Raw genomic sequence first — 144,179 nt, 5'->3', positions numbered from 1 at the left:
TTATTTTGCTATGCACAATCCACTCCAGTTCCACCCATTGTGTCCCAAAGGACACAATGTATATCACATAATTTCTTTTTCTTTTTTTCAAAAAAAATTATTTATTTATTAATGAGGACGATAGGAGAAAAGAGAGAAAGAACCAGACATCACTCTGGTACATGTGCTGCCGGGGATTGAACTCAGGACCTCATGCTTGTGAGTCCAGTGCTTAATCCACTGAGCCACCTCCGGGACCACTATATCCTGTAACTTCTTTAGCTAATCATTCACAGCAATTTTCTTCCTCCTCATCAGAATCTATGTGATTAAGCATTACATCTAGTTGCCATTTCTCCTTAATCTGAAAAATCCTTCCACTGTTACTAGTCTTTCAAGGCACCCACATTTTTTAAGAATACAGACCAGCTGGTTTGCAAAATTCTCTCAATTTAGGCTTACCTAATATTTTCTTTTAAAAAATTTTTGTGTTATCTTTGCTCATTTATTGGGTACAGTCAGAAATTGAGAGAGGAGGGGACGATAGAGAAGGAGACAGAGAGACACCTGCAGCACTGCTTTACTACTCGCAAAGCTTTCCCCCTACAGGTGGGGATGGGGGCTCGAACCTGGATCCTTATGCATTATAATATGTGCGCTCAACCAGGTGCACCACTACTCGGCCCATTGCTTAATATTTTCTCATGGTTTGAATCAGGAAAGTTCTGGTAGGGAGATATTGTAAGGGAGGTGTCTTTCTTGGTGCCTCACAAAGGAGACACAATGATGCCGATTTGCCCCATTCACTTGTAATGATTTGATGGCTGGTTGATGTGGTTGTCACCAGGTCTCAGTACTATAAAAGGATCGTTTTCCCTTTTGGAGTGGGAAGATACTCTAAGATGAAAGGTTCCTGTCCCTCATCAAAGTTTCACCAAATGCACTTGGTATTGATGATTCTTGCCTAAATTATTTTCATGATGTCAACAAAAGGGTGATTTCTAACTTTACCATTCCTTATGATCCTTGTGTTTTACCATATATGTACAAACCTATGGATGCAATTTTAACATTTATATATTAAAAATAAAGGTAGTTTTATGTGTATTTGTAGGCCCATGGGCTTCTTCTGCTGGACTAAATTCAGTATTAGAGAGATGCTGAGTTATAAGGAATCTTTTCAAAAGCCCTTTCCAGATATGGCTAATGCTGCCATTTCATCTTTTAAGAGTCAACTTACATCTTCACATATTGTGACTGTAATTTTAAAAATCACAGACGTATATGTGTAAATCATATTCACCTTCTGTCCAAGCTAGATGGTTAATATTAGTGTTGATTAGCCACAAATATCACTTAGTTCTCATGACCTGGCAGGATATTGCTATTAGTTCCGTGAGGCATGAGCTATCAGGGTTGGTGGAGGCTGATCTGTTTCAGACTTTTGCCAAACAAGGGATGTTTACATTATAAAGGAAATGTAAGCGCAGCTAGAGCCATAGGCGAGGCCTCGCGTGCTTCAAAACTGACATGACAGGAAGGAGTTTCTTTTCTTTTCTCTGAGAATCAAGAAGGAATATCGGGATTGGAAATTTGACTTGGGTCCGATGCCCAAGTTTCAGCAAGCTTTAAACAAACATCGCCTGCTCCAGTAGTCAAACATATCTTCCCAACATGAGCGCGAGAAGAATAAAAGAGAACTTCAAGGATGTCTGGCCCTCTTCCATTTGCTACCTGGAAAAAATGTCTTCACCCGAATGCTCTTGCGTTTGCTTGTAACCACGGTGCTCTAGCCCATCTTGAGTTGGAGGCCAGTGCTAAGGCAACTGCATACCTGGGTAATGACTCAGCCCACAGTCCTTTAAAGACTCCTTGGCCTTGAATTTGTTATGGGAACCAAGAAAAAGTCTGACTTTAGAGGGTGCACAGTCTCTAAAGAGTTACAGTCTTCAACATACAATAGTGAATGGCATTTTTTTTCTTTTTCCTAAGTCTATTTTACCCTCTTATCAAAGAAAATAATAATAAAAAAAAAGCTGCTAAGAGCAGTGGAGCTGTTATACGCTGTTAGGCAAGCTCTGAGCCCATGCGATAACCTAATTAGCAAAAATAATAAATCATTCAAGTATTAAAACAATGTGAAAAGTGTAGTTTCACTCAACTGACTTCCCCTTCCTCCCTGTGGGCAATATTTTTTATTGGTGTCTTGTTTAGCCACATATCTATATATATGCAAAAGCTGTATCTCCCATCTCTTTGCACAACTGGAATTTAAGTCATCTTTCTGTCCTAGACTTCTTGACCTTTAAATACTGAAAGAGTAACACATATCTGTTTATTCTAAATGAGCCGAACAGTATAGAATGGACTGGATGAAAAAGGACAAGTTACCCTCACCTCACCTCCAACTCATGTTCCAAAGGTAGCAAGCAACTCTTGACAGTTTTATATGAACCGTCCCAGATGTTTCCTAACAGTAATATTAATGGCAAAATCCCCTTGTTAAATCTTCCAAGACCTTGAGAGCTGGTTGTTAAACAGTCACTATTAAAAATTAAAGATATAAACTTACAATTTAACCAATTATATTAAGATTAAAGGAAATAAATACTCATAGCTCACCAGTACTTATTTTACTATGATCTAGACTTTGGGGTTAATGACATGTATTATATCTGTATGGTAGAAACACTATAAAATAATCGCTACTGAACATCTCTTCCAAATTCCTCTTGAGAACTTTACAACTTTACTGACACAGAATGTAAAAAGTATCAGAATGAACTGAAAATATAACTTGATGGGGTGCAGAGATGTGCCTCAGTAGTAGGGTATGTGCTTTACATGGGTGACGTCCTAGTTGGAGTCCCAGCACACACAAAAAGGATAAATTAAGAACTACAACGGAAAGACCAACACTTTTTAGGGGGTGTGGAACCAGGACCTTGTACACCTGCGATTTTCCTGCCGGGCCACTTCAGATAGAGAGAAACCACAGCACCAGAGCTTTCTTCTTTGCCACAGCAACTCCCACTTGGTGCTGGGCCTCTGTCCTGGGAGTCTAGAACCTGGGTCCTGCCCAGTGAGCTATCTCTCCAACTTCTCAACTGTTTTGTTTGTTTGTTTGTTTTTTCTGATTTAAAGAAAAGCTGCATCACAATAAATGCCATTACTTAATTAGGGGGAATTGGCTGACTGACATGGAAGTGCCCCTTCCCTTTTCTATCCAAATGCCCAAGCAGACAACATCAATCTCCAGCAAATATATACCATGACGCGTTATTAGAAAGGGGACATCCACGCCTGACACTGGACCCATCTCAGCCTGCACACCTTCAAACGGGCCACTTCTTAGGCTTTTTCTTATGCGCCTGGGGTGTATCACTTGTAGAGTTCCCCGCAGTCTGCCTGGACTTTGCCGGTGGTGACTAAATAGCACGGCTACACACGGTCTGCATTGTCCACATTTTGGCAACTAGATCGGGAGCTTATGCTCCTTAATGAAAACCGCGTCTCAATGATCACGGTTGTTACTTGGCGGCTTGTCCTCTACTTGCTCTCTCTACTTCCTCGATTTCTCTCTCTACTTACTTTACCCTGAGAACAAAACATCAGCCTCTTTGCCATTTTCCAGATGTGGGGGATGAAGCTGCTTTCTGATCTAGCCAAATCAGACTACACATATTTATCACTTTGCTGAGCATCGAGGTTAAGTGGAGTGTTCCTTTGAATCTGCTGCTTCAAAGGGAGAAAAAAGCAGGCATCGCCCCAGAGACGGATTCATTTTCTTCTTAGACAGTTGCTCCCCCAGGTGGGAATCAGTCAAGACCCCACTCTTTACCATCTTATCAGATGACAGTGTTTCTCCCAACCAAGGCACCATATTGCTTTAAAAGATAACTCTAGGGAGTTAGGTGGTAGTGCAGCGGGTTAAGCGCACGTGGTGCAAAGCGCAAGGACTGGAGTAAGGATCCGGGTTCGATCCCCCGGTTCCTCACCTGCAGGGGAGTCGCTTCACACGTGGTAAAGCAGGTCTGCAGGTATCTCTCTTTCTCTCCCCCTGTCTTCCCCATCTCTCTCCATTTCTCTCTGTCCTATCTAACAACGATGACACCAATAACAACAACAACAATAATAACTACAACAACAATTAAAAAAAAGGGCAACAAAAGGGAAAAAATATATATATAACTCTAGAACCACTTCCCATACATGGGGAGACTTACTGTAGGTACAAAAACTCAGAAAGGTCTAACATCCAAGGTGGTGGAATGGGGTGGGGAAGGACAGGGACTGGAGGCTGTGTGTGGATGTTTCTAGTGGAATGCATGCAGTCATATACAGGGACCTACAGCTTCTACAGGAGAAAAGAAAACAGGGCTTACAGAGATCCTCAAAATACCCATCAAGAAGTCTGGAAAATCCCCTGAAAGACTATAGAAGAAATAGAGAGGAGAACAACAACAACAAGAAAAGGGGATAGGAACCCTAGATAACAGGACCAAAACACTGACGTAAGCAGCCTAGATAGAAAAGTGTTTTCCTAATCAAGGAAAGGGCCTGGTGTGCAAAGCTGCAATTGGTCATCCACTGGATTAGTATAATTAATTATCATTATTTAAACTACTTAATCCTTTTAGGTAAAAGTTTAACCACAGTGTCAGACTGCAGTCCAACGAAAACCCTTCTTGTTAGAAGTCAAAGACTCAAAGAACTCAAATGCATAAAGCATAGTGTGTGACTACGACCAGTGGACTAACAGCAGGACAAACCTGTTTCTGGGCCAGGTCACCTGGACAGCTCTGCACTCCCGGGAAGTCAGTATCTCAGACAGGAATGGGCTGATTATTTTAGCAAGTAGATATCTCTTTGGGACTGACCCCTTTGTTGTCTCCTTCCCACCTATTTATTTAATCTTGACTTTTAGTATTCATACTATCTCAAAACCACCATTAATCAGTGAAATGCATGATTTTCGCCAAGACGTCTATGATAACATTTTCCTAAAGAGGAGAGCTTCGGCAGGGTTGGGCTAAGGAGGCATACATTGGGACAACTGGAACACATATGCTGGCCTTCAGTGAAGCATATCTGAAACCTATGTAATGTTTTAATACAGTGTTACTTCAGTTAATCAAAGAAAGTGAACCCATATAACTTCAAGGTCGTGAAGCTAGAAAAATAAGTTCAATATTCACAATAAAAATTTTTCTTCTATTGTCTCTTTAAATAAAGAATTTAGAACTGAAATTATAGAAAATCGAGAGAAACTATTTCCAGTAGGGAACAAAAAAAGAGTTCAGGGTTTGGCAATAATTGTCTTTTATTAAATGGCTTGATGGGTTGCTAGATTTCAGGAGTTTTCTGCAAATGAAAATCAGTCTGGTCACCACACTCTGGCCAATAAAAGATAACATCCTCAGAGAGAAAAGACATCTTCTTCAAGATAGCTCACTTGGGAGGGTGCCTGTGGTACTGTGTGCAGGACCTCAGTCTGAGACCCTGGTAAGCCACCAGAGTACTACAGCACTGGGGGAAGCGCAGCATTGTGGTGCCTCCCTCCATCTGAAAAAGTTGCCACAGAGTGGTAAAGTCCTGATGATGACAAGTCATTCCAAGTTCTGTATGTAGATACTTTCCCTTCCAAGGAGGAGGAGGGAGGGAAGAGGAGATGAAACATACCCCCTCCCACCCCCAACAGGGTTGAATTCTGTGACTCACTTCCAAAGAACAGAGTGGAGACAGAGAAGGGCACACAGTAACATGACAGTAGAGAAGGCTGGCGTACAGCGCCTTCTCTGAGTCTCCAGAGATATCCGGCAGACAGCGCAAGTTATCATGAAATGGACACCCCGCCTCTCTCCGCACATGGCCCCATTCTAAGGGGAACACCAGGAAAATCAATATTCTGCGAAATTCCTGATTGGCACCACTGAAAATTGTCATACTCGTGCAAGAATCTGTGTTTTTTTTTTTTTTTTTTTTTTAAATGAGAGACAGAGATACAGAGAGGAAGACCAGGGCACTGTTTAGCTCTGGCTTATGGTGGTGATGGGGATTGAAACTGGGGCCTTTGGTGCCTCAGACATGGAAGTCTTTTTGAAGAACTATTATGCTGTCTCCTCAGCCCCCCATGTAAGAATCTGGAAAGGCAAGGAAATAAGTCGCTGCCCAGAGGAGACTAAGGAAGTGGGACAACTTAATGCAAAGCGAGATCCTGACTTGAATTCCCGAACGGAAAGAGGATATTTAATGAGAGAACTGGTAAAAACTAGAATACACGCTTAAATTTAGTTGACAGTAATGTACCATTTGGCTCCTTAATTGTGACAAATGTTCTGTACTGATGTTATCAATAGGGGAAACTAAGTGAGGGCTATGGGAACTTTGTCCTAGTTTAATAGCTTTTCTGTAGATTATTTTAAATAAATTAACAGAGGCAACACCTTTGCCTTCAAAACACATTTGTGTTAATAACTGTGTACTCCTCGTGTCCTCTTATTGCATAGGCCAACTACTAACATCGTAAAGACTTGTCTTCCATTGATTAGAGTGTATAGCTATTAGTGTACAAACAACTAAAATGAAGAATTTATATGGGCTTATTCATTCTATTTGATTCCACAGCTATAGCTCAGTCCTTGCTTTCTATAGGGAGGTCTTTTGCAAATGCACATTGCTTGAATCAGGGTAGGTAAACACTGTGGTTCCCTCTACTTCCCAGAGGAAAAAAAAAAAAAAGCATGTTCTCTCTAAGGTTTTCCTATGAAGACCTGCTTAAGTATAATTAAGAATTTCATTTGACTATTAAAATTAAAGAACAGCTATCAATTAAGGTAACAATATTAAAACCTCCAGGGTTAAGTCTAAAAATCCTCTGTGATTAGAGAGCTCCAAAACCGAAGGAACACTAATTCTTTTCAGCGCCAAGGTCTCATTTTGTAAGGAAGCTGGTACTTTGTAAATCACAGCTCCTCTAGGCCTAAGGACAAATGCTGGTTCTTGGATGAAATCTTTTGCCCTTTATCAACTAGACTAGCAGTTAGAGGACTCATTTCTTATCCTGATTGGCTATGTGACTATCTGGGTGGTCGTAATCATGTCATGACTTTCTACTGTATATTCCTTTCCATAGCTCTAGTTAGATGTTGGGTTATTAACCTTATTTGACTCTTTTACTTTAAAAAAAGTTGGGGTTTTCATTGTAATAATGAAAATGTACCTCCTAACACAACCAGTCCTTAAAAACAAGGCATCAGTTGTTAGTTCTCTTTGGGTGGTGAGGTAGGTTGTTGTTTATATATTCTCTATATTTTCCATGTGTGTGTATAGTCATGTATCACTTTAGGATAAAAAAAAAATCAAATCAAATCTGTGTCTGAGAACACAATAAGGACATGTAGTAACCAATCTTCATCAAGACTTGAATGGAGGTATTGTGCTTAAGTGGGCCCAAGTCCACCTAGTAAGAGTTCTACCAGGACAGTATGAAAGTTGAACTCAGCCTTCAGTTCATCCCCATAGTTTTCCATTTACCAGTCTTAATACTTGCACTTTCTCTCTATAGATTTTACTTCTTAGTTTTTATCTCTCTCTCTCTTTTTCTACTGGATTAGAACAAACAATGAGCTTTAAAAAGAACATTCCTCGTGGTAGATATCGAGAGAGAGCCTATATTTACTTTAAATTGAATTCTTACCAGACTGCCCAAGAGGATACTCCTAACTTTTCATTGTCCATTAACGCATTCTACTTTGGTAGACGATACAATGTCATAGAAATATAGTCCAGCCAAGCTCTGATAGCCCACAAGGATAACACTGAGTCAGGGGAATGCTTTCTATCTAGTTCTAGAAAGATAATTCATACTTTCCCTCTCTTACCCCCTTTTGCCTTCCCTCCCTTCCTCTTTTCTCTCCCTCTTCCTATCCCCTTCTTTCCTCTTCTGTTTTGAAATTTATAAAAGGCAAAATTATCTGGAGTCGGGTGGTAGTGCAGCGGGTTAAGTGCACATGTCGCAAAGCGCAAGGGTGGGTGTAAGGATCCCAGTTTGAGCCCCCGGCTCCCCACCTGCAGGGGAGTCGCTTTGCAATTGGTGAAGCAGGTCTGCAGGTGTCTATCTTTCTCTCCCCCTCTCTGTCTTCCCCTCCTCTCTCCATTTCTCTCTGTTCTACCCAACAACGACGACATCAATAACAACAACAATCATAACTACAACAATAAAACAACAAGGGCAACAAAATGGGAAAAATAGCCTCCAGGAGCAGTGGATTCATAGTGCAGGCACCGAGCCCCAACAATAACCTCGGAGGCAAAGAGAAAAAAAAAAAGGCAAAATTATCGATGTAGTAGTTTGGTGCTTAAGAATTTGAACTCTGGGCAGAGCCAAGATGGTGGCTTGGAGATAACACCTGGTGTCAGCTCTGCAAGGAAGCTGCTTTCAACCTGGGAATTTCAGCCACCAGGCTCCAGATTATACCATTATGCTAACCTGACTTCCCTGAGCAGACGACCCCACCATGTGTCCTGGAGCCCCACCTCCTCAGATCCCTGCCCCACTAGGGAAAGAGAAAGTCAAGCTGGGACTATGGATCGATCTGCCAAATTTCATGTTCAGTGGAGAAGCAATTACAGAAGCCAGACCTTCCACCTTTAGTACCCCATAATGATCCTGGGTCCATGCTCCCAGAGGGATAAAGAATAGGGAAACTGTCAAGGGAGAGGATGGGATACGGAGTTCTGGGGGTGAGAATTGTGTGGAAATGTACCCCTCTTATCCTATAGTCTTTTCAATATTTCCATTTTATAAATAAAAATTAAAAAAATAATTTGAACTCTGGGGGGCCAGGCGGTGTGGTGCGCACCTGGTTAGCGCACACATCATAGTGCGAAAGACCCAGGTTCAAGCTCTTAGCCCCCCATCTGCAGGGGGAAAGCTTCACAAGTGGTGAAGCAGGGTTGCAGGTGCCTCTCTCCTTCTGTATCTCCCCATCCTCTCTTAAATTCTCTCTGTTTCTAGCCAATAATAAATAAAGAAAGAAAGAAAGAAAGAAAGAATAAAAAAGAATTCGAATTCTGGAAAATAGAATAGCCACTTGCCACATTTTCCTTGGGTTCTAAGTATATGCAAAAAAAAAAAAGTCTTTTTGTGTCTTTTGAAGTTATACTGTTTGTATTATAACATAATGTGAGCATGATGCCAGTCAGCTATGTCTGGGTAAGAGACTGCTTATGTTGTATTCAGAGCAATGAAGGAGGACAAGAAAAATCAGACATTAGCTTTGCCCGGGGTTCTCTTAAGTCGACAGAAATCTGGGTATTGGTGGGTTGTCTATGGTTGGTTATCTTGGTAGATTGCCATCATAGGGTTTTGCCATCACCCACCTTCTTCTTTTTTTTTGCCTCCATGGTTATCGCTGGGGCTTGATGCTGGCACTATGAATCCACTGCTCCTGGCAGCCATTTTTTTTTCTATTTTATTGGATAGGACAGAGAGAAATTGAGGGGGTGGGGAACAGAGAGAGAGAAAGACAGACACCTGCAGACCTGCTTCGCGCTTGTGAAACTTCTCCCCTGCAGGTGGGGAGCCAGGGGCTCGAACTTAGATCCTTGTGCTTAGTACTATGTGTGCCACTGCCACCCTCCTATTTTTCATACATAATGATATGTGTATTCAAACACATTCAAAGGACTCTACGGAGGTTTTAACCTACTGCCTGGGTCTTCAGTTGTAAGAGCCGCCAGGTGGGTGGGGCCGAGTTCTCTGAGTTCATTGTAGAGAATTCCATGTGCATACACTGTCAGCTGCAGTAGAAAAAGTGGAGTCAGTCTCCTCCCTGAAGATCTGGCATGATTTGTGAATCTGATCACTATAGGGATATCTTTGGCTTATTTAATATCTGTCTGCCTACTGCTTTTTCATCTTTAAAAATTTCATTCCAAAAATCTTTATTTTGGGTATCAGGAAATGTACCCAGGGATCTCACACATTAAAAAAAGGAAAAATCTTTTAAAACAGTGAGTTTATTAATGCTAATTATATTTTTCTACACGTTAGGGAACTAAGCAGAGGGGAAATTGAGACTGATTTTCTGTTTTTCTATAGCCCGAGAGCTAAGAATAATACTTAACATTTATAAATGCTTGGAAAAAAATCAAAAGATTACTATTTCTTGGTATCAACAATTTAAATGTTCTAGCACCAATTTCTAAACTGTATATGGAGAGAAAGAGGAGAGAGGTTGAGAGAGAAAGAGAGCCCAAAGCACTGCTCAGCTCTGGCTTATGGTGGTGCTGGGGATTGAACCTGGGACCTCAGAGCCTCAGGCATGAAAGACCGTTCTGCTGTCTCCCCAGCCTCAGACTCTGAGTGTTCTCTCTTTCTCTCTCTCTCTCTTTTTTTGTCTCCAGGATTATTGTTGGGGCCTGGTGTCTACACTACAAATCCACTGCTTCTGGAGGCTATTTTTCCCTTTTGTTGCCCTTGTTGTTTGATCGTTGTCGTTGTTGTTATTGCTGTCATTGTCATCATTGTTGGATAGGACAGAGACAAATGGGGAGAGGAGGGAAAGACAGAGAGGGGGAGAGAAATAGACATCTGCAGACCTGCTTCACCGCCTGTGAAGTGACCCTCCTGCAGGTGGGGAGCCAGGGGCTCGAACCGGGATCCTTGTGCTTTGTGCCATGTGCACTTAACCCACTGTGCTACCGCCTGTCCCCGGACTATTTTTTTCCCCTTCCTTTTAATTTCAGATAAAGACAGAAAAAGAAGAGAGAAGGAAACGCACCACAGTACCAACCTACCTTTCATGGAGCTTCTTCTGGTGCTGGGGTCAAAAGGTCCTCACACAAGGTAGTGTGTGCTCTGCTGGCTGAGCTGTCTCCTGGGCTGCCATCCCATTCATCACCTCAAGTCTTCTCCATTGCAGTAGGGGCTGAACTTGAACCTGGGCTGCGTGAACAGCCAAGCAAGTACACTACCCAAGTGAGCTATGTCACCGGCCCATAAAAATCTCATTTTAACCTTTCCTTCTTGGGCCCCTCAAGTCTATGTATGAGATACAATTTTTCTTTTTCTCCTGTTGATTTGACTGATACTAATTTGATCATTCAACCAACCCAGAAAGATGGGGAAATTCCTTTTCCTTCACACTGGTAGTCGCAAGTAGTAAACAGCTACTAGGGATTTTCATAGGCTACTCATTTTTATGCAGATAATTAACTAATCAATTCATTTATTTACTGCCAGCAGGGTTATTGCTGAGGTTTAGTACCTGCAAGACAATTCCATTGCTGCCGGAAGCCATGTTTTCATTATTATTATTATTATTTTAAACTTTTGGATATAGACAGAAAGAAATTTAGAGGAAAGGGGGAAATAGAGTGGGAGAGAGACCTGTAGCACTCCTCAACTTATGAAACTCCCCCTCTGCAGGTGGGGGCTGGGGGTTTGAACCTGGGCCCTTAAGCATGGTAGCATGTGCACTGCACTGGGTACATCACCACCCAGCCCCTATACAGATATTTTATTTATACAACAGAAAAATAATATTCATATCACCAGAATGTGCATCCCTAGATCTCCAAGAAAGCAAGACCAGAGGAGGGAAATTAGGAACACGAATTAATCCTGGACTTATAGAAGAAAGGGCTTACTCTGGTGGTGACTGAGGACAAGCTCACTCAGTAACTGCTGCTTTACCACAGACTGAGAAGCTGTATGGGAACGTTCCAACACCCAAAACACACACTAACTGAACTTACAGCTGGGCAGAAATACATGCTTACTACTTGTTAGTGGATTAATTGACATAATTATCTTCTTTCAAAAGTCAAATGACTGATTTACCAAAGCTCTTTCCTTTATTGCACCCACAGAACTGCTTTCACATGACAAACATTTACAGTGCCCATGTGGCCCTTCTCTTGTTCCCCAATCAAAGATAAGATCTGTTAATATGAAACCAATAGAGAAAGTCAAAGTGTAAGAACACTTGCCAGAGATCTTGATAAAGTAGTGTGTAGCAAATGGAGAAACAGAAGTAGCAAATCCAGAGCCTGTAGTTTCTGTACCAAAAAATAGCTCTTATCCAATGCCTCGTTTCAAATTAAAAGCCTTAACTCTTCGTCTAAGAAGAGGAGAACAGGGGAAAACAAATAAACAAAAACAAACAACAACAGCTCCTTATCAGAAGAGGTCCCCCCACTTTAAATTTACTTATACCATTGGAAATAAAAAGAGAGTACTTGCCCAGATTACAGACTCCCTCTTATGTGGAGAATGTGCACCCCAAGTCACCTTTGTTCACAACCATGAGCAGACAGAAACACACATAGCGCAGGCCTAGTCTTTGCACTTTATTGTTACCTCAGTCCCCAGGTAACATGTCTGGTACAATGCAACAAGGGTAACTATGTTCTAGCTCCTATAAGTCAGTCGCTCTGAGATTCCTTATGCCAGTCCTTGCGCTTTGTGCCACATGCACTTAAGCCACTGCGCTACCTCCGGACTCCCTGCTCTGAGATTCCTGAGGAGTCTGGTACTTTTAGGCTTCTGGGGTTCCTATCAGAGTGAACCAAAGAGCTTCTTATTCTAGAGGGTTATAGAAAAGAGGGGAGAGAGACAAGGGCATCACACAGCAACATTCTGAGTCTGACTGTTTAGTATTGGCAATCCATGCAAGGTCGTGGATCCAGATCTTACTTCATTTCTCATAAAAGGTGGATTTTACAGAGGACAGTAGGAACAGAAGAACTCTAGGGCTGGTGGATCATTTCTTGACTTACTTAGAAACTCCGTATATAATCTATTTCTAAAGATATTTTATTTAATGAGAGAGTGACAGAGAAAGACACAGAGAGTTAAGTCCAGAGCCCTGCTCAGCTCTGGCTGATTGTAGTGCTGGGGACTGAACCTGGGATCTCCAGAGATTCAGGCATGAAAGTATTTGCAGAACCATTATGCTGTCTCCCCTGCCCTATAATCTATCATTAAACAACTGGAGGAAGATGAGTAAAATAGCTCTCCTGGCAGGGGACCTACTTTTCCATGCATGTGCCAGCTTCCAGCACAGCCCCCATTCACTGGGGGGAAGTTACAGGGCTGTGGTGTAGTTCTCTCTCTCCCTCTGCCTGTCTCTTTTACATTTTTAAAATCATATTTATTTATTTGTTTATTTGGATAGAGCTGGTCAGAAATCAAAAGAGAAGAGGGAGACAGAGGAAGAGAGACACCTGCAGCCCTGCTTCACTACTCGCAAAGCTTTCCCCCTGCAGGTGGGGACCAGGGGTTTGAACTTGGGTCCTTGTGCATCATAACATGTGCGTTCAACCTGGTGCACCACCACCCGGCCCCTGTCTCTCTCTTTCTATTTGAAAAAGTTTGTGCAGACTAGTGAAGCCCTATTGATGACAAAGTAAATAAATAAATAATCAGAGGAAAAATCATAATGGAAGCAATTGTCTAGAAGTTTCCAAACAGCCAGGTGTTTGACACTGCAGAACTATGTATCGACATAAATTGGGCTTCACAGGGACTAATTTTGAAGTACTTGTTTGCTAACTTACATGCCTATATTAAGAGAGGGTGGGTTGGGTGAATCATGGACAGACTTCATTCTACATACACTTACGAAGCGTCCTCTGTGCGCTAGAAGACACTGTAGAAGACGCACAAAGGAAACACAGAGAGACAGGCCATAAAAAACTTGCAGGACTGCCAGGGACCAGACACTTTGGAACAGACATTTTTCAGTGCCATTCTGACATCTGTACACTTCCTGAAGACTCAAGTGAATGATCAAGAACAGTGAGAGTCAGGGTGAGTTGACTGGTAATTCAACAAATGTGTTAACTTGATCCCCAGCTTACTAACAGTCAAACCAAGGCTTGTAAAGGGACTAAATCAGCTCACCGACCCGTGTCTGGAGGAAAAACAAACACAAACAAATGAACAAACACCCGTCAGGGCAACTGTTATCAAGACAGCAGAATTGCAACCAGTCAGAGGCAATTTTCACCTCTGAGCCAAGTTTCCGTTTCACCTCCTACTTTCTTTAGGGTGCTTTGCTTATTCAAAGGTCTGGGCTCTGTTTTCCTCATTCATCTCTCTTCGTAGTCATTAGGAGTAAAACAGGATGAGATAAGCTTTCTAATTATCAGAGGTCCAGTATTACACCTAAGATCTATCTTCTCAAAAATGAGGAAGCTACTGCCTTGCTCAAAATGAGAGAAGCCGTGCGTGGAGTGAGTGAGCAGGGTCCAACTGCCAATGGGTACTGCAAATTATACTAAGAATGTCTAAGAGTAAATGTCTTGTATCAGCTTCTCAAATTCCATTACCATTTATCAGTGCCTTTCCCCCCTTTGAAATGTTCTGACAGTTTCCTGAAAGTACATTTTAACTAAGACTGCACCATTGCTGGTTGTGAGAGTCCCTGAAATGCTTTGGAAAAAACACTAAATCAAAACCCCACATTATTCCACTGTTTGTTTCCATGAGAGGTATAATAAATTGTGCCTCTCTGTGCACCTCTAGCTGAAGAAGTGTCATGTGACAGGGCCTGTCTACAAAAGCTGCCAGGAAGGAACTCTGCTCCCAGCAAGACCATTTTCAAATTGCTCTTTCTGCTCAATAAAGGTTAGCAAGGAAGTGAAACCTTTTGCCTTCTTCACTTTTTCCAGAGGAAGCAGAAGCAAGGTCTACCCATACATTCTTCTAAGTACTTACTAAGAGAGGGTTGAAAATTAGCAGGCAAGAAGCGTGTTTTTCACTGCCTACTCTTTGACTATGAGACAAAAGCAAGCAAACAGAAATGACACTGGATCTGGCATTCTGAAGCTATAGCGGTCCTTGTTGCTGTGATGATGTGCTTTGTGTGCCCACAGTATTCTAGAAGCATAGCCTGTCCCAGGAGCCAACTCAGCCCATTTCTCAAGAATGAAAGGGACAGGAGCCACATAGCAGTTTCCTCGTCTTGGCCTTTACAGCAGCAAGCTCTGCAGAAACGCATGCAAATAAAAATCAAGAACCCCAGAGAGTGAGCAAGGCACTGCCAGGCACACTGATAATGAACTTCAAACCTTCAGCTCCGTATAGCTGGTTTAAATCCAAATGTATGTTAGCTCTGGGATAGATACAAGGTGAAATAGACCCATCTTCATCGAGAATGTTTTCTCTATACTAACACCATCCTATGTGTGTGTGTGTGTGTGTGTTTAAGGCAACATAAAGTAGAATGATTTTTTAAAGATCTAGCATTTGTATTTCATAAAGCTGGAAAGAAAAAAAATCTAACATGGAATTAGAAAACATACAAAGTTTTTGGATTTCCTTTCCCTGATTTTGAAGATGCTGTTTTTCCCCCTTTCCTTTTAGTATGCCAGCTTAAAGATTTTACAGGTTAAGCCGGGTATGTGCTCTGAGGGAGAAGGCTACATTTTTTATTTACCTTTGTGTCTCAGACAACTAGAAATGGTAGTGGTAGTATTAGTTTAATTCAAGAATCATCTGGCCTCGTCTACCTAATCTGTCCTTTTAATGCTTCTATTTAGGAGATCCTGTATCACTGTTATTATTTATATTGCCAGGATTACGTTTGGGAGAAGTTTAGAAGGTCATACATTCTCAAGTCTTTTTCTTTTTCCTTTGGCTCAGAAGATTTATTGAGAAAATCTGCCTTCAGTTACAGGATGGCTTGGCAGCCTCCTTCTCACTAACTTCCTGTTAATCATTTGCATTTCTATGGCCTATTATAGCTAAACATTTCAAAGAACTTCATAAAATGTGAGGATTCATTTAATTAAACTGTATTTCTCTATCTGTGGGGTCAATATGACAATGGTTTGCTCATTTCAGAACTAGAAAATTAAAGTCCCAAATTAAATAGTTATTTCTCTTTCCCAATTCTGCATATACATGAAATCTATGAATAAATCATTCAGTACCGTAGAAGAAAAAAAAAGCAGGTTTTCCTCCTTTTGGATAGGAAACAAAAACCTTTTCAGAGAGTTTGATGATTCGTCCTCTAAACTGCAGCTTACTCCATCCACACATCCTGCTAATTAAACCACCACCATTATGAAACCAACAGAACCATCCACCTTTGTGATCAAGGGAGGCCCTAAAGAAACTAGCTGAAAAATTAAAATCTGCCTTTTCAAAGACTTTCATGATCTTTCTCCTCTGTGAAAATCCCTTGATCTCTACTTGTCTGGATTTTCCTTTTCTTTAAAATTTTTTTTTCATCATCTTAATTTTATTTATTGGATAGAGACAGCCAGAAATCTAGAAGGGAAGGGAGTTAAAGAGAGGGAGAAACAGAGAGACATCTGAAACATTGCTTCACCACTTGCAAAGCTTTCCCCCTGCAGGTGGGGGCTTGAACCCAGGTCCTTGCGCATTGTCACATGTGGGCTCAACCAGGTATGCCATCACCCGGTCCCTAGAATTTCCTTTTCTAATGTTACTTCAGTGGTTAAGAATTTTCTAGGGGTCAGGTGGTGGGGCACCTGGTTAAGTGCTCACATTACAGAGCATAAGGACGCAGGTTCAAGCCCCTGGTCCCCACCTGTAGGGGTGAAGCAGGGCTGCAGGTGTCTCTCTGTCTCTCACCCTCTCTATCTCCCCCCTCTTGGTTTCTCTCTGTCACTATCCAATATAAAAATAAATAAAAAGTTTTAAAATTTTAAAAAAGAATTTTCTAAGACATAGCAAACAAACAAAAGGCAAACAGCCCCTGGCCCTTCCAACTTTATTAATCCTATTTATTGACTGATTGTCCTTGCCTGGACTTTGCTGTTTAAGGCTGATTTTTTTTGTGTGTGTGTGATTGTGGATCTCTCAGTCCCTGATAGAACTGTGAGCCTACAGGAGTCTGAGACCCACAGGTACAGAATCCCTGGCTGCTTTCACTCAGCCATTTGTGCTGTTTTCTAAATGCTTCTCCACTCCCAACTGCAGTGAATGCGAAGCCATCTTTTTCATCTCTCTAGGACTGAGTACTTAGTGCTGCTTGAGAAACTAGTTGTTTAGGTGTTGTCCAGAGACATCGCATGGATTAACTTTTCAAACAAATCTTTTGCTGCAACTCAACTTCTATTTCAGTACAGAGTGAAGGGTCTCTGCCCTCTATCTAGCTAGGATCCAACCAAATATTTGTGGGTTAAGTGTTCCCATCTTTGTCGACTGTCTTTTGAAGCTTCTTTTGCCTTTCTTCTCACTATTATACATTTTTTCCCCATTGTTTCATGGATAGAAATGTTTCAAAGGCTCAGTACCTCCAGAGAAGAATATTAGGACTGATGAATGAAGAGCTGAGACTGGGGCAGGGGAGATAGTATAACGATTATTCAAACGGACTTTCACGCTCTGAGGTCCCAGGTTCAGTTCCCCGTACCATCATAAGCCAGAGCTGAGCAGTGCTCTGATAAAAAGAAAGAAAAAGGAAGAAAGGAAGAAAGGAAGGAAGGAAGGAAGGGAGGGAGGGAGGGAGGAAGGAAGGAAGGAAGAGAGAAAGAAAGAAAGAAAAAAGAAAGAGAGAAAGAAAGAAAGAAAGAAAGAAATTGAGACTGCAGGAATATCCAAGTGAAAAATGATGGCCCTGGGATGAATGAATACCTCATTAGAATCTACGTGGTTTTTAAGGAAGAAGTCAATGGAAAAGGAGATCTGAAACCCTCCTAGTTTAAATTCTGACTTGGTGAAATTTAAATGCTTTTACATAAGAAATAGTGAACTGGCAGAACTCTACTAAAGGAGAGCGCTGAACTGGCATGAGCAGTGCAGTTCCTAGGGCTGAATCCCTTTTGGAACCAATACAGCACGGCTCAAAGTCATAAAAGAAAAAAATCAGCATCAGTGTAAGTATAAGGAGTGAGAAGCACTGCTTAACAAAGGGAAAAAGAAGCCAGCAGCGCCCATAGCCATGGAGACGCCTGGGCCACACATGCACTTCTCAGGACGATTTCCAGGATGGAGGTTTTTACTAAGCCCAGTCTTAAGACATGCAAAAATGATACAAAATAAAATGTAAAGTGCTAAGAAGGCAAACTGTTGGCGTTGATGCTACATGCAACAGTCCCTGCTTTCCATTCTTTCCTCAGCATCAAAGCTTAAAAGGCTCCACACTGTTTGTTATAAACGTTAACTCAATCTCCACGATGGGATTCCTGATGGAGTCATCTGTAACAGTTCTGCTATGGCGCTCAGGCTCCGGGTACCCGAACTTTTTGCAGTTGTGGTGAGTGATGGGGGATCAGCTCCCAGCAGGGTCCACTCACACAGGTCAACAGTGCCTTTGATCTCCTGAAGCCTCACCCACGGGGCTTTGGAGGTGGACTGGTGGATTGAACAGACCCAGACCATGTGACCGCCACTCTTCTCAAGGACATGGATATCCATGCCCGCGAACTGTTCCTTACTCAGAAGCAAAACAGGTTCCAATAGCTTCAACTGCAGCGTGTGTGGTTCCATCCTCTCCAGGGGCCACACATCCACCTTGATGAGACTGGTGCTGGGTTTGCTAGGTTTGCACCAAGGCTATGGCTGTCTCACATCTCAAGACCTGCAGGACCTGGAGCAGGCTCCTGGGAGGTATGACTGTCAGATAAAAGTGCCTCACTACATGGGACTACAACCAGAAAACATGAAAGTATATTTCAAACAGCTCTCTGGAATGAGTACCATTCGCATTGGGGCATGTTGATATGACAATGCTGGTAGCAAGCATGGTGGACAGTGGTGGTCACCACTGCTTCCTACAGTCTCTTGCCAAGGAAGAGATTATAATATAAACCCTTGTTTGTTATTAAGGGGCACTGCCTGCAAATAGTGTTGACAAATTTTGCACTCATTTAAATCCTGACTGACAAATGTGTTCCAGGGAAGGGTTTATCTGCTGAGTTCTTACAGAATTAATACCCGCCCATAAAAAAACTAATTGGGGGAGGGGGAGGGAGATAGCATGATGGTTATGCAAAAGACTTTCATGCCTGAGGCTCCAATAATCCCCAGCACCACCACAATCTAGAGTTGAGCTGTGCTCTAGTAAAAACAACTAGCCAACCAACCAGCCAACCAACCAAACTAACAGGGGCTAAAGGAGACCTGAAATGTTGCTTGAGAGTGGAAAGAGATGGTGGAAAGATTATCAAGGACTTAAATAGAAAACTAATGGGGAAAAGCACATGATATTATTACACTGGGATTTTTCCTCTTTTGGTCATTCCTAAATCCCCATAGTTGTAAGCATTCATGTCAAGCTAGTCCTCTGAATGTTTATGTCTTATAAAATAGAGTCTATAAAGACAGTGTCTTGTAGGTTTGCATCATAAGTGACTTGCTTTTTGAAAAATGTTGTTATTTATCAATTTATCTACCCATGAATCCTTTTGTAAGTATTCCTTTTTTTGTAAGTATTTTGTATGTGTGTGTGTGGGGGGTTAGTTTCCCTGCTGCAATATTGGATCCTCTGGAGAACATGTGTTTCTCAGAGAGTAATAGGGAGAGGGGACAGGATGCAGAGAGCTACTATGGTAAACATTACCCACTGTGGGAAGGAACCTGAGAAAACATGACACGCAGATGCATGGGGAAGGGCCCTAGGGAATTCAGACCTCAGTTTAACTGGAAAGGCGCCTGCTTTGCCCTGGTGCACCACATGGGAGGACCGGGGCACTGAGGACACTTCGGTGACGTGATGTCTCTTCTCTCTCTCTCTCTGAGAAAATCATCCTGGAACATCAAAGCCTCAGCAGGGGAAGGGGCGGGACATGGTGAATAAAGAGATGTAGCTAGAGAATCCAAAAATAAAAAACAATTAGAATTAATGTTGATTTTTTTTCTCTTGGTCTTAGAAAGTTCAGGGAACTATTTTATTAGCACCGTAGTTATCGTTGGGGCTCAGTGCATGTATAATGAATATGTCACTCCTAGAAGACTGTTCATCTCCCCCCTGTTTATCTCCACTTTCTTTTTGGATACAAAACTGAAAAAGAATTGAGAGGGAAAGAGGAAGTTGTGTGTGTGTGTGTATATATATATATATATATATATATATATATATATAGAGAGAGAGAGAGAGAGAGAGAGAGAGAGAGAGAGAGACCACATCATCAAAGTGTCCTCTGTGCCCCGGTCCTCCCATATGGTGCACCAGGGCAAAGCAGGCGCCTTCCCAGTTGAACTGAGGTCCGACTTCCCTAGGGCCCACTGCTTCACTGTTCCAGAAGATTCCCCCATAACCCCTGCAGGTGTGGACTGGGGCGTGAACCCTTGTCCTTGGCCATGATAAAGTCTATGCTGTACTGGGTGTACCACTGCCCAGTCCCCTAGGGATTATCATGTGAGAGCCACTGTATGCCTGGAGCTGTTGCAGGTCTTACAGCTGTGAAGTGACTAAAATACAGAGTTCCTGTGCTCGAGGAGTTTTCATTCAAGTTTGGTGACACTGACCAAAAATATCCTAAAGGAACATACCAGGTATACTGACAAATGCTTTGCAGACAAGTAAAGTAAAGGGGAGGTTGGGGACCCATGCTATTTTAATACAGGACATGACATACAGACCAGAGTCTGCTTCCTCCTCTTCCCCTGCACACCCAGGGAAGCCACCAAGAGACGGCCTGGGCTCCTCAGCTGGTTAGTCCTTCTCTCTGGTGATACAAGCCAGCTCTCGAGATCCAAGGTGTTGGGTAGTTGCCATCTCCCCCTGGCTTCTTCTTATCCATATGCCTATATAGGGATTTACTGATCCAAAGGTTTGGTCTATTTACATAAATCACTTTTACATAAAGCACTCCAGGGCATTGGTGGTTCAGTTATAGGATTCTCGCCTGTTCCGCCCCCTCCTTGTCACACTCTGATTTTCACCAGTCACTTTTCTCTCCACCCTCTCTATATCACATCCTGTTTCCACCCTACTTGGAGAGTATAAAAACAGCTGCTCTTCTGATTAAAGACACTTGGAAATTGCTTTCCGGCTCCGAGAGTTCCAGAGTGTATCTCCTGCGGAAGTTGGTGCAGCACGCGTTCCTGATCCCTCTCCCACACAGCAGCCTAGATCAGCTCCAGTTGAGTTCTCTCCAACCCAGAGAGCACTAGCTCGGGAAGAAGTACCCTCAGGCTATCCCAGCATCTGGTGCCCGGAACAGGGACCCGTAAGCAGCAGATTTACAAGAAGACATCTTAGATAAGTACACACCTTTTGGGTATCTGCAATATTGTGTTAAGGCACTGTGATTTTTTTTCTTTTTTATTGTTTTCCGGAGATCTTTCCACCATGGAAAATCTTTTCCAAATCCTGCATTCTTTTTCCAGTATACAATTTTTATATATCTGGGACATTTTTCTCGGGGCTTCACCTTATATCCTGTTGATCATCATAGCAGCTTTTAAGGGATATATAGGGCAACCTCTCAAAAGGCTTAAGAAACTAGAGGCTGAGGTCCAAGAGATAAAGGAAGTAATCATAGAACTTAACCAGCACCTTAAAAACAAGAAGAAGCAAAGGCCTGTTGTGATCTTGACCCACCCTAATTCCTCTGCATCTTGCCCTGAGGCCCCTATTTTGGCATCTTGCCCTGAGGCCCCTATTTTGGCAGACACGTGTCCGAATTCTCCTTTGGACTCCACAGCCACTTCTTCGGCCACCCCCATTTTGGCAGAAACGTGTCCGGAACCTCCTGCTGCCTCCACGGCTGCTTCTTCACCCCACCCTGTTTTGATAGACACATGTCCGAATTCTCCTGTAGCCTCCAAAACCACTTCTTCGGCCACTTGTCCAGAAGCTTCCACTTCAGTGACTCCTCCTACCACTACACACTTATCAGAGGAAGTCCACACATTTCCGGTCAATGTTGCCCCCAATAGACAAAAACCTCAGGCCTGGTATCCATATTCCGCCACAGACCTGAAGGAACTACGCCAGGCTATCAAAGATGACGGTGTTCATGCCCCATGGACCAGGTCCATTTTACAAGGCCTGCTTCAGAACCTTAATACCCCTCAAGATTGGAGAGATGTGACTCGTGCTACGCTCCCAGGCCCCCTCTTCCTGCAATGGGAGGCATTCTTTCGCGATGAATGTTTACAACAATCGCGGAAAAATATTCAAAATCAGCCAGAGGGTAATTTTGATGCATTGTTTGGAACAGGCCAATTAGAAACAGGGATTCAACAGGCGGAAGCCAAGTTTCCAGCGGGGTATTTTGATCAAGTACGCCTGTGTGCATTAAAAGCATGGGAGCGATTAACACCACCCATGGGAGCAGCCTCAGCCCCCATTCTCTCCCTGCAACAAGAACCTGATGAATCCCTCGCTAAATTCATTGCCAGGGTCCAGTCGAGTTTGGAAAGGAAGATTTATAATCCTGACGCTCGTTTTCTCCTTCTGCGATCCATAGTCTGGGATGGAATGCTTCCGCATTTTCGACAGGCCTGTATCACTCTTAAAAATGAACACCCAGATACTTGGATTCTAGCTACACAGGATCTCAGATCAAGCTCTTTTCAAGGACCTATGTTACAGGCCTATGCAGCTACCTTACATAAGCAAAAAGGAGCTTGCTTTCAGTGCGGTCGCCAAGGGCATTGGCGTAACCAATGTCCAGAAAATAGACCGCGACCCCGCCTCCAGTCAGGGCGACCCCACCTCCAGTCAGGGCAACCCCGCCTCCAATCAGGGCAACCCCGCCTCCAGACAGGGAATCAGAGACCACGAATGCCTTGTCCCAGATGCCAGAAAGGATTTCACTGGAGGAGAGATTGTTGGTCAAGGTTCCATAGGAACGGCATGCCTCTGCCAAATGTAAACAGGGATTTAAACTAGGTATGGGGCTTCCCTTAGCCCCGCCCCCAAGAGGGAAGGAAGCAGGTCGCCCGCTTGGTGCTGTGCCCTTCTTCCACAAACAGAAGCCCAGCTTGGGACCCAATCCGTCGCTATACCCACCACGCCAAGTAACAATAACAGAGGGTGAGCAGAAGGAGGAACCCGTGGTATGTGGGAACTTCCAGCATAGAAATAACCGGCTGGAGCAAGAGAACAGCTCGAATTCAGAGCCTGAGATTTTATGGACCACCCCTGTTTTAGAAAGGGGTCACCCAACTATGACAGTAAAGATTGGTAATATTCCTTTTAAGTGTTTGATTGACACGGGAGCAGATAAGACAATATTAAGACAAGCAGAGGTTCCCCAGAGTTGGGAACTCCTCCCAGGACCACGCTTACATGGTGTTGGAGGATTGACTCAGGCATTCCGCACACGAGATTCCCTTGTGTGGGAAGATCCAGAAGGGACTACCGGACGCTTTCAGCCTTTAATAGCTGATATAAGCACCAATTTATTGGGAAGAGACTTGCTGGAATCTTTAGATGTAGTGATATCCTCAGACACCTCTGCAGGACACCACACTCACTCCTGTGAGACTGCTAGACCCAACCAGCACCCCCAATACTAACTGCCACTGTTCGTAACAGAACTCCCCGCTTAGATTGGCTTTCTAATGAGCCTGTCTGGGTGGAACAGTGGCCTTTGCCTAGGGAGAAGCTAGAAATTTTTAAAAAACTCGTCCAAGAGCAGTTATCTTTGGGACACATTCGTCATTCTCGGAGCCCATGGAATACTCCAGTCTTTGTAATTAAAAAGCGCTCAGGAAAATGGCGCCTCCTCCAAGATCTTCGTGCAGTTAATAAAACCATGCAGGTTTGGGGCTCCCCCCAAAGGGGTTTGCCTCTTGCTTCTGCAATTCCCACAGGAATTCCAATCATAGCTATTGATATACAGGATTGTTTTTTCTCTATTCCCTTACACCCACAAGATTGTAAACGTTTTGCTTTCTCTGTTCCTTCTATTAATAATGCCAGCCCTGCCGATAGATTTGAATGGGTGGTACTGCCCCAGGGCATGGCTAATAGTCCTACTATTTGTCAAGAGGTTGTTAAATCTGCCCTTTTTCCATATATTCATAAGGGCCTTAAGGTTTTTCATTATATGGATGACGTGTTACTATGGGGAGAATTAGATACAGATCTCTCCGCCCTACGTGATTTTCTAATCCCTGCCTTAAAGAGAAGTGGACTTAATGTAGCTCCTGAGAAGATACAGCTAATCCCTCCAATATCTTTCTTAGGCTCAGAGATTTCCCTAACGCAGATTCATCCTTTAAAACCTTGTGTTACTTTTCCTTCTAATCTCACTCTTGCTTCTTTACAAAGTTTTCTTGGAAATTTGAATTGGCTTAGGCAGTATCTTTATCTGCCTACGAGCTGCCTGCAACCACTGTTCGATCTGTTAAAAGGAAACAAACAGCCCTCCTCAAAGCGTATGTTAACCCCCGAAGCATCCTTGGCTCTGGAAAAAGTTAACCAGGCTCTCCAGGACATGCACCTCGTTCGATTCTCCCCCTCCTCTCCAGTAAATCTTCTAATCTTTAACTCCACCCCCACGGTAGTGGGGGCATTGTGGCAGAAACATGGCGTTCTCGAATGGCTTCATACGCCAGTAGGCGGAGCTCCAAGACTCCTTACCGAGATTGATGCCTTAGCATTTATGGTTCGCCAAGGAAGAAACAGATTGGTTCAGGTCTTAGGAAGGGAACCAGATTCAATCATTCTTCCCTTTTCTCTCACTGATACAGAATGGCTCATACGCCACCATTCTCGTTTTGCCATAAGTTTAATGGGTTTTCCAGGACAATTAGATAATCATTTTCCCTCTAATAATTTGATAGCTTCTTTACCTCTGTTGCCTCTACTAGTACCTAAACTTTTCTCTCGAGATCCCATCCCCTCTGCTCCTACAGTGTTCACTGATGGTGGAAAAAAGGGAGCTGCTGCCCTTATATATTATCCAGACCAGCAATACCCCAAACCTCTCTTTACTGAACTTCCTGATAATTCCCCTCAGTACAAAGAACTTTATGCTGTTTTCCTTGCATTAAAAGCTGTACCAGAATCCTTCAACCTTTTTTCTGACAGTGTGTATACTGTTAACTTACTTCCATGGCTTGCTCGATCTTATGTAAGAATTGATGACAACCCACTTTCTCCTCTTTTAATTCAAATTGCCTCTATGCTCTGTTCTCGAACCCATCCACTGTATGTTCAGCACCTACGTTCCCACAGCCCTCTTCCTGGTCCCCTGTCCGAAGGGAATGCTGCAGCTGACCGCCTTGCCTCCACAGGAATTCTCCTAGCCTCTGTCTCTAATCCTGCTGACTTTCATTCCCTAACCCATGTTAATCTTAAAGGTCTTCGAGCTCGATTTCCTGATATTCCTCTGCCACAGTTAAAACGTATTCTTGCTACATGTTCCTCCTGTGCAGGTCTAATCAAAACACCTGCTATTCAGACTCTAGGGGTTAATCCTCGAGGTTTAAAAGCCAACGCTCTTTGGCAAATTGATGTTACCCACATACCTAACTTTGGCAAACAAAAATATGTGTTCGTCTCAATTGATACCTTCTCTAAGTTTATGTGGGCTACAGCTCAAACTGGAGAAAACTCAAAAAAGCTTATAAGCCATATGCTCTCCTGTTTTGCTGTAATGGGCTTACCTCTTCAACTTAAAACGGATAATGGACCTGCTTTTACCAGCAAACAATTTAAAGATTTTTGTTCCCTCTGGAACATTACTCATACTACAGGCATTCCGTATAATCCACAGGGACAAGGCATTGTTGAGAGGGCCCATCAAACTCTTAAGGCTCAATTAAATAAAGAAAAAGGGGAAATGTACCCCCCTAATATCCAGCTGGCAAAAGCCTTAACTACATTAAATCTCTTTAATATTTACAAAAACTCCGACCAACCTCCTATAATTCTTCATTGGCAAACACCACCCACCCTCCCAGCTATTAAAGTCAAATGGAAAGACCCACTTGATAAAATTTGGAAAGGACCTGACCCCCTGTTGACTATGGGGAGGGGTTTCGCATGTATTTTTCCACAAAATTACTCCAAGCCTGTTTGGGTTCCTGCCCGCCATGTCCGGCAATACCCACATGATGGTGCTGATATCCCTGAAGAACAAGAAACACTGCAAGAAGACTGGCTGCAAGAGGACTGGCTACAGGATGCACCCCAGGATCCATAATACAGCATGGCAGAATCAAAAAAAAAAAAAAATCTGATTCACAGAACTTTCCCCCCCCCCCCCGAATGAATGTCTTATGCTATGACTGGCCAGTTGTGTTTTGTGAGTGAGTGAGTGAAAAAAAAAAAAAAATTGAGTGAGTTGAGTGACCAAAATTTTTGTATGACCCATTGTGCTCAGAGTACTCTGAAAGTTAACTGACTTTATATCAAACGGCTGGACGCAGCCATGGTTTCTGGAGACGTCCAGAAACAGTCCAAAAATTGTTCATTCCCCCTTTTGATTTCTTTTTTAAGTCTTGATATCAATATGAAATGTTTAGTCTTAAACTGTGTGAGTAAAGATGGTTCAACTATGACAGTAGTTCTAAATTCACATTTGAAATGATATATCTTATTTACAAGTTTTTCTCCTCCTGTGTGTTATAAACTATATGTTTAATATGCGTGTTTCAAGTTTGGTAAACATTAACTTGACAGTTAAATCGTAACTTCGAAGTTACATTTTTACTAGAAGAGGTAAAATCAATTCATTTAAGTAACTGAGTGTTTAAGGTAAAACTCTAAATATTCAATGTGACAATTCATCATCTCCTAAGTTAAAATACAAATTCTCTATAGAGGACATTTTTGGAGGGCCCCCAAAAATGTCCTGTAAGCTATCTTGTGGAAATTAATCCACAACAAATTTGGCATCAATCTGATATTGTAAATGTACCAAAAAAAAAAATTGTCACTAAAATGTGTTAACTCTAGTAACCTGAGTTTGCTTAAAAACCCAATGTAAAAATAGTTAAGAATCAATATATGTAACTTAAATTCGGTATGAAAACTTTGCTATATAAAGACTGCTACATGAGGTCACGTAAGATGACCTTTACACGAAATTATAAAGATACCTAAACCAGTTATAATCATTGAGTTATCAATTGTAGTAAACTTCTAATTTGTTACAAAGTTTTTTCATAAGTAATTGACTACAGCTATGACAAGCCTTCGCATAAAGAAGCATCTGCTCATATAGAATCCCCAGAAATCCATCTTGGACCCCTGACCTCTGACATCACCCACAATTACAGCCATCCCCAGAAACCCATGATGTGACCTGACACGATCTGGAGAACCTGATTCACAGACTCCGAAGGACAAGACTTTCCTACTGCCTTTCTCTCAACCATCGGTGTCTGCTCTTCCTGCTTCTGTTTCGCCCATCATGTTTTGGCGGTTCCAGGTCACTCTCTACAGAGAAGAAAAGTTCCGGTGGCCGTCCTCCTCCATCAAGATAGACGTGTGGCATTTATTTCCTGGCCGTTGACATTGGACTGATGCTTCTATAGAACTTGCTGGACACTCCTTTTATACTCCTGGACTTCTTGAAGAATGACTGTAGCAGTTCATAGAACTTACCACCCGCTGACTCGGGATTTTGCAATGCCAGATCACCCCTCTAGCCCCTCGGCTTATCAGGCCCCCACTCCTCCACCCATCAGGCTCACTCTGTCTCTTGCTACTCTTACTTATCCCTCCCTGTCTTGTGCTGGTTATTTTTGAAGACACTTACACACTATCATTCTGCTTTCTTCCCAACAGGTTTCCGTTCACCCCTACACTGCTATTCCCCTGACAGAGATGAAGCCTTTTACAGACATTGACCCAGTTATATATGGCCATTAAGTAAGAGGAAGATGTTGGGGAATTGTGAGGATATGGTTGAGCTTGGAAGGGCTTGAGCCTGAGGGGTGTGTCAATCCTGTTAGTCTCTCTCTCCACGGAGAGGTTGAGCAAGGAGGGACAGTAGAACCCCAAAAAAGGTGTGCCTCTTATCAGTCTCCCTGCCTCACAAAGTGCCCCACACTCCTGATACTATGGCAAAAAGTTAAAAAGAAAGGGGGAGATGTTGGGTAGTTGCCATCTCCCCCTGGCTTCTTCTTATCCATATGCCTATATAGGGATTTACTGATCCAAAGGTTTGGTCTATTTACATAAATCACTTTTACATAAAGCACTCCAGGGCATTGGTGGTTCAGTTATAGGATTCTCGCCTGTTCCGCCCCCTCCTTGTCACACTCTGATTTTCACCAGTCACTTTTCTCTCCACCCTCTCTATATCACATCCTGTTTCCACCCTACTTGGAGAGTATAAAAACAGCTGCTCTTCTGATTAAAGACACTTGGAAATTGCTTTCCGGCTCCGAGAGTTCCAGAGTGTATCTCCTGCGGAAGTTGGTGCAGCACGCGTTCCTGATCCCTCTCCCACACAGCAGCCTAGATCAGCTCCAGTTGAGTTCTCTCCAACCCAGAGAGCACTAGCTCGGGAAGAAGTACCCTCAGGCTATCCCGGCACAAGGCCAGTGCTCTCTCCTCTTGCCTGCATGCTAGGCTTTCCCACCGCTGGCTATGAGTAGCCGCCATTGGAGTATTAAGTCTATTACTTCTTCCCTTGATGATCTACTTACACTGATTTTCTTGTTTTTAGTATTTATTTATTTATTCCATTTTGTTGCCCTTGTCTTTTAAATATTTATTTATTTATTTATTCATTCCCTTTTGTTGCCCTTGTTGTTTATTGTTATAGATATTATTAATGTCATTGTTGTTGGATAGGACAGAGAGAAATGGAGAGAGGAGGGGAAGACAGAGAGGGGGAGGGAAAGATAGCTTAACCCGCTCCTGCCCGACTCCCTGCCCTTGTTGTTTTATTGCTGTAGTTATTATTGTTGTTGATGATGATGTTGTCGTTGTTGGATAGGACAGAGAGAAATGGAGAGAGGAGGGGAAGACAGAGCGGGGGAGAGAAAGACAAACATCTGCAGATCTGTTTCACTGCTTGTGAAGGGACTCCCCTGCAGGTGGGGAGCTGGGGGATCGAACTGGGATCCTTACACTGGTCCTTGAGCTTTGTGCCACCTGCACTTAATAAACTGATTTTCTTATGAGCACACAATGAACAGTGTCCAACACTACTGCCATGCCAAGCTCTGCCAGCAGTGACTTTATGAACACTTCAGCTTGGTTAACGGATCCATGAATGACTTAGGAATGGTCTAGAATACACCCAACCAACTGGAATCAACAAGCACCATGCCACCACGTGCCCCTTCCCCCCTAGCCACATGTAGTGACATTCAGGAACACAGCACCACTTCTCTGGACTTGACATGCCCAGGACTCAGGTGGGAATCAGCTGATTCTGACTCAGGATGTCTAGGTGGGGTCCAAGACTCTGTATTGCCCACCATCTTCCAGATGATGGCCATGGTGCAGGCCCGCAGATCACATGCTGAGTGCCAGGGCCTACATCTCTGTCTGCTAAGCACAACTCAGCAAGAAACTCAGAGTTAAAGCCTACAGTCTCCTTTCTTCTTTACCCCACTGTCTTACTCCCCTCTCGGAAGAATTCAGCTTACAAAGAGAAAATGTTACAAACTCCCAGTGCCAAGTCAGAATTACAATCTCAGGCACGTAATTATCTGGTCAAAACCCAGATATTGCAGACGGTGGGTTAGTTCAGCCCCATGTGGCTGGAGGACACATGATAAAATTACTGGCTCAAAGAGACCATCAAGGTCATGGGGGGGTACACGAGAGAAGGGGTACACGTGCCTGGAAGTTGGGGAGGTGAGAAGTGAGCAAGGGTCACAGTCACATAAATCCTGTTGGCAGCCTCTCCTTTCCCATCAGATTGCAAACCGAGACTCCTGCATGCTAATCTTGGCTGTAAGGGTGACTCAGTCTGTGTCTGCAAATGAAAGCTTTCATCCTTGGCTGTGAAATAAAAATAGCAAATAGCAGGCACCATGCAGGGCTCTTCTACTACAAGCCACTGTCTGCTGCTGAGAGCTTTTGCTTGAGCCTTCCTCAAGGAAGAAGTGACCATGGGGCCACTGGGGACACACAGACGGCAGGATCTATTTACAAGCTCCTGCCTTCTTTCTAAAACTCGATTTACTTACTTTTAAATATTTATTTATTTATATACCCTTTTGTTGCCCTTGTTTTATTGTTGTTGTTATTGATATCGTTGTTGTTGGATAGGACAGAGAGAAATGGAGAGAGGAGGGGAAGACAGAGAGGGGGAGAGAAAGACAGACACCTGCAGACCTGCTTCACCGCCTGTGAAGCGACTCCCCAGCAGGTGAGGAGCCAAGGGCTTGAACCGGTTTCTTTACGCCGGTCCTTGCGCTTTGCACCACCTGTGCTTAACCTGCTGCGCTACCGCCCGACTCCTAAGCTCCTGCCTTCTATTCCTTCCATTGGCCTTACACATCCCAGAACTTGGCAGCTAACAACCTTGACTGATACTGAGAATGTGAACACATGACCTGGGACCTGAGACTGCAGTGCAGGAGGGAAACATCAGCTCCATGCCCCACCTCACCCACCCCCAACTGTGCTCTGACCAAGCCTAGGTAGGAGAACTGAGCTCTTGGTCTTTCTGTAAACTCAGCTTCTTCTCAGAGGAAAATGACAATGACGATAAGAAGAAATCAATTGTTCTAAGTGGACAAAACTCCAACAGCTGCATTATTATCGAGCAAACACAGTTCTGGTGTGCAGTAGGGTTTTAGTACTACACAGAGACTCTCCCTCCCCTTTTAAATATAATTTTATTAGCGGGTTAGTGGTTTACAGTATAGTTGTTGGTACATGATTGCAATTTCGCATCTCATCGAGACAGGTGTCAGCAAAACACTCACACCCCAAAATTAGGCCCATCATTGTGTGCCAGGACCTGAAAGGAAACCCCTCTCTCCACCCCTTTCCCTGCCCTCCCACCCGAGTTCTTTGGTGCAGCACACCAAACCAATTTTACATTATGTTTCCCCTTTCTGTCCTTATTTCTTAAGTTCTGCCCATGAGTGAGATCCTCTCATATCCCTCCTTCTCTTTCTGGCTTATCTCACTTCACACGATTCCTTCAACCTCCATCCAACATGAGGTGAAGAAGGTGAATTCACTATTCTTAATAGCTGAATAGTATTCCACTGTGTATACAGACCACAAATTTCTCGGCCACTCACCTGTTGGACACCTAGGTTATTTCCAGGTTTGGGCTATTACAAATTGTGCCGCTATAAACATAGGTAAACACTTTTTTTTTTTTTTTTTTGGATGACTGTGCTTGATTCCTTTAGGATATATCTTCAGAAGAGGAATTGCTGGGTCAAAGGGTAGGTTCATGTCTAGTCTTCTGGGAGTTCTCCAGACTGCTCTCTACTGGGGTTGGACCAATTTACATTTGCAGTGTAAAAGGGTTTCTTTACTCCCATAACCTCTCCAGCATTTGTTGTTACTATCCTTTCTGACGTATGACATTCTCACAGGAGTAAAGTGATACCTCACTGTTGTCTTTATTTGAATTTCTTTGATAATTAGTAACTTTAAGCACTTAATGTGCTTCGTATATGTGTCGGCCTTTTGGATCTCTTCTTTGGTGAATATTCTGTCCATATCCTCTCCCCACTTTTGGATGAGGTATTTTGTATCTTTGTTGCTGAGTTTGGTGAGCTCTTTGTATATTTTGGTTATTAATGTTTTGTCTGATGTATGGCATAAAAAGATCTTCTCCCATTCTGTAAGAAGTCTCTCTATTTGGGTGATGGTTTCTTTTGCTCTGTAGGAGCTTTTTTATTTGATGTAGTCCCATTGGTTTATTTGTTTTCCCTGTGAATGGACTTGAGTCATTGAAGACACCTCTAAAACTTAGATGGAAAAGTGTCCTACCAATATTTTCTTCTAAATATTTGATGGTTTCTGGTTTAACATCTAATCCATTGACCCATCTGGAGTTTACTTTCCAATTTTCCCATGCCATTCATTAAAAAGACTCTTTTCTCCATTTAGTATTTCGGGGCCCCTTGTCAAAAATTGAATGTCCACAGTGTGGTGAGTTATTTCTAGTCTCTCAAAGGGACTCATTTTAACTGGAGACTGTGGACCACTAGGTCTGAGTTCAGAAGGACTCAATGGGGCCATGAGGATGGGGTGGTAGATAGCTGACTTTAGATTTCTAGGCATTTGGCAGACTATTTCAGGTCGCCTTACTCCTTCTAGAGTTACACCTATCAGCAGGAAGGAATGTGGTCCCTCAGCTTAGGACAGTTGGACCTTTCTTAATTCTTCTCAGTAAGGACCTATGAACCTCTGGACCATCAATGGCCCAGGAGGTGGGACTTCACTCTCACAAGTATTGCTGGTGTCTTTCAATACTGAACCAGGGAGATGGAGAGTAGAGGTGGAGTTCTCTCAAGGATAACCAGAATGAGTTTCCATGACCCACATAAGCCATCTAGAGGAAACAAGAGCAAGCTCCCTTGGTCGGTGTCAGCTCCAGCAGCTAAAAGTCTTTCAGCCTTAAAGAAGTGACTAGCAAAGGTGCAAACTCTTGTCTCCAGGATATCTCAGTTTGGCAGACACCACCTGTTTCCAGAGGCAGAGTCTGAGAAAACAAAGAAAAAGACCCTCCTTTGTGCAAAGGGCTCTTCTCTCTGTCGCTCTGAATGAATAAATCATTAGTACCTATAATTGCCCAAGCTTTCAGACAAGGCGTGAGCACATGGGGAACCCCAACACTGCCAAAGGGTTGCTCTATAGATTCACGGAGGGAGCAGCCCCATGGAGGTGGAATAGAGAGGGGCAGAGAAAAGTTTAATACAGTCTTCCTTTTGTACCACTGATCCACTCTTTTTGTTTTTTCTGATTGGGGGACAGGGGGGACTTCACTCCAGGCTGACTTTTTCAGAAAGAGAGACAGGGACAGAGGGAGAGAGGGAAAAACCCCACAGCACTGAACCTTCTCCCAGTGCAGTGTGGGTAGGAACCTGTCCTCAACTTCCAATAACTTTGAATTCAAATGTGTCCTAAGCATTGCCTGCAAACTACTGTTTTGAAAAATGCATTCTGAGAGGCATGAAATATACGCGACAGGTATATTTACTCCCGAGTGTTAAATAAATGCTATACCTGTACAGAAAATGCTAAATATATGAATACAGAGATGCTCTTATTACCCCATGATCATCACTTCTAAGACAGTATGTGCTAGGCCAGCAAAGTAGCTCATCTGGATAGTGCCTGGCTTTGCCATGTGCAGACTCAGCTTCAAGCCCATCCCCACTGCATTAAAGGAAGTTTCAGTGTGTGGTCTCTCTTTCTCTCTGCCTTCCTGGCTGTATCTCAAAAACTATTTACCAGATACAAACAATGTGTGAAAGTCATAGAAGAGGCTATCTGCCGTTGCCCTTATAATATATGGTTACGTGATGTTATAAGTTTACCATATAAAAAACATCTGTGTTATATAAAGTGATTTCTCTATAAGAAAAGGCACCACCATTTCTTTAAAGCCAATCGGCATGCTTGTTCTTGTTTGAGTGAACTTCTTACTGTGGGATGATTCTAAATTTGCTGACAAGCTGCAATGGTAGTATAGACAGCTTCCATCCACCTCTCCAGATTCAAAGGAGGTCTCGAAACTTTATATCAGGCTCAACCTGACGCTGTTGACTGGCTACGAAAGAAGGGCAAATGCTAGAAGAAGAAGAATTCACTCCTTACCCAGCTTCGCCTCATTGTTGGCAGTTTACATTTCCAGGGTTCATTTGCTAAAACTGAGAAACTGATATTGGTGTGGTACCTATAAACTAAACCCCAGACTTTGTTTGGGTCTCCTCTTCCTTTCCATCAATGTGCTTTTTTTTCATCCCAGGAGGTGGTCCAGGGGCCACACTGCATTTAATAGCATGCTTCCTTCTAGCAGACCTCCACTTGAGGTCAGCGAGCTAATCTTCTAGCCAGCCTTAACTGTGCACTTGTTCTGCACCTCTGAAACACAAAGATGAACAAGTCCTGAAGCAGTCCCCCGCCTGGTTTTGGAGAGGCTGGTGCACAAGTAGCAGCACAAAAAAGGATGTGCATGATCAGAGAGGTTTGCAAACAGGACTGCAGAGGCTGAGGAGAGCTGTGCTGGGCAGCCCAGAGGACTGGAGAATCAGAAGAGAAGTCGACCCTACGTAGAGAAGTGGCCTGGCCAGGGAAGTCTGGGAAGGTGATTGACCATTGTACTCCCTAACTTGATTTTAATAGGAAATAGAAAATGCTTCAGGGTAGTGAGCCAATCATTCAATATGTAGACACTTGGGACAGGCATGTGGCTCAGGGGCAGAGCACATGCCTTGCATGTTTGAGGCCCTGGGTTTGACTTCTAGCACCAGAAATAACAAAAACTCTCAAAACAAATGAAAATGCAGGAAATCGGGTGTCTTTCAACTGGGTGAAGCCACAGTATTCAAACAGATGAGTGGCCCTTAATCTCTCATAACCTCAGACTCTTTTCATCTGTAAATGAGAATAACACCATCTCTTTTACAGGGTTCTAGTGAGAATTGGAAAAACAAACAAATGTAACATCTATTGCCTGTTATTATGATGCTCAGTAAAACAGCACTTAAAAAAAAAAAAGCACTTTTCTGCATTTGAATTCCCAATAAATAGCAGAATCTTGTGGCAATAAAAAGAGAACAAACTGTATTGTCCTTGAAAAATTGTAAGCTATGTATTGGATTTGTCAGAAAAGTCATGATGCATTTTTCTTTTTTAATATTACCGTTTTTTTTTAATGAGAGAGATGCAGAAACACACACACACACACACACACACACACACACCAGAGCACTACTCAGCTCTGGCTTATAGTGGTGCTGGGGATTGAACCTGGGTCCTTTCGTACCTCAGACATAGAAGTCTTTTTGCAGAACCATTATGCTGTCTCCCTATCCCTCACGATGTATTTTTCTGTGGAAATCTGTCATAACTTGTCCGACAGCCCAATAGTTATTTGTCTGCTGTGATGGACAAATAAAGGCACTGCAACAGTATCTTTTTCTCAAACCTGGTGCCTGTGAATATGTTATGTTCTGATGAAGGGGAATTTAGGTTGCAGATGGAATAACAGTTGCTAATCTGGTGACCTTTAAATAGGGTGACTATCCTAGAGTATTTGGGTGGTCCCAAAGTAATCATGGTATAATCCTTCAAAGTGAAAAGGGAAGCTGCAACTCTGAGAGACCCAGAGAGATGACAACATGAAAAGGACTTGGCATGGCAATGCCAGCACTGAAAATGGAGGAAGGGACCAAGAGCCAAGGAATGCAGGTGGTCTCCAGAAGCTAGAAGAAGCAAGGAATGGGATTCTCACCACAAGCCTCCAAAAGTCACACAGTCCTGCCCACACTTTGGTCTTAGCTCGGTGAGATCCGTGTCAGATTTCCAATTTACAGAACTGTGAGAAAATGTGTGTCATCTCAGGCACACGTAGTTTATGGTAATTTATTGCAACTGAGGTAAAAATTCTATCGACAGGACTCCTATCAATAGAAATTCTAGAGCAATGGCATATTTTTGACTCAGAATGAAATGTTTATTAGTAGCATGGCTTTTTATTTCTTTTTTAAATTTTGTTTAATATTTATTTATTTATTTTCCCTTTTGTTGCCCTTGTTGTTTTTCATTGTTGTTGTAGTTATTATTGATGTCATCAGTGTTGTATAAGACAGAAAGAAATGTAGAGAGGAGGGGAAGACAGAGAGAGGGAGAGAAAAACACCTGCAGACCTTCTTCACCACCTGTGAAGTGACTCTCCTACAGGTGGGGAGCCAGGGGCTCCAACCGGGATCCTCATGCTGGTCCTTGCACTTTGTGCCATGTGTGCTTAACACACTGCACTGCCGCCTGACTCCCAGCATGGCTTTTTCTTTTTTCTTTTTTTTTTTAATATTTATTTTATTTATTTATTCCCTTTTGTTGCCCTTGTTGTTTTATTGTTGTAGTTATTATTGTTGTTGTTGTTGGATAGGACAGAGAGAAATGGAGAGAGGAGGGGAAGACAGAGAGGAGGAGAGAAAGATAGACACCTGCAGACCTGCTTCACCGCCTGTGAAGGGACTCCCCTGCAGGTGGGGAGCCGGGGTTCGAACCGGGATCCTTATGCCGATCCTTGTGCTTTGCGCCACCTGCGCTTAACCCGCTGCTGCGCTACAGCCCGACTCCCCCAGCATGGCTTTTTCTAAGGAGACTCTTTTATTCTGCTCACAGATGAATTAGTATTCCCTCCACCCCGCCCCATTTACCTGGTATGAATTATAGTTGCTGAGAGAGAACAGCTATTTACAGATTTCTTTTTACACTTTCTATTATGTTTGTTAAGATTAATACACAAAATACCATCGCCTGATTCAGTTTGCCTTGCTTGGTTTTGAACTGGGTGTGTTGGGGGTACATTAAAAGGGAAATTCTCACTCAACAACAAAATAATGTTGATAGATTCTAACTCCAAATATTTACAGAAGAAGGGTATGGTCAAGTAGGCCTTTTCCACTGCGATTTCGAGGTTTCTCTGGGAATTCTGCAGCTCTTATTGCTTTTCCCTTTGTTTACTTTGAACAGAAAATGAGAAGTAAATGACAGAAGGCCGGTTCATACTGTTTGACCCATCAGAGGGGTTCAGAGAGGGAGAGGCAAATCTAAACTCCTAAGTACACATCTAAAAGGATTTGGAACTAAGGATAAGGAAGTTGCGAGGCCTGCTCTATTTACAGGCCAGGGACTGTACTTCCTGTTGTGAAGCTCAGCGCTGTTTCATAATAGCTGGGGGCTGCAGTATCTTGTGCTTTAATGAGGAAGCGGCACTCTTGGTTCCTCCATATTACACAAGTTAATGACCCCCGATGCACAGTGAAAGAGATAGGGCAGCAGAAGGGACCCTCACACTTGCTCATCTATACCACGACTGAATAAGCAGCTGAGAGTTTATTTCCGTGCGTGCTCTTTGCTTGTCTGGAGGTTAGAAGAGCTGAAAGGGATACACACTCACTGGGGTGGCCCTATAGTCTGCTTAGCTGTCAGTGTACAGCCAAGGAGGTGTAAACGCCAGCACAGTCTATGGAGAAGGGAATTGCCTTTATGCCTTACTTAGCATGTAACTGCCACAAAGGCCATAAAACTTTTTTTTTTGGCAGCACATTTGCCTGGAAGGTCAGCCAAGAACTTGGGAAATAGCATGTTAAGTTTGATGAGAGACATAATAACCTGTCTGTGTCCTTTTGAGGATGAGTGTTTCTGGGACTAGGTTTACATATATCTAATACAATGGAAACCTACAGAGACATCTTGAGCTGTTTGAGTGGGTGAACATGCCAAAATCTACATTTTTCAGCAAAAGGATCTTTCAGGCTAGGGGGATGGAGGTTGGGCTCAATCACCACACTAAGAGTTTGAATTCAGGTTGAAACATTTACTCAGTTACTTGACTATGTTAATTCACATCTCTTGACCTCAATCTCCTCATCAGCAAGGGGAGGATAATAAAACTAGGCTGTTCGGCTGTTGTGAGAATTTAAAAAAAGCTAAGAGTGGTATTTGGGAGGCCGGACGATGCATATCCGGTGAGTGCACGCATCACCGTGCTCAAGGATCTGTGTGCTAGTGCCCAGTCCTCACCTGTTGGGCAGAACTATCATAAGCAGTAAGGCAGTGTTGCAGGTGTCATTCTTTTCTCTCACCCTTTCCCACTCCCAATTACTCAATTACTTTCTGTCCTATGAAAGAAGAAAAAAGAAAAAAAAAAGGAAAAGGAAAAAAAATAATGGGCCTGGAGAAGTGGATTCATTGTGCAGGCACTAAATTCCAACAATAACTCTGGTGGGATAAAAAGGAGAGAGAGAGAGAGAGAGAGAGAGAGAGAGAGAGAGAGAGAGAGAGAGAGAGAGAGAAGAAGAAGAAGAAGAAGGAGGAGGAGGAGGAGGAGGAGGAGGAGGAGGAGGAGGAGGGGGAGGAGGAGGAGGAGGGAAAGAAGGGAGGACAATTTATGAGACCCACAGTGCCTGATGCTGGAAAATGCATAGCCTATGTCTTTAATGCATTCTGGAGGTGTGAACCAAGGGCCCCATGGATGCAGAGTTGCATGGCAAGGCGGGAGCACTCCCTGCTGAGTCATCCATCTCCAGAGTCTCTTGGCGACAGCTATTCTGATTAGATCGGGGACTGAAAGGGGCAGACACAGGAGAGGCACTGCAGGGAAGGAAAGTTTGGGAGCCTGGACAGTGACATCACCAACACGTGCTACTTCATCCGCAGCCCTCCACACCCATTTTGTATTCCAGCTCAGTTTTCCAAGTAGCCCTTCAGGAAGCTTCTGCATCAGTCACACTGGTCTTCAAGACCTTCCCCCTCCTTTTCTAGATGTGTACATTTCCCCCTAGTCCCCAACCTCTGCCCACATGTTCTACTGAGAGTTCCTTGCTCTTTGAAATCTTCCTCTTTTGGGCTCACACACTGAAAATCCACAAGGTCTTTTTGGTTTGGGTTTGTTTTTAAGAACTTTAAATGTCTATGTTATAAATTTTAAAAGACATAAGAGAAAACACAGACAATGAACTAAATTCCAAGGTTATAATTCCCTTTCCACGGGGCCATGGGATTCCACTACACACTGGAGATGCCAAACTTGTAGCAATGAAAGTCTCTACTACTGTCTTCTTCCCCTTGGGCCTTGGTTCCTCACACCTCCTTTATATGTTAAGTGCTCCAGAACAAGGTCCAGTGTAAGCTTCGTATTCCCAAAGATCTCTCGGATCCTCAATGCTGTTGAGAATCTCAAGACTATTTATTGACGTTCCCCACTTCGGTGATCTGGTGGCTTCTCTCCTACTGCAGGAACTGTAGATAGGTGCATTCATTTCAAGAGTGAGCCTGGACTATTGTGGACCCTGGCTGTTAAAAAAATCATTTATTTCTTTTGGATAGACAGAGAGGAGTTGAACAAGGACTGGGGTAGAAAGGGAGAGATAGAGAGACCTCAGCACTGCCCCCCCCCCCCACTTGTGAAGCTTCCTCTTTGCAGGTGGGAGCCAGGAGGTTGAATCTGGGTCCTCATGCCTTGTAATGTGTGTACTTAACTGGGTATGCCACAGCCCGCTCCCCCCACCACCAACATTTTACCATTTTTAAAATATAATACATGACATTCTGGATTCTTCCCCCAAACTTGGTTCAATTTCCAAGTCTTGTTCTTAGCATTCTGCCCAATGCTCACACTGGAAGTGAAACTATAGAGTCATTTCTCATACAGGGATACAGTGTAAAAGGAAGTAAAAAGAGGCAAAAACGGAACAGACCTGCTTTGTTCCCTTTAATCTCAGGTTCGGTGGGTTGCAGAACTGGGGGCAGATTTTGGAAGTCAGCAAATTGCACCGTGTTGCTTGCCTAGTCTCCAAGGAACATGGTTACCAAGTTCCTTTTGCAGTGAAGCGTAGGACAGTTTCAAATTTTCAATTCTAAGATCTCATCTGGGAAATGTGGAGAGCAAGAGCCTACCAGCTACAATGAGATGCAAGCCTCAGGGAGGTACAGTGCAGAGACTTGGGGTGGCAGTTAGAACAGTGACTTCCTGTGTCTTCATTTCTTCTGGACAGCGCTTACACTGAAGACCTGAGAGACTGATCTGTTGAGGAGAAGGTTCCTTTATTGCCTCAATTCGTTGTATATTGTTTGGATCTTCTTACTGATGTAAGAACTCTCGTGGTAGAATTAAATAGCACTCTTGTCAGGCCATTTATACTGGCAGGCTTGGGGCATATTGCCAATACCTGGGAACTATCTCTGCAGTTCTTAGCATTTCCAAGAGGAAAACCATGGCTAGACCTTCTTGGGATGCTTCTCTCCCACTATTCATAGACTTTCACCAACTGAGTCAGCGTCTAGCAGTATCATTTCCTCCCACAACCGTACAGAGCTAGGGTTGGATCAACAGTTCTAACAACCTAAGTATCTCCTTCCTTTTGGGGTGGTGTGGTAGAGGGGGTATAAAGTTGGATCTGGTGTCAGACTTGAGTTCCAAAGACAGTAATTCGGCTTCCTGGCTACATGGGAATTAATTTCTCTAATGCTCAGTTTCCTGGTCCCTAAACTGGGAATTGTTTCACTTACCAGAAAAGAGTTGTTGAGAACATTAATAAGGTCATGGAAACCATGTAGTACAATGCCTGGCACACAGAGACCACTGAATATGGTTAGCTAATATGATTATTGTTGTTGCTATTATTGCGCAAGTAACACTTAGAATTTTTCGTGGGACTGGAAAGGTGAATCCTTAATATGTTCAATCCCTAAGAAATAGCAAATGTGGGGGCTGGACAGTGGTGCACCTGGTTAAGTGCACATGGTATGAAGCGCAAGGACCCACAGGAAGATCTGGGTTCAAGCCCCCAGCTCCCCACCTGCAGGGGATGCTTCACCAGCAGTGAAGCAAGTCTGCAGGTGTCTATCTTTCTCTCTCCCTCTCTATCTCCCCTCCTTTTTCAATTTGTCTCTGTCCTATCCAATAAAATGGGGGGGGGGATGGTTCCCAGGATCAGTGGATTCACAGTGTGGGAACTGAGCTCCAGTGATAACCCTGGAGGAAAAAAATATATATATCAAATATCAGGGATGGGGAGAGAATAACATAACTGTTATGCAAAAATTCTCTCATGCCTGATTCCTCAAAGGTCCCAGGTTCAGTCTCCAGCACTACCATAAGTCAGAGCAGAACAGTACTCTGGTAAAACAAAATACAATAGCAAATGCCATCCATCAGTCTTCTAGCCTTTCTATTTTGATCCTGGGGTCAAGATCATAGCTTACTGTTTTTGTACAATTTGAGGGGCTCTGGTTGCCTCTAGATTTTACTCTGTCATGTACTCCATGCAAAAGGACAATGTGCTAGATGCATGGTGAGAACCTCAGGGTTTTCAGTGACCATGCTGAGGGGAGCTTTCAGTCTACATGTGCAGGCGTTGCTGGGAGCAGAAAAAAGTAGGTCCTTCTTTTTGAGCTGACACAAGGCACTTACTGTTTCTCATAATCCTTCCGGCCACCTTAAAGATAGAAAGTGTTGCTCTCCATTGCACAAATGAGGAAGATCTGATCCAGAAAGTCTAAGTCACTTTCTCAGAGTCCATGTGGATGCCACAGGGTTTTCTGCCGAAGTGCTTGGACTCAGCCACAGCATGGAGAAATACTTGCCTTGCCTTTGTCCAGACTCGGAAAGCACACTCAGTCTCCTGAATAACTCATCTCTCCCTGAGACCTCGCAAACCATTGCACGACAATTTTTCACACATATTTTCATCTTGCTCAAGCCTCCCTGGGTGTGTCAGGAAGTCATTCATAGCATATTTTTCAAGATGATAAGGTTTGAGGTAGACATTCAAATTATAAGACCCACTGAAAAAAATAAAAACACTCTGCCCGATGCCATACATGGCTTTGAGTACATTTCCAAAAATATCTTTCAAGTGAATCTGATGGTAAGAAGTGTGTTTTCACTTAAGACATTCATTAAGCCCATCCCCTCTCTGCTATTGCTACTTGAAAGAATTTTGGGCTAAGAACCCAGAGGCAGCTCCTTGTAGCAAATACACTCGGAATTTCCCCACAAACAGAGACTCCCATGACAACCAAACACAGAAAGGAAGGAATCACCAGCTGTAGTTCTTTTCTGCTGAAAACTCTACTTAAAATGCTATTTTTACAACTGCATGCCCAGATGAGCGCACACATTACCATATACAAGGACCAGCCTTTGAGTCCCTGCTCTCCACTAGCGGGTGTGTGTGTGTGTGTGTGTGTGTGTGTGTGTGTGTGTGCACTTCATGAGCAGTGAAGTAGGTCTGTAGGTGTCTATCTTTACATGTCTCTCCCACTCTTCTCAATTTACCTCTGTCTTATAAAATAAAAAACAGAAAGGAAAAAAAAGCTGGGGTGGGGGGGGATGGCCAGTGGGAGTGGTGGATTCATCCTGCAGGCACAAAGCCCCCAAGTGATAATCCTGGTGGCCATAAAGAAAGGAAGGAAGGAAGGAAGGAAGGAAGGAAGGAAGGAAGGAAGGAAGGAAAGAAGGACTGTCCTAACCTACTGTAGTATATACATGTGGTGATTTTCAGTGAGGCACACCTGAAACTTATATAGAATTTTAATGCAATGTTACTTCAATTCAATACAAAACGCAGTGTAGGCCAAAATGATTCATCTTTCTGGTTTCCCCCTCAAAGTCACTAACATTTTAACATCACTGATTATACTGGCTGATTCCATTCCAAATGAATTTTATTTTGGTTTCGCTGCACATGGTTCAGTTCCCAGTAATACCATCACCAAAATCCACTATAGATTCAATTCTCAGTTCAAAGCTCTGGTGAAAAGATGGTTTAATTTCGGTTGTCATTGTTACTGTCATTTCTCTCAACAAAATCTGTAAGTTGGGATATAGTGTGAGAAATATCATAAGCAGATCTCCCTTCCCTCTCCCGTATCCCTCACAGTATGCTTTCTATACCCAGGACAAAGAGCAAATGAGATTATCTGTGAAGTCAATTCTGCATATACATCTATTTCTCTGTAGTTTAAAAAACAAAGCTAGGGGCCATGTTTTCCCTCTCCCCTCCATTTTTCTTCACAAATCGCCACAGAATCAGCCTCTGCCAGATCAGTAGCTAGAGGACTCACAGCCAATCCGAGGATGGTTGCTTTCTTCCTGAGCAGTGATTTTCATTGCCAGAGGCTGCCTGCTCTGTTATCAGAGCCATGTGCAGTGGGTTTTAATTAACTCACGTACTGTGCCGTCTCATCAGCAACTCTCTTTCTTCAGAGAGGCTATTTATTGTTCATGAAGAATCCTCACAAGAATTTCCATGTATCCAACTATAGTCTGAGAAAGTGTGAAATAATCTAACCACCCATGAAAGGACGTAGGTCGGATAAATCATAGTATAACGAAATGAGGTATTAAGCATTGGTTTTAAATTAGGGACCTGAGGGCATTTTAAAGTATGGGAGGTCTAGAATGCTATAGTGAATATCCTTGTACTGCACCTTGCACACTCACGTGTGATGCATCCATGGCATACATTGCTAGTAGTGTAGTTTAGTCATTTTTCATTTGATAGATATGGGGAGGTTAAAAAGACAGTAAAAAAAAAAAAAAGCACACTTCTTCCAAAATCATAAGGCAATGACAAGTTGAATGAAATTATTTCCAAGAGACCTTTTTTTTAAAAAAAAATTTATTTACTTATTCCCTGTTGTTGCCCTTGTTTTATTGTTGTAGTTATTATTGATGTCATTGTTGTTGGATAGGACAGAGAGAAATGGAGAGAGGAGGGGAAGACAGAGAGGGGCAGAGAAAGATAGACACCTGCAGACCTGCTTCACTGCCTGTGAAGCGACTCCCCTGCAGGTGGGGAGCCGGGGACTCGAACCAGGATCCTTGTGCTAGTCCTTGCGCTTTGCGCCACCCGCGCTTAACCTGCTGTGCTACTGCTCAAGACCCACAAGAGACCATTTTCAGTTCATCAATCTTCATGTAGGAACAGAAATCTCTTATAAGAAACTCTAATGGCTGGAGAAGTGGTTTGGGACTCGCACACATGAGGCCCCCATATGCTGTCTTTGGCACTTCATGTGACAAAGAACCCACTCTCTCTCACAAAATAAAAATAAAATCTTTAAAATAAAAATAAAATAAATATCTGTTCAATTAGGTATTATTTTACTGACAAGCTATAGCTGTAAATAGGCTTTTATGCTACTAAATGAACCAGTAGTAAGGGTGCACATTACAAAAATACATAGTTGAAAACACATTTTCAAATGTCCTAAAAGTTTTGCACCATATAAAGACAACCCAACTCTGTATCTAAATGCTGTTTTTCTCCCAAGTTCTGACCTCAGCTTCCTAATTTCAAAAGTGAGGGAGGAGTTGGAATGTAAAGTGCACAGCAGTTCTAACAGCTTTATGCTTTCACAATTCCTTTCATCAAATGTTTGTAATGACCAGCAGACTATCTTCCTCTCTGATAAGAATGATACCTGTGTTCTAGGTTGTGGTTAGCTTTCATAGAAGCCCTGTAAAGTCTAAGTATTACTGTGCCCATCCTATAGACAGGAAATGGAGGCACAGGAAGGCCAAGTAACTTGTCTGAGGGCACAGAGCCCTGGGTGGTAGAGCCTGCCTTTCCCCTCCCCATAGTCAACAGATAGACGCAAATGTCAAAGCGGAAGCTACAGACTCTTTCCTATGGCAAGCCCTAGCTTAGACAGACCATGTTTATTTTGGGACTTCAAGGGGGAAGATTCTCAAGTTATACCCGGCCGAACGTACATATTCAAATTTGGCTTAGCTTCTTTCTGCTTTGAGATAAAGAAACATTTCATGTTTTAATTTTTTTTTTTTTACAGGGTACTGAAACAAAGGCAGTAGACAGTCTTTCATGGTGAGGGGGAGGAGGGGAGGTGATATCTTTTTAAGGTCAAATTAAGTCATGGTCTCTGTCAGACCCAGATTAATCTGCTCTCACACAGAGGTCAGAGCGCCCCCCTCCCCCTTTCCTCCTTAGTTGCTGGGCAGGCTTTCCCATGTTGGCTGCCTTCCCTCCACACCCAGGCCCCTCAGGCCCCTCTAGACATCATCAGGCTCTGTGGCTGACAAGACCCTCTCTAAATTTCTATCATGTTGGGATTTTTTTTTTCATTTCTTGAAGAAAACGTTCTTACTTGAACGTTCTACATCTCTGAATAGCACAGCATAACATTTCATCTTCATTTTTCTAAGTGAGAAAAATATTGCTTTATTTTTATTTATTTGTTTATTTTAATGAGCCCAAAACACCTTCTTTCTGACATATGCAGTGGTGTCAGGGATCAAAACTGGAGCCTCCCAAATGCACGGAGAGCACTCTCCCACTGCCCCAAAGTGTTCTGAGAGTGTTCTATGGGTCATCTTTGATGCCTTGGCTTTTTCTACTTGATGGGTGCCTTTCTTTCTAAATTATTTCTCAGATCTTTACATGGAAGCTCTGGAGTGGAAAGGTCAGCTCTACTCCTCCAAGAAAATTACTCAAGCCCTTGGAGTCTCAGTCTCCCCCTCCTCAACAAGGAAATAACTACACTGACCTCAAAGCATTTCTGGGTGAAACAAGACAATAGATGGGGAGGTCTTTGCTGGGGCAGCACCTATTTCTATAGCTGAAGCTTCCTGGGCCCAGGGCCCCACTCACAGCTTGCCTGTTTGCAAGTCGCCTGTGGCCACTTTGCCACTGTAGGTCAGAGCTGAGGAGGTGTGCAGAGAACGGATGGTCCACTGACCCAGAAACAGTCACTGACTGCTCCTCCACAGGCAAAGTCTGCTGATTCCCAGTTAAACCTTGTATAAAAACAAGCCATCAGCTGTGCTAAGAAGTTCTTCCCATTAACTCCTTAGCTTGCTTATACCTTCAATGAGTAATTAACTGATGAATATGTGGCCCAAGTACATGCCAGGGATTCATGTATGAATCAGACTCACAAAGGATGCTCAAAGAATTGGGAGTCATTATTGCAATTCCATGTGCTGGGTGTGACTCTGGATATACAGTCTCCAGTGCTCCCAGATAGTGGAAGGGTGAGGCAGGGTGCAGATGTGTATGTGTGTGTGTGGCGGGGGGAGGGGGGGAATGGCAGAAGTCTCTAGCACCTGAAGACTGTCAAGTTGAAGTGGGAGGCATGCAGCCTGTATACATTAACATTTATTCATTCAGCAGACATAGCTTGGACAAGGCAGACAAGATCTGTGCCCTCAGCAGGATAAATTCTCAGACAGATGGTCAGCCAGTCCATCAGAGTAGAGAAGCTAATTTCCAAGAGAAATTGTTGTTGAGCGCGGGCCGCGGATAAGAGAGAGAGGGGGTCCGGAGCGAAGAGGAAACACAAATCTTTATTTGCGCTGGCACCTCAGAGTTGGGTGCTAGAGAAGCAGGTTGGGCCATGTGGAGGTAGTGAAAATGGCCGCCTCACACAGTAACCTTTCCTGCGTCTGAACACCGGAGTGAAGCGCTGGCAAGAGAACGAGGTGCGGAAAATGAAGGGTTTTTATAGGAGCAGCTTTCACGAGAATGGGAAGGGGGAGGAGTAACCATAGCACTCCAGGATAGGATGATAACTCTCGTGAGAATGGGAGGGGGGAGGAGTGACCAAAGCACTCCAGATAACACGGGGATATAGACAATGCCCTGAGGGCATAACATGGCGGAACAGGCACTCCCAGAATGTCCCAACTCTCACGGGAACTAGTAGCCTGAGGGGAAAACATGGCAGATGTGAATGCAACTGCACAATTTCCCAGCAAGAAATAATGTACTTCTAGGGAGCATGGATAGGACTGGAGCCATGGGAATATCCAAAGAAGTCTCCCTGTAGAAAGATAAAAGCAGGCTGAGGGTATGGATCCACCTGTCAGTGCCCATGTCCAACGGAGAAGCAATTACAGAAGCCAGACCTCCTACCTTCTGCACCCCATAAAGATCTTTGGTCCACACTCCCAGAGGGATAAAGTCTAGGGAAGCTTCCAATGGAGAGGATGCAATACAGAACTCTGGTAGTGGGAATTATACCCCTCTTATCCCACAATCTTGTCTATCATTATTAAATCACTAATAAAAAAATTTTTTTAAAAAAGCCTCCCTGTCACAGCTGCAGGACTTGACGTGGGACCACTGAGTGTCCCAGGTGGAAGGAGCGAAGGAGGTGGGGGGTGGTCACAAAAAGTGGGTGAACCATAGAGAGGAAGGCACAGGTGTTATGTTGCTGGGATCAGATTCCCATGCTACGCACAGACAGTGGCAGTTTCTGAAGCAGGGCGATGACGTGATCGGATGATTGGTACTAAAAAGACTGTAGTACAGCTCTTACTATGATCATTGCGGGGAGAATACCAGGAAGAGGCATTGGGCTGGAGCACTGGATTGGAAGACTCACTCCAGGCACAGGTGCTGCTGATGGATTAGCCAGGGGACCAGAAGCCTGATCAACTGCCAGCCTGGGCTGTAGGGAACACATGCTGATTTCAAGATCCTGTGTTTGCTTTGCTTTAGGGTCACTCTGCCCTTTAGCCAAGATGAAAGATAAGAGTAACTTGAAAGGAAATACCACCCCCACCCCCTTCCTGGAGAACAACAGCCTGTTTACCTGAAATGGAAAATTCCTTAAGACATGACTTGCTGGTCCCCAAGGACTCTAAAATGATGAGGTCAATCTGCAAACCAACTCAGACAAGATCAGGAAGTTGAGACTTGGGTCCTAGCCTAGTGTGAAGATCCTATTTTCAGAGTGGACTCTTTCCAGCTTTGCTTTACTCCTTCTATAAACTGTTGGAATTCTCACTCTTATCTCAAGATTCCAGAAGTCTGGGCATCAAATTTCTGTGTCATGACTCCCTAGACAAATTCTGCTCTGAAACTGTTTCTACAAGAAAGTGACAGTGGATTGATCCCTGTTCAATAGAAGGGCAGGGAAGCCAGTCAAAGCAGGCACTGGGTGTCAAGTAAACTCTGAGGTGTTTAACTGAGCACACATTGCTCCCAGCCCAGCCAGCTAGCGGTTTTTTTTTTTTCTTTCTGCAACAACTCCATTGTTTTCTTCCTGGTTGCTCTGTGGACTCACATATGCTGTTTGTTCCCTGATTACATGTCACAACCCATCCGAGGTGTTGGAGCTACAGAAAATCAGAGGGAAGGGGAGCCTGGGGTGCTGCTGTTAAGCAACTTTCCATCCCCATGACTGATAGAGAATGGGCCTGTGGGTCCCCTACTAGGGGAAAGAATGAGCCCTGGGGCAGGACAGGGCCTGACTTAGTGTCCTGCCTCCTTGCTGCGATTCACTGAGCCCTTCTGGGGAAGCAGACAAAGCAGAGAGCTAATCTGCTCGTTCTGGGGGTGGGGGAGTATTGGGGAGGGGTCCGGTTCCCTGCTCCCCACTCACACCCTCCATGTGGGGTACTATAGTCAAGGGCTGCATGGGGTCCTTTCCAGCACAGTGAGGGGCTTCCTTTTTCCTCCTCCACCTTTCATCCTGATTGTTCTCTTTTCCTCCCCGCCAGGGGAGAAGAGGAGGCTGGCCTACCCATTTCCAGTCTTCCCATGAGCATGACCATTTGGTGCTGACACATGAAAAGGAACTCAGCCCCAAGGCCTGGACACCTGGGGGAAATGCCTGTTTTCCTTTGAATTCAATAGGCAGCTAATGAGTTTTCCATCCCTTCTGATCTTGGAGTCTGGTTCACTGGTGGGTGCCTACAAACGTAAAGTGGCCAAGTATACCTCCTTCCATTGTAAAAGATTTTTGAACTCCTAACTGGGTGGTCAGTTGTGAAGGTTTGATTCAATTAAAAAAAATAATTTAAAAGTGTGTGTGTGTGTGTGTGTGTGTGTGTATGTTTAAAAAGAAAATGTTATTGACCTGAAACCTCAGGTACTAGGAAAAGATCTGGAAACCTGGGGCAACGGTGTCCCTCACTGGTCACACTTGGGAGAGAACCTGGATTGGTAGGGCAGGGAATTGGTTCCACCCTCTCACTTTGGTCTCCTCAATATTTTTTGGGTGATGTTTATATGAAAGATAAATACATAGAGAAAGGTGGAGAAAAGGAGAGAGAGAGAGAGAGAGGGAGAGAGAGAGGGAAACTGATGCTTAACTCTGAATTAAGGTGGTGCCTGGGATTGAACTTGAACCCTAAGAGCCTCAGGCATAGCAGTCTTTTGCATAACCATTATGCTATCTCCCTGGCCCAAAGAATTTTTTTTTTTAACAGTGAAAAAAATCATGGACCACAGCTCATAGAACTGTTCGGCACATTTAAGAGTCACCTTTGCCATCAGCTCCAGATCAGTTTATGAGCCATTTTATAAATGAGAGAGATTGGATGGGGGTAGATAGCATAATGGTTATGCAAAGAGATTCTTCATGCCTGAGGCTCCAAAGTCCCAGGCTCAGTCCCCCATACCACCATAAACTAGAGTTGAGCAGTGTTCTGGTAAAAATAAATAAATAAATAAGAGAGATTGTGATGTAAGAGTAAGTACAGGAAGCCTTTTTATTTACAAAGCAATTCAATCTGGACCATAGTTAGAAAGTACCATGATGAGAAGGGGAGGTGGGGGAGACCTAAACACAAAATCTTCAGTTACTTGGTTCCCTGAAAAAAAGCTGAAGAAAAGTCACAACCTAAATCTTTGAACTAGGGTATTTCCAAGGAAACCACCCAACTTCCTCAATGTCTTAGATTAAATGCAACTAATGAAATGCCCCCAAAGGTCTTTTGTGCAATTAGGCCAATGGCTGTAAAAGTTATCACTATCTCAGATGTATGTCTCTCTCCAACCATGACCCCCAAGTTCAGTTACAAACCCAAATTGGGGGTGGGGCGGCAAGGGGAGATGGCCCTGTGGACTCATGTGCCTGAGTTTGATCTAGAGCACTACACATTCCAGAGCTTGATCGCTCATAAAAATAAGTAAATAAATCAATCAATCTGAAAAAAGGCTGGGGGCAGTTAGTTGAGAACATAGGGTTTTTCCAAAGGGAACCAGCTGAGCTCACACTCAGTGTGAGGCACAATTCATTCTTGTCTTTTAATAATACACGAGTTGGTGTTGATAAGATCCTTATGTTTTTAATAAAATGCCGGTTAATATTATCATCTTCCTTTTACAGATGAGGAAACTGAGGTCCTTGAAGGTCACTGGAAATCCTGAAGCCTAGAAGGTTGTAAGGCCAGCACTCAAACCCAAGATCCAGGACTCTAGAGTCTAGAGCTTAAGTTGGCTCCTTAGCCTCACTAGACTAGATGATTGCACATTGAATTTTTTAAAGTGAGGCTGTTGGGGTAGTGGGTGGGATGGAAATGTGGTAAGGAAGCCATCTCATTGGCAAGTCAAGTCATGAAATGATCAGGGTGTGAACATGAACTAGAAACCGCAATGCACATGGGAATGGTACCAACACATCTAACTGCACCTCATGGGGAAAGAAAGGTAAAGCCACGAAGAAAGAATGCAGTACGGGTTTATGTCATGTAAACACCAGTGTCTCATGTTTCTTTTCACTTTAAGTCGCTCTTCTACTTATGACACATTCCTTCTCCCGGAGCTGATGCGAGTTATCGGGTGAGTGGAAAAGAAGGGGAAGGCATTTGGAAACATTCATTCTATTGGCAGATTGAGCCTTCTCCAGCTTGGGGCAAGTCTCTAGGATTTCACAGGCGGATGTCGCTTTCTTGGTGAACACCCCTGAGAATTCTTTCTCATTTTTGTTCAGGGTCTGGTGGTTTTCATCATTTTATCAGTTATTTATAGGTTGGAAGAGAAAACCCTGGTGGCCAGATTTTAGGATAAGCTTATATACGGGGGCAGGGGGGGGGGCAGGATCAGAATTCCAGAGAGATGAGAGGAAGCTGGAAAAGAATTTATAAACAAACCAGTGCAGCAAATACTTGAGTGAATGATCAAAATGTAAGACAGTTCTGAAGAGGATGGAGATAAAGGAGAGGTTACAAAGCAAAAGGTCAAAGGATTCTAGTTAGGGTTAGCCTTTGCTCCTGAAATAGAAACCATGGCAGCTCATGGCAAGCAAAACATCAGTTTTTTGATGGTTCATTCTGCTGAAATGCTGATGCGGTGCAGAAAATATATATTAGGGGGAGATATCACGGGGCATCGTCACTCCAGGTTGACCTTTTCAGACAGACAGAGACAGAGATAGTGAGAAAGACAGAAAGACATCACAGCACCAAAATTTCCTTCAGGGTGGTGGGGCTAGGCTCAAACCCAGGTTGTGCCCATGCTTGCACTCCAAGCGAGCTATCTCACTGGCCACTGATGTGGTCTATAAAAAGGGAAAAGAGAGTCAAAGCAATGCATGCACGTGTTTGCTGGGCACTCACAGGATAATTTGTGGTTGGCCAATTAAGTAGGTGTTCTTTTCCCTTTTTTTGAGCAGTAACTGACATAAAGCAAACTACATGCATTTAGAGTGTGTCCTGACTTACAGATAACATGTGAGGCCATCTCCACAATCAAGATAATGGACATACCTAACACCCTGGAAAGATTCCTCTTGGCATTTGTAGTAACCCCCACCCCACCAATGATATTTTATAGGCTAGTTTTCTATTAGAGAAATCAAACCATAGATACTCATTTTAGTCTACTCTTTTAACTCCACACAACTATTTTTTGAGAGCTACTCTTTTTCAAGTGTCAATACTTGATTTTTTTTTATTCCTGAAAAGTATGCCACGCAAGTTTTTTGACATAGTTATGACTTCCCTGGATAGATTAGTTTGTTGACACATTCTTTTTCCTTATTCTGTACTGTTTGCTTGATTCACAGTATAGACTCAACAAATACTTCTTTTGATTTATTTTAGGGTTCCCCCAGCCCCCCGAATTATCTTTGAGAGAACCCTAAGGAAAGTCATTCTATTATTCATTTGCTCAAGCATGCAGCAAACACCAGCTGAGTCTTTATGAGAGTTTGAGTAAAACCTGCTTGAAACAGGGCAGCCTCAAACTGGAAGTGTTGAGGAGATAGGAGTCAGGTGAGATTTTAATAAAGAAAAGTTAGGAGCAAAATGAGATTATTGATTAGTTGTAGCTTAAAGCCTAGTAAATGATTTGTCCTTAGCCTTCAATTTTGAAATGCTGAGGCATTTAGAGGTTTAGATTTGGGCTTGCTTATGCAGTCTCCTAGGGCATTCGAACCACCTGTCTGTGGCCTTGTTTAATTAATTCAACACCAGGTCCCAGGTCGTATCCGAGGAGCTGGGGATACACTAAATGAAGCAAACAGATCCGGATCCTGGTCCTCATGCTTATAAAGACAGGAGATGGACAACAAACACAATAGTATCTCTAAAGAGAGGAGATGGACAATAAACACAAGACCAACAATTTTATAGGACAGCATGTAGTGTCAAAAAGGTACAATTTAGAAATCACAGAACATTCCGAAGGGCCATCAGATACCACCCTAATGACTGGGACAGGTTCCCATAAATGGGACTGAATATCACAAGTGGGTATGGTTTTCTGTCAAACTCACAAGATTCCATGGAAATCAACATCCAACAGGACTTGAAAGAAGACAAGACTGCCAGGTAGGCCAGACTTTAGAGGATGAGGTCAACTTTCCCTGGGAAGCACCCCCAGGAGTTAAGTTTTGGTGTCCATCTGGAGGAGAGAGGCGAAGCTTACTGCCCGCTTCAACCCCTGCGGGAGGAATCGAACAGGGAGAATGCTCTGCTCAAACTCTAAAGCCTGGCACAGCTTGTTGGTGAATGTCTCATTTTCGGTGCCAAACATAAACCCGGACCCAGGCTTGTGTGCCTTTTGCTAATTTCGAGCATCCGTTTATTTGGTTTGGGGGAGGAGCGACGACAAGGCAAAGCAAATGAAAGTTCAGCCAAGTCAAAATGTCTTGCTCAGAAACAGATGAAGCACAGCCCCAAACCCATAGCCCGAGAATATTGGCCGTTTCTGTATTTAAGCTTAGGTGTGTTGGAGGAAGGAGTGCAAGGGCTTGGGGAAGAGGGTGTCTATAACTAGAGGAGGAGCAACCCTGTCAGCTTGCTTTCTGCACTTTTACTCCTACACCATCTGGAGCCTGTCCAAGGTAGCCTGAACTTGCTGAGAAACTTCATTTCCTGTTCCCACTGCCTTCCGCTGACTGCAGGGCTGGGGTGACCCAGGCAGGGGGACAGGGGTGCTGGTTCGTTTAGGAGCAGGGGTTGGGAAGTATTTATTCTTCCATGCTTAGCAATTTTTTCAGCAGGAATCATAAAAACAAAAATTCTAGCTGCAGAAACTTAGCATTTTCAACAATGAAATTCATTTGTAAGATCTGTTGGGATGACAAGTGTTTTGTGTACTTGTGCTGTTTCAGTCTTTTCAACTACAGAACGATAGACTTCTCTGAATTCTCATGGGACCTTAACATAGCCACCACCACCACCACCAACACACACACACACACACACACACACACACACACACACACACACACACACACACACCTAAGAATTCAACTCTTAGATTATGCAGAAAAGGCAATGCAGAGGACAAACCTATTAAATGACAGTGGTTTGGGAGATGGGAGAATATGCCCATGTTTCCTGACTATGAAGGTGGTGTGATTTCTTCCACAGATTAAAGAAAAGGTCAATTCCAAACACCAGGCCGTGGTGAGTTTGACTGTATGGAATCTATATCTTAAAAAGAGGGGGGGGGGGGAGTCGGGCAATAGCACAGTGGGTTAAGCACACTTGGCACAAAGTGCAAGGATCAGTTTAAGGATTCTGGTCAAGCCCCCAGCTCCCCATCTGCAGGGGAGTCGCTTCACAGGTGGTGAAGCAGGTCTGTAGGTGTCTCTCATTTTCTCCCCCTCTCTGTCTTCCCCTCCTCTCTCCATTTCTCTCTGTCCTATCTAATAACAACAACAAAAATAACTACAACAACAATAAAAAAACAAGGGCAACAAAAGGGAAAATAAATAAATAAACGAAAAATAAAATTACCTTTAAAAAAAAAAGTGTGTGTGCTAGCCAAGCCTTCCCTTGAACCCTAGTCTGCTCAGCCCAGGGTGTTCCTGCCTCTCAGTAGCATTACTGTCCCTTCTGTGATTCCATAGTCCTTGGGCACGTCCCTGCTGGACAAGGAAGCTGAGGACTGAAGGGCCATGATAACATGAACTATCAGCCCTGGCAATGGAGAGCAAAGCTTGCTAAGGCCTGAGAAGATCAAGAGCTTCTGAGAATGTTGTGTAAGTTTCAATTCTCAACGAAGTTAATCTCTCTACTTATATAGGGGCTGTCATATGCTAGCCAGTTCCCTACTTGGGGCTCAGAATAGGAAAACAACAGGGCTGGCCTGGCGATGGAAAAGGGACATTTGTATTCTCCTTTGTTTCCTGGCTAATTACAGAGTGATCATGACATTCAAAGGAAACTGCCTCCCTAGGTAATCGACGATGAGGAAGGGTAACAGAAGGTGAGCCAAGAAAAACACTGGGTGCTCCAGTGAGTCCAGAGCAAAGCTCATTAGCCCCGATAGTCACCAGAGGGGAAAAGCATCTTCACTTATAGAATGTGAACACCCTTGTCACTTGGGAAACTACATGGGATCATGAGCTCTCAAACTAATCAGAACTGGTTTGCAAACCTCAAGCATTTCTTCTTGTAAACCATTTTCCAAACAATATGATGACACAATGAATGGTGCTCTCTTTCTTAGTGTCAGTAATCATAAACATGAAAAACAATGTGTGTAGAGAAATCAGGAAACAAGAAGAGAAGCAATAGAGACAATGAAACGTTTTAACTTTGGTAACAGAAAATGTTCTTTGTTGATATTGCTTAAGAATAAACTCAACAATATATTTGGTTTTGTCCATTATGAGGAATTTTTTTCTTTGAAGAATTTTGTTCCTGTGGTTGAAATGGTATTAAATTCAAGACTTCAGAATTTTTTCTTTGAAAAAATAAGCTTGCTGGTCAGATCCAATTAATTTCAACCCTTCCCACAGTTTTGGTTTATATCAAATATCACTCTTGGCATTCTGGGAGCCAGAGCTTTTTTAAAAAACTTATTAGTGGTTAACAGTGTTTTACAAAATTATAAGACTTCAGGGGTAGAATTTCACATCCACATATGATGTAAGTACCACCCCCTCCATCAAAGGGGGTTGATCCCTTACTTCTCCAGCACTTCGAACTGTGCTGCACTGAACCAGGACTGGGTCTAATGAATGACTGAATCCGGGAACTTCCTGGATTGTCCTTCTTGAAATTACTTTGTATTTAATTATATTTATTCAATAGTTCTCCAGTCCCTTTCAAGTGCCTTTATTTTCTTCCCTTTCTGTTTCTCCACATTTTCTCATCTCCATTTCGCTGTTTTTTGTTTGTTTGTTTGTTTTGTTTTGTTTTTGCATGTTCAATGGCTTTCTTTACACAGGGTTAAGGTATGATCCAGGGATAAGTAGAAGTTTCTGGGCATTCAAGTTTATTAAAATTGGGGTCAAAATTAGGAAAGTCAAGAATGTTCTCTGTGACAACAGGGCAAGGGGTAAATTAAAGAATCTATTTTGGGCACTGATTGCTTTAAGCTACCTTCATGTTAGTTCTCCACTTTCAGAAATTCCTTAGAAAATGATTCATGAGTCTTTATATTGGTTTGAGTACCAGGAAGAAGGCTCTGCTATGGGTTCAGGACTTTAACTCAGCCCTATTCTACTCTAGTCATTCATACTGGGCATTGCAATACTCACTGGTGAACCTACAAAGGTAAAGACTTGCCCCCAAATGACTTTGGGGGCTGAGCATAGATGGAATGCTGTGGGAGAAGAGCTCTGTGTCTTTCTGCAGCTCAGGATTGCTTCATCTTGGCACAGAGTTCCCCATCATATGAACTTCATTGCTTCAGGGAGAAACAAAGAACAGGAAACCAGGGACCCTGGCCATGCAGGGCACACCCTTTTTGTTGCCTCTCTCCACATTTCTTCATCTGCTCTTCTGCTGTGAAGGCCTCCTCCTACAGCAGCCCCTTCTCCCCATGTGTCCGCCTACAGCAGAACCCAGGGACTACCCCCTACCCCAGCCCCCTAGGTCACATAGAGTGTTTCCCTTGCTAGGAAACCCTGCGAAACTCTTGTCCACTATCTAGACCAGTCATGCAAAGTATGAATTTGAATCTCTAGATCTTTCACACTCATCTGGGCAAAGTGTCTGTCATGCCTACAATGGTGGGCTCAGAAATGTGAAACTTCTTTGCTTCAGAGATCAGGAATGATCCTCTGTACAGCTCTTTCTCCACTGTAGATGCTGAAGTAGCTACATAGCTATGTAGCAGTCCTCGTAGGCACCCAAGACTGTCCCTGTAGCCACTTCCCCACTGTTTGCTTCACATCCTCTAGCACTCTGATGTGCTTGCTTATTCCAAGCCCTTTCTGCTCTCCAGAATGGACTCCTGCCATGGTACTGTTCCCTGGAAAGCACTGTTCAGTTGGGAGTTCAACTCCCATGTCTTCATGCAGAGGTTCATCTGGATGGAATTATTTCTTTTCATTGCTGGATTTGAAGCTACCTCTGGCTGACAACTCAACCCACCCTAATGTCTACAAGTGCTCAGTAAACTCAAGGGAAGTTCTAATTCTTGACAATAAATTCCATCCACCATCTCTATTTCTCTACCATCCACTTGGTGCCTAATTTAACCAATTAGACATCTCGGGCAATTTGAAGTCATAATTGCCTTGGGTCTTCCTCTATTTAGAGCTTAAGATGTGTAACATTAAAAAAAAAGAAGACAGTGCAACCAACTTTTACTACTTCATAGTACTCTGCAAATGCCTCATTAAAGACTTTGGCACTATACCAGGCATTTTTTCTGTGATGGGACACACACACCCCACACAACTACCAGTAATTAGCTAAGATTTTATACCATTTCATTTTTCTTTGAAAGAATGTCAAATCAAGGAACAATGACGATGAGATGATGTCAAGAGGAGAAGAATGGTGATTACAGAGCTACTTATCTGGCAGAACCATCTAGAAGCAAACTGAAAAGTATTCAAGGCAGTCTTTGAAGAACACTAAGTGTTCAAGTTACAAAACCCCAAAGAAAATTCTTCCAAACTCTTTTTTTTAAAGATTTTAAAAAAATATTTATTTATTTATTTATTTATTTATTTATTTCCTTTTTGTTGTCTTTGTTGTTTTTATTGTTGTAGTTATTATTGTTGTTGATGTCCTTGTTGAATAGGACAGAGAGAAATGGAGAGAGGAGGGGAAGGCAGAGAGGGGGAGAGAAAGATAGACACCTACAGACCTGCTTCACCGCCTGTGAAGTGACTCCATTGAGTCAGAGGGCTCAAACCTGGACCCTCATGCTGGTCCTTGCACTTTGCTCCATGTGCGCTTAACCTGCTGCTACAACTCCCCTTCCAAACTCTTTGAAAGGGGTCATATCTCTTTTCCCAGCAGGAGATTTGGGAGCTGTCTTTCAGAAACAACAGACAAATCTTTAAGTAAAGGGAGGAAGTTTATGGGCTGCATCTCTGGGTTGAGCAAGCAAAAAGACTTGAAAATACTTTTTTTTTCCACATAGGTTCTGTGAACTAACTTGAACATTTAGGGTGAACACTGTCACTTTATTATTTTTTTTCCACAAGAGGTTATTTGCAAAGACCACAGGAAATACTTAAGCAAATTTAAAGACTATTTCTCAATAGTGATTCAGTTAAGTACACTAATTCAGAGACTTGGCTTCTAACAACTTAAGGTCTAGCCCTCCCACCCCCCAAGTCCACTGCATCCAGTTAAATGACTAGGATAACAAACATGATGATGATAATAATATAATAATAATGCCTATGCACAAAGATTGGAATGACTTTTTCAAATGTTCGCTTTTGGTTGCTCTCATGGAAAACTAACTCAAAGAAACATACCACTTAGATTAGCAGAAAGAGAGGGACAGACAGGAGGATATATGAAATGTCTATGGTAGAACCTAGGTAGTGGGGGGACATGAATGTTTTTCATACAATTTTTTTCCCACTTGGAATTATGTTTTGAATTTTTAGAAAAAAAATGTATTGCTCTTTTTTGAAAATGTCTAGAAATCTAAGAGGCTTCTAAAGACTAGGACTACACATACTCTATTGATAATTTCAAGGTTTGATGGCTAGGCAAACACCGCTAATTTCCCAAACAGAGCTGGTGGAAGAGTGATGGCTTCTCCATCAACATCCTCTAGATGTCTGAAGGCTTCTTGTTCATTTACTTGGCAGCTTTTTTTTTTTTCCCAATTCTTGGGCTCTTGGCAAAAAATTGCACATTTTAGGTTCTGTTTAAATAAAGGCATGAATTCATCTACTTCAGCAAGCCTCCTTTCACTTCCACCGCTCCTCCCCCTCCCCTGCTTTGCACTCTCCTCTGTAGCAAGGCCCTTCTCAGTCTCTGCTAAAGGTCAACTTCGCTGGAGCAGCTCAGCCACCTTCGCTGGCACCTTGTGGGCCTTTGGCAAACGTTCTTTTTGTCTGCACGTGAATGAATGCTGTGTCTACACACAGAAGCACAGGCTCATTCCCTCCCCTCAAACAACAGTCACCCCCAGGGTCTGGAGGACCTCATGTTTGCTAAGAGAGGAAGGAGACTCCCCAAGCTGGCATGCCCTGGAATCACTGGGGAGTCCCAAAGCACAGCACTGCCTCCAGCCAACCTGCTGGGCTTCTGATTAACAGTGCTGGGGGATGACTTGGGCATCTGGACATTAAAGTCTCCCCAGTGATGGAAGCACAGTTGATGGAACCCTGGGTTAGGGCTTTAGGGGCTACAGGTAGCTTCACTTTGATTTACTTGGAGACAGGGACAAGGCTAAGCATCCTACAGGGCACAGGCTAGTCCTCAGCTCAGAGAACAGTGCTGAGATGCTCTAATTGACTAGAACTTGTCAGTCATAATCATTTCATTGTTGTCCCTCCTACACACACTGTGCCCCTGCCCAGATAAGACAGACACAAGTGTGGTAGTTGATTCCAAAGTTCATCTGACTCAACGGTTGATGTTCAGGGAGGGTTGGCTCCAGGAAACGAGGGAGATGACTTTCACTGAGTGGTCCCTATGCACCAGGCCTGTGGGAGATGTCCCTGGGCATCTCCCACCAGTCACAAGAGAGTGGTATTCTGACTGCACAAACTGAATTCAGCACAAGGCCACCCAGTGGATAAAGGGCTGGAGCTCCAGGCTTTATATTAAAGATCATTTTGCTTCCTCAGATCCCAAGTAGGTCTGCATTGTTTTATTGTAAATGTAGTGATCTCCTATGTTTCAAAAGTTCCCTCAATCTCAGGGCTAAAACTTGCTTCATCTTCTCTGTTCTCCAGAATGAAATGGAGGCACCAGGAATACTGCCCCCCCCACCACCACTTGGAATCCTTAAAATGCCTTTAATAGTAAAACATAAATCACTTTTACATTCCAGGGTCATAACTTAGCCTTATTGGCATGGATAACTGAGGTGACTGTGTCAACGGCAACTTCGGCAGGTTCATTCCACAATGTTAAATGTCGTAGTTCAAATAGAAGATAGGGTATTTACCTCGGCACTGTGGGGCTTAGCACAATTCCTGACAGTTAATACACGTTGGCCAGATGAACCAATAAAGTACTTAAATGAATCAGAATAAGAAGTTACATATTCAAGAGATTTATAGGAAGGAAGATCAAGAGTTTTTGGTTGAGATCCATACCTTCTCTAATAGTTGCTGAAACAGGGCTGGGCAGTGGTACACCTGGTTGAGTTGTGGACATTACCATGAATAAGGACCTGGGTTTAAGGCTCTGGCCCCCACCTGCTTGGGGGAAACTTCAGGAATAATGAAGCAGGTCTGTAAGTGTTTCTCTTTCTCTCTCCCTCTATATCTCCCACTTCCCTCTCAATTTCTCTCTGCCCTATCAAATAAAAGAAAGAAAGAAAAAGGTAACAATGGCCACTGGGAACAGCGGATTCATCACATAGACATAGCTCCAGTGGTAACTCTGGTGGGGGAAAAAAAGGTGCTGAAACGAGATAACTATCTTACCCTTTTTTTGTTAATGCTCAAATACAGCGTACCAATGTTAATTTTTCTCAGAGAACCCTTGTACATCATTGGTGGGAATGTAAGTCAGTACAGTTATTATAGATAACAATATGGAGGTTCTCAAAAATTAACAATGGAACTATCATATACTCCAGTCATCCTTCTTCTGGGGATTTATCTAAAGGAAATGAAAACAGAATCTCTAGAGCTCTATCTGTACTCCTGTGTCCACTGCAGCACTGTTCACAATACTTAAGACATGCAAACAATTTCAGTGTCCCCTAATGGGTGACTGGGTAAAGAAAATCAGATGTAAACATGTAATATCACTCAGTGTTTAGAAAGAAGAAAATCCTGCTGTTTCTGATGGCATGAATTGCCCTGGAGAACATCTTACATCTTAACTGAGATAAACAAAACACAAAAAAGCCAATATAGTTTGCATTTTCATGTGGAATCTAAAAAGTTAAACTGGTAGATGCAGGGCAGAAAGGTACAAAGGTTCAGTTACAAGATGAATAGGTCCAGGGGGTCTAATATACGGCTTGTTTACTATAGTTGGACTAGAATATTGTATTGTGTACTTGTAATTTGCTGAGTAGATCTTAAGTGTTCTCAACACAAAGCAAAACAAAGAACAAAATCCCCACAAAGGTAGCTATGTGAGGTAATGGAAATGTTTATTGTGATGATAATCACCTCACAATGCTGTACTTCTCAAAACAGCACATCCTATACCTTAAATATTCAATATATACATTTTTGTCTACTAAAATGCTGTAAAGAAGGAAACAATCTATAGCATACTCGAAATGTTGGCTTAGCTCTGTAATTAATAAATTATTTTATGGTATAAAAGTTATTTTCTTATCCTTATATCAGCACCCAAGAGTGTTACCAAGTACTATATATTGCTTCCAGGGTTATCGCTGGGGCTCAGTGACTGCACTAACAATCTACTGCTCCTGGAGGCCATTTTTCCTATTTTTGTTGCCTTTGTTGCCCTTACTGTTGTTATTGGATAGGACAGAAAGAAATTGAGAGAGAAGGGGAAGACAGAGAGGGGGAGAGAAAGACAGACTCCTGCAGACCTGCTTCACCACTTGTGAAGCGACCTCCTCCCCCCCCCCCCCCCCGCCCCGCCCCACCACCACAGGCAGGAAGCCAGGGGCTCAAACTGGGATCTTTACTCGGGTCCTTCTGCTTAGCACCATGTGCACTTAACCCGCTGTGCTACCGCCTGAACCCCCTGAATGGATATATTATAATTTCATTATATACATCAATGCTTTTTGTTGGCAAACCTTAATTGCTCTTTTCTTTAGAAAAAGGATAGCCAGAGGTTAAGAATTAGTTCACTGGGTAGGATGATCAGCTTGCCCTTCCCAGGTTTGAGTCCTGAGATCAAGTGGGAATTCCGCAGCACTGGGGGAAGCTCTGGAGCTGTGGTGTCTCTTTCTCTGTCTCTCATTCTCTGAATGAAAAATTCGGCTTTAAAGTAGTTCAACTGTGTGTGCATGTGTGAGGCCCTGCATTCACAAAAATAACAATAAAGAACAGAAAGTTCTTTACAAACAAAATAAGGGATAGTTTATGTAATTGGTTTTATAAAAATATTTTTTGTAATCTTATAAATATTTAATTGTTATCCCCCAGAAGCAACTTCTCCATCAGGCACAGAGCTGAAGGCCCATTAAATTGTTTGTTTCTTCTAAAAAAAACCAGAAGGAAAAAAAATGAATATTATCCAATCTAGATTATACTCACCACTGAAACAACATAGTCACACACACACACACACACACACACACACACACACACACACACACCACACACACAGGAAGAGAGATAGAGGAAGAGTGTCCACAGCTCTCAAAAGCTGTTAGTGGTCCAAGATATCACCTCCCTACATCAACTGCTCTTTTTCAAGCAGAGTTATTTCTTTTTTGTTTTAAATATTTATTTATTTATTTTCCCTTTTGTTGCCCTTGTTTTTTATTGTTGTAGTTATTATTGATGTCGTCATTGTTAGAACAGAGAGAAATGGAGAGAGGAGGGGAAGACAGAGAGGAGGAAAGAAAGATAGACATCTGCAGACCTGCTTTACCACCAGTGAAGCAACTCCCCTGCAGGTGGGGAGCCGGGGGCTGGAACCGGGATCCTTACTGCTGGTCCTTGTGCTTCGTGCCACGTGTGCTTAACCCGCTGTGCTACCGCCCAACTCCCCACAGAGTTATTTCTTCTCACTAATTTCTGATTTTGATTTTTCAATGCTTTATTCGACATAGCAGACATGGGTGAAAGGATAAGCTGGAAAGTTGGGTCCAGAGTTGTGGAGAAGTCAGAGTTTGAACTGATGGAAGCCCAGTAAACTTAATGACCTCAGAAGGGTGCAGAAGTCAAGGCTTGGATAGCCACCCCTTGCCTTGACCATCTGGGACCAGAAGTCTCTCTGCTTAGTAGTTCCTGAAGCACAGTACAGGGCAACATCAGAATGCCTGGATAGAAGGTATGGAGACAGAAAGGGAGAGCGTTTTTCCCTGGAAGGCTATGTATGGGATTTAAGCATCTGAGCTGAGGATAGGAAGTCAGTTCTAGGGAGGCAGAGAACATGCTGGTGTTTTTACTTCTCTTTTATCTCTGAAAAAAATGTACTTTAACTGTCAGAGAGAAGGAAGTACAACTAACCAGACTGGGGTTAGCAAACTACAGTCAAATCTAGCCTGTTGCCACTGATGTTTGTAAATAAAGTTTTACTGGTGCAAGACCATACCCATTCACTTATGTTTTGCCTGTGGCTTCTTTTCTGTTACAATGGCCCACTGGAGTAGTTGCGACAGAGACTGTTTGCCAGCAAAACTGAAAATATTTATTCAGGCCCTTTAAAAACTGCTTGGATCCACCTGCATATCAGATTTCAGGCTCAGGGGAAAAACAAATAAACAAAAAAACAAAACTAGTATAGTCACAGGCCCTTTGGAATATAACTAAAATATGCCTACTACAAAATGGAGACCCCCCCCCCCAACTCTTCATCTGCACTATTCCAGCCTTTAGGTTCATGATTAGTCAACAACTTGTTTGGCTTTATATATTAACCTTCTTTTTAGTCACCAGGTTCCAGATGCTACCATGATGCCAACCAGACTTCCCTGGACTAGACGACCCTACCAATGTGTCCTGGAGCTCTGATTCCCCAGAACTGTGTCCCACTAGGGAAAGAGAGAGGCAGGCTGGGATATGGATCAATCTGTCAACACCCATGTTCAGCGGGGAAGCAATTACAGAAGCCAGACCTTCCACCATCTGCATCCCACAATGACCTTGGGTCCATACTTCCAGAGGGATAAAGAATAGGAAAGCTATCAGGGAAGGGGATGGGATATGGAGTTCTGGTGGTGGGAAATGTGTGGAGTTGTACCCCTCTTATCCTATGGTTTTGTCAGTGTTTCCTTTTTATAAATAAATAAATAAATAAAACCCCTGCTTGTCAACTGCTTGAGGACAGTTTCTCCATGCAAAGATGAAGAAACAGACATTCCTCTATATTTCTTTATGTAGTTACGCCTACTGGCATTAGTAATTTTAGCTTCCTCGTCAGCCACCAAAGTTCTGTCTTAATAAAGGCAAATTTGCCCCTCCATCTTACCTACAAATGTAGCTCCATCTTCTGGATTGCCTCATTTCAGGAATGTTGGACACGTGAATTAGCAGAAGTGACTTCACTTCAGAGATGTTTCTGAGAATGTAGGTATTGAAGTAGAAAGGAAACACTTTTGTTTCCGCCTCCATCCTTCAGCTAATAGCTCCTGGTCAGAGGGGCAGTTCACAACAAAGGGCAAAGTTGCCAGAAAGTCAAAATCACAGTTTCCTGTTTTTTGAAGATGCATTTTAACAATCTCACTGAAGCCTTCAAAGACAAAAATGGCGTTTTGCAAGAGCTAGATCCACTCCAAGTGTCTTTGTTTGCTTCACTGTTTGACGCTGAGGGATTCAAAGCACTCTGTCCACTGTGTTATTCTCTCTCTTCCCACTCCCACTATTTTGTTGTTGTTGTTGTTATGCTATTAAGATTCCTGCTGAAAATTAAATTAAACTTCTCAATTTCCTTTTTGTTGATCCAAGCAGCTAATTACAGAGAAATTAGGAACAATTGGCAATAATGGGGTGTTTTTTGAGGTTGAAATTGCCTATACACAAAGATGGTGAAACAATTATTTAGAAGAAGGAAAGGTTACTGAATCAGAATTTATAAATCTCTGCATGAAAAATGCTCCCTTTGCCTCTATTTGAATATGAAATGGTGCTTCTTACTGGTCTTATAATCAACCCCCGTTCCTCCTCCCTATACACTTCCAGTACTGGGCCTGTAAGGCCCCTGAAAACCCTCTCCCATGTCAAAGCCCTTCTCCAGGACACCTAGTATGTCACTGCCATGTGTATTCACAACTACAGCTTTTGCATGGCTGAAAATTCTTCCAAGTAATATTTAAGAAAGAGTGAAGTTGACTCACAGTTCTGAGTTGTGGGTCCAGACCCATGTGATCAAGCTGAATGGCTTGACATCTGGCTACCATTAGTGAAAATGAGACTATGAGGAAGGTTAGAGTTTTTGGAGTCTCCTCAGGATGTGGGGACCTTAAAGGTGTCCTTAAGACTCATTGTGGATACAACAGCCACACTGTCCAAATTCAAATATGAGAGTCAGACAAATGTCCATAGAGTAGTTGAAGTGCTACTGCCTCTGAACCGAGATCAACTTTCCAGGCTACATGATATGGTGACATTTCTGTAATTTGTCACTCCTCCATCTCTGAGACAAGTGCTTACTTGGGTCTGTCCCTCTCTGTCTTTGCTGACCATCAATATTTATACACCTCAGACACAAGATGCAGGGCTGTGATGTCACATAGGTGACCTCAAGGGGAAGAAAGAGCTGCCCAGTCACCTTAACTTAGGGTAAATGCTTATAGCCCCAGTACTGCAAGTGAGAGGGTCAGCTAGCTGTAAGCTGGTGACAGAATCAAAAGTGCTTGAGCTGAAATGGAGCAACTTCCATAGATATGGTGATTACACGGCTGATATCTGCTAAATAACTACCAGTTAGAATATCAGTGATTACTTATAGGCCTCCAATGACATTTCAGTTAAAATTTTGTTTTTACTTAAAGCCACCCCAGAAATGTGTTTTTAAAAAATATTTATTTATTTATTTTCCCTTTTGTTGCCCTTGATGTTTTTATTTTTTTATTTTTGTTGTAATTGATGTCATCATTGCTGGATAGGACAGACAGAAATGTAGAGAGGACTCCCCTGCAGGTGGGGAGCTAGGGGCTCAAACCGGGATCCTTAGTTGGTCCTTGTGCTTAGCGTCAACTGCGCTTAACCCACTGTGCTACCGCCTGCAGCCCCCAGAAATATTTTTAAGCTGCTTTATTTACAGAAGTTTACTATCTCCTTTATGATTTTAAAATAACTGTTTTGAAGTCATTTCACTGTCTGAACTGTTCAGACTTCAGGTGGGTCAAGATTCATGAACATAATTGAACTCTGAATTGATAAAGAGCAACACAAAAGAAACTGAGATACTGACAATCTTTAGCTGTTAGTATCACCATGGCAATTACAGAGCTAATCTTGAAGCATCATAAAAGCCAAGAGGTTACGGTTTAGTCTCATAAAATTAGAATTATAATAATACACTAAAATCAGTTTTGCTCGAATTAGCATGGTCCATTCATTACAGTAGTTATGAGCAATAATTACATATGTGAAAGAGTTTCCTGGTAGTTATGAGCAATAATTACATATGTGAAAGAGTTGCCTGACTAGTTCATGGACTCAAATCAATTTCTTCTGTGCATTTCTGATCACTTAAAAACCAATTCTAAAAATAATATGAACTTGGGAGACAGAAAAGACAGCTCACCCCTTTTCAGCCTTATTTCTCAGAGGTATATTGACAGTATCTTGCACAGGCTTTCGGAATATTTCCTACTTTGCTCACGAGTATGGAATGGACATCAGGTGACTTCCTGAGCAAACTTGTATGCCTTGTTTTCAAATAAACAAGGTCATGCTCCACCTCTTCACTTGCTTTTTGATTAACCTAAGGACGAACGTGGGTGCTCCTCTATATTATTACATGTGTATCTGCCTTGTTTCATGGTGTCACAGTCCTCCATGATTTGGAGGTATCACATTTTAATCTGTTCACATTTTAATCTGATGGCAGTGTATACACTAATGCTAGGGTTTTGTTGTTGTTGTTGTTGTTCCTTTGTTGATATAAACATGACATTTTGCTTCCGTTATGCAAACTCATGGGAATAAAACCGAGTCTATTTTAAAGTCTTACGATCTGTTCCATGTTTCATATTGGCATGAAAGTCACTCCGAATGTTCAGGGTGGTAAGACACCTGTATGAACAGAGATGTCACTGGGCTACTTACTTTATAGAGTCATGGCTCTTTCATAGACTGTGAACATATTGGCAGACATTTTGTATTTATGACGGTCTGCGGCAGATCACATGTTATGATTATGCAGAATTTTATCCCTATCCTTGATTATGGGAAACTCATGACATACACACTGAAGTTTGATTGTGGAGATGGGACTTGATGGTTTGAAGAACATAGAGAAGACAAGATAAATGCCCAAGATTGCTATTTAGAAACTACTGCGAATTTGCTTATTTGCCATGCGGATGTAAGATAATTAGCCTGGTTCCTAGTATTACAAATACCCATGCAAAGCTGTGCCTTACTTTATTTATTACTCCTCTGAACTCAGGTCATTCTGAGAGTCCACGGGGTGATCATCTTGCAATTATATAGGCCAACAGAATAGTTATTTATAAAGTACAGAATCTAACTCACGTAAAGAAGAAATTGATTAGAATATAAATATTTCATGTAATCATCAGGAAAGTCAGGGATTAGACTCAGAAAATAAACAAGAACCAATGGTAGACCTGATGGTCAAGGGCAAGACAGAAATCACACTGTGCTCAGGTGAGGACCTCATTGCTGGCAACACTACAGGGTCTCCTTCTATCTCCAGATTCCTGACTCCACCACTGCCACCAAAAGTAAGCCCATGCCTGCCTACTTCAAGACACAGAGCCTAAGATGAAATTTATTTATTTATTCTTTCTCTCTTTTTTAAATGTCCTTTTCTTTTCTCCCCCTCCCCCATCCTCCACCAACAGTGGGTGAAGATTTCTGTTGCTCCATGTTTTCTTCAGGATTTAGCATCAGACTATTCTGATATGTAGTGGTATCTCATTGTTATTTTAATTTGAAATTTCCTGAAGACTATCCTGGAGCTTCTTTGTATCTGCCTAATTTACATTTGCATTATTTCCTCCCCCCTCCCTTCCTCTATTTTTATCTCTCTCTCTTTCTTTTCATTTTTGTTGGGGGATTAATAGTTTACGGTGCAGTCGCTGATACAGGGATACAGTTCCTCATCTCCTCGTGAATCATGCAACAGGGCCTCCACCACCTTCCTCTCCTTTCCCAGAGCCTTTTCCTTTGGGGGAAAGGGAGGGGTGGGGGAGGGGGAGAAAAGAAAAGGAAATTAAAAAAGAAAGAATCAATCAATAAATTTCATCTTAGACTCTGTGTCTTTTCCTTTGCTTTGGTGCAATATATGACATCCAGTCCAAGCTTCGCTTTGTGATTTCCCTCTGTCCTATAAGTGAGATCATTTGGTATTTCTCTCTCTCTTAATCTTTTTGTATTTTATTTATTTATTTATTATTGGATAGAGACAGAGAGAAATTGAGAAAAAAGAGAGGGAGATAGAGAAGGGGAGAGAAAGAGAGACACTTGCAGCCCTGTTTCACCACTTACAAAGCTTTCGCTTTCCCCTTGTAGGTGGGGAACAGGGGCTTGAACCCAAGTCCTTGTGCACTGTAGTGTGTGCACTTAACCAGGTGTGCCACCACAGGTGGCCCTGTCTTTCTCTTTTTTATTGATTTCACTTAACATGATTATCTCCAAATTCCATCCAAAACAAAGAAGATGATGCCATCATTTTAAACAGCTGAGTAGTATTCTATTGTGTATATATACCAGATTTTTCTTAGCCACTCATCTGCTGTTGGATATCTGGGTTGCTTTTAAGTTTTGGCCATTACAAACTGTACTGCTATGAACATAGGTGTACATTGATTTCTTCTGATTGGTGCTTTTGTTTCCTTTGGGTGAATCTCCAGGAGATTTAGCTGGGTCATACTACAGATCCATTTCTAGTGTTCTGAAAAATGTCCAGACTGTTTTCCCTGTTTTCCACAAGGATTGGACCAGCTTACATTCCCATCAGCTATGCAGAAGTTTTCTCTTTTCTTTGCTTTTATTTTCTTATCTTTTCTTTTCTTTTCTAACTTCTTTTCTTTTCTTCTCTCTCTTTCTTTCTTTTTTTGGATAGGACAGAGAAATTGAGAGAGGAGGGGGGAGATAGGGAGAAAGACACCTGCTTCACCACTTGTGAAGCTACCCCCCATGCAGGTGAGGAGTGCCCCTTTTCTCTGCATCCTCTTCAACGTGTGCTGTTTCTGTTCTTTCTGATCTATGAAAGGTATAAAGTATCTCATTATTGTCTTTATTTGAATTTCTCTGTTAATCTGTGACTTTGAACACTTTATCAAGTGTCTGTTGGCCCTCTGGATCTCTCCCTCAGTGAAGCTTCTGTCCGTGTCCTTGCCTTATTTTCTAATGGGGCTGTTTATTTGTTGCTAAGTTGATTGAGTTCTTTCTGTATTTTGGTTATTGGTCCTTTATATGAAGTATGTTGTATAAAGATCTCCCAGTCTTTAGGGTGTTTTTCTGTTTGGGTGGTGGTAGCTTTTGCTGTGTAGAAGCTCTTCAGTTTGATGTAGTCCCTTTGGTTTATTTATTTATTTACTTGTTGGTTTTCTTTGCTGTTCCAGATTAACTTTCTAATTGGTTGAGCCTAGGTCATGTACTCAAGGTCTAGCTACAGAGAACTCTGGGAGATAATTCCAAAGAGAATTATCCAACACTCTTTGGTTTTCCCCTTGGGGAAACCTACCAAGAATCATACAATGAGTAACTGTTGTTCCTAAACAGAAAGAGAGTTCAGTATCTCCGAACAAAGACAAAAACAAAAACAAGAAAACAGAAATGAAGCTTCCACTTCTATTTCTGGAATGACATAATTTATGACTCTCTTGGTTGATGCTTCTTTAAAAGCAGCAGATTCCCACCAGTAGTATAACAGAGTTCCCTTTTCTTCAGATCTTCGCCAACACCTACCATTTCCTATTTTGTTGATGTAGGCCATTCTCACAGGTGGGAGATAAAATCTCAGTGTATTTTCTTATTTTTTTTGGCCTCCAGGGTTATTGCCTGGGCTCAGTGCCTGCACCACGAATCCGCTGCTCCTGGAGGCCATTTTTTCCCCCCTTTTGTTACCCTGGTTTTACCACTGTTGTGGTTATTATTGTTATTGTTATTGATGTCGTCGTTGTTGGACAGGACAGAGAGAAATGGAGAGAGGAGGGGAAGACAGAGAGGGGGAGAGAAAGACAGACACCTACAGACCTGCTTCACCGCCTGTGAAGCGACTCCCCTGCGAGTGGGGAGCCAGGGTCTTGAACCGGGATCCTTAAGCCGGTCCTTGCGCTTCGCGCCACCTGTGCTTAACCCGCTGTGCTACCACCCGACTCCCTCAGTGTAGCTTTAATGTATATTTCCCTAGTGATAAGAGAAGTGGAGCATTTCTTCATATGTCTCTGGGTCATGAGTATCTCTTCTTTAGAAAACTGTTAATTCAGGTATTTTTTACTCACTTTTAAAATAGGTTATGTTTTTGTCTTTAGCTGAGTCACAGGATTTCTTTCTTTTTCTTTTTCTTTTTTTTCCTCCAGGGTGATTGCTGGGCTCGGTGCCTGCACCATGAATCCACCGCTCCTGGAGGCCATTTTTCCCCCTTTTTGTTGCCCTAGTTGTTGCAGCCTCGTTGCGGTTATTATTGCCATCGTTGACGTTGCTTTGTTGTTGGATAGGATAGAGAGAAATGGAGAGAGGAGGGGAAGACAGAGAGAGAGGGGAGAGAAAGATAGACACCTGCAGACCTGCTTCACCGCCAGTGAAGCGACTCCCCTGCAGGTGGGGAGCCGGGGGCTCGAACCGGGATCCTTACGCCGGTCCCTGCGCTTTGCGCCACCTGCGCTTAACCCGCTGCGCCACCGCCCGACTCCCAGGATTTCTTTTTTTTAATAAATCTTTTAAAATTTTTATTTATTTATTAGTGAGAAAGATAGGAGGAGAAAGCGAAAGAACCAGATATCACTTTGGTACATGTGCTGCTGGGTATTGAACTTGGGACCTCATGCTTGAAAATCCACTGCTTTATCCATTGTGCCACATGCCCATGAGGTTGAGCATCCTAATACATCTTTGGTGTATTAGGATCATCACTGGTGATCCTGCAATGTTTCACCAACGCGTTCTTCTATGTATTTTATAGTTTTAGTTCTAATATCCCGGTCTTTGATCCATTTTGTGCTAATTTTGATGCAGGGTGTGAAATGGGGGGTTAGTTTCATTTTTCTACATGTGGCTATCCTGTTTTCCCAGTACTCTTTGTTAAAAAGACCTTCTTTACCCCACTACACAGTTCTGGTCCCTTGGACATATAGTGGGTGTCCGTGTGTGTGTATTTATTCCTGGGGTCTTGGTTCTGTTACATTGATCTGAGGGCCCATTTTTTTGTTCCAATACAACACACTTTTAATTACTGTTGCTTTGTAACATAAACTGAAGTTGAGGAGCAAAATACATCTACATTTGTCCTTTTTTCTCAGGAGTATTTTGGCTATTCAGGTTGTGTGTGTGTGTGTGTGTGTGTTGTTAAATTTCCTTAAAGAGTGGCATCTATGTTCATCAGAAAAAAAATCCTTTAGGGATTGCACTGAATCTATAGATTGCTTTTGGTAGGATGGCCACTTAATTAATATTTACTTGTGCAGTGTATAAGCAAGGGATTTTATTCTATTTCTTTGTGTTATTATTTATTTTTAAAATAATGTTCTATAATTTTCATTGTAAACATCTTACTGTAACTTGGAGTTTGATTGTAAATGGGATTTTTCCCTTCATTTCCCTTTCCTCAGACTCATCTTTTTTTTTTCTTTTAATTCATAGAAATGTCACATTGATTTTGTATCCTGCTACTTTACTGAATTTATTAATAGTTTCCAGTAGATTTTTGGTGGGGTCTTTGGGGGTACTCTAGGTATACTATCATGGCATCTGCAAACAGTGGTAGTTTAACTTCTTCCTTTCCCATATGAATTCCCCTGATATCTATTTCTCTTCTGATTGCATTGTCTAGGACTTCTAGGACTATGTTGAATAGTAATGATGACAGTAAACATATTTGTTCAGTCCCAAAATTAAAAAAAAATATTTATTTATTCCCTTTTGTTGCCCTTGTTTTATTGTTGTTGTTAGATAGGACAGAGAGAAATGGACGGGGGGGGGGGAAGACAGAGAGGGGGAGAGAAAGATAGACACCTGCAGACCTGCTTCACAAGCTCCCCTTACAGGTGGGGAGCCGGGGGCTCGAACCGGTATCCTTCCGCCGGTCCTTGTGCTTTGAGCCACTTGTGCTTAACCCACTACGCTACCACCCAACACCCTAGTCCCAAATTTTAGGAGGAAAGTTTTCAGCTTTTCTTGATCTTAGCCTTGGGTTTGTCACATATGGTGTTTATTATGCTGATGAATTTCCCTTTTATTACCACTTTCTTTCTTTTTAAATATTTATTTATTCCCTTTTGTTGCCCTTGTTTTATTGTTGTAGTGACTGCTGTTGTTACTGATGTCATTGTTGTTGGATATGACAGAGAGAAATGGAGAGAGGAGGGGAAAACAGAGAGGGGGAGAGAAAGACACCTGCAGACCTGCTTCACCACTTGTGAAGCGAACCTCCTGCAGGTGGGGAGCCAGGGACTTGAACCAGTATCCTTACGCTGGTCCTTGCACTTCACACCACCTGCGCTTAACCCACTGCAATACTGCCCAACTCCCTTCTTACCAATTTCTTAAGGGTCTTTATCATAAATGGGTATTGGATCTTGTCAACTGCTTCTTCAGCATCAATTGATATGGCATGTAATTTTTATCTTTCTTTTTGTTGATGTGGTAGATTACACTGATTGGTGTGTGAATGTCAAGCCCTCTCTGCTTCCTAGGGATGATTCTCACTTGCCCTTGGTGGATTGTTCTGATATATTGTTGGATTTGATTTGCTAGATTTTTGTTGAGGATCTTTGTTCATCAGGGATATGTCATAGCTTTCTTTTCTGGTGAAGTACTTTTCTGCTTTAGGAATCAGAGTGATGTTAGCCTCACAGGATATATTTGGGAGAGTCTCCCCCTCTTCATTTTGCTGGAGGAGTTTGAGGAGAATGGAGGTTTTTATTCTTTGCCTATTGGTGCAATTAATGTACAGACTCTGTCCCTCTGAGATACTTGCTGTCTTCCAGATGGCAGGCAGACCCTTTCTGGCGTCATTTCAAATGTGGAAATGTAGCTGGTAGCTAGTGTTGTTGCCAGAGTTTTCTTGTTAAATGAAGTGGCAAGAAATGCAAATATCCCATACTTATATACTCTTTATTCTGGCATTGATGACTTTCTTTTCAGCAAGCAAAATATCTTAACTTTCCTACAAATATTGCTCCAGAGCAGAAGAGGGCTTCTCACCCACTCCAAGAGTGGCTATTGATTTGTGTCCTTGCTCTGTACACTTTCTAAACAGTTTTTGCTATTGTTGTTGCCAGGAATTCACTGCTCCAAGTCAACTTTTTCAGATAGAACGAGAGATACAGAGAGACCAAGGGAGAAAGGGGAAGGCATTATGTCACTGAAGCTTCTGCCAGTGTAAAGGAGGCCAGCCCAAACAAAGTAGACACACTGTCCAGGTGAGCGATCATGCTGGCTCAGCCTATGAACAGTGCTTCCACTCTAAACCCCATTCCTAGTGTAGCCCCTGAGCTTCTTGGATCAGAATCTCCCAGAGTATGAATAACAACTGCTGTTTTCTGATGGAACCCCAGCTTCTCAGAAACTGAATTTTTGAAGAGAGGAGTCCAGGAAACCATTTTACCAAGTGTCCCAAGGGATTCTGATGCCTATTGAATTTTGAGACCTGAGGTCTTAAACCTTAGTTCCAGGACCAACCACTCCCCACCAAGGGAAAAATAAAAACAAATTCTTCAGCAACTTTCTTTAATTTTTCTCTTCTCCTCCCAGGAAGCTCCCAGGAGCTGCATGGTGTCATGAAGTTGGCTTCCCAGGGATGCGATACTATCAATAGACTGTTGATGTGAACTCCAAAGTCAGGGAGAGGAAGCAGTTTGTATCTGAAGTTGAGGGGTTACATCTCTGAATCTCAGACAGCAAACTGAAATGGGATGAGTCATCCAAGGAGAAGGTGGAAAGGTCAACTAGCCTGAGTCCCTGGAGAGGCCCAACCGCTCTTGTGAGGCTGACAAAGTGAAACTATGTTCTTCTTGGCTCAATAAATTCATCTGGAGGGTGAAGTCACAGACTTACCAATGTGGACAGGGCCAGACCAGTCATTATGATAACCTACTGGCATACACTGTTTCACCTTGAGATGCTACTCATTAGAGCTAAATGGTCTGTGTAGCCTCTAGGCTGGCTAGAAGCTTGGCCCTGACTTTGACCTTGATTGCTTTCATTTTATACATGACTGCAAGAAGACTCATCATCATCTAATTGCTGGGGCCACTGAGAATGACCTGATGAAAAGTAATTTGCAAGAACAACAACAAGGGGAATACAGAGATATAGGTACTGTGACAGAGGCAAAAACGGACAGAGCTTAGAATTCTGGGAATTTAAGTATGTGGAATTCATCATTCCATGTTTATTATATAAAAATTAAGTGGGAGTTTAATGAGATCTGTAAAAAAAATAGCACTCCTTACTGAAAAGCCTTACTTTAAGAGTATTCCAGAGCCTGGGGCCAGGCGGTGGTGCACCTGGTTAAGCACTCACATCACAGTGCAGAAGGACCCACTTCCAAGCCTCTGGTCCCCACCTGCAGGGGGAAAGCTTCAGGAGTGGTGAAGCAGGGCTGTAGGTCTCTCTTTATCTCTCTCCCTCTCTATCTCCCCTTCCCTCTCAATTTCTCTCTCCAAAAATAAAGAATTGATTTAAAAAATAATAAAAGCATCTTCCAGCACTTAAAAAAAAAACCAACACTGGTGAACAAGTATCAAGTCGACTATCTAGGGATGAGAAGTAGGAACAACGAGAAATACATTTAAAAGACCTTACACATATCATAGAACTGAGTCATAACAACATAGGGGTTGGAACTAGATCCCAAATAGATCTCTCCAAAGTTATAGGTTTTGTTTCATAAAAGGAAAATGACAGCCTAAAAACCTGCACTGAACCCTTCTTCCAATTGCCTGACCTAAATTTCTCTTAGCTTTGGCTGATTATCAAAACACCACATTAGCAAAATGTTTCCCACTCGTGTATGAACAGTTAAGCTGAAAATCCAATACTCAAACAATTAGAATCAATGTCCTATATAAGTAAAAGTGATAGCCTAGACTTTTCTGTGCCCATGGGGAAAAATAAAATCATGTTCTGGTATAGTTCTGTAAATACTAGCTAATGTCAGACAATTCCAGCAATGGCATCATAAGGTACAGGGTGTAAAAGTCCTAATTCTAAAATGAAGCTAATGACTATTATGTGTAATTGTGGAATACATATTAGTTTGAGATTGTGCTAAGAGAATAACCTTAGTGTTTATGGTTATCTGAGGAAAGTAACCAAATATGTAAGGTCAGAACACTGTGTGAGATAAAGTAGTACATTCATATGATTTTTGTCTTAAGGAGAAGTGTACAAAGGAGAAAACATGTGTTGATATAAATAAATGTTGTGCAAATAGTTAGCAATTGTCAGCCAGGCAGGTGAAGTTTAAAATTTCAATCCCATTACAGTCAACAATATTTATACACCTTCCACCTTCTGCATCCCACAATGACCTTGGGTCCATACTTCCAGAGGGACAAAGAATGGGAAAGCTATCAGGGGAGGGGGTGGGATATGGAGTTTTGGTGGTGTTAAATATGTGGAGTTGTACCCCTCTTATCCTATGGTTTTGTCAGTGTTTCCTTTTTATAAATAAAAATAAATTTAAAAAAATTCAATCCCAGGGGCTGGGCGGTAGCGCAGCGGGTTAAGTGCTATGGCACAAAGCCAAGGAGCTGCGTAAGGATCCCAGTTGGAGCCCCCAGCTCCTCACCTGAGGGGGGGGTCGCTTCACAAGCGGTTTAGCAGATCTGCAGGTGTCTATCTTTCTCTCCCCCTCTCTGTCTTCCCCTCCTCTCTCGATTTCTCTCTGTCCTATCCAACAACAACGACAACAGCAATAATAATAATAGCAACAACGGTAAACAACAAGGGCAACCAAAGGGAAAAAATGGCCTCCAGGAGCAGTGGATTCGTAGTGCAGGCAGTGAGCCCCAGTGATAACCCTGGGGGAAAAATTTCATTGCCAACTAGGAGTTCTGAAAACTTGTTGAGCTGAAAAACATCTCCTCTATGAACTTTGAAGAGGCCTGGAGTGCTCTCTACCTTTGAGTTCACCTATTTCTTGAGCCAGGACTATGGGCAAAATAGGAACTTTCCCTAAGCCTCAGTTAATCCACTGATAGGCTGAGGATAATCACAGTATAGCTACTCTAAGGTTAATTATGAGCACAGATCCCCCTCGAATGTCAAGCGTGGCTTCTGAGAGACTGGATGACATTTGGCTAGAGCACCAGGATCTGTGCATTTTTGGTAAGTGAAGGGACAGATTCAAGAGGTCGTGTGACATCACTACTTCACTTCTTGCACTCTCTGTGGTTCATAGTAACGGTCAAGTTGTGTTCTCTTGGTTCTGGGACTTTCTTCAAGGCAGGAGGTGTATCTTAGTCATTTCGATGTCCCTCTGTCTTAGCAGAGTGCCAGGAACACAGCAGATGTTTGGTGTTTGTTAATTTAGTTGCCAAAGCAAATTGGAGAAGGAGTGTCCCTGGTAATCAGAATCCCAGCCAGCCCTCTTTTCATTAAGTCCCAGCTCTGTAAATGTTCTTAGCAAATATATCTGGTCAGAACATTCTGGACTTGCCGAGGGATTGGTCTCAGCAGCATCTCACTGGAGTAAGATGTTTACATTCCCTTGCTATTTAGTCTCATAGGCCCTGCCCGAGTCCACACACATGTGATCTGCTCTGTGGCCCTTGTTCTTCCTGCTGTAGGTCCCATGGGGATGGTGACTGTGAGTGAGTCTTCTCCAAGTCACCAGAGGCCAGCACAGTGCCTGGTTCACACAGAGCTTCTGTGAGCAACAGCTGGGCTAAGTAAATGATATAAAATGCTTGCTGGACACCTCCCCAAAGTACTTTCCCTGAGGAACTTCTTCAATCTTCACGGCAGTATTCTTAGCAGTATTCTATCTTTACATATTGAGAAACAGGCACACAGCTAGGAATTAGATGAGTTGGGATTTGAACCAAAGGAATCTGCTTTTGGGCTGACCAGACCAAAGATGCCCAGAGTTTGGGTTTTGTGTCCCTTTTTGTACTCTTAGAAGTTATAGAAGACCTCAAAGAGATGCTTTTTTTTTTTAAAAAAAATTGCCACTAGGTTTATCGCTGAGCTCAGTGCCAGCACTATGAATCTAATGCTCCCAGCAGCCATTTTTTTCTTTTCTTTTCCCTTTTTTTCTACTTATTTGATAGGGCAGAGAGAAACTGAGAGGGGAGCGGAAGATAGTGAAGGAAAAAGATAGAGGGGCTGGACGGTGGTGCACCTAGTTGAGCGCACATGTTACAATGTGCAAGGATCCAGGTTCAAGCCCCCAGTCCCCACCTGCAGGGGGAAAGCTTCACAAGTGGTGAAGCAGTGCTGCAGGTGTCTCTCTGTTTCTCTCTCTCTCTGTCCCCCTTCCCTCTCGATTTCTAGCTGTCTCTACCCGATAAATAAAGATAATAATAAGAAAAAAATTTAAAAAAAGAAAAAGATAGACAACTACAGACCTACTTCACCACTCATGAAGCGTCTCCATTATAGTTGGGCAGAGGGGGCTTGAACCCAGGTCCTTCCTCACGGTATTTTGTGTGCTCAACTCGTTGTGTCACCACTCAATCTGCAAGCTTTCCTTCATGTGAGCTAAATACTGCCAAATGTACTGTGGTCAAAATTAAACCTTAAATAATTTAAGTATTAATCAATAATTGTATTTAAATATAGCTATAATAAGCCCATTTCATATAGCAGGACTTCTTGTTCCTGCTGCTGTGACTTCACTGCTCTTTTCAGATAGAGAGGCAGAGATAGAGAGATGGGGAGATACCATGGCACTGAAGCTTTCCCTAGTGCACCAGAGGCTAGATTTGAAGCTAGGCCCATCAAATCTTTGATAAGGGGGCCCAAAGTATTAAATGGAGGAAGGAGGCTCTCTTCAATAAATGGTGCTGGGAAAACTGGGTTGAAACATGCAGAAGAATGAAACTGAACCACCTTATCTCACCAGAAACAAAAATCAACTCCAAATGGATCAAGGACATGGATGTTAGACCAGAAACTATCAAATACTTAGAGGAAAATATTGGTGGAACACTTTTTCCACCTAAATCTCAAGGACTTCTTTGATGAAAAAAAAAAAAAAAACCCAATTGCAATGAAGACTAAAGCAGAAACAAACCAATGGGACTACATCAAATTGAAAAGCTTCTACACAGCCAAAGAAACTATCACACAAACAAAGAGACCCCTCACAGATTGGAAGAAGATCTTCACATGCCATACATCAGACAAAAGACTAATCACCAAAATATATAAAGAGCTCAGCAAACTTAGGAACAAAAAAGCAAATGACCCCATCCAAAAATGGGCAGAGGATATGAACATAACATTCACTCCAGAGGAGATCCAAAAGGCTAACAAACACATGCAAAATTGCTCTAGATCACTGATTGTCAGAGAATGCAAATAAAGACAACATTGAGATACCACCTCACTCCTGTGAGAATGGCATACATCAAAAAGGACAGCAGCAACAAATGCTGGAGAGACTGTGGGGACAGAGGAACCCTTCTGCACTGTGGTAGGAATGTAAATTGGTCCAGTTTCTGTGGAGAGCAGTCTGGAGAACTCTCACAATGCTAGACATGGACCTTCCATATGACCCAGTAATTCCTCTCCTAGGGATATACCCCAAGGACTCCATAACACCCAACCAAAAGGATATGTTCACAGCAGCACAATTCGTAATAGCTAAAATCTGGAAGCAACCCAGGTGCCCAACAACAGATGAGTGGCTGAGAAAGCTGTGGTATATATACACAACGGAATACTACGCAGCTATTAGGAACAATGAACCCACTTTCTCTGACCCATCTTGGATGGAGCTAGAAGGAATTATGTTAAGTGAGTTAAGTCAGAAAGATAAAGATGAGTATGGGATGATCCCACTCATAAACAGATGTTGAGAAAGACTAACAGAAAGGGAAACTCAAAGCAGGATCTGACTAAATTTGTAGTAGGCCACCAAAGTAAAAACCCTGGGGTGAGGGTGGATGTTAAGCTTCATGGGGGGGAGAGGAAGTGGGGGCACAGTCTTTTGGTGGTGGGAATGGTGTTTATGTACACTCCTATTAATTTGTAGTTCTACAAATCACTATTTAAGTAATATGAGAGGGGAAAATTGATTTAATATCTCAAACTTTTTAAAGCACAGACTGAGTCTTTTTAATACATAGGCTGAGTCTTTGGTATGTTGACTCTCTTAAAAGCTTAGTCCAGGGAGAACAGAAGCAACTGGTGGCATAGCTATATATAAATAATGTCAAAGGACATAAAATATGGTGATGGTGCGTATGATACAGCAAATCCTAACAAAAAGATTTTTCAAAGTTAACCCAATTGCCAAACAATGTAATTACAGCAATAACTGTATCTATTGTCTTCTTAAACCCTAAGACAACAGGAATCTCCCGCTTCCTCTATAGAGCCTATATTTCCCCAATACTGGAACCTCTGGGGTGGGACTCACTTTCCTGCATGCTTCTTTCAAGTCACACCAAATGATATTGCATCCGCTGATCACAGTCTAATCAATGCAATGAGTACCATCTCAACATGCTTCACTTCAGACTGTGTCCAGAGATGTCAGGCATGGAATGTCAACCCTTCATCCTCATGACTCGGTTGAGACCTTTCCTTTCATGGTAGTCTCTAATTCCATTCCAGGAGGTTCACTTCTAACAAAGTCCCAAAACCTAGATACAGACCAGGTCCCGTAAGATAAAGCATATGTTCACATGTATCTAGAAATTAGGGCAAAATATATACCTGAAAGCAGAAGTACACAAGAGTCTGTAGTGAGTCAGTATCAAGTTCATAATGAAATAGTGTCCAATGAGACTTAGATACCCTCCTCACCTACTTCCTATTACAGTTTTCTCACTCACTCCAAAGCTAACCTTATCAAAGCAAGGACTGCAAAAGCTGAATAAAGGCAAGAGACTGGCATACTTTAACGATGACTCTTTAGTCACTATCAGGCCATTCCATCAGCTGGGGCCTTAATCAGGGAGTCCTGAGATTCCCAAACAGACTCGATGGGCCTAGAACTCAACTAAATCCCTCTCTCCATTGTTACCGGTCATTTCTATCAGGAACAACACAATAGATCCCTTTGTGGGCCCCCATAGGACCTTGTCCTCTACTTGGACCAACAATGGTAGAGAATGTTCCATCCTCCGAAGGGAGGATGGACAACATACTCTATGCTACACCTGAGGAAGATGGGTCGATACTGGGGCAGCTTGGAATGTTCCTACTCATGACCACAGAATGGGAGCTCAGATCTAGAGGGATGCAGAGGTCACACAGGCTCCTAAGCTAATTATGGGCCCCAGATCACATCAAATTGATGGGGTTTACAGTCAACAATATTTATACCCCTTTCCCATATTAGGGAGCTACTCTCTTCCCTGATCCAGCTTTCTGGTCCTTTTCCCAACCATGACATCATCTCCCCAGACAAGAACTTAGATCCACTAGCATATCAGATTTCAGGCTCAGGGGCAAAAAGAAAAAGGAAAAGAAAAAAAAAAGAAAAAAACTGGTATAGCCACAGGCCCTTTGGAATTTAACTAAAATATGCCTACCTATCTACAAAATGGAAAGACCCCCCCCCCCCCCCCCCGCTAAACTCTTCATCTACACTATTCCAGCCCGTAGGTCCATGATTGGTCAACAATTTGTTTGGCTTTGTATGTTAACTATCTTGTCAATCACCAGGTTCCAGACACTAGCATGATGCTGACCAGACTTCCCTGGACAGACAACCCCACCACCATGTCCTGGAGCTCCACCTTTCCAGAGCCCTTCCCTACTAGGGAAACAGACAGACAGGTTGGGAGTCTGGATCGACCTGTCAATGCCCATGTTCAGCGGGGAAGCAATTACAAAAGTCAGACCTTTAACCTTGTGCATCCCACAATGACCCTGGGTCCATACTCCCAGAGGGTTAAAGAATAGGAAAGCTATCAGGGGAGGGGATGGGACACGGAGTTCTGGGGGTGGGAATTCTGCAAAGCCATACCCCTCTTATCCTATGGTTTTGCCAATGTTTCCTTTTTTATAAATAAAAATTTTTTTTTAAAAGATTTGAACTTAGGTTGCAGGCCTGACAAAGCAGGCACACTATCCAAGTGAGTTATTTTGCCAGTCTAACAAGACACATTTTTATTAAATTTTTTTTTAAAAAAACATCTAAATAAGAAAATGTAATCGGCAGCAACATTCTCCATCATTACAAATATCTTTAATACACAAGCAGAACCTGGACTGGAGTTGGCGTATTGCACTCAAGTCAAAGACTCTGGGGTGGGGGGGGAGAGTTCAGGTCCCGGAAAAGGATGACAGAGGACCTAGTGGGGGTTGTATTGCTATGTGGAAAACTGAGAAATGGTACGCATCTACAAACTACTGTATTTACTGTCGACTATAAAACATTAGTCCCCCAATAGAGAAATGTTTTAAAAAGTGTTTTAATAGGGCCAGGGAAATCACACCATGGTTTAGTAGCAAACTTTAATGCTTGAGGCATCAGAGGTCTTAGGGTCAATGCCTAGCACCACCATAAGCCAAAACCGAGCAGAGCTCTGATACACACTTGATGAACAGAAGTTAGCTGGCACTTCACTTTAATCTCTGTGCGTCGCCCAGTCTACTGAAGAACCTCCTGGAGCCCGTGGAAACCCTGCTGTGCACCACATATGTAAGAGGGGAAAGAAAGGCATGGGCCTTCAGGTCTCAGTGACCTGGGGCTCTTCTGGACATAGTGTAGACCATATGTAACACTGCTAGCTGGCTCAGAGCAGGGCAGAAACAAATGTTCGGGATCTCCCAGGTGAGAAGGAATTCTTTTCTGAGCAACAGCCAACAGACAGCACATTTAGGAGCTTCCTGGTCCCAGGCTGGCTATGGGGCTGATTCTGTACAGAATCAGTTCTGAAGTAGAAGCAAACTCACAGCCATGGGGCAGGGAAGTCTGCGCAATCTCAAGGCCATAGACCATAGTCTGCACGCTAGCACAAGAGAAGCCATGCGGGTAGGAAGCAGAGTATTTAGGAAGGCGGGGATTTGTCAGCAGCTGACAGCAAGAAATATGTTTTCCTCCTGTGACTCATCTGCCCCTGTGGCTAGTTTTTACTACTTTGCAGAGAGGGAAAGGCAAGAACTTCTTGTAGGCATTATTTCTCAGCAAGTGTCATGTTTTAAAACGCACAGAAACATCTTCCCCTTGATCTAATCCAGACACTCAACTTGGCACTATGCGATAGATTATTACTAATTTAGAACTATTTCAGAGTTGCTACATTGTGAAAATGGCACTGACTGAAGAATTTAAAAGAACAGAGAAGCAAAAGTCATTAGGAAAAAAATCTCCCCCCCCTTTTTTTTTGCCTCCAGGGTTATTGCTGGAGCTCGATGTTAGCACTATGGATTCACTGCTTCTGTTGGCCACTTTTTACTGGACAGGACAGAGTGAAACTGAGAGAGGAGGGGAAGTAGAAAGGGGGAGAGAAAGACAGACACCTACAGACCTGCTTCATTGCTTGTGAAGCGACGCCACCCCAGTAGGTGGAGAGCCAGGGGCTTGAACCGGCATCCTTTCGCAGGTCCTTGCGCTTCATACTATGTGCATTTAATCAGGTGCACTACCGCCCGTCCACCCTCCTAAACTCCCCTCTGGAAAAGTCCCAAAGGCCAAGCTTCCTATAGCTAGCTGTGTGGAAGACTCCCAAGATGTTGCCAGAAATTCCTCTCTTGCTGTAATCATCGGCTTTCCGTCCTCTCAAGAGGTGGGCCCTCGCTCCCCTTGGATCTACAGGCCTGACCTTTTCTGGCCTTTAGACATCTGTCTGCAGAAGTGGGGTATTATCACTTCTAGGCCATGGTTTTAATAAGCTTGGCAACTTTCAAGTTCCCTCTGGAAACCTGCCCTCATGCAGAAAGTTTGCCTGTGGAGAGGAAACCCAAGCTAGTGACACGGAGATGTCACACACAGGAGAACCAAGATGACTGTTGCATAAAGAAAGCTTCTTGCGCCTTGCAGCCTAGCCCAGCCCATGGCACATGAAGCAGATCAGCCGGCTACCCCCGGGATCATGAGGAATGAGTTTTCTTAGTGCTTTTCACTTCACATTGAAAAACATGACTTTCCTCATTTTATCAAAAGTGGCATGAATATGCTATCTTGACATTTTTTTCCTACTTGTTTAATGACCACAAACTATGCCACTGTGGTGAGGTCAGTCAGCCCCATTCTACCCCCCCCCCACCCCCCAGAAAGTAGAATTGAGACAACGTGATCCCAGTCAATCTTTATGACTAAGATGGCCACATTTGGACACCATTTAAACAGAAAGAGGAAATCAGCTCTAAAGAAAGTAGGAGAGAGGGAGAGAAAGAGGGAGAGGGACAGAGGGACAGAGGGACAGAGAAGCAGATCCAGTGTAGCTTACACAGTCTTCCTGGAGTCTACCCCTGATGTGAAATTCTTGAATATCTGTTACCAGAAAATTCATTTACTCTTAAACTGCTCTCAGAAACTGGTTTCTTACACCAAATGACTCTTAAAATAAGATCAAAAGATAAGCAAGAAGGAATATCATTTTGGAGAATTAAGGATTGTCTTTCCGAGATTGTAAAATTGTCAATGCAAACTTCAGTTACCTGAAAATGGCATATATCTCTAACCTAGAACTGAGCAATAAACAGACAGCTGTTGCAGAGTGATTCTAGTGGTGGAGGTAGCATTTGTTTCTTGATGTCCACCACTAATATCCACTTTAATACTGAGTTATGATTAAAAGAGAAATAGAGGCTGTGATCATTTGTTCAGGCTGCTACAACAAATGACACAGACTGGGAATTTTATATAAATGAGATGTATATCTACCAGTTCTGGAAACTGGGAAGTCAAAGATCAAGATACTAGCTAATTCAGTTCCTGGTGCAAGCATCCTTCTGACTCAAAGAAAGTCAACTGCTTGCTATGTTCCCATATAGAAGAGTTGTTGGGGGGGGGGGAGGAGACAAGAGAGAAGAAGAGAGAAGAGAGAACTTTCTCTTTCTTCCTGTACTTAGCAGGTCACTATTACCATTGGATTGGGGCCCTGCCTTTATTGCTTCACTTAACTGTAGTCTCTTCCTAAAAGCTTTGCTTCCAAATACAGTCACATTGGGAGGTTAGGGCTTCAACACATGAATTTTGAAGAGATAGAGGTTAAGTTCATGACAAAAGCAAAAAACATATATAACCATGGTCTGGGAGGTGGCGCAGTGGATAAAGCACTGGACTCTCAACCATGAGGTCCCAAGTTCAATCCCCCACAGCACATGTACCAGAGTGATGTCTGGTTCTTTCTCTCCTCCTATCTTTCTCATGAATAAATAAATAAATTCTTTTAAAAAATCACATATGACCCTGAGAGAACACTGTCAAAACTTCTACTTACAAAATGAGATATTGGGAGTCGGGCTGTAGCGCAGCAGGTTAAGCTCAGGTGGCGCTAAGCACAAGGACCCACATAAGGATCCTGGTTCAAGCCCTGGCTCCCCACCTGCAGGGGTGTCGCTTCACAAGCGGTGAAACAGGTCTGCAGGTGTCTATCTTTCTCTCCCTCTCTCTGTCTTCTCCCTCCCCTCTCCATTTCTCTCTGTCCTATCCAACAACAATGACAACAATAATAACTACAACAATAAAACAACAAGGGCAACAAAAGGGAATAAATAAATAAAAATAAATATAAAAAAATAAAATAAAAAACAAAATGAGATATTAACAATTATCTTCACGCTACACTGAGGCTATAATAAAGACTCAATTTTCCTTACACCAGTCCCTGCGCTTTGCGCCACATGCATTTAACCCGCTGCGCTACCGCCGGACTCCCTGACTCAATTTTCCTAAAGCAGTCATGGCTGGTTTGTAAAAAGGACATGTGAATATTATGTGTGCATACACATATATCTATAACTAATATAGTGATTCTAGGCTGAGAGCCCAGAAATGATTTTATATAAGCATGCATAATGTGCACATTTTGGTATTTGATTCCCTTGTAGGCATTTTCTTCTTGAATAAGTGACCTGACTATATTTTTCTATGAAATACTGTGAAGGAGACTGCAAATTCACTCTTCAGTATCTTAGATATACAGTAACCTTGATTTGACAAGATCGGGTGTGTTCAGGGTGGTATGGCGTAGATCAGTGACCTTGGTCTATAAGGGGACATGTGGTCCTGAATGCTCAGCATATAGTTGGGGGGTCTGTTGTAACAGCATTCTCTACAGCTGCCCTTTTTCTATAAACTTACTAATGTGACTAGTAAGCAAGTGATATGTGTCAAATTCAAGGTCAGATCTTTTATAAGTAAAAAAAACATATACCTAACATTTGAAAACATGGTGTCAAGAAGCATATAAAATATTCAGTCATTTCCAAATTGTTAACATGTTGAAATGATAATATTTTAGCTATATTGAGTCAAATCAAGTGCATTATATTAATTTCATCTGTTTCTACTTTTTTAAAAAAAATATTTATTTAATTTATTTATTCCCTTTTGTTGCCCTTGTTGTTTTATTGTTGTAGTTATTATTGTTGTTGTCGTTGTTGGATAGGACAGAGAGAAATGGAGAGAGGAGGGGAAGACAGAGAGGAGGAGAGAAAGATAGACACCTGCAGACCTGCTTCACCGCCTGTGAAGCGACTCCCCTGCAGGTGGGGAGCCGGGTGAACCGGGATCCTTAGGCCGGTCCTTGTGCTTTGCGCCACCTGCGCTTAACCCGCTGCGCTACAGCCCGACTCCCCTGTCTCTACTTTTTAAAATGTGGTTCCTGGAAAATCTAAGTGACATACACGGTTCACTTTTGTGGCTTGTGTTGCATTTCTAATCCAGAGGGTCTTTCTATATATAGTTGAATTCAGACCTTCCTAATATTGTCTGGGCTCCCAACCAGTAAAGACTGCTAAGCTTCAAGACCTGGAGTGTTTCTTCTCAGGGGCTCCAAGAACCAAAGAAAACAGTTCTAATCTTTTCTGCCTTTTTCAGTTCCTGACTGTTACTTGTTGTCACCTGAGTCTGAGCAAGAAAATCTTGCCAAGGAGCCACTCCCAAGATTATCTCCATAAATGCCCGTAATTCTTTTTCTTCTCATCATCATCTTCTTCTTCTTCTTCTTCTTTTTTTTAATGTGGAACTAAGGAGCTCACACATGTGTGATACTGCTAAGCAGATTCTCATGCTCAACTTTTTCATTTTCTATTTAGAGAGATGAGAGATACTGAGAGGAGAGACATCTCAACACAATTCCACCATCCATGTAATTCTCACAGTACTTTTATTTATTTATTTATTTATTGCCTCTAGGGTTGTCACTGGGGCTCGGTGCCTACACTACAAATCCACTGCTCCTGAAGGCTATTTTGAGAAATGGAGAGAGGAGGGGAAGACAGAGATGGGGAGAGAAAGATAGACACCTGCAGACCTGCTTCACCGCCTGTGAAACAACCCCCTGGAGGTGGGGAGCCGGGGGCTCGAACCGGGATCCTTACGCCTGTCCTTGCACTTTGCACCACGTGCGCTTAACCTACTGCGCTACTGCCTGGCCCCCCTCCCAGTACTTTCTACGGTGCTCCTATGTGGTACAGGGGCTTGAGTCTAGAGTTGCACACTTAGCAGGGCAGGCAAGCTATCTCCTGGCTCCCTTCCTTCCTTCCTTCCTGCCTGCCTGCCTGCCTTCCTTCCTTCCTCCCTCCCTCCCTCCCTCCCTCCCTCCCTCCCTCTCTCCCTTCCCTTCCTTTCCCTTCTCCTTCTTTCCTTCCTTCTTTCTTTCTTTCTTTCTTTCTTTCTTTCTTTCTTTCTTTCTTTCTTTCTACCTTCCTTCCTTTTATTTTTTCTTCTTATCTCCTACAAACTAACAACCCTTCAGCTTAAGGCATCTCATAAAATTCTGATATGGAATGTGGGCTTTAAAACACTTCCCATAAGACTGTCAAATCCAGGTTCCTACTATCTTGTTAAAGGAAAGATAGTGAGTGGGATAACTTCTGGCCAAGTGTGAAAAGAAGCATTTCTAATAGCTGGAAAGAAGGTATTTGGGGGTAATGGAGAGAAAGCAAACACAGTGAACACACAGATATTTCATAAATGTATTAACTTGCCCTCTGCTAAAGGTACAGGTAGCAGTTTTAGAATCAATATTATGTGATCTCAAGCTGATTTCATTAAGAAGCTCTACTTGCTTCCATGTGAGCCCCTTTGCCTTTGTCCTCATATCCTCTTCCTTCTTTGAAAATCAGAAGGTGACATTATTCACCAAATCACTTCTGTTGCAAAACTGTCTATGACACATTTGTAGCTGTGCTCCACTACCGATGGCTTGCTCTCCTTTGGAGTGACATGTTTCTCTTTCATTCATTTGATATGTGCCACACACACACTCTAAAAGTTCTTGAAGCTGGTAGGTACCTTTCATATGAATACAAATATGTTCTCTTCTTGTTCTGTCAAACTGGGACAGACTGAAGGAAAACAATCCTTCATGCACATCTATCCTGCTGCAAGGCAGTACCAGGCTGGGCCCTTTGAGAATTGTTCAAGTCGATTCAGGTAGAGAACTGGACTTCTTATAAAGTTCCCGTAAATCAGCCACAGTCTTTAAAAAGTAGCCAAGACTAAAAAAAGGTTTCTTAAGCAACCCCCACAGCTAAAGCATTAGGTTTTAGGGAGCTTATAGGGATAAGTAGACTTTTTTTTTAATTGGAAATCGCCATTAACATGGTTATTAGCTCTCACATCATCAAACAATCTCATTTCAAAGGCAATTATGTTGAACTCTATAGTCATCAAAAAATAACTGCAAAAAAAAAAAAAAGTGCCACACACACCATTTTCAAGGGGCATCAGGACCACAGAAGGTAGAAATCAAAAGCAGCGTTTCCTTTTTGTGTATTTTTTCCCAAGTGTGCCATGGCAGCTCTGCAGGACAAATTCACAGATTGACTTATTTATGTCTGATGTTATATGGCCATAAAATTACCCAAGATTTTTATCTGTTCCTCGTAAATGGATGCACGTTTCTTGCTGCCAAGTTTGGTTTATATGGTGACTGATGACTTACTATAGGAAGGCTCAGCCCATTAAAATAGGATTATCGGTAGACGGGAGTGGTGGACACACCTGAAGGTGAGTCACATCTTTAGCTAATCCTCTCCCTTTGAGCACCACGCAATCTGTATGCTGCTGCCAGTCAACAGTACATGACAAAGGTGATGGATGGATGCCACTCCTTTGAATGCATCATGTAAGTCCGTCACACTGCTGATCTAATTTCCTTACTTTTATGAGAGGGAGGGAGATGGGGGAGGGGAGAGAGAAAGACCAGAGCACTGCTCAGCTCTGCCATATGTGGTGCTAGAGATCAACCTAGGGTCTTGTGTATGCAAGTTTTGTGCTCTGCTGCTATACAATCTAGCTGACCTCCCCTTGCTGGTCTTGAAGAGGTGAGCTGCCGTGTTGGGAGAGGGCCTGTGAAGAACTGGGAAAGAACTTGTGGGGCCTCTAGGTACTAAGAGCAGGTACTTCACTTCTGGATGAAGGCTTCTAAGAAAGCAGGGACCCCAGTCCTATAGATTCAAGGAACTGACCCCTGCCTATAATCATCATTTTGGAAGAGGTCTCTGAGCTCCTGATAAGACTACAGCCCAGCTGACACCTTGTGAGACCTGAGCAGAAGACCCAGCCACACTGTACTTGGGCTCTTCCAGACCCATGGAAACCACAAATAATAAATGATGCCAATTTTGTAGTTTGTATGAAGCTTAGAGAACAAATATAATGGGGTTTCCATGAAGTACTATGATACAGCATTCATAAATTTCTCTTTCAATTGATTCATTTCAAATTTTCTCTGTGAAGAACCAGCATTTTAATCTCCACTCTATCATGGAAAGGGACTTTCATAATAATCAATTATTGGAAAAAATAAATAAAAACACAAAATACAAGTTCAAAGGCAAACACTTCTGTAAATGGCAGGCCATATAAAATGCAAGCTTGTTAGTGGATTCCACAGATACGTGACTTTTCCATCTAATTAGTATGGAGATGTCTAAACATTTGCTCTCAAAATTCTACAGATTTTATTAAGGATGGGTGACACTCCATCCACAGGCCAATGTCAATCTATGGACCATGTGTTTCAATAAGGCCAAATCAACTTCTAAAAACAGCTGGTATTTATGGAGGTCTTCCTAAGCCCTGGACACTGTGAACAGTCATTTTCACAAAGGACTTCTATTCATGCTCATCACAACTCGACGAAATTTACCAGTTCCCCATTTTATGTGTGACCAAAGTAAGAAAGTGAAGGCACTTGTCTAGTTGGCTCTCCCAGCTAGCAACTACAGAAAACTGACCCAAACCCAGAAACCTTAAAGGAAGAGAATGATACTGCAGAATTCCTTTATCATTCACAATAGTTTTGATAATATGAAACTCAAGTAATCATCTTTCGGAGCTTAATTATCTTCAAATGTTTATCTCAAAATACAGAAAAGACTGGTCAAATATCCTACTGAAGATCTATCCAGGGACTTTCAATGCTCTTAGTCCTTGAAAACAATGCAGTCTTATCTGCCCAACCTGGATTATAAAAAGATGAGAAGTGCGGTGATTTCTAGAAGGAAGCAAACCTTGCCCTTGTTTATTTCTCTTCTCAAAAGGCAGTGGCTCTGAGTAGCAGAATCAGAGAAGAGGAAGAGAGGCAAGCAGGTGGACTGGGGTGATTTATGCTCCGTTTATACTCCCTACAGCTTTCACTTCCTTCCCTGATGTCTGCCAGAGACTTGGGGGTAACAGTTCCTGTCAGAGTCACTGATGAGGAATAGGACTTAGTCAACTGGTATGGGATAGCCAAGGAATCAGGAAGCCTCTCTGGCAACCCTGAAGTGTAACTGGACCAAGAACCAGATTTTTAAGAAAAATAAGCTTAGAACTAGATGCCACTACTCCAATCTTGGAGCCCTTTTGCACAGGGACTGCTCAGATGCTATGTGGGGATAGCTTTTTGTTCACAACATTGTCTCTGGGAAATGACCAGTTGGGATTAGGACAAGTCAAATGCCACATTTTATTTGAAGCTCAGAAAAACTCTGACCAATAATATTAAGGGTGTCCAGCCTGTCAACTCAGGCCTTCATTAGCTTAGGTCTAATGTGCTTAAAAATCACATTCAGAGATTTCTGTGTTTGAGGCTGCCATTTATGGAAAAACTAGAATTTTACTGTCATTCAGCTTCTGTTCAGTTTTTATTGACATTGACACTGTAGGAAATATTCCTGCCATCCTAAACTTTCCTATAGGTTTTGGTATTTCTGCATTTTACATTTATTCAATTTTGACTGGCCAGAATCATACGTCACTGAGATTTTGTTTTTAAGAATTGTGTGTTGCTAAGGGCTGAGTGTCGGGGCACCTGGTAGTAGAGCACACATATTGCCATGCCCAAGGACCTAGGTTCAAGTCCCTAGGAGAAGCTTCATGGCTGGTGAAGCAGTGCTCCCTTTCTCTCTCCTTCTCTCTTCCCCACTCCTTTTCAATTTGTCTCTATAAAAAAATTTTAAAAATAAAGAAAAGAAGAAACAAACAAAAAGATGGCCACCAGGAGTAGTAGATCCATCATGCAGGCACTGAGCCCCACCAATAATCATGGTGGTAATAAAATTAAAATAAATATAAGGAAACAAATCTTGTGCTGTTATCCCCCCACATTCAATTGGCCATGACAGGGAGCTTGGAGAAATTCAGTATTTAAAAAAAAAATTTTTTTTATCATCTTTATTTATTTGTTGGATAGAGATAGCCATAAGTTGAGAGGAAGTGGGAGACAGAGAGGGGAAGAGAAAGAGAGACACCTGCAGCCCTGCTTCACCACTTGCAAAGCTTTCCCCCTGCAGGTGGGGACCAGGGGCTCAAACCCGGGTCCTTCTGCATTGTAACATGTGTGTCAACCAGGTGCGCCACTACCCAGCCCCCTGAAATTCAGTTATATGAGAAGTTCCTTGAAAAGAGTTTTCCACACAAGCAGAACCTGAACTGGAATTGGCATATTGCACCAAAGTAAGAGACACTGGGGTTTTTATTTTTTTTGGGGGGGGAACACAGGTCCAAAAAGGATGATAAAGGACCTAGTGGGGGTTGTATTGTTATATGGAAAACTGGCAAATGTTATGCATGTACAAACTATTGTATTTACTGTCGAATGTAAAACATTAATTCCTCAATAAAGACATTTTAAAAAAAGAAAGGAAGAAAGAAAGAAAGAAAGAAAGAAAGAAAGAAAGAAAGAAAGAAAAAAAAAGTTTTCCAGTCCTTTATTACTCTAAGTGTGGTGGACTGAGGGTTACAGTATCCCCCAGTGAGTCATGCTATCTGTGTGTGTGTGTGTGTGTGTGCGTGTGCGTGCGCGCGCACGCATGCATGTCAGCACAGGAAGAGTTGAAGAAACACTAAATGTTGAGAAACAACTGCAAGTTGTGTCTCATTCCTTGAAGATGATGGTAAACACTAAAATGTGAAGGATTCTATTATGTCCAACTGTAAGGAAAATAGTTCACTCTAGACTTTCCCAATGCATTTGACCATAGAACAGCATTATTCCCCAGCTAGCATTTTAGAAACTTCTGCCGACGTGTGACATACACCAGAATAGGAAGCATATTATTGTTGGGAGACCATTCTCCAAGGGGCTCTCATCTTTCTGCAAGTCTTGGAACCAGACTGCCACTTTCATTTATTTTGAACTGTCTTATCGAGGATGTTTATAGAGAAAACAACCATGGATGACAGAGAGATATAGTCATTGCAGGACAAAGCCAGTTCAATGTAATGAAAGTGATGCTTCTCTCAGAGGTAAAGGTCAGGCAGACATACCACCTATTTTAAGATTTGGCTGTGCCCTTCCCCCACCCCCAAGCCTGGGTTCTTCAGCTATGACACAAGCCCACTAAATGCATAGCATCCCCTGGGCCATGAGTGTCCCCAGGGACCAGGGGTCTAAGGTTCCTGCAGCCTGATGTAAAATCTTTTGTCTCTAACCTCTGAGTCTACTATCTTCTGGCAACATCTAGGAAACAGTGGCTAGCTAACTTGTCCACTTGAAAGCGGGGTCAATTCTGAGACTCCGCTTCGTTCTTAATTATATGAGACCAACCTAATGGATTTTCATAAACTGCACAGAGTCACAGCACCAGTTGCCAGGTTAGGGAAGATAAGTTCATGAGTGCTCATAAGGCCTGCCAGTCCCTACTCTACGCGAGTGGACTTCCACAGAGATATGTTTCCCAAGCAGCATCATTTGAGTTGACATTTCTAGCATGTTTGTATGAGTCAGACACTCTATTCTCCTAATCACTTTACTGTAGTCAATCACTTACCCTTCAATCCCCTGAGGTAGGAACTATCATACTCATTTTACAGGATGTGTGTATGTGTATGTATATATCATCACTGGGGTTTTACTGCTCTGGGCTGACTTTGTCAGGTAGAAAGGCAGAAACAGAGACACGGGAGAAAGACATCACAGCACCTAGGCTTCCTCTACTACAGTGGGGAGGGGGCTTACATATGGGTCATGCACATGGCAAAGCAAGCATATGATGCAGATGAGTGACTCTGCCAGCCCTCATTTTACAGGATATAAATAAGCACTGAGAGGCAAAGTGATTTGCCGATGGTCACAGCCAAAATCTGAAGTGATCTGACCTCAGAGCTCATTTTTAATTCTGTCACTACCCTGGACCCCTTGCAATGAAACTGGTAGAGGATATCAACAGCAGGGCACATCCTGGGCTTGTGAATATGCTGTGCTCCAACAATTTGTTTATAAATCATTCGTCTTTGATATATACCAGGAAAGGCAGTGAATTTAGCACTTGAAAAATCTAGAGCCCTCTCCTGACTGTTAGGCAGCAGACTTTGGACAAGTCTTCTAACTTCTTTTTAAAAATATTTTATTTATAGAGACAGAGAGAAATTGAGAGGAAGAGATAGTGAGGGAGAGACAGCTGAAGACTTGCTTCAGTGCTAGAGAAGCTTCTCTCCTGCAGATGGGGAAGTCTCCTAACTTCTTTAAACTTCAATTTCTTGTTTGTAAAACAACAGAGTTGGCCCAGATGGGCACGCAAGCTTCTTCTAACTTTAAAATTCTGCATTTTTACATTTAGTATAATTAGTTATTAATTCTAAGGTTAGCACCATAATATTTCTTTCAAGTAAAATGAACCTGAAAATCAGAATCATATACACAATACCACTATGAACTAGAACCTGACTTCATAGTAAAAATTTGGGTAAAGCCATTGATAGGGGTGAGGCTGCTTTTACTCAGGTAAAATGAGAATAATAGCTGCTCCGAGAGAAATCATGAAGTCCCATCAGTCAGTCAGCCAGTCTGTCTGTCTATCCATCCACTCAATTCTTGAATACCTGTCCACTGTAAGAGAGGGAAGGATGGAGTGTTCGGAATGTATAATCTTGGGTGTTTTTTTTTTGGGGGGGGGTGGGAGTGAGAAGGAGATTTGGAGTTGAAGAGAAGCTGAGGGTTTTGGTGGAAGTCAGAATGGAGTGTGGGTCAGCAACACTGTTCCAGGCACGGGACATACCAGGAGCCAACTCGGGGAACCAAGTTCTTTTCTGGCTGCATATGTGAACTTCCCTGGGTCACGCTGCCCTCCCCTTCCCCCCACCGTAGCCTTGGAGTGATACAAGCCTTCTATTATGGGATGGCACAGAGAGATGCATTCTGCAAAGCTTGAACACATCCTTAAAATAGAACCCTTTCTTAATCAGCCTTTCCAAACTGGGAGAATGGGGAGACCACTGGGGCAAGCCTTAGCTTATTACCAATTCCTCTGAAGAGTCAGTCTCTTTTGAGGGAAGGAGGGAGGGAGGAAGGGAGGGAGGGAGGGAGACAGCAAGGGAGAGAGGGAGGGGGAGGGGGAAAAAGGAGGGAAAGAGACAAGAAGAGAAGGAGGTGTGTGTGGGGGGGATGATAAACTTGGGACGCCATAAACCCCACATTAGACAGTGGTCTCCACCACTCTCTCTTCTTCCTCCGAAGTACAGAGGCTTCTTTGGAAAGAAATTCTCCTTAAGGCTGTGTGTGTGTGTGTGTGTGTGTGTGTGTGTGTGTGTGTGTGTGTGTGTGTGTGTGTGTGTGGTGGGGGGGGTGTCTGTGCTGTCCTCTTGTTTTCTCTCTCTCCCTCCTATTTCCAGCTTTCTAACCCTGCTGCTCCATTCCAGGAATCACAAAGACACTTCTGCTTCTCCGGGGCTAAGAGACCCCCCTCCCCCAGGTGAGGTCCCTCAGATTCTACAGCATCCTGGGGGTGTAATCTATAAGGAAGCCTCCCTGCTGGAAAATGAGAGTGCTTCCAGTTGGGCCTTTTGACTCAGAGATCAATCAGCAGGACCTCCAGCTCCCTGTTCCACTAGACTAGAGGCAGAGGATGGGGAGAAGGGCACCTCAAATTCAACTTTGCTTATCAAAATGATTTCACTGACTCAAAAGAGGCTGATGCAAAACCTTGGGAGGACCTTGCGAATTCAGGGAGAAGCTTTGAATGCAAGGGGGTTGGCTTCCTGGAGCATCAGGGATTCCCTCTGGGTATCAATTTGTTTTCATAGCTGCTTTGCAAAGACGGAGGAGTGTCCCCACAACTGTGTCATTGTTATTAGCTCTCTGCACTTGGCCACGTCTGGCAGGTCTAGGCACTTGGATTAATTGGTGGAGGAAGGAAAATGAACTCCAGTGGTGAGAACTTTCTTTGAGTCAGAAGCTGCTCTGCCCTCTGACATGCAGAGACATAGAGGGAGTCTGTTTCCTGTTTCAGGGTCCAGGGCACCAGGCTGCAATTGAGCTCATCTTCACTTAACAGCATAAGGCAAGTTCCCCTTTTGGTTGAAGAATTTTCATTCATGATCATTGTTGCCCATGCTTCTTAAAAACTCCCATGTCAGGGAGTCCAGCTGTAGTGCAGCAGGTTAAGCGCACGTGACATGAAGTGCAAGGACCAGCAAGGATCCTGGTTCGAGCCCCCAGCTCCCCACCTGCAGGGGAGTCGCTTCCCAGGCGGTGAAGCAGGTCTGCAGGTGTCTGTCTTTCTCTCCCCCTCTCTGTCTTCCCCTCCCCTCTCCATTTCTCTCTGTCCTATCCAACAACGACATCAATAACAACAATAATAACTACAACAACAATAAAAAACAAGGGCAACAAAAGGGAAAATAAGTAAGTAAACAAACAAACAAATTCTCACGTCAGTTCTGGAAAACATGAATTCTTTGCATAGCAAGGATATGCCTATATTTGACAGCTGACCAGTCCTTAGCTGCCAATGGCTGGGTAAAACAAAACTTTCTAAGTGATTCTGGTGGGGGTAGAGATTGTAAACAGTAAGGCACATGGCAAAGGGATGGATGGGTCCAATGAATGTGATGGGAGAAACACTTGTTCATGTCTTTAGTTTTGCCATTTAAAACCGAATCTATTGATTTGGACTGATCGATGACTCATAAAATAGCTTTGTGTGTGCTGTAGACAATGGAAGTGAGATCATGTCCCTTTGTTACTTAAAAAACAAATAATGTTTATAGCGGCATTACTCACAAGAGCCAAAAGGTGGAAACAGCCCAAATGCCTGTTGACTGATGGATGAATGGAGAGACAAACTGCTGTCTGTGCACATAAAGGCATGTTACCCAGCCATGAAAAAGGAACACGGTACTGATAAACCCAATGCAGTCGAACCTCCAAAATATGCCAAGTGCAGGAAGTCAGTCTCAAAAGGCCACATACAGTATCACTCCATAAACCGTCAGAAGAGGCAAATCCACAGAGACACGATGCAGATTGGTGGTTGCTCGAGGTGAGGGTGGGGGGAGTGGTGAGTGAATGTCTAGGGGGTTTCCCTGGATGAGATGCTCTGTAACTAGAAGGAAGTGGCCCTGCACATCATCATGAATGTTCGAAACACCACTGAATTGCTCATTTAAGACCAGTTCATGTGAGTATCACCTCAGTTCAAAAGAATTGAATGGACACCTGCAATGGCTCCCCATTTCCCTGAGAGTAGCAGCCAGCACCTCCCAGGGACTGCCTGGCCCCACTGCTGTCCTCTCCTCACTCCCCTGGCACCCTGGGCTCCTCTGTCAAGCCATCGACTAGGCTCCGCCCCTTTGCACTGGCCCCAGTCCCTGTGCAGCTCCCCCAAACCACTCCAACCACCCGCTCCCTTTCCTGCCTTCCTTTACTCATTACCTTCTAACAAACCACACGTTCACTGATTTATCTGCTCATTGTTTGCTTGCTCTCTCTCCCCGGCCATTAGAAGGCAACTCCACTAAGGAAAGGATTTTAGTGACATTCTGCAGTCTAGTCTCAATTTAAACCAATATTAAAAAAACAGCAACAACATTGATACAGATTTGATTAAGTGGATTCTGAAGGAAATAGCCATAGAAAATTAGATCTAAGGATAAAGTACCACTACGGGTTTTGATTCTCTGCCAAGATCTGTATTCAACAGAGACACAAACACAGTCAGGTTGAAATTAAAGCTTTCAGTTTAGAGACTCCTCTCCTTTAACACAACTCACTTGAGTTTTGATCCTGAAGGAGGTACTTCCAGCTGAAATTGATTAATTACAGAAGCTGGTGGGTGGCATGTAAAACCTTTTCTACTGGGAGAAGGTCATTTATTTTTTAAGCAAATAGTGTCATCATCTTTCATGCAGGGGGTTGTTACAGTTGCATTTATTTATCACATTTGTACAAGACCCCAGCCCAGAGAACACACACACACACACACACACACACACACACACACACACACACTTAAAGTAAGACAACTGGCTGCATCACAAGGGGAACGAATGTCTAAAGAGGAATAGGGGAAAAAAGGGAATAGAGGAAAGAAAGGACAAGAATTTAGAAATAACTCTGCCTGAAATATTTTTGTACGCTAGCAGGAAGTTGCTTTCAGAAAGCCAGGCCACAAACTTGCACATGGTCCTTGCACAAGGAGATCTATGATTAGAAAATAGCAGCATGAGCTTAAAGCTATTACGTTCTGCAGATGAGGCGTCACTGTTCATTTGGATCTTTACTGTGGCTGGAAAACTTGCTATCTGATAGAAAAGTCAACAAGAAATGTTACCCCCTTCTCTCAAGGCTGGCATTAAAGCTGACACATGTTTGTATGTGCGTCTGATTAGTTCAAACATAAGGAAATTGGAGATTCCTGCTCCATTTCCAGGTACCTGAGATTTCCCCAGGGAGTCTTGATGGCAGAGCTCTTGAGTACAAAGCTGCTTCCATTAGCATTTTCTCATTTGATTCAGAGAAAGGCTTCACAAGTACACATTCCATTGTCCCGGCATCAGCCTGCACACACCACTCATATGGATTCCATTTGAGGAAGCAGAGGGGAGACTCTGTGTGTGTGTGTGTGTGTGTGTGTGTGTGTGTGTGTGTGTGTGACTGTTGTAATTGCAGAAAAAAGCAAAACGAGCATGACCCACTATTGGCAACTGTTGTGTCACTGAGGGCTGCTCATAGCCACATAGAAGACAACTGCATTTTCGAGGTAGAACTGGCAGGTTTAGGAAACAGCAAAGACTAGGGAATTAAAACGCCACGTGCAAAGAGCAGAATTCGGCCTTATGGTGAAAGAAAAAATTACTTTTCATAATTTGATGTAAGTCAAGCTAATCTGAGTGATTAAATTAATCTGATTAATTTAAGCCTCCTTAAATACAGCATGCCTGTGTGTTCTCAGGGGAGAGTCGGTGGAGGATTAATGATGGTGCGAGTGGGCAGTCAGCGTTTAGGACTTTCTCGTGTGTCCTTGGAATACCAGTCAAGCAAGCATTATCCTGTGAAGTCAGCTTCTCTCAGAGCTCTTACAGTGTACAGTGAGACAGCCTAGGAGACAGCAAAGACTGCCAAACTCGGTGGTTCCCAACCATTGGGCCAGTGCCAGTGGCACAGCTGGCAGTATCTGGAGATATTTTGGGTTGTCACCTTTAGGGGGTGGAGAGTATAGCTAGCGACTATCATCTGGTGGGCAGAGGTCACAGATGTTGCTAGAGGTCCTACCACATGTAGGACAGCCCCTGAAGCAAAGGATTATCTGACTCCCAAAAGTCAGTAGTGCTGAGATTGATCCTAACACATGTCTTAAATATAAATCCGCTTGAAACATACCCCAGTGGGTGGAATTAAGCAGAATAACAGTCTGATAAAGCAAAAACCAAATAAGCTCAAATAGGAAGCACTCCTCCTTCCTCTTTCCCACCCACTGAGAAGCATGACCTTGAAAAGAATGACTCTGTAAGCAGGCTCCTTAAAACTGCTTCTCTGAAAGCTCTGCCATTCTCTAGAGACTACCAGGGTCTCAATCAAATTACTGAAACCACTGCAATAATAAGAATTCCTAACCGCATTAGCATCTCTTGGTTAAATTCGTTGTAATGGTAGGTAAGAGGGAAACAAAACATAATTTTAAAAAATCTACCTTGTTCAATTGTTGCGCCAGAGTTCAAAGCAAAAAGCTGTGATTTATGCTAAAATCATCTTAGATGCAGAGTAGCAAATGACATTGATGATAAAAACTTGGAGCCATGGGAGTCAGGCGGTTAGCGCAGCGGGTTAAGTGCACATGGCGCAAAGCGCAAGGACCGGCCCCAGCTCCCCACCTGCAGGGGAGTCGCTTCACAAGCCGTGAAGCAGGTCTGCAGGTGTCCTTCTCTCCCTCTGTCTTCCCTCTTCTCTCCATTTCTCTCTGTCCTATCCAACATTTACAACAATAAAACAAGGGCAACAAAAGAGAATAAATAAATAAATATTTAAAAAAAACTGGAGCCTGGTCCAGCTGACCTGAGCTTGTTGCTCTTTTAATTTACTGGTTAGAAGAGGAAACTGACCAGTCAACGCCCATGTTCAGCGGGGAAGCAATGACAGAAGCCAGACCTTCCACCTTCTGCAACCCACAATGACCCTGGGTCCATGCTCCCAGAGGGATAGAGAATGGGAAAGCTATCAGGGGAGGGGATGGGATAGGGAGATTGGGTGGTGGGAATTGCGTGGAGTTGTAAGCCTCCTATCCTACAGTTTTGTTAATGTCTCCTTTCTTAAATAAATAAATAAACAAACAAATAAATAAACAAATAAAATTTTAAAAAGAACCTAAAAAAAAAAAAAAGAAGAGGAAACTGAGCTGGACTTGATCCTCCTAATTAGGACACCTGGTGACTGCTACAGACATATGAAGCCCAAGAGCCTTTTAGAATATTATACAGAAAACCCTGCTCATGGGTTGGAGGGTTTTGTGCTAAGAACAGTTATCAGGGTACTTAGAAGATTCTGGATTTGGGGCCAGGGGGTGGTGCATCTCGTTAAATGCACAAGTTAAAGGCACAAGGACTTGGGTTCGAGCCCCTGCTCCCCACCTGCAGGGTAGATGCTTCAGAAGTGGTGAAGCAGGTCTGCAGGTCTCTATCTTTCTCTCTCCCTCTCTATCTCTCCCTACCCTCTCAATTTCTCTCTGTCCTATCCAAAAAAAAAAAAAAAAAAAAAAAAGCTACTGGGAGCAGTGGATTCATTTGCCAGCACCCAGCTCCAGTGATAACCCTGGTGGAGAAAAAAAAAGATTTTGGGTCTAAAGACCATTAATGCCATCACTTATCTGTGTGACCTTGGTCTTCACTTTTCTCATCTGCAAAAACCAAGGCAATGGGTTATGGCCTCCAAGTTCATTTTAAACTGAAGATATAATAGTACAAAAATATTGTAGTACAGGCTGACCTTGAGATTTCTGCCATACTGCCAAACATTTCTACTTAGTTATTATTATTATTATTATTATTATTATTATTATTTTTATAAGTAATTAAGTAATAGTTCTTAAGCCCATGGACTTGCTCTCTAATCCAACAGAAAAGAATAAATATCTGTTGTAGAAGGGTTTTAAGTAATCAAAACTCTCTTTCCTTCATCAGAATAAATGAGATCAGGAAATCTATGTCAGAGAATTGATTTCTCCAGTGTCTGAAGCTCTTTGTTATTCTGAAATGGTAGAAACTGGGTATTTACATAGACAAAGGCTGTTTCTGTGTCGACTGTGATTTGTGCATAACAATCCCCCTTCAGACAACAGTACCTCTCTCTCTTAGTATCAGTCTGAAGGTTGGTGATGATTATTTTAGAGTTCTCCAAGAAAAATCTGTATGCAAAACAGATTGCCTGAGAGCATGGTGTTTTAGCACCTACCATCCTCTATGACAGGCTGTTGAAAACAGAAAACACTGAGCAAGAGCACAGAAATCACTACATGTTTTTTCCTCTACAGGAAGCCTCTTACAGGAAACCATGCCACAGAGTGCGCAGAAGGACACGACTACATCGTGTCTGACAGGACCCCAGGGAGGGCAGGGTTTGAGCATTTCTCAGTCAGCATTATTTCCCTGCCCACACCCAGCCAGGGCACAGGCATACCTGGGTTCTTCCTTCTGTGGCTGCTTTCAATAGTTCAGGGATGCTTTTATAGTCTTTTACCTCATCTGTTCCTCTCTCCTTGAACTTGAACTTACATGGGACACAAGAACAGGGGGGATGGATCCCAAACCATTTTCTCTAGTCATTCACCCTGTTATTCACATTCATCTCAGCAACAGTTTAACAGTTAAGAAGAAGTGTAACAGGACAAAAATGCGGGTTGACGAAGCCATTAGTGAGTTGTCATGCAGACTACTGTGGGGGCTACAGCTAGATCATCAACACTGACTGGATGGGAGACGCTTAACACTTGAGTGGTGTTTATTTAGTAGTGTCTCTTGGATGTTTATCAAGGTGAATAACCTTGAGAATGAAGAATGGAGAAAGTGGAAGGAGACAAAGAGAAACCATCCTCCATCTGAGAGCGTGTGAAGCAGCTCTGTTTCCTTTGCTAACTCTGTCTACAGTTAAAAACAAAACCAAAAACCCTCAATGGGGAAATAATATAAATATTGACAAAAGCCTCCTTTCTATCTATAGTGTCCTTGTGCAAGATACATCATCTTGCAGTCTGGCCATGTGGTTGCATTTGAAATAGATGGTGCAAGAGGTGCTTTTTGGTTTGGTTGGTTTTTCTTCATAATGGAAATGCAACCTGCTGCAAAGCTTGTGAGCACGTAGCCTGAAGTATGGGCTTCCTCTGCCCTGGAAGGGAAAAGCTTGACCCAAATGCCTCGGGGATCTGAGAGTGTGGTTCCTTGGAGTCTGAGCATCTTAGGCATGATTTCAGGGCCCTCTCGTGCTCTCCATTACTGCTTGATTGGCCGTGATATATAACATCGATTGGCATTGAGACCAGATGAATAACAGAAGGCAGCTAAAAGGCATTCTTTCCTTTTAGCCTCATTTCCCAAAAGGGCTTGCTCAGCTGCATTAGTAGAGTGGGGCTCTTTCTCCTCTAAGTGGTTTCTTTAGAAATTTGAGGGATTGGTGCTCATGAGAATATGGCTCAATATGAGGGATTCTATAAAGAGCAGCTGAGAAAAGACTCAGCACAAAGGCCTTTGCTCAGTTGAATCTAGTTTACAGGCCTTCAGACACTATGATGAGGAGTAAAATTCTGTGTGAGAGTTTAAACAACTTTTGTCAAAGTTTAGAAGGGACTGCATCTATGTCAGAGTCTTGAAGAGAGGCCATAAAGGGTGTCTTGTGTGAACATTTCCGGCTGCAAAATCTACCGGACCATTGCACTGAAACCACGACTCTATCACATGTTTGCAAGAACCGCCCCCCTCCCCAGAAGCTTCCTGTTTCATGCATCTCAAGAGAATTGCACAGTATAGTACAGGCTTGATTGTGTTGTGCTGTTTCTGAGTTAGGAGAATGTACACTTTGTAGTTTAAGGTATTTATGAATACTTCACAACTCTAAACCTCTTTATTCATTCAAAGATACTACATAACCATAGTGGAGACTGTGCTGATGGGTTAGCCAGTCCATCGAGGCCCTGGGAGGAACTGGGACATCTCCAGGGCAGGAGATTCCACAGAAGCATCAGATTAAGATGGGGGAACATGGCTGACAGCAAGACGGTTCCCCAACATGGAGCAGATGGGATTGGCCCAAGCATGTCGATCTGTGAGGCCAGAAGGCTTGTAGCATCTCCTAGGGTCCTGTGCCTCCCAACGACTAATCATAGAGTGTGGAGGAGAAGGTGGCCTCATGTGAAGTCCCTGTCACACCTCCCTGTTAGCTCAGAGTAGCCTCTAAGAAATAGTTGAAGTTTCTCTTCTTGCACACTACAGTGGATTCATGTTCAATGTTGTTAAGGACAAGCATCCGGTCACCTAGTGAGCTACGACGTTTGAGTTCTGATCACAAGGTAAGCGGTTTCCTGAAGATAGCAGAGTACTGTGGTCATGGCCACAGGCCCCCAAGTAGGACTTTCTGGGGCTTCTCGGCCCCCAAGCCACACCCTTCTACCCATGCTGCACTCTGCACAGAGTTAGCTCCAGTGTGCTCCCAGAAGGTTGTAATCAATGAAGGCTTTCTCTCTCCATCTTAACTTAAGAAAACGACAATGTCTCAACCAGACACCAGACACCCAGACCCTGCCTTTTGGACCTCTCTATAGTTGGTTTGGAATTCCTACATCCCCTCAGTTAGCTGGCAGAAATGGCCACACCCCCCTATTAGCATGCAAGACCAGCGACTTCCTTCTCCATATGCCTGAAGGAGCTTTTACTCCCTGTCACCAAGTGGAAGTGGTGGCCAACTGCATGGAGAGTGTCAATATATGTGATCCCTGTGACCATTTTACAAGCAGCTGAGTGGGGAAAGTAGCAGCTGGATTCAGAGCTGACCTTTTAGTTCCCACCATGTCCACTGGACTACTTAATGCTAGGGAATTTGAATAATATAGAAAAACATGCTGATTTAAAAAAATCTTACAACCTTCATCCTCAATTATCCCAAGCTGCTGTTCACATTTTGATACACTTCCTGTTTGTGCTTTTATTTAGGTCTCTATTCATAAATGCAAATCCCTCTTTTTACAAACAGGTTATTCTGACCATTCAATCTTGTATCCTTTCTTGGCTTACATCATAAGGCATTTTTCTCACATTACTCCAGTTATGTGATTATAAAACATAGTTATTAAAATTTTTATTTATTTATTTATTGGATAGAGACAGAAAGTGAGAGGGGAGGGGTGATAGAGAGGAAGAGAGAGAGACCTGCAGCACTGCTTCACCATCTGTAAAGCTTTGCCCCTGCAGGTGGGGGCTGGGGCTTGAATCTGGGTCCTTGTGCTTGGTAACGTGTACACTTAACCAGGCAAGCAGCCACCCAGTCCCACACAACATGGTTATTAATGGCTATATTAATTATGAACATGCCACATATTTGTTTACACACTGTTGCTGAGAGGAATTTAAGAGGGCTGTAACTTTCCTTCTTGATAAATAACACTGCAATGAGCATTTCTATCTATAGACGGTTGACTGTATCTCTGAACACTGGCCAAATATTAGGGCCTTGAATAAAAATTTCGAGATCCAAAGGTCCAAACATTTTAAGCCTGTTTATGCGCATTTTCAGACTGCCCTGCAAAATGATTGTCCCAATCTACAGTCACATGAAGTTTTCTTAACTTTTATTATCAAAGGCTCCTGGTACTAAGAACTGATAATGGCCACACAGTGTCTTAAGAGAAAGAAAAACACAGGCCAAGAGGAGAACTGATCAAATGTGGAGCTAAGGGTACTTCCCAGGTTTGTACTAGAACTCTTTTTTTTTTTTTTTTTTTGCATATAGACCCAGCAGAATGCACTCAACTTGAACATCATACAGAATTTCCCTCTGGCCTCTAAGGTTACACTTCCCCATGGGCATGGTGATTTGTAGCCTAATAGGGCTCGAGGTCTCAATGAGGGGAAGGTGCAGATACCTGTGATTCGTTCTTACAAAAGGGAAAACAAATGTACACCTGACCTTTGAGGTCATTTGGTACACACCATGCAGTGGGTAGTGCGAGGTGAACCTCCTCTTCCTCACTGTCTGTTTTCCTACTGGGAATGCTAATACCCACTCACTCCCCAGGAGACTCTTGGGGGTGGACTGCTGTGTATCCAAGGCTCAGCAGAGCAGAGGTATGAGAACATATGCAAATGACAGCTAGGGGAGGTCAGCCATGGGTTTGGACTTCCGACATCCCTCCTAGATGGCTTTTGAAAGGGCCCTCAGTGACTAATAAAGGGAGGCTGGGGCGAATAGTCTTCATCCTTTCTGCACTCCTGGGGTGATTGTGCAAGAGACTCATAATCTGATCTCAAGAGCAGAAGAAGGCCCGGATCACAGATAACAAAGAATCACACAGGGTCTGGGACAAACACTAATGTCTCCACACTTGGCGGAAATCTAAGCTGCAAAGCATTCTATCATCTCAGGCTGAAGCTAACCTCGTCCTTGTATGAGCACTGGGCTTTCTTACTTTCTCCTTTCATTTCTTTCTTTTTTAAATCTTTTTACTTTATTTTACTCTTTTATTTATTATTCGATAGAGACAGAGAGAAATTGAGAGGGGGGAGGGGAGATAGAGAGAGAGACACCTGCAGCCCTGCTTCACCACTCATGAAACTTTTCCCCTGCGGGTGGAAACCGGGGGCTGGAACTCTGACCTTTGTGCACTGTAGTGTGTGTGCTTAACCAGGTGCACCACTGCCTGGCCCCTTCAAGCACTGGGCTTTCGATTGCTCTTTCAGAGCAGCTGAACTGTAGTTTGCTTTTCAGAGTTTTTAAGCTGGTCAACTTACAATGCTACAAACTCACAGTGTGGCAAGAAAATAAAACCTTGAAATTCAAACCAACACTGGGAATGAAAGCTCTTGCGACTCAAATGTCACCGACACTAGGGTGTGGTTTCTCCTCTAATTATGTTCTGTCAAACAAGGGTTGAAAATGGCCCCCCAGACTCCAGGCTTGGCTTCTCCAGCAACCAATAGCAGTGGGCCCAGGCTCTGGTTGAACTGACGAAGGATGAATTTGAAAACCCAGTCAGTTGATTTCAAGACTTCCTGGGGATAAGTTTAAACCACAATGTTCTCTTTCTGAGGCAGAGCTAAGAGCCAGTCACAATTGAGGTTTCTCAACATGTTCTGCCCATATTTGGCTGTAACCTTGCTCCATTCAACTAACTGTATAATATATGCACTTGAAAAGCAAAGTTCTGAGAAGTGTTCCTTTCTCTCCGTGTTATATATGAAGTCGCACCTTTATATATTTGGGCACACCCAGGAACTAATAGGGTAACTTCAAAGCAAAGAAAGGAATCGGTATAGAAGAGTTATTTTTTTTACTCCTGTTAAAAGCAATAAGCTTCAGTTGTAGTTTCTGGCTTTATACCATTTATATGAAAGTACACAGAAAATAGAAACAAGTTTTGTCCTGTGTAAAAATAACAAGAAGTGGCTATGAGCTTATGGGGCTACTGGTGAACAAATGCCAGGGGCGTTATTATATTTTATCGTTGCTGTGTAGAGTCTACTTCTCAGAGATTCCAAGAAACAAATACATCCTTTACAGATTCTTCAAGTCTTGTGGAAAGCTATGACACAAATAGGATAAACCTCAGTCTATGCTTTTAAATGAATATTCATCAACCATTTTATATGTGACATCTATTGTATTTTTTCTTGTGATCACCCAGACATCCTATATTGGGTACATTTTGCAGAGGCTACACAATTTGTCCAAGATAACCACACTTTGAACTAGAAGTGCTCTCAGCAGTCAGACGCCCAGGCCCCACGCCCCTAATCATACATGGCTTTACTCTGCCGAGATGCTTTCTTGCATTTACAGGCTCAAGGACCCCAATGTCTATGACATCAAACACCCTCCTCCTCCAAATCTAGGGAAAGAAAGTTGAGTAGTTGCTCAGCTTATCTCATACCTATGACTGTGTAAGTTCCTGGCATCCCCTGGGAGATCATGCCCAGAACTGCCTGGTGAGAGGGGAGCCTGCAGTCCATTAGGTGAGTTTCCCACTCAGCCATTGCCCATGTTTGGAAACCTAGCTCTAGAAGGCCCTCCTCGGTGGTGTTAGGGACACAGAGGTTGGTGCAGAGACTAGTTATATGGTCTTCTGTTCTCAAAGCTGGAGGTACCCAGAGGAAGCCTAGCCCCTGCCCCCGCCTCCCCACTCCCCCGGACTACAGAGGCCTCACATCCTTCCTGTAGAGCAATGGTGCTCATTCAGGCGACTGGGCACCCCAGGGGATGTTTGGTAACATTTGGAGACATTTTGGGTTGTCAGAGCTGGGGGCGAGGCACTCCTGGTATCTAGTGGGTGGAGGCCAGGGATGCAGCTCAGCACCCTACAGCCCAAGAACACCCTGCCCCTCTTTGACACAGAGCAGGGTGGCCCCAAGTATCATTGGTGCTGCTGTGGTGCGAGTCTTGTTTTGGAGCACTCCACTCACAGCTCTCAGGACACTCTGGCTGGGGAGTCTTCACAGAGTCATTCTGCAACCAGGAAACCAAAAGCCCCTGCAAGTAGGCTGGGGCTTGGAGGAGCAGGTGGGGCCATATACACAGGCTTACTTACTGCATCTGCATTCCTGACAGAAAGGGGTCAGTGTCTGCCTCTGGTTATGCCATCAGGGCCAGGTGAGAGACCAGTCCTATGTAGTAGGTTGAATAATGACCCTCAAAGAAGTAAGGTTCTAACCCCCAGAGCCAATGAACGATACTTTAAGTATCTTTCGTAGGTATGGTTTTAAATAAAGGATCTTGAGATGGGACTGGAGGCGGGGGGTATCCTGTATCATCTGGATACTAAGTGCAATCACAAGTACCCTTTTAAGGAGGGAGGTAGACGGAGGCAGAATGCACACACAGTGGAGACGGAAAGGAGATGGAAGAGGAAGAAATCGGAGCAATAGGGTCCCAAGTCAAGGAATGTGGGCAGTGGAACCTCGCCAGGAGCATCTTCTTCTCTGAAGCGATTATTACCCTGACCACACCTTGACCTTGGCAGTGATAGTAATTCCGAACATCTAGTTTCTAGAACAGTGACAGAATAATCTGATTTTTGTAAGTAGCTATGTTTGTGGTGATTTGCTACTGCAGCCCTGGGAAAGGAATATCTTCTGACATGCCTAGAGCCCCCAAACCAGTTAGTTGGGGTTGAGGGGGCAAAGTCTTCTGGTGGAAACAAAGCCAAAACCATCATGGAGTAGGTAGCAGTTGTAGGAAAAGTTGACATTTTTGCTGTATCTTTTTTTTTTTTTTTACCCAGTCAAGTGTTGCTTAGTGATGGGGATACATTTGAGAGGCGTGTCTTCATGTAATCTTGTCATTGTTGAAACATCATAGAGTGGAATTACACAAACTGAAATGGTATGTCTCATACACCCAGGCTATAGCGTAGACACTATTGGGCCCATTATCACATATGTGACTTGCCCTTGACCAAAACATCATCTGACTGTACCTTCACCTCTCCCATCCTCCATTTGAAGCACTCCACCCTATGAAAACATGCCACCTATCCTCCATCAGTCCGTGACTTCCAGTGAATGCTGGGTATACCATCTAAAATTACAGTCATTGGTTTCGACCTGTTTGGGACCATCTAGCACTTTCTATCTTGGCTTCTTGTCGCCAGTGGACGTGCTGTATGCCCACTACTGTGAGTGTGAGTTCCTGGGAAGCAGGAACCTTGTTTGATTTGTCAAGTCTCCCAAGGCCAGGCCCCTAGCACAATATCAAGCACACTGTACGCATTCGATGAGCAGTTGATTTGCGCTTCCTTTTCTGACTATGAGCAGTGGTACTTTAGTTCTCTTTCTTGTCATAGGCAAGTCTGATGATTGGGAATTGGAACCCTCAGATGTTCTGCCCTCTCTCAACGCCTAAACACAAATGCTGCCAGTATTGTCTGTTTTGATACTGGGTGTAGTTTGTACACAACAAGATATACATATCTTAAGAGTACAGTGTTATGAAATGTCATCACTATACGTCTTTTTGTAGCCACTACCTAGGCCGAGAGAATGTTCCCAATCATCCAGAGAACTCCTCTGTTTCCCAAACATCATCTTTCAGGTCAATGAACGCCCTGTTCCTCACACTGCAGCAAATAACTACATTGTCTAATGCTCCCATTAACTAGATTTGCTTGTTTGTGAACCTCATATAAATGGAATCATACAGCACATTCTCTTGCACCTAGTTTTTTTTTTTTCCTCTCCACATAGTTTTTGTGAGATTTATCCATGTAGTTGCATGGGTCTATAGGTTCCCTCCCCCCCCCCAAAATAAAAAAAAACCCTGCTCTGTATTACTCCAGTATAAGAATATGTATTATTTGCCTTTTGTTAATTAGCATTAGGATCACTTCCGGTTTGGGCCAACCATGAACAAAACTGATATGACTACAGTTGGATTTTACAGCCCTGTGCTTTCATTTCCTTTGGTTCTGTACCTAGGAGTAAGACTGTTGGGCCACAGAGAAGGTGTCTGCTTAATAGAAATTAGTGTCACTCTTATTAATTTAGATACAAGGAAACAGATTTGTAGAGAGAAACAAAGCAGTGACAATCTTTCTGCACTTCTTTTCTCAATTCCATGCATTCTAGTAACTTCTGAAAGTAGCAGAAGGTCTCTTTCCTGTGCCTCATGCACGGCTCACTGAATCAGCAGCAGAGAAAGCTGGAGGGTCACGAGGCTTGGGGGACAGGACAGACACACATCCACATGAGCACGTTCTCGTGTCATTTGCTCTTCTTCCATGCCAACCTTTCTCTGCAAAGCTGGTCTTTGTAGTGTTGACATTGAACTTAATGCTTATGCGGACGCAATGTCTATGAAAGAAAACACTGAAGAGGAATGTTTGCTCTGTAATGAAGCCCTGACAGAAAGGACAACTGCAGGCGGTGTGAAGTATGTGGAATATGTGGAACCCAGGCGGTAAGACGCTTCTGTGGGGTCCATTCTGAACACGTGAAGAAGTCTTATTCCCCTGCCAAATCCACAGCTCTCTTACGCCTGGGCACAAGAGCGGCCCTGCACTCCGAGCTGCCAGCTCCTTTCCCAGTGAATTACTGAGTACCAGCTGCTCCCCACTTGAGTGCCACTGAGTTCCAGAAATCTTAAACAGCTTTGCAAAAGTGATAAAGAAGGGAAAAAGTATTTTAAGTCCCCAGAGCGTTGCCACAGCACTAGAACTAAGGCTGGGATGCTAAAGGAAAGAACAGAAGTGTCCAAAAAATGTACAGGGCACATTTTACAGCAGCTGGTACAGCTCAAGCATGCCCCTTTCCCCCAAGTAGGGATTTCATACTATTTTTCTAAGGATGCATAGTTATTTAATTGTTATCAGATTAACTCACACCTCACCCCTTCTGTTATTTAAATTTTTTTTTATCTTTACCCCTGAGGTATATCACACGCTCAACAAATGTCAGCTTGGTGCAATTATACAGTCCTTTCTAACTTGGAGAATGTGAGATGGGGCTTCTGGGGTACAGTCTATTCTGTCTGTATCTCCCAATTCTCTTGGATTTTCTAAAACCCTCTTGCTGTCCATTCCTCCTTCTTCTCATTCGTAGGAAAAAAAAACTGACCATGCCTGTGTGGCAGCAGTCACAGAGAGCTGGCAAAGAAGAAGCGCCAATCACCAAGTTTCTGTATTTGGCACTGAGACAATGGGGAGATTCAATATCTCTTATTATTTACTTTCTTGTTTTTTTTTTTTTTAAACATTCTTTCCATTGCTCTCTTGTTGTATTAGAAATTTTCTGGACAGAGATAAATCACCTGTTACTTGATCTTTGCCATTTTAAAGAGAGAAACTGTTGCATGAACTTATCCCGAACTGCTTTTTTCAGAAGAGAAGTTAGCTTTCTCAGCAGGGCTGGTCAATAATAAAGTGGAAACTGGCCCTGTATTTTTTATATTACTTTCCTGAAGGTCAACTTCCGTAGGATTTGTTCTGAGATGCAATAGAACTCATTTCTCTCAAAGTCCACAGGGCATCAAGGTCGCTATCAAACAGGCCATGGCCGGTGCGCCGCTATGTTCCATCGCTGGGGAGCCAGAGACGACCCGAACTGCCCCTGCGGCTCCAGACAGACTATGACCCACATAGTCAACGACTGCCACCTCTCCAGATTCAAAGGAGGTCTCGAAACTTTACATCAGGCTCAACCTGACGCTGTTGACTGGCTACGGAAGAAGGGCAAACGCTAGAAGAAGAAGGAGGAAGTAGCCAGGACACAGCAGAGCCCTTCCTTCTCATGGAGGCCAACGTTTCCGTCACTGAAGCACCATACTGCCAGTCTCAGAAGCCACCACACAGCAGTAGCACGCTGAGTTCCTTCCCCAAGATCTTTCAAAAGTTCACTTACTTATTGGGGGGGGGGGGAGAGAGAGAGAGAGAGAGAGAGAGAGAGAGAGAGAGAGAGAGAGAGAGAGAGAAGGAGTAGAGTACTGCATATACTTGCACTGCATATATTTGCAGCATATACAGCGCCAAAAATTGAATGTAGGTACTTGGGCATGCAAGTCCTGGGCTCGACCCATGAAGCCACCTCCCTGGCTGTGCCAATGAATTATATTTTTAATGGAAAGAATTCTGTTTTCTCTTAGTTCAACTAGCACCACTAAGTCTTGATTTGGAAAATCATAAACATATTACTGCAGATACCTTTATGTGCATGAGACTCTACTGTACTCGTTTGGTCACTATTAATGTCAGGTTCAATGAGGTGTACTCTACCTATAGTACAATGCATTCTTCCAGTAGATAAAGTTTTATGAGCTTTGAAATAAATAAGGCCATATGACTACCAGCACAATGAAGATATAGAGAATTTGTATCACCTCAAAAAGTTCCCCAACGCCCTTCCATCAATCCCAATTTCTGACCACCACAAACAGGTTTGTCTTCTCTAGAGGGTCACCTTTCCAGAATGCCCCATGAGTGCAGCCAAGTGAGAGAAAGAGGGACTAGAGTACTGCTCCACCGTCTTTTGTCTCTCTCTGTTTTTACACACTATGATGCTTCTGGGACTCACTCATGCCGCTTGTGAGAGTGGTTTGTTCCTGTTTATGGAACAGCAGGACTGCTGCCCACTGGAAGGGCAGACCAGGGCATTGGGATGATTTCTAGTTTGGAGCAGTCGTAAGTTGCACAGCTATACATGCTCATGTATGTGCTTGTGTAGAAACGCGTCACCATCTTTACTGTCCCTTAGTTGGGGAGACTCAAATGACGTATCTCGACTTATACACAACGGAGGTGTTACTCACAGTTCTGGACACCGGAAGTCAGAGATAGATAGATCAGAGTGCCAGCACGGTCAGGTTCTGGAGAGAAGCCTCCTTTAGGCTGCACACCATGGTCTTCTCTTTGTCTCCTCCCGTAGCAAAAAGAGGTGAAAAAGTGGTTGCTTCAGCAGTGCACACACTGAAACTGGACCATGAGAGAAGATTAGCAGGGTTCCTGAGCAAGATGCCATTTAAACTCATCAGCACTCCATATATTTTTATTTTTTATTATCTCTTTATTGGATAGAGACAGCCAGAAATCTAGAGTAAAGGGGAAGATAGAAAGGGAGAGAGAGAGGGAGAGGGAGAGGGAGAGGGAGAGAGGGAGAGAGGGGGAGAGGGAGAGAGAGAGAGAGAGAGAGAGAGAGAGAGGCACCTGCAGCCCTGCTTCACCACTTTCAAAGCTCCCCCCACCTGCAAGTGGAGACTGGGGGCTTGAACCTGGGTCCTTGTGCACTATAACGTGTGCTCCATCAGGTTCACCACCACCTGGCCCCAGTCTGTATATTTGTTTTTAAAGAGAGGAAAATTGAGTTCTCTGGGACTCCTTTTTTAAAAACACATTTTATTGACTTACCATTATTTAACTATACTATCAAATGCAGGGAGTTTAGCTTCATAGTTAAATGCATAAGCCTCACTGTACTTGTCACCAAAGTTGTAGTGCAACCATATTCTCCAGGATACCTTAAATAAGCCTTATTCATGAGCATTCTATTTTTCATCACCTAGCTACCTACCCCCGCCCCCACGGAACTCACCTCCTAGTACCATCACATGAAGGGGGGCGGTGTTTAGGAACTCGGTATATGGGTTTCAAGAGGAAACACACACTGAGTTTATTCATAAGTAAATTCTTGGCATGGGAATGCTGGATTGGAGGCTCTGTGGATGTTCACCTACTAAGAAAGCGGCGGTTTTCTAAATTAGCAGTGCTGATCCCATGCCCACTAGACACATGCACACTTTCTAGTTGCTTCACATCCTTGGGAGTGTTGTCAGTTAGTGAAAACGTGCAGACATTCTTACGGGTTTGTAGTGGGATCTCAGCATGGGTTTAGCGAGTAATGATGCCACCTGCATCTCTCTTTTTTTTTTTTTATTAATGTTTTACATTCAACAGTAAATACAATAGTTTGTACATGCATAACATTCCCCAGTTTCCCATTTAACAATACAACCCCCACTATGTCATTTATCATCCTTCATGGACCTGTATTCTCCCCACCCACCCACCCCAGAGTCTTTTACTTGGGTGCTCTACGCCAATTCCATTTCAGGTTCTACTTGTGTTTTCTTTTCTGATCTTGTTTTTCAACTTCTGCCTGAGAGTGAGATCATCCCATATTCATCCTTCTGTTTCTGACTTATTTCACGTAACATGAATTTTTCAAGGTCCATCCAAGATCGGCTGAAAACGGTGAAGTCACCATTTTTTACAGCTGAGTAGTATTCCATTGTGTATATAGACCACAACTTGCTCAGCCACTCATCTGTTGTTGGACACCTGGGTTGCTTCTCTTCTTAGTGATCAAATGTTTAGATCATTTGTAAATCGAGTTGTTTTTATTATGGAATATAAGGATTCTTTCTTCCTTTCTTTCTTCTCTCTCTCTCTCTCTCTTTGCTTTCAAGGTTATCACAGGGGCTTGGTGCCAGCACTGTGAATCCACTGCTCCTGGTGGCCACTGACCCCAATCCTCTCCCTCTCCCTGTCCCTCTCTCTCTTTCCTTCTATTTTATTTGATAGGACAGAGAGAAATTGAGAGGGGAGAGGGAGACAAAAAGGGAGAGAGAGGAAGACAGACACTTGCAGACCTGCTTCGCCACTTGTGGAGAGTACCTGTTGCAGGTGACAAGTGGGGGCTTGAACCTGGGTCCTTGCGCAGGGCCTTACTCTTAGTACTCCGTACGCTTAGCCGGATGCACCACTGCCCAGCTTCCTGGAATATAAGAATACTTTAGTTGTAGTGTGAGTCTTTCATCAGATATCTGATTTGTAAATATTTCCTCCAAGTCTTGTCTTGCCTTTCCATTTACTGACCAGTGTCCTATCTCATACTTTCATTCTGGGGCTTGTTTCTTATCCTACTCCTGACTTCTCCACCATCTTGGAGAGAAGGGTAAGGAGCTAAGAGTTGTCACTGGCTTTGCTCAGACTCATAATATTCCAGCTGTAGTCTAAGGTCCGTCTCCTTAAAGAAAAATATTGGCCCATACCTTGGCCACATCACTCTCTAACTGCAGTGTGCACAGAAGTCTGGAAAGTGTGCTTAACATGCAGATTTCCAAGCTCTACTCCCAGAACTCATTGTTCAGCAGCTCTAAAGTGAGAGGTCTAGGTTGCTCAGTATCCAATAAGCACCCAGATACTGATATAGGTGGCTTTGGGGAGACATTTTGAGGAACTTTGCAAATCAAAGGCTGCTGACACTGTATCACACTTGCTGTGCTGACACTGTATCACACTTGCTGTGGTCAGAAAGCAAAGTCGACACCCAGGTCTAAGTAAAATGGGATAGGATGAGTCAGGTGGGAAATCTTACCAGAAAACTAGACAAAGAGAAGAAGCAAGAGTGCTGGAATTTTAAGATATTTTTAAATGAACATGTACAGCATGCACTCTACTTGTTGAGCTACATCTGGGCCACTAGGTCGACTTAATTGATTTGATTTTACTTTTTAGATAGAAGCAGAGAGAGTGTGTGTATGAAAGAGACCACACATATAGCACCAAAGCTTCCTTCAATGCACTGGAGGGGTCCAGGCTTGAACCTGGTTCACACACATGGCAAAGCAGCCAACAAACAAACGAGGTCTATTGCTGGTCTTGGCCAGACATCTTTTAAACGTGTCTTTCAAGTGTGATTCTTTATTTGGATAGGTACTGGAGGGGCAAAGAGGCTGACAAGTTATTATAGCATATTACTAAATGTAAATAAGTTCTTTTTCATTTTTTTTTCCTTTTGCCTTCAGGGTTATAGTTGGCACTATGAATCCACCACTCCCTGTGGCCATTTTTTTCTTTTCTTTTCTTTTCTTTTCTTTTCTTTCTATTTTTTAAAATTTATTATTAGAGAAGACAGAGAAAAACTGAGAGAGGATGGGGAGATAGAGATAGAGAAAGACAGACACTCGCAGACCTGCTTCACCACTCATGAAGTGGACTCCCAGCAGATGGGGAGCAGGAGGTTCAAACCTGGGTCCTTGTGCTTGGTAATACATGCACTTAGCCAGGTACACCACCACCTGGCTCCCTCAAATCATTTTATTAGGGAAATAATGGTTTCCAGGACAATCTCCCTGTGATAGGTGTCTGCTGCACATTACTCCCACCACCAACTCCAGTCTTCCTCCGCCATCACGCATTGGGTCCGCACTCAACCCTAGCCCACTCAACCCCTCCCTTCTCTTCCTACCCCAAAGCCCTTTCCCTTGCTGCAATACATCATGTCCAGTCCAAGTTTTTCTCTGTGTTCTCCCTTTCTTTACTTGTTTTTTAAGTTCCACCTGTAAGTAAGATCATCCAGTATGTAGCCTTCTTCTGGCTTATCTGACTTAACATGATTCTTTCAAGTTCCATCCAAGTGGAGGCAAAAGAGACAATTTCTTTTTTTAAAAAAAAATTATTAGTGATATAATAGTGGTTTACAACTTCATAAGATTGCAGGGATAAGGAGTTGGGCGGTAGCGCTGGGGGCTAAGTGCACAACGACAGCAATAACAATGACAACAGCAACAACGATAAACAACAAGGGCAACAAAAGGAAAAAACAGCCTCCAGGAACAGTGGGTTCGTAGTGCAGGCACCGAGTCCCAGCAATAACCCTGGAGGCAATAAATAAATAAATAATGGCCACAGGAGCAGTAGATTCATAGTGTAGGCACTGAGCCCCAGTGATAACCCTGGAAGCAAAAAGTATTATTATTATTTATTATTATTATTGTTACTATTATTTGCCTCTAGGGTTATCACTGGAGCTTGACGCCTGCACTACAAATCCACTGCTCCTGTGGTGATTTTTTTCCTTTTTTTTTTGGATAGGACAGAGAGAAATTAAAAGAGGAGGGAAGACAGAGCGGGAGAGAGAAAGACACCTGCAGACCTGCTTCACTGCTTGTGAAGCTACCCCCTACAGGTGGGGAGCCGGGAGTTTGATCCAGGATCCTTATGCAGGTCCTAGCGCTTTGTGCTATGTGCGCTTAACTGTGTGCACCACTGCCCAGCCCCTGAGTCAATAACTTCTTAACCTTGATCCTGAATAATAGTATTCTCATTAAACACTAGGCTGCTGGCAACAGTGCTACGAGAGGTTATGGTCTATTTTGTTCACATCCTCTGTACTTATAGCAAGCTATCCTGAATTTTTTTCACCAGGAATGTGGGTCTGGTCTTTGATCATACAATATTATTCTTTGGACAAAGGCAGAACTTATTCTGTATATGTTCAGTGAAGAATCTGGAATATGAATCACTGCCATTTTTTATTGCAAAGGATGAAAACATAGACATTAACAATAAAACACCAAACAGCCACAAAATCCAGGCAGCCAGATGCTTGACTGTATCATACCAAAAACCTGAGGTCTGAGGGTTCTCCCAAGCTGGACAAAGATATGACTTTGCATAAGTACAACCAGCCTGATTTACGTCTTTTCTACAGACAGATACTGAGACTGATCTGATTTTCTGTGTTAATTGGTCAAATGTCGTTGTTTAAATTTATTGATATTGCTCGGTTGATATAATTTTAAAAAGCCTACTTCAGTCATGTGGTGGAGTGTTTCTTTAAATCACAGTTAACAAATCTGCGGTAACGGGAGCACCTCAGACTCTAGCAAACACATCAAACAGATGAGTGTCACTCAGATGTGATGTAGTAGGAAGAAGTGTGGCAAAGGAGAGCAGAGACATACATTCTTTTGTTTGCCTGATCTAAACTGGACCGCCTTAAGGTTTCATGACAGTAAGTTACTTAAGGAAACATAGATTGATAAAAAGTATCCTAGTAGGGCTTATGAGCTGCTCATAGAAAAAGAAGCCAAAATCAGGAAGCCCTGGGATTCAGTGAGGAAAGTAGAGAATGATCATCTTTATTCTAAAATATTATCCAAATAATGTATGACTAATTTGAAAAATTAGAAAAGGAAGAGAACAATAAATAAACAAATAAATAAATGAAAATTCCGCCACCCAGTAAAAACTATTGTCAGCATATGAGTAGATACTCTTCCATGGATCTCTGTGTTTACCGTAGATAGATATTTCAGATGGAAACCCAGTGTAGCCACTGTCCTGAAATCTGTTTCTCTGCCTTCGTGCTAGATTGTGAAACTCACTGCAGTCCAGTGCATATGCATCTCAAACAACCATGTAATAAATGACTGTGCTGTTTTCCACTGGAGGCCTGCAAGTGTTAACAACGAGCACATAAAGTCTGTCCTGCGTGCCTGGCGCTGCTCTCAGCACTATAACCACAACCCCGTGAGGGAGGTAGTATGATTGTTCCTGTTTACAGTCAGAGAAACTGAGCTAAGGAAAGCTTAATTAATTTGCCACCTAGGATTCAACTCCAGATGGTCTGCTTCAGTCTGTAAGAATTTCTGTTTAAGAATTTCTGTTCAGGAGGCCTGGCAGTGGCGCACCTGGTTAAGAGTACATAGTACCAAGTGCCAAGACTTCTGCAAGGACCAGGGTTCGAGCCCCCACTCACCACTTGCAGCAGGGATGCTTCACAAGTGGTGAAGCAGGTCTGCAGGTCTCTCTCTCTCTCCTTTTAATTTCTCTATGTCCTATCAAATAAAAAAAGGGGGGAGAGAAGGGAAAAGATGGCCCCTGGGAATGGTGGATTTGTGGTGTCAGCACTGAGCCCTAGTAATAACCCTGGTAGCAATAAAAAAAAGAATAGCTGTTCAAACACCAAGTACACAACAGCTGGCTATATTGCTTCACATTTACTCCCTTTGGCTGGATGTTTATGTTATTTCTCTCTTTTTTATTTTTGTAACTTAATTTAATTTTATAGGACAGAGGAAAAGAGAGGGAAGAACAATAGAGAGGGAGAGAGACAGAGAAACACCTGTAGCACTGTTTCACCACATGTGAAGCCCCCCCCCCCCCCCCCGTGAAAGTGGGTCCTTGTGCATGGTAACATTTGCACTTAACCAGGTGTGCCACCGCCCGGTCCTGTATGTATGCTGTTTCTAAAATTCCATTATTTTAAACAGTGCAAATCAATTTAAACTATGACTTTCTGGGCCCAGGAGACAGTCCAGTGTATCAGAGCTCTGGGTTGTCATGCCTGCAGTCACAGAGGTCCCAGGTTTCATCACCCTAATCTCTAGTTGAGCGGTGCTTGATCTGTCTCCTATAAGTGTCAATTTAAAAATTGAGCTTAACTTCTCCGAAAGATTGGTGGTGGAAAGTAGAGGCAAAAGGGGAATCACTTATTCTTCTTCTTCTAGCGCTTGCCCTTCTTCCGTAGCCAGTCAACAGCGTCAGGTTGAGCCTGATGTCAAGTTTCGAGACCTCCTTTGAATCTGGAGAGGTGGCAGTCGTTGACTATGTGGGTCAGAGTCTGTCTGGAGCCACAGGGGCAGTTCGGGTCGTCTCTGGCTCCCCAGCGATGGAACATAGCGGTGCACCGGCCATGGCCTGTTCGATAGCGATGGAGGAGGGCCCGATCATAACGTGCTAGGTCAAAGCCGGGTTGACGCTTGCAGGGGTCTGTGATGAGGTGTTTGATCTTTACTTCAGCTGACTGCCAACTCTGTTTCCAAGAGACTGGAACAGAGAAGTTCAGTGTAGGCGTAGGGGACCAGATTGGGTGATGAGACGTCAAGCGTTGGACAGGGTGGGCGAAGATATCCGCGTATATTGGCAGGTCTGGTCGAGCGTAGACGTGGGAAATGAACTTAGATGATGCCGCATCCCGACGAGTATCTGGCAGGGCGATGTTGCTAAGAACTGGCAGCCATGGGACCGGGGTGGAACGGATGGTTCCAGAAATGATCCTCATGGAGGAATATAATTTGGAATCGACCAAGTGGACATGGGGGCTACGGAACCATCCTGGGGCACAGTGTTCTGCAGTGGAATAGCATAATGCCAGAGAGGATGATCGCAGTGTGGAAGCGCTCGCGCCCCATGAGGAGCTGGCCAGTCTTGCAATGATGTGATTCCTCGCGCCCACCTTTGCTGCAGTTTTTATGAGATGTTCGTGAAATGACAGGGTGCGATCGAGAGTAACGCCAAGATAGACTGCCTGGGCTTCATGCTGGATTCTCGTATGGCCAAGCTGCACATTAAGCTCACGCGAGGCTGAGGCATGGTGTAGATGGAAAACAGATGATACCGTTTTTGCAGTGCTAGGGATTAGTCGCCATTTTTTACAGCAATCAGGGATTAGTCGCCATTTTTTACAGTAATCAGGGGAATCACTGATAATGGGTAACCATTCATTAAGAGTAGTATGGCAATTTTTTTTTTTATGTGGAAGGTGCTTATTTGAGAAGGGGCTTTTTTTTTTTTTTGCCTCTAGGGTTATTGCTGGGGCTCAGTGCCTACACATGAATCCACTGTTCCTGGAGGCTATTTTTTCTATTTTGTTGCCCTTGTTGTTGTTACTATTATTATTGTCATTACTGTTGTTGTTGTTGGATAGGACAGAGAGAAATGGAGAGAGGAGGGGAAGACAGAGAGGGGGAGAGAAAGATAAGACACCTGCAATCCTGCTTCACCGCTTGTGCAGGTGGGGAGGCGGGGACTTGAACTAGGCTCTTTACACTGTCCTTGCACTTGGCGACATGTGAACTTAGCCCATTGCGCTACCACCCATGGGGACATTCTTTTGAGGGCAGTTGGATGAGAAGGTGCTTATTCTCACAGTAAATCAAGCTAAGTGACTCCACCAAATCAGCGTGCTTGTTCGGGGGAGGGAATATTTTCAGACATGTACAGCAGGGTATTTGCAGTACTTCAGGTGAGGCAGACTCCATAATGACATAGGTCTAAGTAGTAGAAACTAGCGATTCCATTGGAGAAATGAGTCCTGGTGGTCAAAATGCAGAATACTCTGTAGGTAGAGCCTGAAAATCTACTGCAAAGAGAAATCTGGCCATTCTTAGCAGTGAGAATCCTGTCTGCAAGATAAGGAAGTGAGCATTCACGTGGGACTGGGTGTGGTGGGAAGGGAAGCAAAATGTTTCTCACCAGCAGATCAGTGGGGGGAGGGCAGGGTGGGGAGGAGGGAGGAGACTGGAGTGTAGCCAGCACTTCTCTGCTGGGTCACAGGTGCTGCCGCCTCTCTCAGGACACAGGGTTTTCTTCAGTGCTGATGCACGCTACATGACTGAACACAGATGAGTATGAAAAACATGAGGCTACCTGGAAAAAAGCCAACCACAGAAGGCCATGCATCATATGATTCCATTTTCTATGAAATGTCCAGAACAAGCCAAGTTGTAGAGGCAGAGAGTAGATGCGTGGTAGCCAGGCACTGGGGGTGGGAGGGGTGAGGAAAGACTACTAATTGGCACGGAGCTTCCTTTTGAAATGATGAAATGTTATGCACTGATGGAGATGTGATGGCTGTGAGGGTCACATGCTGCTGTGATGATTCCAACAGCCACCAAGCTGTATGCTTTAAATGGATGAACTGTATAGTTCGTGAATGATGTCTTCATTCAGGGCATTGTGCTAAGTGAAGGAAGACAGAAAGAAAATGCTATATCACCTCACTTACATGTGGAATCTAATAGATCTGCTGCCTTCAAAGAGAGAGCATAAAATAGTGATTTCCAAGAGCTGAGGAACAAGGGGAATGGTCACAGTACAAACTTCTGGTTAACAGACAGTAAGTTCTGGGGATGTTATGTATGGTCATGGTGACAGTAGTGAACAGACTATCGTTTACACTTGACAGCTGCTAAAAGACCAGATTGTAAATATTCTTAACTAAGTACACACAGATGGCAATTATATGAAGTGGTGGAGATATATTAACTATCGTGATAATCATTTTATAATGCACATGTATGTGAACCTGTGTTATATACCCTAAACTCGAATGCTGTGACGTGTCAATTATATATCAATAGAACTGGGTTATGTACCCTTCAAAAACTTGACCATGTGAAGTCCTTGTACATAATCCCCAAGTACCTCTGAAGTCATGGGGAGATAGCATGGTGGTTATGCTGACGACTTCTGATGCCTGAGGCTCAGAGATCCCAGGTTCAATCCTTGATATCACCACAAGTCAGAGCTGAGCAGTGCTCTGGTCTCTCTTTCTGTATCTTTCTCTTTGCATCTCTCTCATTAAAATAAAATAAAATGTTAAGAAAAGTGAAGTGAGTTGGATTTATCGCAATAAAATTGGGGAGTGGAGGGGGAGGTAAGGTTCCCTACACTCTGTTCTTGAGGCTTGAAAGGTTCTGTGTGCTCCAGAATCCACAGAGAAGGCCTGCGTGACCGAGTGTGTTAGAGGGGCCAAAAGGGCAGCGGGCCTCCAATAGCTCAGGCTGAGTGGTCGAGCAGATGAAACCAGTAATCAGAGGCACTTGCATAATCCAACCCGTATTTTCAATAGTTTTCTCTTCTTGAATTGTTAGAACAAAAATAGGTTGTTGCTATAGCTAATGAAACCAGATAGAAATCATTAACTTAAAATTTTAAGAGTTAAAATTAGCACATGGTTATTTTCTGTCAATTTATTATGCATGCTAGGTAAATGAGCTTATGAAAATAGAAAGAAAGGAGTGCATTGTCATGTAAATAATAATGTAAGTGGTTTGCTTTTTAACCTGAACTTATTCTGGTGTTTCTAGGAAGTAGCAACTAGAAGACACAGGGGAGAACTAAAGTCCTTTACCTGTGTGCAACAGCTCATGAGTATTATGCACAGAGTCCGGCTTAACAGACGGAAGGGGAGCCAGTGGAAGTACTGCTTGCAAAGGTCATGCTGGGCAGGACCATCGGCCTGGCAGACAGGCTACCTACCAGGAGCTGTTTAAGCCTCCTGGTTGAAACTATGAGGAAGTTCACTGGGACTGATGATTGCATCTCAGAGATTCTGAAATTAACATTCCCACACGAAAAGAGATGGGCTTTCCCAGGCTGAGGGAGGCCAAGCAGGGAGCACAGCTGTGTGGGAGAGAGGCTGCACATCATGTGGCCTCCCTCGGGGCCCAGGCTGTGGAGAAGAGTAAGGCGCATGCAGCCCCTGTCCCAGGCTCAAGGATGCCCAGGTTTGTGTGTACCTGTTGTGGGTTTCCTAACAACACAAGATTTATGAAACTTCTGGAAGGGCCAGGCAGATCAGTGATATTAGCAAGACAAGAAACAAACATGAGACATGCAGTAGAAACTACAACAGTAACTCCCCTTACCATTGATTTCGTTTTCTGTGGTGAAACATGGTCTGAAAATATGTGTGATTACATACTTTGAAAGAAAGAACAACTCACATAACCATAACGTGTTAGAACATGATATAATTGTTTTATAATTAGTTATTGCTGTTAACCTCTCACTCTGCTTAATATGTAAGTCAAATTTATCATGTCTGCATGGACAGGGAAAAGCACAGTATATATAAGAGTCAGAACTAGCTATGGTTTCAGGCACCCATGGCAGGGGTCTTAGAACATATCCCCCATGGGTGGGTGGGGGATACTATCTTACAGTAGAAAATTTAGTTGTGTGTACACATACACACGCGCACGCGCACACGCACACACACATACACACACACACACACCAAGTACCACACTGGGTAAGTTCAATGCATAAAATCCATGGAAGTAAAGAGGCCTGTATCCATCATAATTTAAATCCCATGATCTGTGAATATGTCCCATTGTTCAACTGGAGCATACTTCAGTGTCAGAGTGATAAACTTGCAGATTTATTTCAAATTTTTAACATTAAAAATGCCACAACAAACATTCTTGTTTCTACGTAGCAGCACCTCTGCTGGGACAAAAGTCATGTGTCATGTAGACCATGACAGAAGGCAGCAGTATTCTTCAAAATTGTTGAACGAATGTTTATGGCCAGGTGCCAGGCAGTGGTGCTCCTGGTTAAGCACTCACATTACAACATGCAAACACTGGGGTTCAAACTCCTGGTACCCACCTAAAGGGAGCACGCTTCCTGAGCAGTGAAGCAGTGCTGCGGGTGTCCACCAAAAAGTGTATGTATGTATATAACACTATTGAGTGTTATAAAATTTTTAAATTTGGGGCTGGTGAGACAACATAATGGTTCTGCAAAAGATTTTCATGCCTGAGGTTCCGAGGTCTCAGGTTCAAGCCCCAGCAGCACTACCAGCCAGAGCTGAGTAGTACTCTCTCTGTATCTCTCTCTCATTAAAATAAAAACATTCCCACAAGTGGATAACAGCCCATGGTATGACAACATTCTAATGTGCCATTTCCTTGTGTTGTTAGATTGCTATCAGTAGCTGGCTCTTATGGGGTATTACTCTGAGAAACACCTTTGCACTTATACTTTCTCTCCTTATATTTCAGATTCTCTCCAGAGTACAGATTCAAAGGACAGAATAAAGGTATCGAAGGTTTTGAACACTGCACACTTCTGATTCCTACTGTAACATTCCACACTGCATGCACATTCTTTACATTTCTTTGTCTACATTTCACACACTATGTAATAATTTATACCCCACCAATTCACTTAATTGGGAGGGGAAAAAGTTTTGGTCAATATAAGAAAGTTACCCCTATTTGAATTAGCTGTCAGGCTGACATGGCTTCACTTCTATCACATGAGCTGGACTCCTTTCTTCATGCATGATTGCAGAGATGGTATCTCTCCATATTTCTATGAATGTTTTAATTCCACAAATTGCTCCAATAACAAACTTCCTTAATCTTTTTTCTTTTTTTTAATTACAGTGGAAAAATGAACAGTGTTCTGAGGCCATGTAAGTTTATAAGAACTTCTTTATAAGCCCAGGAAGTTTATATCACCAGGTTGTAATGAAGTACAAATGAAGGAATTAATTGGGGGGAAAAGGCATCAGAGTAGTTTTGGCTTCTTTTTCATGTCAGCAGGTCTGAGAAGTTCTTATAGCAGGTAGGTTGGTACTTAAGAGTATCACTGAGTGACTTGTGGTTAAGCTCTTGAGGTACAGAGTTTTCATAGATGATGGAATATAAAGTCTACTCTAGATTAGTTCAAGTTCCAGCACATCTTCAAAGGAAAAAGAATTCAGGGTATTTATGTTGCTGCTCACTTCTATAATCTTCCTGCTTGTTTACATAAAGGCACTGGAGTCCCTGTGAACCTTCTAAAGCACTGCACATTGCGACTAGGTGATTAACTCTTTCTTGCTGTATCCATAATCATAGCCCATACAAAATGGGAATTTGCAGAGCTTCCCCTTTACGGGTCAAAACTTGAGAGAGGAGTTAAAAGCTATTTACCTGTGCATCTCTCCTCTCCCCTTCGCCTCCAAATGTGCAGTGGGAAAAATGCTCTGTTTCTTCTCCCTATAATTTCTCCCCAGTCTCACTACCTTCCTGTAGGATAAAGGTTAGCAAATTCTAGTCCATAGCCCAGAGCCAGTCCAGGTTCAATCCCAATTTCCATTGCATGGAAGGAAGCTACGATGCTGTGGTCTCTTTCATTCCCACTCCTTCTCCCTCACCCTCTCTCTCTCTCTCTCCCTCTCCCTCTCCCTCTCCTTCCCCCCTCTCTCCCTCTCCTTTCCCTCTCTCCCTCAAAATTAAAAGAAAAGTAAGAATCAGAGAGATTCAATGACTTGCTTAAGCCCACACAACTAGTGAAAGAGAATGAGCGCCAATGAAACTGTAAGACAGAGACAGAAACTGAATTGAAGACAGAGGGTAAAAGGATTGGGACAGAAAATGCAAACCCTCTAGAGTTAACTTTTTGTAACTGACGAAAAACTATATACCATAAAATTAATGAACAATTCAATGGCATTCACTCAGTACACTCACAGAGTTGGGCAAACATTCTACCTATCTGTCAATAGTTCTAAAATGTTTCACCACCCCAAGGGGAAGTTAAACATCAGCCTTCACCTCCATGCCCCTCAGTCAGGCCCTGGCAACCACCCATCTGTTTTCTGACAATTCTGATTTCCATATAAATTAAACCAGATGTGGTCTTTTGTAACGAGCTTATTTTAATTAGCATAATGGTTTTGAAGTTTGTCAGAGCATTTTTCCTTTTCTGGCTGAATAATATTCCATTGTAGGCATTTTTCATAATTCAAATTTCATTGATTTTCCATGAATTCACACTGCTACAGAGTTCTACCACTTCACACTTCTACAGGTGTACACGTCTCACTATGCCTACCATCAAGGTTCCAGCGACATCTCTGTGTACTAGCACTTACCATATTTGTCTACTCATTCGTTGATGGACATTGGATTGTTCCACCTTTTGGCTACTGTGAACAGGGTTGCCATGAATATACTGCTGAGTAAGTACGTGCTTGGTCTCAGTTTTCAATTCTTCTGCGTATGCACCTAGGCATACATAGGAAGGTTAGGTCATGTGATGATTCTTTTTTTCTTTTTTTTTATTCTCCCCACCCACCCACCCACCCCAGAGTCTTTTACTTTAGTGTAATACTCCAATTCCATTTCAGGTTCGACTTGTGTTTTCTTTTCTAATCTTGTTTTTCAACTTGAGCCTGAGAGTGAGATCATCCCATATTCATCCTTCAGTTTCTGACTTATTTCACTCAACATGATTTTTTCAAGGTCCATCCAAGATCGGCTGAAAACGGTGAAGTCACCATTTTTTACAGCTGAGTAGTATTCCATTGTGTATATAGACCACAACTTGCTCAGCCACTCATCTGTTGTTGGACACCTGGGTTGCTTCCAGGTTTTGGCTATTACAAATTGTGCTGCCAAGAACATATGTGTACACAGATCTTTTTGGATGGATGTGTTGGGTTCCTTAGGATATATCCCCAGGAGGGGAATTGCAGGGTCATAGGGTAGGTCCATTTCTAGCCTTCTGAGAGTTCTCCAGACTGTTCTCCACAGAGGTTGGACCAATTGACATTCCCACCAGCAGCGTAGGAGGGTTCCTTTGACCCCACACCCTCTCCAGCATTTGCTGCTGTTACCTTTTCTGATGTATGACATTCTCACAGGAGTGAAGTGGTATCTCGTTGTTGTCTTTATTTGCATTTCTCTGGCAATCAGAGACTTGGAGCATTTTTCCTGTGTTTCTCAGCCTTTTGGATCTCTTCTGTGGTGAATATTCTGTCCAATTTTTTTAACCCCATTTTTGGATGGGGTTATTTGTTGTCTTGTTGTTGAGTCTGGCAAGCTCTTTATATATGTTGGTTATTAAACTCTTATCTGATGTATGGCATGTAAAGATCTTCTCCCATTCTGTGAGGGGTCTCTTGGTTTGGGTAGTGGTCTCTTTTGCTGTGAAGAAGCTTTTTAATTTGATGTAGTCCCATAGGTTTATACTTGCCTTAGTCTTCCTTGTAATTGGATTCGTTTCATTGAAAATGTCTTTAAAATTTATGCGGAAAAAAGTTCTGCCAATATTTTCCTCTAAGTATCTGATAGTTTCTGGTCTAACATCCAAGTCCTTGATCCACTTGGAATTTACTTTTGTATTTGGTGAAATACAGTGATTCAGTTTCATTCTTCTGCATGTTTCAACCCATTGTTTCCAACACCATTTGGTGAAGAGACTCTGCTTTCCCCATGTGATAGTCTGGGCCCCTTTGTCAGAGATTAGATGTCCATACGTGTGGGGCCTCATTTCTGGGCTCTCAATTCTATTCTACTGGTCAGTGTGTCTGTTCATGTTCCAGTACCAAGCAGTTTTGATAACAATGGCCCTATAATACAGTTTGAGATCTGGGAGTGTGATGCCTCTGGTTCTTTTTTCTCAAGATTGTTTTGGCAATTCTAGGTCTTTTCTGGTTCCAGATAAACATTTGTAGCATTTTTTCTATTCTCCTAAAAAATGTGCTTGGGATCTTGATGGGGATAGCATTAAATTTGTAGATGGCTCTGGGTAATATATTCATTTTGATGATGTTAATTCTTCCAACCCATGAACATGGAATATCTTTCCACTTCTTTGTGTCTTTTTCAATTTCTTTGAATAGTGACTCATACTTTTCAGTATACAAGTCTTTCACTTCTTTGGTTAGGTTTACTCCTAGATATTTTATTGTTTTTGTTGCTATAGAAAAAGGAACTGATTTCTGGATTTCAATTTCTTCTAACTTAGTGTTTGCATAGAGGAATGCCACTGACTTTTGAATGTTAATTTTATAGCCTGACACATTACTGTATTGCCTGATGATTTCCAAAAGCTTCTTGCTGGATTCCTTAGGTTTTTCCATGTATACTATCATGTCATCTGCAAATAAGGAGAGTTTGACTTCTTCTCTTCCAATCTGTATGCCTTTAATTCCTTGCTCCTGCCTGATTGCTATGGCAAGAACTTCCAACACTATGTTGAATAGTAATGGTGATAGTGGGCAGCCCTGTCTAGTACCTGATCTGAGGGGAAATGCTTCCAGTTTTTCACCATTGAGTATGATGTTGGCTGTAGGTTTGCTATATATAGACTCCACTATCTTCAGGAATTTTCCATCTATTCCCATTTTTTGTAGTGTTTTGATCATAAAGGGATGTTGTATTTTGTCAAAGGCTTTCTCTGCATCTATTGATATGACCATGTGGTTTTTGGTCTTGCTTTTGTTGATGTGGTGGATCACATTGATTGATTTACGTATATTAAACCAACCTTGCATGCCTGGGATAAACCCCACTTGGTCATGATGAACAATCTTTTTGATATACTACTGTATCTGGTTGGCTAGAATTTTGTTCAATATTTTGGCATCTATGTTCATCAGAGATATTGGTCTGTAGTTTTCTTTTTTGGTTGTGTCCCTGTCTGCTTTTGGTATCAGGGTGATATTGGCTTCATAGAAGCTGGCAGGGAGTATTCCAGTGTCTTCAATCTTCTGGAAGACTTTTAAAAGTAGAGGTATTAGTTCTTCTTTGAAAGTTTTGTAGAATTCATTTGTAAAACCATCTGGTCCAGGACTTTTATTTTTGGGAAGATTTTTGATAACTGTTTCAATTTCATTAGCTGTGATGGGCCTGTTCATGTTATCCACTTCCTCTTTACTTAGTTTTGGAAGTTGGTAGGTATCTAGGAAATCATTCATTTCTTCCAGGTTCTCTAGCTTGGTGGCATATAGTTGTTCATAGAAGCCTCGCATGATATGTTGAATTTCTGCAGTGTCTGTTGTGATATCTCCTCTTTCATTTACTATCCGATTTATTTGGGTCTTCTCCCTTTTTTGTTTTGTGAGTCTGGCTAAAGGTTTGTCGATTTTGTTTACTCTTTCGAAGAACCAACATTTACTTTCATTGATCTTTTGTATGGTTTTCCTATTCTCAATGTTATTTATTTCTGCCCTAACTTTAATGATTTCTGTCCTTCCGGTTGCTTTAGGATTCCTTTGTTGTTCTTCTTCTAGGTCTTTAAGATGTGCAATCAGGCTGTTTATTTGTGCCTTTTCTTGTTTCCTAATGTGTGCTTGTATAGCTATGAACTTCCCTCTTAGGACTGCTTTAGCTGTGTCCCAAATATTTTGATAGCTTGTGTCTTCATTTTCATTGAACTCTCAAAACATTTTGATTTCTTCCTTGATTTCCTCTTTGACCCAGAAGTTGTTAAGAAGTGTACTGTTGAGCTTCCACATTTTGGGACTGTTACTAATCTTTTGTTGATTGTTAAGTGTTAGTTTAATTCCACTGTGGTCTGAGAAGATGTTTGGGATGATTTCAGTGCTCTTGAATTGGCTGATGCTGTCTTTGTGGCCTAACATATGGTCTATCCTTGAGAATGATCCATGTGGATTTGAGTAAAATGTGTATTCCAGTTTCTTGGGATGAATGACTCTGAAAATGTCCAATAGTTCTAGTTTATCTATCTCTTCATTTAGCTCCCTTACGTCTTTACTGATTTTCTTCCTGGATGATCTGTCAAGTTGAGATAGTGGGGTGTTGAAGTCCCCTACTATGATTGTGTTACTGTTAATATATTGCTGTAGCTCTTTCAGTAGAAGTTTGATGTATTTAGATGGCTTCTCATTGGGTGCATAGATATTAATAATTGTTAAGTCCTCTTGGTTGACTGATCCTCTGAGCATTAAGTAGTGTCCATTCCTATCTTTTTAAATCTTATCTATTTTAAAGTCTATCATGTCAGATATGAGAATAGCTGTTCCTGCCCTTTTTTGTGGACCATTGGCTTGTATGATAGTTTTCCATCCTTTCACTTTAAGTCTGTGTTTGTCTTGTTGAGTTAGGTGAGTTTCCTGTAGACAGCATATTGTTGGGTTGTGTTTTCTGATCCATCTTCCTACTCTGTGTCTTTTAATAGGTGAATTCAGGCCATTGACATTTATTGATATCAAAGATTGAAGATATTTTAATGCCATTCTTGTAGAGTTTTAGAGTGTTTTGATATATGTCCTATTTGTGGTGGTCTGGTTGTTTATAGGAGACCTTTCAGAACTTCTTTCAGGGCAGGCTTGGTGATGGTTGCTTCCTTCAACTGTTGCTTGTCTGAGAAGGTTTTGATGCTTCCATCTAGTCTGAATGACAGTCTAGCAGGATATAGTATTCTTGGCTGAAAGCCTTTCTCATTGAGCACTCGATAGATATCTTGCCATTCTCTTCTGGCCTGTAGTGTTTGTATGGAGAAGTCTGCTGCTAATCTTATGGGTTTTCCTTTGTAGGTGACTCTTTGTTTTTCTCTTGCAGCCTTGAGGATCCTATCTTTATCCTTATTCCTTTCCATTCTAAGTATGACATGTCTTGGTGTCTTTAGGTCTGGGTTAATTCTGTTTGGGACCCTCTGGGCTTCTTGAATCTTTATGTCTTTGGTGTTGTCTAGACTAGAGAAATTTTCAGCTATTATGGCCTGGAGAATGCTTTCTTCCTCTCCTTCTCTTTCTTCCTCTGGTATGCCAATAATGCGTATATTGTTTCTTTTGAAGTCATCCCATAGGACTCTGTTGTTGTTTTCAGCATCTCTTAATCTCTTTTTGAGATCTCTTACTGCTTTTTTAGTTGTCTCTAATTCATCCTCAGTCTTGCTAATTCTGTCCTCATAGATTCTATTCTCTCTGCCCTCTACTGCTTTCTGGAGTTCATCTATTTTGTTGCCCTGCTCTGATACTGTTTTAGTTTGTTCAGCTAGTTGCCTTCTTAGCTCAGCGATTTCAGCTTTCAGCTCTCTAATAACCATGAGATTATTAGAATTTTCTTCCATATTCTCATTTGTTGTTCCTGCAGTTCTGATTACAATTTTTTCAAATTCTTTACTCACTCCTGTTATTATTTCCTTAGCTAATGTTTGGATGTTGAACTCGTTGTTTTGTGCTTCATCCTCTGGAGGACTTTTAGCTGGACTCTTGTCCTGGTTCGAGCCTCCAATATTTTTTCTTGTTGTTTTAACCATTTTATATATTATGTTATGAGTTCCCTTTATCAGTACTTTTCAAATTATTGATTACTATTGCCTGGATTGACTTGTGTCTAAGTAATTTAATTAAAGGTTTTACTGTGGTGGAAGTTAACAGTTTTTTCAATCCCTGAGTTGGAGCTCAGTGGTGTAAAAGCTTTTTTTTTCTTCCCTGTAGGCTATGGGAGCCTGAGGGCTTTTAAACTATCAATAGGCTTCTTAGCTTAATCACTGACTCCTGACCAAGAGATAAAGCAGGGTGTGGCAGAGATAATCCAGTGGTTATGCAAAGAGACTTTCACAGCCCCTCAGCTATGCCACCGAGGTATAGGTCTTCTCCTGAGTTTCCCGGTTAGATCTCTGTCCCCTGGTGTCCCTCCCTGTTGCTGCTCCAGATTCTGAGGGTAGTAGCAATGGAGACTCAGAGTTGTACTTGGTGAGTCTCTGGGGAGTCCTTTCCTCCCTTCAGCTGTCCCCTTGTTGGTGGAGCAGACTGGAGGTGGTGTCTCCACTGATAAACTGTTGAACTGTTAGCAGTCACTTAATCTCTCCTTAGGCCCCTCTCTCCTCTCTGTTACCAGCCACGCGTTTTTGTACTCACGGGTGATTTACTGGGTTCCTGTGGTCATTCTAGTCCTGTCTTGTTGCGGTCCGGGTGGTCTCCTTTGGTATTCCTAGTTGATCCGGGAGAGAAGAGGAGAGGAGAGGAGAGGAGAGGAGAGAAAGCAATCTGCTGCTCGTAGCTCCGCCTCCGGAAGTCGAGTCCCCATGTGATGATTCTACGTTCAACGTTTGAGCATGTGAATTCCATTTTACCAGCTTTAGTATACTCCCAACCCATTACACTACTGCACAACTAGGGGAAATGAAGTAATACACAGAGAAGTTTCTCACTCGTTCATATTTCTGCCTAATCCCCACTAAATACCTTCATCCAAGCCAGTAAATTTCACTTTACATAGTTTATCGCCCTTGTTCACAATTAATGTAGTAATTTCTAAATGACTAGAGATTTGTCCTGAGTCAAGAGATGAGGGAAAATGGAGAGTCTAGGTAAGCTTCACATGGCCAGCGAAGAATGAAGAGTCAGGGGTTGGCTTCACAGACCTGTGTAGTCACAAAACAGCTTGTACCCAGAAGGGCCTGTGATGGTTTAATGCTCTGCTGTCTCTGCCTTAAAAATTGTAATTACTTTTGAACAAGGGACTCCTTGTTAATTTTGTTTCATTTTGCACTGGGCCTGTACATGATGTAGATGGCCTTACCAAGAACAACTAGTGTCTATTTAGTACCCATCCTCTACCTGAAATGACAAGTTCTAAATTGGGAATAAAAAAAGAAATGTCAGCCATGCAAGGAAAAGCATTTCACATGTGGGTGGCTACTAAGTAGAATGGCAATAGAAAGGCTCAGTGATATTTAGATACGCACAACAGACCAAAGACACTTTCCACAAATGAGTTTGCTGTGCCTACTATTGGTGGCCTAAGAAATGACTCAAAAAAAAAAAAAAAAAGCCATTGGAGGAAACTGGGCCTAAGTAAGGAGGAATAGCAAACACATTTTCTTCTGCTATCCAAGAAAAAAATGAGGCTCCTCTTTCTATTCTTCTGCCCTGAAGCACAACTGAGCAATGCCTCTGTGCTTGACAGGGTCCAGAAAAACCAAAGGCAGAAAGCAGTTTCTGGAGGCGAACTTTAAAGAAAACAGTAGGGCTGTGAGAAGCTGCTAAGCTTTTCCATCATGTTTCGGTTGAAGGAGGGATCTGGCCTTTGGGACTCAAAGGAAAATAAATGTGTTCGTGGCAAGCCTAAGCTCTGCCCTGCCCTTTGTATTATAAGAAGGCAGAGGAGGAGGCTCTAGGATTTTCCTGGGATAAGAGGAAACAGGTTTTCAATTCAGGATGGAATCACAGCTGGTCAAAAAGTTGATTGGGCCTCTTTATCTGTTCCATCTGCTGGCTGTGGACAACGGTTAGCAAGTGCTCAATAGTGATGTCTTTAAAGAAATCCCGCCAGGAGTGTCCTTTTCCCAGCCTTACCTTACTTAACTCCACTTACAAAAGCTGGAGGAGCTGGCTACCCCTTTATTTACTACAAGTGAGTATGAGAAGTATCCAGTGAGACAGATCCTCCAGGAGAAGGCTTAGCCAAACAGTACTGCCCAGGGGCCTTTTAATAGACCAGATTAGCTGTGATATGATTTCGTAATTATAAGGCCAGTTTCAAGGAGACATCATAACTGGCAACAGACAACTGGGGTGTGACCTATACTAGGAGGAGTCGTATTGGCAATCAAAAGCGGAAGGGCTAGATTTTGTTGGGAAAGAAGAGGGGAGGGAGGCATTTGGTGATGTGAGAAATACAAGCTTCTTACATGCTTCTTAGAATATCTATCCACATCTCTGCCCCACTTTTATAGTTCAGAGCCTAAATTTAAATTTTTAAAAAAGTTTAAGGTAGAATACGAGGCAGGCTCATCTATATATAGTCCATTATAAGTGTTGTTGAAAGGATATTCTGGAGTACCTTCTCCTTCCACTCATAACCTCCAGGGTGCAAATCTCTGGCAAGTTTTATACAAGTCCTTTCTATGCAATCCTCCCAGCAGCACCTAAGACCCCAGAGCTCCTAGTTTACCATCTGGGCTCATTACTTCATGATGGCTTGGTAGTCTAGTACACCCTATGGAGGGGCCTTTGAAATTTCTGTCCAGGTAATTTACTCCCCAAGTTTAAAACAATGGCATTGATTCTGATCTGCCTAGAACTGCATGAACTTGATTATGTTGCAAGGTAAAGTGGCTATATGATCACTCACTTTTTTTTTTTTTTAATGTTTTTATCAGTCTCCCACCATCAACCACCCCGAGCAAATTTGTATTTCTTGTGTTCTTTTTTTTTCTTTTTTTTAATAATTTATTTCTTTATTGGGGAATTAATGTTTTACATTCAACAGTAAATACAATAGTTTGTACATGCATAACATTCCCCAGATTCCCATTTAACAATACAACCCCCACTATGTCATTCATCATCTTTCATGGACCTGTATTCTCCCCACCCACCCACCCACCCACCCCAGAGTCTTTTACTTTGGTGTAATACTCCAATTCCATTTCAGGTTCGACTTGTGTTTTCTTTTCTAATCTCGTTTTTCAACTTCGGGCTGAGAGTGAGATCATCCCATATTCATCCTTCAGTTTCTGACTTATTTCACTCAACATGATTTTTTCAAGGTGTTCTCAGGGCCCGGTCCAGCATCCTGGGAACGTGGTCATCGATATGAAGCAATACCTGCTCTCAAGGAGTTGTATCTGGATGAATGAAGTAGACAGAGGCCCTTCCAAGATATTTCACAGCCCAGCAAGTACAGTTGGTTGGTTAGGACCAGAGATTACAGAACTGAACTACTTGGTCTTCTGTCCTGGCTCTTCTCTTTCTACTTAAGACTGTATCTAGGCTGCTTTATAATATTTCAGTTGAGTATATAATAATATCTGTCTTATAGTGCTATTGAATGAATTAAAACTTGGAGGCATTCAACTGTGTTAACTTTTGTTTTAAATGATATAGTAATGACTGCTCCTCCACCTCCTAGCCCCAGCCCCCGACAAAGTAATCCTTGGTTACAGCTTTGCTGTTTCTAAATCCACCCTTCCACCAACTATTCTCAGAGACCTCAGGGCCCACAGAGGGTGGTACAGACCAGTATGGTCCCACAACAACAGGCAGGGCTTCCCTTTTTGTAAATTTTGTGCCATGAGGCTTAGTGTGAGTGCAGCAAGTCATCTGTGAACCAGAACAATTGCCTTTCTTCAAGAAAGGGGATGGAAGATTAGCCGTGTCTGAGGTATTTTCACTTTCTTATGAACTTTTGCTTTTGGAAAAGTTATTTGGTGACCTGCAGTATGGTTTGTCTTTGAAGTTTCAATATGTAAGACAATAGTTCAAATACAGATAAACATTGAACATCTAGGAGTCAAGAGGTAGCGCAGCGGGTTAAGCGCAGGTGGCGCAAAGTGCAAGGACCGGCTTAAGGATCCCGGTTTGAGTCCCCAGCTCCCCACCTGCAGGGGAGTCGCTGCACAGGCGGTGAAGCAGGTCTGCAGGTGTCTATCTTTCTTTCCCCCTCTCTGTCTTCCCCTCCTCTCTCCATTACTCTCCGTCCTATCCAACAACAACGACATCAATAATAACTACAACAATAAAACAACAAGGGCAGCAAAAGGGAATAAATAAATAAATATTTAAAATCTTTAAAAAAACATTGAACATCTACTGAACCTATCAAAGGACATAGCTATGAGTTCGAGTAATAATGATTTAAAATATGAGGCAAGGATTTGGGAACTCTGTGACTAAGAGGAAATGAGAAATTGGATAGAATAAAGGTCTCTGGGTGAAGGGAATGGCAGTGGCCATTTCAAAGGTGTCAGGAAGTCTATAAAGGGACAAAGGATGAGGAAAGCCTACCCCACTGTGCCTGGGGCTGGAGCTGGGGGCAGAAGAAAGGAAGTGAGTTACTGACAGTCTCAGTGGCTTTAAAATGGAAGCAAGACTTCCTATGGTCTTTGTAACTTAGTGCTGGGCTCTTTTATTTGCACATCAGAAGAAAGTCTGGCCTGTAACCTTGACCTTTGCCTGGAAGAGCAGTTGTAAATACTTGCTTATTTATTTTTTTAAGAGAGAAGCTCTGCTCATCTCTGGCCTATGTGGAGCTGGGGATGGAACCCAAGACCTCACACACACAAGTCCTGTGCTCTACTGCTGAGTGAGACATCTCCCCAGGCTTACTGGCAATTCTTTATAGGATTCTGAATGTGTTTATTTGGTCATTCTTCATGTTGCCTCATTTCCTACAAACCCAAGAACTTTGAAAGTTCTCTGGTCTCGCTCAAAAGCCCTTCATTTATACTTGGAAACAAACGTTCCCTAAATTAAAAGTATACAGGATATAAATCTGAGTTTACCTAATGGAACATTCGGGCCCAGTCCCACTGTTGTGAAACTGTTTTCTATCTGTGATTTGCAATGGCCTCATTCTCCTGAGAGATGCAGGGCAAGTCCCAGGCAGGAGCAGAGAGGCTTTCAAGCACAAGGTTTTGCTGTGTCCCATGCCCACAAAGATGTTCTCCACACAGAAAGGCTGCTGACATGCAAAACTGATTCACCACTGATCTGTCTGCACAAGCTGACAATAAGGATTGACCCAAACTCCCAACAGTGAATGGGGCAGTGTGAACAACTGGCAAGGAGGATGTTTTCTCTCCCAACTGTTTCACCAAGTCCTTTTATCCCAACCCTCAAAAGGGCAACTAACACAAGGTTTCACTAAGATGACAAATTCAATTTGGTTAGAACAATCCAGCTCCCTCCCCAAAGGTTCATACTCCTGCACTGTTGTAGCTTTGAAATTTAACTCCAGGAAAGGTTTCAAAGGTCTCCTCAGTTTCAGGAGCAAATAACCCCTCTATTTCTGCAAACAGTGAGGAGTCAGACACAACGCCCACCACTTTTTGGCAGTCAGAATATTCTGAACTCAGGTCTAGGACATGTTTCGATGTTCATTCACTTCTAATAACATTCTTCTGAAGTTTTCTTCCTCTGTAGAGCTCTCCTGCATTGAAAAGCTCACAGTTCTAGTTCAGTTCACAACTGGGTTTTCCCAAGTTTCTACTGGTCTCCTGAAGGTGAGAAGGGACTGCCTGCTTTTGAGGTCAAACCAGAAAGCAGGCAAGGAGGCATGCAGGGCTACAAGAGAGTCATCAGCAAAAAGCACCCCCCACAGTCCTCCCTCCCATGTTTTATGGTCACTTATTCATTTGTTCATTGCATTTAATAGGCAGTGCCCTCTTGGCAGCCCAGTGACTGTCTCCTTATTTTTTATTTCTTTTATTGCCACCAGGGTTATCATTGGTGCCTGCACTATGAATCCACTGTTGCTCACGACAGCCATTTTTCCATTTATTTTATTCTTCTATTTTATTTGACAGGACAGACAGAAATTGATAAGGGAGCAGAAGACAGAGAAGAAGAGAGAAAGCGAGACACCTGCAGACTGCTTCACTGCTTGTGGTACTTGTGCATACTGCGTGTATCTTAACTAGCAAGTGGCAAATGCTATCTGCTCTGGCTCCCACACAGCAAGGGTTCTGGCCATCAGCTCCAGGGACACCTGAAGCTGGATTACTCCCTGTGGGCGGGAAGGAGGAGTCTTACAGGACATCTAGCAACTGTCCTGGCCTCTACCCACGAGATGTTGGCAGCAACTCACCTTGCCACCCACTTGCAGTGGAATTTAAACTGTCTCCAATTGTTGGTCTGCTTCTAATTCTGCTTCTAAGACCCCTTCTGTTTTGATCATCACATTATGTTCGCTTGCATTGCTTAACACTGTGGTCTATTTACATAATCACTGCTTTACCTGAGACCCACCCTGCCTGCAGGTTATTGGTTTAATCCCCATTGGTTAGATGGAAGCTTTCTATGTTCTGTTTGTGCTCTTTTTTTTTTTTTTTTCTCTATCCCCTCTCCTAGTATTTTCCTTTCCCCTTGCCACTTCTGGTGAAGAGATACATAAAAGGCAATGTATCTGATTAATAAATGAGGGCATATTGCGTTTCCGCTCAGCCATGAGTTCCTGGTCGTCTCTCTCCCGCCTGCAAAGCTAGCCCAGCATCCAATCATTTTACCTGCTAAATCACCGCAGGAGCCAAACCACCCAGCTCCTACCCAGTCTCCCAACTAACTGCTGCTTTGGAATAAGACAGACTGAACGATTTTTGATTTCCTTCACATAGAGATCTTTACCCACACAGACTCTCCAAAGCTATCATAATTGTTTTTTGTTTGTTTGCTTGTTTGCCTCCAGGGTTATTGCTGGGGCTTGGTGCCAGTACTATGAACCCACCACTTCTGGAGGCCATTTTTTCTTTCCCCCATTTTATTGTATAGGGCAGGGAGAAATTGAGAGGGGAGGGAGAGATAGAGAGAGAAAGATAGACACCTATAGACCTGCTCCACCCCATTGCAGATGAGGAGAGGGGGCTCAAACCAGGTTCTTTTCACGGGTCCTTGTGCTTAATACTGTGTGCTTAACTGTATGCACCACCACCCAGCTCCCTCATAACTGTTCTTTAGTGTTGATTTTATTATGGCAGCCTGTAATGAAGCTAGGGCCTCTAACATGTGCTGAGCAACTTCCCCATCAATTTAAATTCCCTTCCCCTCCCCTCTGTCTACTCATCTTCCTCCCCTCCCCTAACCCCCAGAATGCTGCTCAGCTCTAGATATTAGTGCTACAGGGAATTAAACCTGGGACTTCTCACACTTACTGCTGGGGTACTCCTCTGCCAGTTCTTCTCCGTCTTCTTTTTCTTTTTCTTCTTCTTCTCCGTCTTCTTCTCCTCCTCCTCCTTCTTTTGGCAGAGGAGAGGGGGAGATGACAGAAGAAAAAGATAAAGAAAGACAGAGAAAAGACAGACATCACAGCATTGCCCCACCATCCATGCCGCTCCTCTGGTACTGTCCAATGGGACTACATCATCTTAAAAGGCTTCTGCATAGCAAAAGAGACCGTCACCCAAAGAGACTCCTCACAGAATGGGAGAAGATCTTTACATGCCATATGTCAGACAAGAGGCTAATAACCAAAATATATAAAGAGCTCACTAAGCAACAAAAAAGCAAATGACTCAATTCAAAAAGTGGGGAGAGGCTATGAATAGAATATTCACCACAGAAGAGATCCAAAAGGCCAATAAATTGCTCCAGGTCACTGATTGTCAGAGAAATGCAAGTAAAGACAACAATGAGATAAAACCTTAACCCTGTGAGAATGTCATACATCAGAAATGACAGCAGCAACAACAAATGCAGGAGAGGTTGTGGGGACAAAGGATCCCTGCTACACTGCTGGTGGGAATATAAATTGGTTCAGCCCTTGTGGAGAGCAGTCTGGAGAACCCTCACAAGGCTATAAATGGACCTTCCTTATGACCCTTTTTGATGCATAGACCCCAGTTCTGAGTATATATTCCTTCAATCTAAGCACTTAAGGTATCAAATTGGTAACATGATTGAATTTTAATAATGGGCTTAAATAATTAATACTTTTCTAATAATGATTTTTTTCTTTGAAATATTAAATCATCTATAATCTTAGACCTGGATGACAAGGCAACTGGTCTTGTCAGTGTATGAGGTACAGTTATTTGTAAATAGCATTAAATGATATAAATCATGGTGAGGTCTTATATGGAACAGTAAATCCTAAACATGGGACTTTCAAAGTAAACCAAATTTCCAAATAACTTGGTTACAACAATAACTACCTATTGCCTTCTTAAACTCTAAGACAGGAGGGACTTTCCCCATTGTCTACAAAACTCATATTTCTCCCAGTCCTGGAAACTCTGGGGCGTGGCTCATTTTCCTTCACGCTTCTCTTGATCCGTACCATTTGCTACTGCATCTGCTGATTTCAGCCAGATCAATGCAACCAGTACCACATCGACATATTTCACTTCAGACAGTGTCCAGAGATGCCAGGCATGGAATGTTAACCCTTCAGCTCCATTACTCTAGTAAGACCTTTCCTAGCTCATGGGATTCCTCAGTTCCATTTTCGGTGGCACACTCCCTAACAAAGCTACAGAACCTAGAAACAGACCAGGGCCCATGAGATAGAGCACATGTGCACATGTTTCCATAACGAAGGAGGAAAATGTAGACCTTAAAGTAAAAGTGCACAATACTTTGCAGTGGCTCACTAAGCGCAGCAAGCAAATAGACCTAAAAAAGACACTATAAAGTACTTAATCAAATAGTTTCTACTTAGACCTAAATACCCTCCTCACTCACTTCCTATTTCACTTCCTTCAATCACTCTCAGGTTAGCCCTTGTCAGATAAAGTAAGGACTACAAAAGCTGGATAAAGGCAAAAAACTGGCATACTTCAATGATGGCCCTTTTGGTCATTATCAGGCCACCCCATCATCCAGGGCCCTAGTCAGGGAACCCTGGGACTCCCACATAAATATGATGGGCCTAGACCTCTAACAGATCCCTTTCTTCACCATCACTGGACATCTCCATCAGGAACAGGGTCCATCGTGGACCCGTTGTGGCCCTCTACAGGACCTTGCTCTTAATGTAGAACAACAATGGTGGGACTGTCCCACTTGCTGAAAGGAGGCTGGGTCAACATATTCTGCCACTTGAGGAAGACTGGTCCTGAAATGAGTGCAGCCTAGAATATTCCTAGCTATGACCACAAATACGAGCTCAGACCTACAGGGATGCAGAGGTTACACAGGCTCTTGTGTTTAACATGGGCCCCAGATCAGATTGATGGGTTTACAGTTAATGGCATTTAAATACCTTTCCCGTATTTGGGAGCTACTCTCTTCTCTGATCCAGTTTTCTATTTTTATTTCCAACTCTGACACCATCTTCCCAGACAATACCTTTAGCCCACCTACATGCTAGCTGTCAGGCTCAGACAAAAATTAGTAAAGCCAAGGGCCCCTTGAAATATACCTAAAATAGACTTCCTGGCTTTTTCCAAAATGAGGACTCCCAAATCTAATTTTCTCTATTCTAACCTTTAGGTTCCTGATTATTAAACAATTTGTTCTGCTTTATATCTTGATTCTTTTCAGCCATCAAGTGGCAGATGCTACCATGACACCAACATGACTTCCCCTGGCAGACGACCTCACCAATATGTCCTGGAACCCCACCTCTCCAAAGCCCTGCCCCACTAGAGAAAGACAGAAACAGGCAGGGAGCATAGATCGACCTGCTAACACCCATGTCCAGTGGAGAAGCAATTACAGAAGCCAGACCTTCCACCTTCTGCACCCCATAATGATCCTGGGTCCATACTCCCAGAGGGTTAAAGAAAAGGAAAGCTTCCAATGGAGGGGATGGGATACGGAACTCTGGTGGTAGGAATTGTACCCTTCTTATCCAGTGGACTTGTCAATCATAATTAAATCAATAATAAATAAATAAATAAATTGTGTTTAAAAAGTTACAAAACAAATAGGTGAGAGAGAGAGAGAGAGAGATACAATGGTATCACTAGATAAGACCCTGGGTATCATCTGTATCTTGTATTCCCTAGACTTTGGGTTCTGACTTACTAGAATCAAAATCACAGAGGAAACCAGCTAACCTCTGTTTTTGATAACACAGTGAAGCTGGTCTGTGTGCTCTGGGACATCAAGTCATTAATCTCCAGGAAACTTCTCTCTCTCTCTCTTTTTTAATGTTTCTTCCCTTTTCGTATATTAAAAAGAGAGAGGGAACAGGGGTAGATAGCATAGTGGTTATGCAGAGAGATTCTCCTGATTGATGCTCCAAGTCCCAGGTTCAACCTCCTGTTCAGCCAATGCTGGGAAAAAATGCTCTGGAGAAAAGAAAGAAAGAAAAAAAGAAAAGAAAAGAAAAGAGAAGAGAAGAGAAGAGAAGAGAAGAGAAGAAAAGAAAAGAAAAGAAAAGATGGGAGGGGCGCATCTATTTCAAATATGTTATGTCTTTGTTCCCACTGTGGAGTGTTTTTTATTGATAGACTATTGTCTAAAGTACTCTCATCCATTCTCGCTGTTCAATACTGCATTTCAAGACAGCATAGTCCAGAGGTGAGAATATTGCCTTAGAGTTCAAACTCTATTCTAGGATTAACAAGACTCACAGATAACCTTGGGTGAGACATTTAGTTTCTCTAGGGATGTTTCTGCATGCATACAGTAAGACTGATACTCCAACTCTCATATAGTGCCTATGACATTGAACCAAAAGTTCCAGCTTCAGAAGTCAGCACAGAGCAGGATGCATGGTTACAGCTCTGTAGACATTAGCCAGAAAACATAAAGGACTTAGGACTTTTGCAAATTCAAGTTCATGATTTCATGGGACCATGAAAGGATTGTTTAAAAGGTAGAGGGAGGTAATTTTTACCCCCTCCCCACCCCCCTTTAGGGAGAAGATGGCTGAGGAAAAAGATGGTGAGGAATTTACCCAAGGTAACCAGTGAATTAGCACCAGTGGAACTTGGAATTAGATCTCCAAGATCCTGAGTCTTTGTGTACTTTTTTTTTTTAATTTGTGCTTCTTGAAAATTAATGTCTATTCAAACTAAAAATTTGTTACAATAAATCTGAGACTCTCTCTGGAAGTAGGAGGGCTGATATTCTGCTTTGCTTTTCTCTTCTTTTGTCTCCTTTCCCTTCCCAGCTCTTCCCTTTTCCCTTTCCCTTTCCCTTTTCCTTTTCCCTTTCCCTTCCCCTTCCCCCTCCCCTCCCCTCCCCTCCCCTTCCCCCTCCCCTTTCCCCTTCCCCTTCCCTTCCTTTCCCTTCTCCCTTCCTTTCCTTTCTTTTCCTCTTAACCAGACTACTGCTCTGTACTGGTTTATGGTGGTGACAGGAATTGAACCTGGGATGCCTGAGGAATTTCTGTGTTTCTAACAAGCTCCCACTAGAGTCTGATGCTGCTGGTCTACAAACTTCACTTGGAAGAAGTGAAAGTTTATAAATGGTTGCATAAACATTTGGCATTTCTGATGCCTTGGTACTAATTCTTACCAGAATTTGAGAAGAAAAAAAAAAAGTACAGAAGAATAACAAAACAGATCCTGGGGATAAGTCCCAAAGCAGTGTTTCTCTCACACCCATGAAGTCACAGAGGGGGCTGTTAATAGTAATAGTGCCAACAGTCTTCACAGTACAAGTACAAGCAGGCAGTCCTAAACTTTGCTGGAGCCCACAGGCAAAAGTTCTGTTCTGCTGGCTGACAGAAGTCCAGCTGGGATCCACAAAAGCTTTCCACTTCTCTCCCTTCTCTTAACACCAGGGAGCTCCGATGGGGAAAAGAAGGTTCCTCTTTTGAAAGTTGATTGCTCTCTCTGTATATGCATTTGCTTTTCATTTACACAGGTATTTCAGCTATTTTTGCTTTGTTGTGTAACCTAGGCAACCTAAATTAGTTTAAGGAAGAACTAATTCTAAACCACACCTGAGCTTTCCACACAGCAGAAAGAATGCCAAGGTGTCTGTGGGAAGCCAGGCCTCTTGAATCCGAGGTGGCTGGAGGGTCACAGAAGGGGGTGCAGAAGCACAGGAGAGGCTCGAGTGCAGCTTAAGACAATCAAATCACCAACAGGGCGTTGCTCTCTCCTCTTTTTTGCTTCATTTTTATAAGAAACACTTGTACTTTCTGATTCAGCTGAACTTTGCCTGTTAGAGGAGGGCTCGGCTAACATTTTCTATAAAGGGCTGGATAGACGACATTTTCCTCTATGCAGGGTCTGGGGTCTCTGTGGAAAGGGCTCAACTCTGCCCTTGTAGTGCCAAGGAACCAGACAACATTCCAACAGTTGGGCGGGGCTGTGTTCCAAAGAGAATATTTATGGACTCCAAAATTAGCATTTCAATTCATTTTCAAGTGTCATGAAATGTTATTTTCCTTTTGAGTTTGTGTTCACCATTTGAAAATGTATAGCCATTCCCAGTTCTCAGGCTGTAGGAAAACTGACCAAAAGCAGGAGTCGGCTCACAGTCTCTACTCTGCTGAACTCTACATTGGCCTGGTGAGCACAGCCAAAGGCAACATTCTCGTATATTGTAATGTTCAAAATGAGATGTAGAGTAGGCTTCCAGATTTCCTGAGTTTATGGTGGCAGCGTTAAAGGAAACCAAAGCTTTCTGCTGGGAACTGTTTTAAGTGTTCTGCAAATGTCTCTGTGTCTCTCTCTTTAATGTTAACTTGCAGTGTATAATACATACTCATGTCCTAAGGTTGTTTAGTTTGTGAATGTGAAACCGTTCACTTCCTGTGTCAACTTCAAGCAGCTACATTTTCCTATTTATTTGAAATCCTTTAGTGGACCCTCGTCTTGGATTTATTTACTTTAGCTACAAAGACTGGCCATAGTCATAGCAAGCCCAAGTAGTAATTTTCTGCCAAGGGATCTATCCTGCAGTCATTTCACAAACCCCCTAAACTCTGTACTTCTGTTCTACTGATAACAACAATAAGGTCTTGTGGTGAAGCTCTTTAGCCTCTTGGTTTGCGGAGATTAAAGCTACAAGAATGCAGCTGGCCTTTTTAAAGAAAAAAACAAAACACATAGCCCAGAAGCTTTAAATGCATAAGTTATGTTGATGCCATGTATCTTCAACAAATGCATGCCAGCATTTTGAGAATACACGACTGTTTTACTTTTCTGCTAGAGAGGCTAAGTTGGTTTTCCTTTTGCATATTTCTTTCTTTTTTCCTTTTGCATATTTCTTTTCGTATCGGGCACAATCACCATGAGATTCCTTTCCACTATCACCATACATGTACCCATGAACCTCAGCAGGATATCCTGTGCTGTAGGAATTTCTCTAAAGTGACAATATGACTCTCCTCCTCCCAGAAGCCTTGTTCCTTTACTCTTTCTATTAGAAGCACAAACTTAAAACAAGATGCACTGGCTTATTGGCTTGGGACTCTTCTATGGCTTCTGCAAACTATCACCCACTTGCTCATTTGACAGTCTGGAGACACTAAGTTTATTCACCAGAATCTTTCTTTCTTTCTTTTCTTTTCTTTCTCTCTTCCTCTCTTTTTCCCTATAAAGTTAATGTATTTCTACCAAAAAATGTCGTTGGGGAGGAGGTCAGTGAGACAAATGTGAATCATAATCACTTTTGGAAGGACCCCTATACTCCATAAAAGTCGCCTTATCTCAGAAGTACTCAGATGCTCTGTACGCCTCCAGGGAGGTGAAGGGGTGGACAGCATAGTTGCAGATGGCTGCCGACCTGGAGGGGCTGATGATTGAACGGAGAGCCTCAGTGAACTCCTCTCGAGGCAATCTGCTGTGTTCTGCCGTGCCTTTGCTGAGTGTACCGGGATGTGAAGGTTTTGTCAAGAGAGGAAGAGGACAAGGAGAGCAGAAGCAGCAGCTGGGGCCCAGCTGAAGCTGCACACAAGCTCTCTCAGATCTCTAACATCTGGTTGCCTTGGCCCCAGCCTTTTCTCAGCCCTTCTCTGGTGAGGAGATTGTGCTCCCAGAATTCAAGTCCATGTCACAACACCCTGCAGGATCAAGTGCCTCCCTGGGTGGCCTAACAATAAAAGCCCAGTGTCCTGGAGGCAAAAAAGAAAACTCTCAGTGAATAAATCTGCAGTGTCATAAGGGGCCCACTATTCACTGTCTGTCTCACTGTTATTCATTAAAGGCAGAGGGATAAGTGAGGTACATGGAGCTGGCACATCTTTACTCAGTTTCAATAAATCAGTGCTTTGAAGAAAGTTGACTGAAGGAGCCCACAGTCATACGGGCAAGCAGTTTGGGCTCAGAGGCAAGTGCAGTTGCTAACTTCAGGCACTGCAGGTTTGTCCCTTGGGAAATCAGAGAGAACCCCACTTTTGCTCCGTGAGCTGCACTGTTGAGGGAGGCAGTTAGCAGCAGCCATTCCTGGGAGCTCACAGTGCAGTGTGTGGTGACTGGCAGAGCACATGTGTCCTTGCAATCTGATGCTGTCTGGCCTAGGCTAAGTTTAAAATAAATGCACTGGTATTCCCTGTGTGCACCCTCTGGGGACAGCTTCCCCAGACACAAAACTCCCAAAGCGGTGCCACTGCAGCTTGGGTAACTCTCTGCTGCTGTCACACAGGGGAGTGGATAGAATTTCTCTACTCAAGACCGTGCCCAGGGAGCCAGGCATTTTCCCCATTTGCTTTTGTTTTCCTAGCGCACCTCATGCCTGTGATGTGTCAAGCTGAAACAAGAAGCAGTGAAGGCTGGTCAGCCCTTTCCTTCAGTGCAGGGTTCTTCACCCTTGATCCTGTTGACACCTTAGGGTCTATCATTCTCAGCTGTCCAGAGTACTGTGGGATGAATGGGAGCACCCATGCGATGCCCACAGCAACTCCCCCAAGTTATGATAACCAAAATACTGTCAGATACTGTCTAACAGTATACTGTCTAATCAGATACTGTCTAATATCTATATCTGTCTAATCAGATACTGTCTAACATCTT

This window comes from Erinaceus europaeus, chromosome X, assembly GCF_950295315.1.
Source record: "Erinaceus europaeus chromosome X, mEriEur2.1, whole genome shotgun sequence".
NCBI classification, from domain to species: domain Eukaryota; kingdom Metazoa; phylum Chordata; class Mammalia; order Eulipotyphla; family Erinaceidae; genus Erinaceus; species Erinaceus europaeus.
This window is presented reverse-complemented; position numbering follows the sequence as displayed.